This window comes from Heptranchias perlo, chromosome 5 (genome assembly GCF_035084215.1).
Source record: "Heptranchias perlo isolate sHepPer1 chromosome 5, sHepPer1.hap1, whole genome shotgun sequence".
Lineage (NCBI taxonomy): Eukaryota > Metazoa > Chordata > Chondrichthyes > Hexanchiformes > Hexanchidae > Heptranchias > Heptranchias perlo.
The window spans coordinates 12,273,110-12,417,288 of NC_090329.1; the positions used below are offsets into that span (position 1 = coordinate 12,273,110).

The 144,179-nt window shown below is 43.9% G+C and overlaps 4 protein-coding genes across 8 annotated transcripts in view; 2 read left to right on the forward strand and 2 right to left on the reverse strand.

Annotated features, from left to right (window-relative positions):
- Positions 1–32,244, reverse strand: part of arhgef10 (Rho guanine nucleotide exchange factor (GEF) 10) — a 312,671-nt gene extending 280,427 nt beyond the window's left edge. For both annotated transcript variants that reach the window (XM_067984020.1, XM_067984019.1), the window contains exon 1: positions 32,150–32,244. The gene's annotated coding sequence lies outside the window, so the exon portion shown is untranslated. The remainder of the gene's footprint in view (positions 1–32,149) is intronic.
- Positions 32,245–48,371: 16,127 nt separating this feature from the next.
- cln8 (CLN8 transmembrane ER and ERGIC protein) lies at positions 48,372–82,814 on the reverse strand. 2 transcript variants are annotated; one of them, XM_067984022.1, is made up of 3 exons: positions 82,760–82,814; positions 54,768–55,489; positions 48,372–51,018 (listed from the first exon to the last, which is right to left on the reverse strand). In XM_067984022.1, the coding sequence occupies exons 2-3, from the start codon at positions 55,329–55,331 to the stop codon at positions 50,704–50,706; spliced, it is 879 nt and encodes a 292-aa protein (XP_067840123.1). In that variant the 5' UTR covers positions 55,332–55,489; positions 82,760–82,814; the 3' UTR covers positions 48,372–50,703. The 2 variants fall into 2 exon arrangements, with proteins under 2 accessions (XP_067840123.1, XP_067840124.1); XM_067984023.1 differs by lacking the exon at positions 82,760–82,814 and adding an exon at positions 57,690–57,710.
- Positions 82,815–83,013: 199 nt separating this feature from the next.
- On the forward strand, positions 83,014–107,355 carry LOC137321586 (uncharacterized). Of its 3 annotated transcripts, none has more exons than XM_067984025.1 (6): positions 83,014–83,301; positions 87,022–87,215; positions 87,930–87,994; positions 88,183–88,312; positions 96,357–96,533; positions 102,964–107,355. In XM_067984025.1, exons 4-6 carry the CDS (start codon positions 88,195–88,197, stop codon positions 103,320–103,322), a joined length of 654 nt encoding a protein of 217 aa, XP_067840126.1. In that variant the 5' UTR covers positions 83,014–83,301; positions 87,022–87,215; positions 87,930–87,994; positions 88,183–88,194; the 3' UTR covers positions 103,323–107,355. The 3 variants fall into 3 exon arrangements, with proteins under 3 accessions (XP_067840126.1, XP_067840127.1, XP_067840125.1); XM_067984026.1 differs by lacking the exon at positions 87,930–87,994 and adding an exon at positions 90,291–90,378 and having other exon boundaries at positions 102,964–107,353; XM_067984024.1 differs by lacking the exon at positions 87,930–87,994 and having other exon boundaries at positions 102,964–107,353.
- Positions 107,356–131,199: 23,844 nt separating this feature from the next.
- On the forward strand, positions 131,200–138,568 carry LOC137321557 (uncharacterized). Its single transcript, XM_067983953.1, has 4 exons — positions 131,200–131,427; positions 132,222–132,351; positions 133,476–133,650; positions 138,403–138,568. Exons 1-4 carry the CDS (start codon positions 131,200–131,202, stop codon positions 138,566–138,568), a joined length of 699 nt encoding a protein of 232 aa, XP_067840054.1.
- The last annotated feature ends 5,611 nt before the right edge of the window (positions 138,569–144,179 follow it).

Consider the following 144,179-nt stretch of genomic DNA (forward strand, 5'->3'; position numbering starts at 1 on the left):
AGCATGAATGCTTTGAGCACAATAGTAGCAGTGAGCAAAAAAAAGTGCATCCAAGGAGACCTGCTCAAATTACATTATATCCTTTCACTGGAATCTGGGTCCCTGAATGAAGCCAAGGAATTCTGTTTGATATGACTTTCAGACTGGGTCTCTGGATCTAAATCAATGTACCGAGCTGTGTCTTCAGAGAAAATGGCTGAATGTTTTAAGTAAAAAGCTAACTTTTTTGAGACATCATTTGGCGCAACAGGAAAAATCCCATTACTTTGTCTGAGGATCTCATATGTTTTATTGATTTGTAGACTCAATCTGCTGAAGGCATGAGTGGGTCGTACTCTAATACTTCAAGAATAGTGATTTTTGCACCCAATCAGCAAACTAGACTATTGTGTCCTGGAGTGGGTGTAAGGAGGAGTCATCCCCAGCTGAGTGTGTACATGAGGAACCGACTAAAAGAGGGACAGACAAAATAAGTATGTGAGTTGAAAGAGGATCTGGCCCAGGTGGATTGGAATCAAAGATTGGTAGGCAAAACAGTAAATGAGCAACTGGAGGCCTTCAAAGAGGAGATGGTTTGGGTCCAGACTAGACACATTCCCACAAGGGTGAAAGGAAGGGCTTCCAAAGTTAGAGCTCCCTGGATGACTAACAAAACAGAGATTAAAATGAAACAGGAAAAGGAGTCTTATGATAAATGTCAGGCTCGTAATACAGTAGAGAACCAAGCTAAATACAGAAAGTACCGAGGAGAGCTGGAAAAGGAAATAAGAAGGGCAAAGAGAGTATATAAGAATAGATTAGCGGGTAACATAAAAGGGAAGCACAAAATCTGTTATGAACATATAAATAGTAAAATAGTAGTCAAAGGAAGGTTGGGGCCAATTAGGAGATTTTTTAATGGAGAAAGAAGGCATGGCTGAGGTACTAAATGAGTATTTTGTATCTGATTCCACTAAAGAAGATGCTGCCAATGTCACAGTAAAGGAGGAGGTAGTAGAGAAATTGGATAGGATAAAAATAGATAAAGAGGAGGAGGTGCTAAAAAAGTTGGCAGTGCTCAAAGTAGAAAAGTCACCCGGTCCGGATGGGATGCATCCTCGGTTGCTGAGGGAAGTAAGGGTGGAATCTCCCCATCTTCCTTAGATACGGGAGCAGTGTCAGAGGACTGGAGAATTGCAAATGTTACACCCCTGTTCAAAAAGGGAGAGGGATAAACCCGGCAACTACAGGCCAGTCAGCCTAACGTCGGTGGTGGGGAAACTTTTAGAGACAATAATCCAAGACAAAATTAATTGTCACTTGGAAACATATGGGTCAATAAATGACAGCCAGCACAGATTGGTTGAAGGAAAATCGTGTTTGACTGACTTGAATGAGTTCTTTGATGAAGTAACGGAGAGGGTTGATGAGGGTTGTGTGATTGATTATGTGGACTTTCAAAAAGGCGTTTGATAAAGTACCACATAATAGACATGTAAGCAAAACTGAAGCCCCTGGGATTAAAGGGGCAGTGGCAGCATGGATACGAAATTGGTGAAGAGACAGAAATAGAGAGTAGTGGTGAACGGTGATTTTTCAGACTGGAGGAAGGTATACAGTGGGTGTCCCCCAGTGGTCGGTATTAGGACCATTGTCTTCTTGAGATATAATAATGATCTGGACTTGGGGATACAGAGCATAATTTCAAAGTTTGCAGATAACACGAAACTCGGAAACGTAGTAAACAATGAGGAGGATAGTAACAGATTCCAGAAAGACAGACAGATTGGTGAAATGGGCAGACACATGGCGGATGAAATTTAACGCAGAGAAATGTGAAGCGATGCATTTTGGTAGGAAGATTGAGGAGAGGCAATAAAAACTAAATGGTACAATTTTAAAAGGGGTGCAGGAACAGACACCTGGGGGTGCACGTACACAAATCTTTGAAGGTGGCAGCACAAATTGAGAAGGCTGTTAAAAAAGCATATGGGATCCTTGGCTCCATAAACAATTCAGTTGCTGTCTTTTCTATGTTTCTACCTCTCTATCTCTGTTTTTTTTGATGTGGAGATGCCGGTGATGGACTGGGGTTGACAATTGTAAACAATTTTACAACACCAAGTTATAGTCCAGCAATTTTATTTTAAATTCACAAGCTTTCGGAGGCTTCCTCCTTCCTCAGGTAAATGTTCAGGAGCTCCTTGAAGCCTACGCATTTATACATATAGAACAATACATGGTGTTTACAGACTGCCCCTGCAACTGCCCGTTGCCAAGGCAATCACCGTGTTCAGACAGAGAGGTGTCACCTGCAGAATCCCCGAATACACATTCAACAAAAAAACAAACAGGAAAAAAAAAAGAGAGGCAGAAACATCCGGAAGGCAGAGAAAGCCAGCAAATGACCCATTATATTAAAAACAGATAACATTTGTTCGCTGGTGGGGTAATGTGTAGCGTGACATGAACCCAAGATCCCGGTTGAGGCCGTCCTCATGGGTGCGGAACTTGGCTATCAATTTCTGCTCGACGATTTTGCGTTGTCGTGTGTCTCGAAGGCCGCCTTGGAGTACGCTTACCCGAAGGTCGGTGGATGAATGTCCATGACTGAAGTGTTCCCCGACTGGGAGGGAACCCTCCTGTTTGGCGATTGTTGCGCGGTGTCCGTTCATCCGTTGTCGCAGTGTCTGCATGGTCTCGCCAATGTACCATGCTCTGGGGCATCCTTTCCTGCAACGTATGAGGTAGACAACGTTGGCCGAGTCACAGGAGTATGAACCATGCACCTGGTGGGTGGTGTCCTCTCGTGTGATGGTGGTATCTGTGTCGATGATCTGGCATGTCTTGCAGAGGTTACCGTGGCAGGGTTGTGTGGTGTCGTGGACGCTGTTCTCTTGAAAGCTAGGTAATTTGCTGCGAACGATGGTCTGTTTGAGGTTGGGTGGCTGTTTAAAGGCGAGTAGTGGAGGTGTGGGGATGGCCATAGCGAGGTGTTTGTCCTCATTGATGACATGTTGAAGGCTGCGGAGAACATGGCGTAGTTTCTCCGCTCCGGGGAAGTACTGGACGACAAAGGGTACTCTGTTGGTTGCGTCCCGTGTTGGTCTCCTGAGGAGGTCTATGCGATTTTTTGCTGTGGCCCGTCGGAACTGTCGATCGATGAGTCGAGCGTCATATCCCGTTCTTACTCTGTTTTTTTTGTTTGTTGTTTTTTTTTTGGTGATTTGTATATTCTGAGACCTTGCAGGTAACACCTGTCTGTCTGCACACTGATTGCCTTGGCAACGGGCAGTTGAAAAAACTGTCTGTAATCACCAAGCATTGTTCTGTGAATTATAAATGCGATTTCATTTCGACATCGTTCACCTGAGGAAGGAGGAAGCCTCCGAAAGCTTGTGAATTTAAAATAAAATTGCTGGACTATAACTTGGTGTTGTAAAATTGTTTACAATCTATAAACAAAGGCAGAGTACAAAAGCAAAGAAGTTATGCTAAACCTTTATAAATCACTGGTTAGGTTCCAGCTGGAGTACTGTGTCTAATTCTGAGCACCACACTTTAGGAAGGATGTCAAGGCCTCAGAGAGGGTGCAGTGGAGATTTGCTCGAAAGGTACTAGGGATGCGGAGCTTCAGTTACACGGAGAGACTAAAGAAGCTGGGGTTGTTCTCCTTAGAGCAGAAATGGTTAAGGGGAGATTTGATAAAGTTGTTCAAAACCATGAAAAGTTTTGATAGAGTAAATAAGGAGAAACGTTTCCAGTAGCAGAAGGCTCGGTAACCAGAGGACACAGATTTAAGATAATCGGCAGAAGAATCAGAGAGGAAATGAGGAGAAATTGTTTTACGCAGCGAGTTATGATCTGGAATGCACTGCCTGAAAGGGTGGTGGAAGCAGATTTGGGTACGATAGCATCGTGGTTATATTACTGGACTAATAATCCAGAGGCCTGGACTAATATTCCGGAGTCATGAGTTCAAATCCCGCCACGGCAGCTGGGGAATTTAAATTCAATTAATTAAATAAAAATCTGGAATAAAAAAAACTAGCATCAATAACGGTGGCCATGAAACTACCAGAATGTCGTAAAAACCCATCTGGTTCACTAATGCCCTTTAGGGAAGGAAACCCGCCGTCCTTACCCAGTCTGGCCTATATGTGACTCCAGACCCATAGCAATGTGGCTGATTCTTAATCGCCTCTGAAATGGCCTAGCAAGCCACTCAGTTGTACAAGGTGGCAGCTCACCACCACCTTCTCAAGGGCAATAAATGCTGGCTCTGCCAGCGACGCCCACAATAAAAAACAAGATTCAATAATAACTTTCCAAAGGGAATTGGATAAATACTTGAAGGGGAAAAATTTGCAGGGCTATGGGGGAAAAGGGCAGGAGAATGGGAGTAATTGGATAGCTCTTTCAAAGAGCCAGCACAGGCACGATGGGTCGAATGGCCTCCTTCGGTGCTGTTTCATTCTATGATTCTATGTAACTAAGCAATTAAGAACTAAACCTGTACATCCTTCTAAAACTCAATACTATAAAACCTGGCTCTGGAATTAAACAAAGGGATCTTCGAGAACACTCTCGAAATAGGGGGGGGGGCTGGAAATTGTCAATCAAAATCCTGTGCTTTAATAGAGTGAGAGCAGATGGTCCCTTGGGGGCCTGTCCTGATATGGTATGACAAAACAAAATGACATTTCCCAGAACCGCTCAAGTCTGGGGAAAGTTTCTACAACGTGTAAGGGATGAATGACAAAGAATCTTGATTTACTGGCAAATATATCGTTCAGGTCGGTCTAGTCATGAAAATATATCAGGTCGGTCTAGTCATGAAAATTCTCTTTATATGCTTACAACATCCACTGCCATTCTCCTAATTAGATTCACCTGAACACCATTTCAGGAATTAGAAAGCAAATATCCTTCCTTATATCAGAGGGCCATGAAATGAATTGCTAGGTAATATTTACCTTTCACATGAACACTGTACACACATCTAGGGAAACTCAGTTAATACCTGTCTTGCACTCCTAGGCAAGTTACAAGAAATAACTTCTGACAGGGGTGATATTTTCCTAATCTGCAACCGCTCTCTTCCCTGCCCCCCACCCCCCCCAGGATTGCAGTCTTTATCTATTTTCTTGATACTACTTTTTTTTTATCCTAAATTGCAAATACACCATCGAACGTGCTCACCGGTTTCTCTGCACATCCACTATGCTGAAATCTCAAGACTCAAATCGCACAGTTTCCCAGAACATCAAAACTGTGGAACGTTTCCTCAGGCTTCCCTTCTACAAACCTCAGGTTTTTAAAAGACCAAAGTCTGACAATTGTTAATTCCTGACATACCTCGCATTCTCTCCTCTTTTGAAATTTGCCGGTCTCCTGCAATATTGGTCCTTCAACTTGATTTCCCAACAGAAAACACTCAGAAAACGCTGAGGGTCTGCTTACATCTTTGTAGTATTGTATCACCCAGTTATTTCAGAAAACATTGAATGAAGTTATCTACTAACAGTACTGATCGTTACATCCTAAAATAAATCCCAATCTCCTCTTGATTTAATTACTGTTAGATTTTAAAATCTTCTCACCAGGAAATGTTTTGGTTCTTGTCGTTAGATTACACTGATGGGAGGAGTCCCCAACCCCCCAAACCTTTTGAGAGTGCCTATCCTTACCTCGTGATCGGAGTAAGCTCTTGGTAATGTGCCCGGGGGGGGGGGAGGAGGGAGGAGGAGGGGGAAGGGAAAAAACTCAAAAATTCTGCAATTTTTCTTCCACCAACCTAAGGTAATCTAGTGAGACTGCTAGCTATCCATATGATAGAATAATCCACATTACTGAATCCTGAGCTGCATTCCACAGATGAAGTGCTCAAGGTCCCAGCATCACCAGTATTGTGTTCCATAGACTATTTAATCAACTACATCTTCGACCAGTCCATTAGATTACAGCTGAAAGTTAAGTCTCAGTTACAGTTGCTTCACCTCCTGTCCCTCACTATACGCCTGCAGACAGTGGTCTGCTCAGTCACAAAGACACAGATAAGGAGTGGTACAAGTTATACCAAAGACACAACTGCTCAAAAGAAATACCTTTTTTTTTGGAGGGGGGGCAAAGAGAGAAATGTCTTACTAAATCTGAACAAATTTATCAACTCACTAGAACTGTAGCCTCCAACTTCCATTCAGTAATCTACTTTCTACTTTAACTTAAAATTGTAGATGTTTTCCTCCAACACAGCAAAAATGAAGTGTAGAACACTTTCCAATGTTGGGACAGTCATGCTCGACTATAAACCACCCCCTCTCACAAATCAGCCTCTCACCTTTTGTTTTCAAGGGCTGAGCTACTTTCCTGCTGGTAAGAGTGAAACCTTCTCGAGGCATTTTTGCCGTTCATCCCCATTCCCAGACTCAATACCACTACAAAACTTTACACAAATAAAAAGGCATTCAAGAAAGGCTCAAGCCAGCGCTCCCAATTTCCCTACACTCCATACAGGAAGCAATTTATAGGAGCTGCCACTCCCAATGGTGCCCAAACCACTTCAAACAACTAAGGCCGAAACACATATTTGGGGGGTGGGGGAGGAAAGAGGTGAATCTTGACTCTTAGAATTGAGGCATAAAATTATTCTAAGCTCAGTCAGCTTGCAAATTTTCTGAGATACTACTTGCATTCTTTCTAAATTTTTTGATTAATAAATCCTTAGTTCAAGGATGTTGAAAAGCTCAATTAGTATTTTCAGTTTCTGCCCACATTAAAAATGTACTTTCAGAACCGACAAGAAGGAACCTCTGTTGCTTTGACCATCACTAGGATTCCCCCCGCCCCCCACAACACCCCAAAAAAAAATTCCCCTTCAAGTTGTGGACTTTGTTTTGCAATGGGATTTACTTCACGCTGTGACCTAGAACAGCTCATATGAATGCAGAACACTGAAATTTTCATGGTCTGTCAACTCTAGTCAAAACATGGCCTTTTTCAAAGTTATCAGCATTCCAATCCATAGCGCATCATTTCATTTTAATCGTACCATTTCAGCAGTTGCCAGTTTTCACTACAAAAAAAAGGAACAAAATTAACATTTGCATTCTAAAAGGATGAAAAAAATTGCAAAGTATTGGAGAGGCATCGCAACAGACTGTATTGATAGCTCTCACTTATGACTTATCTAATGTTCATGATCAGCTTCTGCAAATTATAAAAGGACACAGAATAAAAGCACGAAGAACAAAGGTCCCGATCGAATAAAATCGGAAAAACTTCACCAGAACGATTATAGTTTCAATATCCCACATCTAGCTGATACATACTGTTGTCATGATGAAGTTGTCATTTTTGGTAAGAGCACCATCTAAGAAAAGCTGAGATTATTCAAATCGAAATAGCCCCTTTCTAAAACATGTGCATGCTGAATTGATCGAATAGGTTTATCGGGGTTCAAAGCAACTACTTAATTTATTTGATGCATTGGAAACTAATTCCCCTCCATGTTACACTTGAAGTTACTAGGATGCTTAATAAATCCCTAACTATTGCACAGAAGATGCGACACGAGATGGTGTGGGTATCAAATTTACAATAAGCCATGAACTACTGTTTGTTTATACTGTACAAATATGTAATTAGATATAAATTTTAAACAGGAACTAAACAGATGTATTATATAGAATTAAGAAGGATGTACAGCATAGAAACAGGCCATTTGGCTCAAATGGTCTATGCTCCACATGAGCCTCCTCCCACCCCTCTTCATCTAACCCTATCATATACATTGGGTTACAATATATTTCTTACATTGCCACCCTATTTCATGGATATATAGTATAAAGTTTGAATTAACATAATCAATTACTATAATTAAACCAATAGAGGTCATCCACTGAATGTGGTGAAACAAGATATATCTACTTATTAAAAACCACCTCAATGAAACCTCAGAACAAGGGCCAAGATAGAGTAGACAGGAAGTACCTGTTTCCCCATGCGGAGAGTTCAAGAACTAGAGGACATAGATTTAAGCTGAATGGTGGAAGGATTAGAGGGGACATGAGGAAAAACATTTTTACCCGGAGGGTGGTGGGTGTATGGAATTCACTGCCCGAATTGGTGGTAGAGGCAGGGACCCTCAACTCTTTAAAAAAAAAAAAAAAAAAGTACCTAGACCTGCACCTAAAGTGCTGTAAGCTGCAGGGCTACGGACCGGGTGCTGGAAGGTGGGATTAGAATGGGCACCTGGTTGTTCTCCGAGCCGGCGCGGACACGATGGGCCGAATGGCCCCCATCTGTGCTGTATCTTTTCTATGGTTCTATGTGACCACCAGGATGGTAGAAAATGAACTAGATGGACCTTGGTCTTTTTTCATCTCACAATTCCTGTGTTCCAATGGATATCTGCAACTTGTTTCAGTCTACTTCCATTTGTGATAGCACATAATGTGTATTTCTAAAATCATACCAAGGAGATAATTATCTACCTGATCCAACTGTGGAATGAATAGCAGGGCTTACAAGTTACCTCAAACAGGGGTATCTAAAACAGCAAATCAAAATTCGGTTATCTTCTTAGAACGTCAGTTAAAAAAATGTTACAGTTGAAAATACACCGCAAACTATCGGTCTACTACTGTGCTGGTTTATTACTGCGCTCCTTTTTTATAAAATAGGAATTATGGACTAAATATGAATGCGAGGATGAATTTGTGAAGCTCATGGTGAGGTCTGGGTCACATGGTGTGATACTGAGTCGCACAGGCCCCGAGGGTTCCAGATTCCAGCCCTAGTCTGTACCGGGTTAACCAATCTTAGCCAAAGCTGTATTGGGGCACTCCAAAAGGCATCAGCATCATTCGCTAGGGAATGAAGAAAAAAAAATTTGGCCAGGATTCCCATTCCTGATTAGCATCCATGTAAAGTGAAATCAAAGTTATAATGTACATCCAGAGTCAGGGCCCGACTCTGAGCAAAACTGCCGCGCACACAACCTACAGTTGCAGGGTGAATGCAGCCATAAAGTTCCTAACACTAATTGCTCTCTTGTTGCATTTTCAAATACAGGTTTATACAGAAAATTATGGGTCAGAACTCGCACAGAGCGGCGAGGCAACGCTTGCCACAGCTCCTGCGAATTAAATTAACTAAAGTACTTCCTGCGGGCTCTGTTATTTTGAACTTATAAAAAAATTGTGCGCTGTCAACTCAGCCTCTGAGCAGCGTGAGTTGACGCGCATGGAACAGTCTGTGAGAATGGACAACACACCCACAAAATCTGTCAGGATGAGAAGTCAGACCCCAGATTCAGGTGTCATTGCTCAAGCAGACTTCATGTCATTGTAAATAAAAAAAACATTTTAATAAAAAGTCAAAGAAATAATTGAATTCAAGAGACAGAAGGGTAAAGTAAAAAAAAATGTTTTTTTTAATTTTAATGACCAAAAACTATTAAAATGAGTAATATGAGACTCCAAATTTTTAAAAGTTAATTTTTTAGTTGTTTGGCAGTCAATAAGACTATCCGTGCTGTTAAAAGTTAGTTTAGACCTGGTATTTTTAAGTGTACCTGTTTGGTGGCAATATTATGTTGGCCAAGGACTGCAGAAAGTAACCTGAGACATCAGCTGCTGACACACACAGGCAGGAACAAATTTTGAACTGAAGTAACCTGAGTTCAGTCGCTGGCCTGAGCAGGCTGGAACCGGTTTGAATTAGCTAAGTTTTGTGAAAGACAAAGGAGATGTGATAAGACACAAGTCCTTACTTAGAAAAGGAGTAATGAGGTAATGCTACCTAAGTCCTTGGGACAGAGCCAATGAGGAGAAGACACAGGCAAAAGCGAGCAAGCCTAAACCAACGGGAGAGAGACAACACAGCTTGAAGAGATAAGATTCGGAATAAGAATGAAGGATCTGGGGCGTGGAGCCAGAGCGAAGACTCCGGAGACCAACCATCGCGGAAGTGGAAGACCCTACGTCAGGGACGTAGAGACGACGTATATTCTGTGACCACTCAGGGAGTGTCAGGGAAACCTAGTGGGTGTGCGTTTAGATCCTAGTTTGGGTATAAAACTGTATAACCTGGTGCAAACTGCATGTCTATATCTAACCAGACGTATAAGCTATATGTATATGATCTAACGGCGTGAATAAAGTGAATTGAGAATTGAGAGAATTGAATCTTCTCCTCTTTGTACTAAGCCAGTAACCGTAACCAGTGACCTCCGGTCAACAATTAGTTACTTTCCAGCTGGGCAGATGAGTAAGTTTACACTATCACTGATTTCCCTGATTGCAGCGTGCGACGGCCCTTTAATTTGAAGCTGTCATATCGCTGGTGAACCATTAGCAGCAAGCTCACGATTTTAGCGTTTTACTGTGCCTGCGCAAACGCAGGAACTTGCTCCTTCGATTCCCCACTAAAAACCGACAGCGCTGTTGAGCTCCTCCGCTATTTCGGGAGCAAGTTATGTCCCAATAAGTTTACAGGAAAACGTTATAAGGAAAGATAAATGCCACAAAGGAAGAATCTGATCCTGGTAAGGAAACAAACATAAGGACACAAATTTTACACTGTATGTGTGTTGGTACTGAAGTTTCATTCAGGAAAACATTAATGGCACCTTTAACATTCCAAAACTCATGATTGCAAGGTTTAATTTACTTCAGTTACAATGAGCTATACTTGCTTTAGGGTGACTGGTGGATCATTTTTCTTTTCAAAAAGCCAACATCAAATATTGTGCAATTCTACCCCAGTAAGCACCTTTCTAAAATCATATCTAGAGCTCATCAAAAGCCAATAATTTCAGGACATTACACATAAATTTACACATACCATAGTGTCATAATAAAAGTGGCAAGAGTTCAAACTATGAATACTGTTTTCCTGGAACTCATGCAGCATGACTGTCCTAGAGGCCCATTGCAGATTTAAGTTTTGTTATCTTATAGTGAGGTCGCAATTTTAATTCTTCAGTAAAGCGGTGTAGAGCATATATGTTCTAGAAACCACAGGGCAATTTGCACTAACAATAATGGGTGCAATTACAATGAAGATAACTGTGTGTCATCTGAACCCCTTGATGAAATTTTCTTGTAATCACTACCTTATCTCCACTATTCTCTCTAAGTGCTTCTGCAGAGCCAGTTTTAAAAAAAACTTAGCCAAATTAAACAGAAAAATAATTGCAACATAGACTTAATTCTGAAAAGTGCAAAGGAAAAGTCAAACTTAACTTTTTGCATTCTTCTACAACAGAGTCAATATAGTGACCAGATATCAAATTACCTTTACATTTCTCAGAAGTATACATGATCTGTAACACTGAACATCTGCAAAAGTGATGTGTAATGACAAATAAAATTGATGGAGCTGATGGAATGGAACAGATGCTTAGAGCATTTTACATGGCTATAACTCAATTGGCTTAGATTTCATCCTGAACCGCTAGAGGTTTGGATCCAATGAATGGATTACAGTCTTTAACACACTCCTTTCATTCTTTTGCTTAACATCATGTTGCTATCAGCCATGTCATTCCCTAAATTTGAGCTTTTTTGATGAGTTTTCTCGAAGGGCTGATTACTTCTATGACCATTGGAAAAGTGCATGCATCTGTATTGCTAGACTAGTTCTCAATGTGTAAAATTAAAGAAAGCATAAAGATTCATAAAGATGCATACAATGACAAGGATGAATAAAATTTAAAGGAGGTTCAAGAAAGTAAATATTTTCATCTTCTGAATTTTCACCCCGTACCTCCCCCTTTCTCGAAAGGCAGTAACTGTTGCCAGGATATAGATCTATGAGTGATAGCTCTCCTACGACCTTAACCATGAGAGCCATCAAAATACAATGGCCTGGCCTTGCCCAACACGGCATATAGTTCTGGTCACCCAATCATAAAAAGCATAGGGCTCTGCTGAGACCACATCTGGAGTACTGTGTACAGTTTTGGTCTCCTTACCTAAGGAAGGATACACTTGTCTTTGGAGGGTTGCAACGAAGGTTCACTAGATTGATTCCTGGGATGAGAGGGTTGTCCTACGAGGAGAGGTTGAGTAGAATGGGCCTATATTCTCTGGAGTTGAGGAGAATGAGGGGTGATCTCATTGAAATGTATAAAATTCTTCGAGGGCTTGACAGGGTAGATGCTGAGAGGCTGTTTCCCCTGGCTGCAGAGTCTAGAACTAGGGGTCATAGTCTCAAGATAAGGGGTCAGCCATTTATGACTGAGATGAGGAAAAATTTCTTCACTGAGGGTTGTGAATCTTTGGAATTCTCTACCCCAGAAGGCTGTGGATGCTCAGTCATTGACTATATTCAAGACTGGAATTTTTCACCAATTTTCCAAAAGAAGGTTCAGATGTGAGTTATTTTAAAATGTGTGGTGGGAGAGGTGGGAAGCAGGGTACAAGAGGCCAGAGTCAGAGTGACGGAGGGGTCAGGGGGAGTTCTAGAGCTGAAAGAGGTTGCAGAGATAGGAAAGGGTGAGGGGGTGATGGTATTTAAACACAAGTGCGAGAATTTTAAATTTGAGGCATGGAGTCCGGGTGGCAATGTAGGTCAGTGAGGGTAGAGGTGATGGGTGAGCAGGACTTGATGCGGGGTAGTTTTAGATGAGCTGAAGGCCGGCTAGGAGAGCATTGGTAACGTTGAGTCTGGAGGTGACAGAAGCATGGATAATTGTTTCAGCAGCAGATAAGAACATAAGAAATAGGAGGAGTAGGCCAAATGGTTCCTCGAGCCTGTTCCACCATTCAATAAGAACATGGCTGATCTTCGACCTCAACTCCACTTTCCCACCCTATCCCCATATCTCGGTGTCCAAAAATCTGTCGATCTCAGTCTTGAATATAGTCAATGACTGAGCATCCACAGCCTTCTGGTGATGGACTGGGGTTGACAATTGTAAACAATTTTACAACACCAAGTTATAGTCCAGCAATTTTATTTTAAATTCACAAGCTTTCGGAGGCTTCCTCCTTCGTCAGGTAAATGTTCAGGAGCTCCTTGAAGTCTACGCATTTATACATCACAGAACAATACATGGTGTTTACAGACTGCCCCTGCAACTGCCCGTTGCCAAGGCAATCACCGTGTTCAGACAGAGAGGTGTCCTTCTGGGGTAGAGAATTCCAAAGATTCACAACTCAGTGAAGAAATTTTTCCTCATCTCAGTCATAAATGGCTGACCCCTTATCTTGAGATTATGACCCCTAGTTCTAGACTCTGCAGCCAGGGGAAACAGCCTCTCGGCATCCACCCTGTCAAGCCCTCTTAGAATTTTATACATTTCAATGAGATCACCTCTCATTCTCCTCAACTCCAGAGAATATAGGCCCATTCTACTCAACCTCTCCTCGTAGGACAACCCTCTCATCCCAGGAATCAATCTAGTGAACCTTCGTTGCAACCCTCCAAAGACAAGTGTATCCTTCCTTAGGTAAGGAGACCAAAACTGTACACAGTACTCCAGATGTGGTCTCAGCAGAGCCCTACATAACTGCAGCAAGACCTCCTTACTCTTATACTCCAACCCCCTTGCAATTAAGGCTAACGTAACATTTGCTGTTGGGCTGAGGGAGGGAGGGAGGGAGGATTATTTGTATTTATATAACATCTTTCACAGCTTCAGGACATCCCAAATGTGTCACAGTCAATGAAGTACTTTTGAAGTGTAGTCACTGTTGTTATGGAGGCAAATGAGGTAGCAAGGTCTCACAAACAGCAACCGAGATAAGTGATCAGTTATTCTGTTTTGGTGGTGCTGATTGAGGAATAAATTTTGGCCAGGACAGAGGGAAATTTCTTATTCTTCTTCAGAAAATGCCATGGAATCTTCGAGGGTCCACAGGACCTCACTTTAACATCTTATCCATAAGACAGTGTCTCCAACAAGGCATCACTCCCTCAGTACTGCACTGAAGTGCCAGCCTAGATTATGTGCTCATCCTACAGTGGGGTGTGAATCCAGCACCTTTTGGCTCAAAGGCAAGTGCTATCACTGAGCCAAGATGGTGCCACACAGCAAACTTCAATCAAAACTGCAAACGCTTCTGAAAATTTCTAAGAATGTTTCAAGGTTGCAGCCAAAACCGACACTGCAATGGACAACACTAAACAACCAATGATCAAGCCTGTTGCCAATAACAGGAAGAAATAAGAATGAAGTTACCAATAAGAAACATCAAATTAAGTGAGTGAGTGAGTGTCTCTACACGGCCGTTTTTCTCTCATCGGATGGCAATTCACGTTCTTACATGGAGGTTGAACATTTGGGGAAAAAATATGAACATCCAATCGTATTTGGCCTCAAATTTCCTCGAACATGTTTGGATACAGTTATTTCACTCTATTCAGTGTTAGACAGCACTAACCCCTGAAAAACTAAAAATGTTGTAAAACAATACATTTACTGGAATTCTTGTTGTAAATTCAAATCAATCTAGTTTTCTCTTTCCCTAAAATTTCCATTAAATCAGCTGGACATTGAAAAGGATATCATCCTAGCTAGTGGTTTACTTCAGTGGACTAAAGGACAAGCCCTTACAGCTTTCCGCTTAGAGGCTAGAATTAATTACACACCAGAACAATTCCCAATAAAGCGGACCCTTTTTAGTTATTCCAATCTCATCAGAAAGAGTTACACATCTCTTTTCTAATACAGGGATTAACTGAACAAGGAAACAAAACTTTGTCTTGCATCTACCTGCGATACAAGAACACAAGAAATCACGGATGAGAAAAGGCCATTCAGCCCATCGAAGCTCATTCATTGAATACATTAACTCTCCATTCAAGGCATCCAAGTTTGTTATGAATAACTCCAATGCTTTTAATCCAAACATTTACCCCTCTTTCTGTAACAAGGTTTCCTAACATCTGTTTTAGACTTACTTTTCAATAATTTCCCTCAAGATCCTTTGGCTCTACTTTTGTGCAATACGTTGAAGTAACACATGCAACATGTACCGTGTGGTCAGATCTTGAGAAGAAATTATTTCTCTTTGAGGGCAGAGCACAGAAGACAAGAAAAATCCTAACAGAAAAAAAAGTAATTTAGCTAATGAGCATCATAAGCGACAACCAGCAGTAACATGGAGTGCACCAAAAATTCAGCGAAGTTGTTTTCCAGACCAGAGAATGAATCATTGTGTTCTTTTTCTCAGTGTTTCTTGTGGAAATTTTAGCAGCATTATTTAAAAGTAGCAGACATCAGAGATTGACAACTAATCAACCCAAAGCACTTTGTTGACATAAGTGTAAAGGCGCCCAAGAACAAAATACATGTAGCAAATTTATCAAGGCTACCAGGTCCTTGTGCTACAAGTTAATTCGGAAGTGTGATGAGTGTGTTTATGATCAGTCGCGAGTTTTTTTTTAAAAAAAGGACTGGCATAGCAAGCTAGAACATTGTCTTTTCACTTCCTTGGTTGGAATCAAATTCAGTTCAAACTGATACAGGGTCCTACATGAAATGAGTTTCAGCAGTTTCAACCCAGTTCCTGAGGAAAATGATTCCACAGCAAAATGACAATCCTTAATTTAGTATTAAGCGGCAGCTTCATACATTCATTTCGCTAACCTGCTGACAAGTGAGGCTCATTAATTAACAATACTGCCATCACAGCATCAAGCTACCCTCACTACTGTGGCTTCCTTCAAAGTTCAACTACCAGTGGTGTGTGTCAGAGTGAGGCTGTGAATAGCAAAAAAAAAATTAAATTATTCCTTCTTTGGGCTTAATATGTTCACTCTAGTATTCAGCTGAGCAATGCCTTTTCCTCCTAAGGGTAGATTTGCAAATGTTGAAGATAATCTGCATGCAGTACAACAAAAACTTGCACTTATATAGCGTCTTTGACGTAGTAAAACGTCCCAAGATGCTTATAGATATTTGACTGCATCAATTTTAAACAATACCAATAATGCTGCATTATCCACCACAATGGAGAGGGCCCCCCCCCCCCCCACCACCATACAGACAACGGAAATTGGCAGATAAGAATCTCCAAATTTTGGTCTTGCACATGGTACAGCAATACAAAGGGATGGGAATGAGGCAAGTAGAATACAAATTACACCATTTGTATATAATCCTTCTCAAGATGTGAGGTTGTGTATGTCAGCAAGGGAAGATTGGTGTTGGACAATTAGACAATATCTTACAGAAGGCTTTTGTCCTGTGAACATTCTGGAGGATTAATTGGAAAAGTAGATAATTGTCTGTGGATGATGGAGATTCCCTGGGTAGTTGAGTACTTATTTTTTTCCTTCTGCAGCCACAGAGAGAAAAGCATAGCTGTCTCCTAGTATTTGAACACATGGGGGACTTCAATGTCCATCACCAAGAGTGGCTTGGTAGCACCACTACTGACCGAGCTGGCCAACTCCTGAAGGACATAGCTGCCAGACTGGGCTTGCGGCAGGTGGTGAGAGAACGAACACGAGGGAAAAACTTACTTGACCTCGTACTCACCAATCTACCTGTCGCAGATGCATCTGTCCATGACAGTATTGGTAGGAGTGACCACCGCACAGTCCTCGTGAAGACGAAGTCCTGTCTTCGCACTGAGGACACCTTACCAATGTGTTGGGTGGCACGATCACCGTGCTAAGATAGGATGGATACGAAGGAGCTTTTTCCCTTCGTTGAGGGTTCTATAACAAGGGGGCATAGATTCAAGGTAAAAGGCGGGAGGTTTAGAGAGGATTTGAGAAAGAACTTTTTCACCCAGAGGGTGGTTGGAGTCTGGAACTCACTGCCTGAGAGGGTTGTGGAGGCAGGAACCCTCACAACATTCAAGAAGCATTTGGATGAGCACTTGAAATGCCATAGCATACAAGGCTACGGACCAAATGCTGGAATATGGGATTAGATTAGACTGGGCTTGATGGCCGGCGCGGACACGATGGGCCAAAGGGCCTCTATCCGTGCTGTATAACTCTATGACTCTAAATGGGATAGATTCAGAACAGATCCAGCAGCTCAAAACTGGGCATCCATGAAGCACTGTGGGCCATCAGCAGCAGCAGAATTGTATTCCAGCACAATCTGTAACCTCATGGCCCGGCATATTCCTCACTCTACCATTACCAACAAGCCAGGGGGATCAACCCTGGTTCAATGAGGAGTGTAGAAGAGCATGCCAGGAGCAGCACCAGGCGCACCTAAAAATGAGATGCCAACCTGGTGAAGCTACAACTCAGGACTACATGCATGCCAAACAGCGGAAGCAACATGCTATAGACAGAGCTAAGACAGTCCACAACCAACGAATCAGATCAAAGCTCTGCAGTCCTGCCACATCCAATCGTGAATGGTGGTGGACAATTAAACAACTAACGGGAGGAGGAGGCTCTGTAAACATCCTCAATGGTGGCGGAGTCCAGCACGTGAATGCAAAAGACAAGGCTGAAGCGTTTGCAACCATCTTCAGCCAGAAGTGCCGAGTGGATGATCCATCTCCGCCTCCTACCGATATCCCCACCATCACAGAAGCCAGTCTTCAGCCAATTCGATTCACTCCACGTGATATCAAGAAACGGCTGAGTGCACTGGATACAGCAAAGGCTATGGGCCCCAACAAATCCCGGCTGTAGTGCAGAAGACTTGTGCTCCAGAACTAGCTGCACCTCTAGCCAAGCTGTTCCAATACAGCTACAACACTGGCATCTACCTGGCAATGTGGAAAATTGCCCAGGTATGTCCTGTCCACAAAAGGCAGGACAAATCCAATCCGGCCAATTACCGCCCCATTAGTCTACTCTCAATCATCAGCAAAGTGATGGAAGGTGTCGTCTACAGTGCTATCAAGCGGCACTTACTCACCAATAACCTGCTCACCGATGCTCAATTTGGGTTCTGCCAGGACCACTCGGCTCCAGACCTCATTACAGCCTTGGTCCAAACATGGACAAAAGAGCTGAATTCCAGAGGTGAGGTGAGAGTGACTGCCCTTGACATCAATGCAGCATTTGACCGAGTCTGGCACCAAGGAGCCCTGGTAAAATTGAAGTCAATGGGAATCGGGGAAAAACTCTCCAGTGGCTGGAGTCATCCCTAGCACAAATGAAGATGATAGTGGTTGTTGGAGGCCAATCATCTCAGCCTCAGGACATTGCTGCAGGAGTTCCTCAGAGCAGCTGCTTCATCAATGACCTTCCCTCCATCATAAGGTCAGAATTGGGGATGTTCGCACAGTGTTCAGTTCCATTCGCGACCCCTCAAATAATAAAGCAGTCCGTGCCCGCATGCAGCAAGACCTGGACAACATCCAGGCTTGGGCTGACAAGTGGCAAGTAACATTCGTGCCAGATAAGTGCCAGGCAATGACCATCTCTAACAAGAGAGAGTCTAACCACCTCCCCTTGACATTCAACGGCATTACCATCGGCGAATCCCCCACCATCAACATTGACCAGAAACTTAACTGAACCAGCCATATAAATATTGTGGCTACAAGAGCAGGTCAGAGGCTGGGTATTCTGTGGCGAGTGACTCACCTCCTGACTCCCCAAAGCCTTTCCACCATCTGCAAGCCACAAGTCAGGAGTGTGATGGAATACTCTCCACTTGCCTGGATGAGTGCAACTCCAACAACACTCAAGAAGCTCGACACCATCAAGGACAAAGCAGCCCGCTTGATTGGCACCCCATCCACCACCCTGAACATTCACTCCCTTCACCACTGGCGCACAGTGGCTGCTGTGTGTACCATCCACAGGATGCACTGCAGCAATTCGCCAAGGCTTCTTCGACAACACCTCCCAAACCCGCAACCTCTACCACCTAGAAGGACAAGGGCAGCAGGCGCATGGGAACACCACCTGCACGTTCCCCTCCAAGTCACACACCATCCCAACTTGGAAATATATCGCCATTCCTTCACCGTCGCTGGGTCAAATTCCTGGAACTCCCTAACAGCACTGTGGGAGAACCTTCACCACACGGACTGCAGCGGTTCAAGAAGGCGGCTCACCACCACCTTCTCAAGGGCAATTAGGGATGAGTAATAAATGCCGGCCTCACCAGTGATGCCCACATCCCATGAACAAATTTAAAAAAAAATCTTTACTCTTAGGACTTGAATCAAAGTATTATTAAAAAGAAATCTTCTGAAAGCTATTCTCCAAATCCCTTAAACCAACCTAATAGTTACAAAGCGTCTCTCCTAGGTAAAATAACCCATGATATGGTTCATAAAAGCTGCAAAGTGAGCAAAACAGCAAGGTAAGATGCTGCTGAAAAGCCAATTCAATCAACACGTCTTAATTTACATTCAATGTATTCATGTTCCCTACATTACAACAGTGACTACACTTCAAAAGTCCTTAATTGGCTGTAAAGCACTCTGGGACGTCCTGGAGTCATGAAAGGAGCTATATAAATGCAAGTCTTTCTTTCAATGGCTCTCTGAAACAGCAACTACTTGGCTAATGCTGGTAGCCTTCAGCTTTATAATATCAAATTACGATACTGAGAAACAGCAATAGACAAGAGCTAAACAAATCTGATAGTTTGATTTATTTAATTGTCACATTTGTCAGTAAATTAAGCAAAAAATGATTACAGGGTGCACTGTCTCAATTTTAGACCAAGGTCTATTTCAACCCGTTGTTTTTTTTTTAAAACCACAGCAACCATAGAGACATGTTTCAAATTACATTACTGCAAATTTAAACTAACAAACTGTGAGTCACTATGCTCCCCAACATATAATAAATAGATTATACAATACCACATTTTATCGTTTTAAATGCATAAATCCATGCGCCTTCCTCAGAAAGTATAGAGATTGCTGTGAAGAGCCCTGTCTTTCCATGTAGCTCAGTTTTCAAAATAAACACCTAAATTTTGCTCATGGATGGGATTTAGAATCTCTGGCACATTGCAGGCAATTCGGGGAAACAAAACAGGCTGAAAAATGAAAGCTTTCCGAAGCTCAGTACCCTAGATTTGGCTCAAATTCCAATTACACACATGGAGATTACAAGTTGATTGCAGCAGGGAAGTCTCACCTTTCAGAGCAGGGGCAGAGACACGTGACAAAACTAGTCAGTGGGCCGTATGTGATTATGCAATAGTGCAAACTCCCCATATACCCAAAGTGAGACCTGCCCATGCACACAAAAGCAAGACTCCCAAAAGGGAAAGCCCCTACACACAAGGCAGGGTTCCCTCACACTCACAAAAAAAACAATGCTTCCCCCATTTCTTTTCTCCATTCCAATCTTCCCCCAAAACTTGGAACCTTCAGCTCTTTAAAAGTTCTCAGGCTAGTTCGAGGTTCCGTAGCCATTTGTTTTTTGATGAATAGATGTGTTTTGGGCAGAAGTTTGTCTGAAAGGAAGTGGTTTCCTTAGAAACCCCATGCTGGGTTGACCATCCAAAGGCAGAAGAGAGGTGATTTAAATATGGGATGAACAGCTGTTCCTCCCTCCCCCCACTTCCCTGGCTCTGTACCCTGCTTAAAAACCGTTAACTCTAACTTCTTCCAGTTCTGTCGAAAGGTTTTCCACCTGAAACTTTAACTCTGTTTTTTTCCCCCCCACATATACTGCCTGACTGACTATTTCCAGCATTTTCTGTTTTTATTTGGGATGGGTAGCTGTTTCGCACAAATCCCAAACAATGGCCAATTCGATAGCAAGGTCTGCCCATTCTGGAAAGCATCCAGCACCATTGGTGTTGACATACTCTTGATCTCTGTGGGTCATGGGAGAGTGACTTATTAAGAATCAACGCAGACATTGAAATAGTCTCTCAAGCAACAGCAAGTTGAACTGATTTGAGAATGGAGAATGTCACTTGGCACAATGTTCTGTACATTTTACCTACCATGGAATAAAGCAGTTTACAACCTGAACTAAACAATGCATCACCTAGTGCTAACTCGGTCCACCTTCGAAGAGATTGAAGGATTACATGTAGATCTGGCCCAGATGACAAGGGAGTTTCATTGTTACACTGCTGCGTCCTATTACTGCACTGGTAGATGCAGGGCAGTGGGAACCAATTTCCGTAAGTGAGGCAGGCAACCAGATCGTTTCAGGGAGTAACTGGCAGCACTGAAAACCGAGTCGACTACTGTAGCAAACCTGAATTTGTAACAGTCAATTTGGACCAATCAGGCTGCATCCTTTTTGTAGTCCTCCAGGCCTTGACAACTTTAGAGAGTTGAAAGACTAAGTTTACACAAAGATGACAAGAACCAGCAAGAGCTTCAACAGCTAAAATCAAAGGAGCTAGCAGGTTTCAACTGGTCCATGATCTGAGACCCTTGGATTACACGACACCAGCCATTTTTCAACAGTCGGCAGGTCACTGATTTACAATCAAATACACCAAGCTCCTTCTGTAATGTAAAGCATTTTAGAAGGTCAGGTACAATAAAATCCGTTGAAGAAATACAGATAGACGAAGCTGAGAACTGCTCTGTTGTGTCGAAGATGACCCTTTTCCTGATGCATTGAGGCTGGCTGTATTATTTTTAAGCAACACGATGATGACAAGACAGTTGAATTCATTGGTAACTGAATGACAATTCAGTGACAACCAAATCAACAAAGACTGTGTTTACATAATCTGCAATAACCTTTACAAAGTTTTGTTCCTATACATACATGGAGGCATCACGCAGTGCAACATAAAAAGGACATTTGGCAAAATACAAAAATGGTCTTGAAATGCATGTACAGTTTACACTCTTGTTCAGCTCTTTTCCCCATGATTGGTCCATGAGTGAAATCTGAAAAGAAAACAAAAATAAAACAACTGACCCATTATAAGCGGGCCCAAATGTTTTATTTTTATATCATCCAACAGCATTAACTTATGCATTAATTACCAAGGCATCAGTACTGTACAGTACCAAATATCAATCCCACAGATATGTTACATTGGGTTACATCGAAAGAACAGCACAGAAACAAGCCATTTGGCCCAACTAGTCTATGATGGCATTTATGCTCCACATGAGCCTCCTCCCTCCTTACTTCATCTAACCCTATTAGGATACCCTTCCATTCCTCGATCTAGCTTCCCCTTAAATGCATCTATGCTATTTGGCTCAACTACTCTTTGTGGTATCACGTTCCACGTTCTTACCACTCTTTGGGTAAAGAGGTTTCTCCTGAATTCCCTATAGGATTTATTGGCGACTATTTTATATTTATGACCTCTAGTTTTGGGAACATAGGAACAGGAGTAGGCCATTCAGCCCCTCGTGCCTGCTCCGCCATTTGATAAGATCATGGCTGATCTGTGATCTAGCTCCATATACCTGCCTTTGGCCCATATCCCTTAATACCTTTGGTTGCCAAAAAGCTATCTATCTCACATTTAAATTTAGCAATTGAGCTAGTATCAATTGCCGTTTGCGGAAGAGAGTTCCAAACTTCTACCACCCTTTGTGTGTAGAAATGTTTTCTAATCTCGCTCCTGAAAGGTCTGGCTCTAATTTTTAGACTGTACCCCTTACTCCTAGAATCCCCAACCAGCGGAAATAGTTTCTCTCTATCCACCCTATCTGTTCCCCTTAATATCTTATAAACTTCAATCAGATCACCCCTTAACCTTCGAAACTCTAGAGAATACAACCCCAATTTGTGTAATCTCTCCTCCCTTCCTTGAAGTCCGGGTATCATTCTAGTAAACCTACGCTGCACTCCCTCCAAGGCCAATATGTCCTTCCGAAGGTGCGGTGTACAGAACTGCTCACAGTACTTCAGGTGCGGTCTAACCAGGGTTCTGTATAGCTGCAGCATAACTCTGCCCCCTTGTACTCTAGTCCTCTAGACATAAAGGCCAGAATTCCATTAGCCTTATTGATTATTTTCTGCACTTGTTCATGACACCTCACTGATCTATGTACCTGAACCCCTAAGTCCCTTTGGACATCCACTGTTTTTAACTTTTTACCATTTAGAAAGTACCCTGTTCTATCCTTTTTTGATCCAAAGTGGATGACCTCACATTTGGACTAGTGGAAACATTTTCTTTACATCTACCCTATCGAACCCTTTCATAACCTTAAAGACCTCTATCGGGTCACCCCTCAGCCTTCTCTCTTCTAGAGAAAAGAGCCCCAGCCTTTCCTGATAAGGATATCCTCTCAGTTCTGGTATCATTCTTGTGCATCTTTTTTGCACTCTCTACAATGCCTCTACATCCTTTCTATAATATGGAGATCAGAGCTGTTCACAGTACTCTGAGTGTGGTCTAACCAAGGTTCTATACAAGTTTAACATAACTGCTTTTCAATTCTATCTTTCTAGAAATGAACCAGTGCTTGATTTGCCTTTTTACGGCCTTATTAACCTGCGTCGCTACTCTTAGTGATTTGTGCATCTGTGCCCATAGATCCCTTTACTCCTCTATCCCATTTAGACTCTTATTATCCAAGCAGTATGTGGCCTCCTTATTCTTCTTACCAAAATGAATCACCTCACTTATCTATATTGAAATTCATATGGGTGATAAGCTTCCATTCAATGCATCTTTTATTTCCAAGAATCGTAAAACTAAAGATAAAATGCCACTGTTTCAGCTATCAATTCAATAATCTATTTACACACCTGAGAATTTACCCAGATATCAAATTGACAACCCCTCTCACACAGGCGCAATTGGCAGGTTCTTGCCATCTCCATTATCTCGACCTGGGGGCGTGGTCAGTTTTGTGGGCAGGGCCGACTTTGGGCGAACTGATTTTTGAACCAGCATTAAAGATTGCGGAAAACACAAAGCTGAGTGGTTTTGGGCGTAACTCACTTACGTTTAAAATTCCGCGATCTTTTGCACAGGTTCTGCCTGAACTACGCTGATACAGTTAGCGGAAACAAGTGGAAAGTCGACCCCGTGGTCTATATAGTTGGAGGGGCAAACATTTAAATAACAATTCAATGTATTAAAATCTGCAGGGCATCAAATTGGGGAACTAAGGAACTGACAAGCTATGCTACAAATTGGTAGCCTAGGACATGGGTCCTCACTCAGGAGTTCTAAAGTATGCCCGTGTATGTCTGCTGTCAACTGACAAGTGCAGGCACCCCCAACACAGTAAGAAAAAGGGAAAAATGGGGAGGGAGGGATCGAAGTACAAATCATGTGAAAACTTACACTTTGATATAAGTGAATGTCCAAGAACTGGTCACCCCTTATATTTCCCCTTTATAGGAAATGAGGAGCTTTTTTGGTAAGACACTCATTAAATGATGCAATATCATAATCAGTTAAAAATGTGCTTGTAGTATCCCACAGAAGGTGAAACAACATACAAATGCTCCAAAGTACATGCTGATCAAATACATCACCTAAAATAATTAAACATTGCTGCAGGAGTTCCTCAGGGCAGTGTCCTAGGCCCAACCATCTTCAGCTGCTTCATCAATGACCTTCCCTCCATCATAAGGTCAGAATTGGGGATGTTCGCTGATGATTGCACAGTGTTCAGTTCCATTCGCAACCCCTCAAATAACGAAGCAGTCCGAGCCCGCATGCAGCAAGACCTGGACAACATCCAGGCTTGAGCTGATAAGTGGCAAGTAACATTCGCGCCAGATAAGTGCCAGGCAATGACCATCTCCAACAAGAAAGAGTCCAACCACCTCCCCTTGACATTCAACGGCATTACCATCGCCGAATTCCCTCAACATCAACATCCTGGGGGTCACCATTGACCAGAAACTTAACTGGACCAGCCATATAAATACTGTGGCTACAAGAGCAGGTCAGAGGCTGGGTATTCTGCAGCGAGTGACTCACCTCCTGACTCCCCAAAGCCTTTCCACCATCTACAAGGCACAAGTCAGGGGTGTGATGAAATACTCTCCACCTATTTGGATGAGTGCAGCTCCAACAACACTCAAGAAGCTCGACACCATCCAAGATAAAGCAGCCCGCTTGATTGGCACCCCATCCACCACCCTAAACATTCACTCCCTTCACCACCAGCGCACTGTGGCTGCAGTGTGTACCATCCACAGGATGCACTGCAGCAACTCGCCAAGGCTTCTTCAACAGCACCTCCCAAACCCACGACCTCTACCACCTAGGACAAGAGCAGCAGGCACATGGAAACAACACCACCTGCACGTTCCCCTCCAAGTCACACACCATCCCGACTTGGAAATATATCGCCGTTCCTTCATCGTCGCTGGGTCAAAATCCTGGAACTCCCTTCCTAACTGCACTGTGGGAGAACCTTCACCACACGGACTGCAGCGGTACAAGAAGGTGGCTCACCACCACCTTCTCAAGGGCAATTAGGGATGGGCAATAAATGCTGGCCTCGCCAGCGACGCCCACATCCCATGAACGAATAAAAAAAAATTGATTTACCGATTCAGCCCCAAAAAGGAAAGAAGTGTTTTTATGTATGAACTGTTTTCTTAATTTGCCCAATCAATAAAGTTGTATATGTGCATCGTATTCTATGAATAGTATAAAACAGAAATGCTTATCTTTAAAGTCATTATAAAAGTCAACAGTAAACAATACTAAAAACAACTACAAGAGTTTAAGTTAATACCAGCAAAGAGATCAAGATGGGCATTGTTCCAAATAATTTTTTCCAGATAAAAATCTGAACAAATATTGATAAGAATGCAATCCTATTACACACAATCACGACTTATTTGTCTCATTTTTGCAAGGTTAGATTAGAATTAAATCCCTAACCAACATAGTTTGAGACTAGCAACACCATTACAGAGTAACAGTCTGTTCAACAGATGTACAGATACAAACATCTCACAGCCTCCCGGCCTTCAAACATGTAACTGTAGATCAAATTTTGCAGCACACAGTCACAAACAAAAAGCTCAGATCAAATGGGCATATCCATATCAGCAGAACTGGGAATAAAAAACAAACCAATTCCCAATCTCAACTGAAGAATGACTTGCTACTGAATCAGGGAGACAAGCAGTACAAACAAATCCAAATCTAAATGTTTACCCAGCATGTGGTATCTTTTACTAAGTACTACTTCATCCCACTGTCCTGTGTGAACTACTCCCCATTACTAACAGTGTTATGGATTTTCTTTTAAATCAGTAACCTGCAGTATAAGCAGCTGATTCAACTGCTGTCTATACAATCCTTCCATTCCTCAGCCCCTCCCTTCACAGCTGAATGGCATATGTTGCTGAGAATAAAACTTCATACTAAAGCACACAAAACTGGCTGTCATTATTGAAATTAAGAATGGTTTCAGCAAAATGTGTAAAAATGATTGTAAATCTTAATGTTACTAACTTTCAATGAATTGTTTTATATATGAATGGTAATTTATTTTGTAGGACACTAGTAATTACTGAAAAGTAGAAATAATTAAAGCTGAACGCACTATCAAGACAATACTGCCAGTTTAGTGCTTTATTTAAAGGACTGACATGGCAAAAACTCAGATCTAAATATTTAAAACATACCTACATATTCTCAACAAAAAGTCATACAATTCTAATCGACTACAAATGAGTAACACATATGCTGCATATTTTTGGCAATTAGAATTGTGAAGTATTAGTGCTACATGTCAAAGAAATATTTGTGTATAACAATTCTGTGCCAAGGATGAATACTTTGAGAATCCTTCTTTATATATTGTGAAGGAAGGGATGATGAGCAGGATTTATACAAGGTAGATGTTTTCCGATACGTCCCATTCCAGTTTCACATCAACAGTTATTGATCTCCTATACCATCATCTCAAGTAAGATTTTAATAAACATGTCAGCCATTACCCATGGAAACAGGTCAGAGAATTTCCAGGTAATTAAAGACACACACTTTATATTTAAGGCCATGTTTTTGAATTACATCACTAGATGGTTTTTCAGGTTCAGCATCAACAACAACTTGCATTTATATAGCACCTTTAGCGTTGTAAAACGTCCAAGGCGCTTCACAGGAGCGTATTCAGACAAAACAAAATTGACATCGAGCCACAGAAGGAGATATTAGGACAGATGACAAAGCGTGATCAAAGAGGCAAGTTTTAAGGAGCGTCTTAAAAGGAGGAGAGGGGTGAAATTATGGACATGTTTGAGGAGGGAACAACAGTGCCGTAAGCAGACTTTGCGACCCGCATGATCCAATGTGCACCTTTCACTGCCCAATATTTATATAAATGATAGCAAGATGCTGGGATCACAACAGAGAATCCTTACACTCTACACACGTTACTGGAATACATCACACAAATTCAATGTACCAAGTTGAGGCACAGGCTTTCCACCAACCAGTGGTTATATTTATACAAGATAAACGAACGAACCGTTACAAGTACAACACCATGAATACAAAAATAGATGCCACTCGATTTCTCTCTAAACAGAGGTCCACTTATTGCAAGCTCAATCAAGCCACTTTCTGGCGACACTGACATTGACTTTTAAACCAAATTACTTTGTAGCTCTTGACTGCAAGGTTCACCCACTGACCTAAGACAGTTCATGATTGCCTCAGAACAGTTAGCTGCCCACATGGAGGGAGCCTGATCCACAGCTTCCTTACAGGAATACAATCCAAACCCTATACAGAGACCAAGGTAAGAAGTGGCTGCACCTCTCTAAATTAGCCTGTTAGAGCAGTCATTCTCAGGTTATCAATTGCCTGGAATGTTTTACTGAAGAAAGAGACTTCTTGTAGCCTGACGGTCTGTGTGCCACGCTCAACAAATTGAACAGAACACACCCTTAAGCAACAAGGTGTCTCAAAGAAAGCTTAAGGAACGTAGGCAATATTTGACAATGGCATAAGCTGTTTGGATTGGCACATCATGACTAATTAACAGTCCAGATAATCATTCTGTAAACTATTTAACTCAAACCTTGACCAAAACCTAACAGCCAAACTGTCTGACTTGAGGCGAATGGTTTTCTGTCACAAAAAAAATACTTTGTGAGGCCGTGAGTTAACTCCTTACATGATATTTCTAATACAAAATTCATGTAAACAGATTTTAATCACAATCTATATATCTCACATTGTGACAAAAATTCAATACTTTTGTCTCATTTTAGTTAATGGCTGTCCCTTTAAAACCCAGTCACAAAACATTGGCAGGTAGTAGAAAATGCCAGCAGTCCAGATTCTTGAAGTGAACTTATTTTGAAAGAATGTTGCAAGTTTCATTAGTTACAGGGTGGAGAGAGAAATAATTCAAAGTTACAACAATGCACTGTCAATAGTTCAGTTTCTACTTGACTGGGGGGTGGGGGTGGGTGGGGCAGAGGTATTAAAATCCAGGAAGTCCCAGTAACTTTTTTTCCCCTGGAAAAAAAGACTTTTCTAGTAAATCAGGGGTCAGTTAGAAAATCTCATGAGAGGAGGCAGTTTGAAATTTCAGAGAAGCAACCAGTCAGAATCAGTCAGTTTGATATTGTTTGGGGTCAGCCTTGGCTCAGTGAGTAGCACTCTTGCTTCTGAGTCTGAAGGTCGTGGATTCAAATCCTACTCCAGAGACTTGAGCACAAAATCTAGGCTGACCCTCCTGTGCGGTACTGAGGGAGGTACTGTCGGAGGTGCTGTCTTTTGGATGAGTCACTAAACCAAGGCCCCGTCATAAACAGAGAAAAGAAAATCTCATTTTTGAATTGTTTCCCCAGAAAACTATAGTCAATTAAAAATCTCTTCACACTATCCATTGACTTCACTGTCTCCATCATATCCTCTCAGGTGGACATAAAAGAGCCCGCGGCACTGTTGCAAAGAAGAGCAGGGGAGTTCTCCCCGTTGTCCTGTCCAATATTTATTCCTCAAACAATAACATTAAAACAGATCATCTGGTCACTATCACATTGCTGTGCACAAATTTTCGGCCATCTTTCCTACATTAAAACAGTGATTACACTTCAAAAGTACTTCATTGACTGTAAAGCACTTTGGGACGTCCTGAGGTTGTGAAAGGTGCTATATAAATGAAAGTCTTTCTCGTTCTTTCTTTCTAAAAGTTGCGCTTGTTCAGCCCCTCAGTGCTGTGAATGAGGTGCCTAGTCACCTGGGCTACTGATAAGTCATCTCACCAGCTGATTGCCAAAAGCAGGAAGTGACAGTTAGCTGTAAAAAACTTTGAAAGTTTGTTGCTCTTATGACATGACCAGGCCAAACTTTAAAGACTTATTGACCTGAACGGTTGAAAATCTGGTGTTTGGAAATGATTTCTGTCAGTTTTGAAGTGATGTGCAACATAGTTTCAAATTGACTGGGGGATCGTTGGAAGATTTGAAAAAAACATAAGTTTTACTAAAAATAGATCAATTAAATAAATGGTGAAATAAATTAGAGACACAAACTAATAGAAAGTGAAGGATAAAATAGGAAAAGGAAAAAAACAGAAGTATTTTTGTACTGGTAAACATATTATATGACTGCCTATTCACCTTGTATAAAATAAAATTTGCTTGATATTTTAAAACTTAATATGAGGTCTGAGGTGATGCTCTATTGATTTTGATGACTGGAAAAAGATTATGTGAAGTCTAGTGGCTTTAAAGCACTGAATGGACAGGATTTGCTGTTCGCTTCCTGGACACATTATCAAAAAGCTTACCTAGATCTCAAAGCAGAGATAGGCATTCTTGGAGGCATGGAGACTTGGGAATCAGACATGAGATTGGTGCAAGATGTGAAAACCATAAGAATCAAGGGTACGAATGTTAGAGAAGATTTTAAAAAATTAATAGTTTTGCATGTTGAATGTATTACACTTATAATGTACTTTTAGTGCAAAAGAAAAGAAAATCTTATTTTTGAATTGTTTCCCCAGAAATCTGTAGCCAATTAAAAATCTCTACACTATCCATTGACTTCACTGTCTCCATCATATCCTCTAACTCACCACGAACACCAATCAGTACAGGATTCCACCAGTTTTAATAAAAACTTCAATCCTTATAAAAAGGAAAGAGGTAAATAATTCTGAAAAAAACAGCAGTTATATTCATGCTTACCACCTCGTCTGTCATTGCAATAAAATGGGAGACAGGACGAGGGGAAAAGGTACATTTTTTTAAAGAAGTAAAGTAGCAGCAGGGTGCTGGTGCAGGATACAGACTAATGCCTGTAATTTCCATGCCTGAAATCAGGTGTTCACTGTATCCGCAAGGGGGAATATCAAGCAGCGAGCACTAATCCCAGGGGCGGGTTTGGTTTTAAAGGACAACCAACAACTCGTCGCTACATGTACCTCCTCAGTGCTGGTTACAGATTAGCAGCAGCAGGATAATCCAGAAGATTATCTGCTTACTCCGGTCAAGGAGGAAACATAAAATAGTGTGCAAAATTAATTCAAACAAACCATTCAAAATACAAATTGAAAAATAACTCAAATACTATTTTTTTAAATTATATTTTCTCCACTTTTGGCTTTTCACATCTCATTCATCATACTTCAACTGAGAGGGCAGATGGAAGAGCTGCTCTGAAGGCACCATCACTCCATATCCAGCTACTAGCTGTGCTAATCTGACCCAGGATGCTGGACCATTCAGGTTTCCCTTTTCTCTCCTACTCGGGATTCACTTGGCCTATATTTGGCAGCTCCCCAGCAGCATGGCATGGAACCATGCCAAGTATAAACATTCCACATTCTACAAGAGCATATCCAAACTCTTATTCACTGAGATACATTGGGTTTTAAAGATCAATGTTATAGCCTAGACAAAGCAGTTCTGATAATTATCGAGTACATGGCAGACAATATATAATATCAGCGCTGATTTAAGTAATTTATAATCTCAGTGATTATCATTTATCACTTGTATTCCAATGGAATACAATAATACAAATCAAACTGCATCTATTGTAATGTTAAGGAATTTTTTCCAACAGAATAATTTTTACTGATGTAGCCTAACTTGTTTCTTGTTGGATCTTAAGAATGCATTGTTCCAACTTGGTGATATTCTAGCTGTTTAATTAAAGAATCAGATCCTTAAACATTAATCCATAGCCAAATATACCAGCATTCAGAATTCTGCACCATTTTTCAATACACATGTAGAATGCCCACCAAACTAGTAGTGAAGACACAAAACTGCCATGGGGCCAATTCAAACATACAGTATTTGTGCCTAGATCTGACTCTGCTCTCCATACAGTATATCCAAATAAAACTTAGCCCATTATCTCTTACATGTATTGACCTTGAAAGTATCAGCACACAGGATTGGCAGCTTCTTCTGCAGGATACTTGTCCTGTACATAATCTGCAGTATAAGTTGTTAAGAATGCTTAACTTTCAAAATGTTGATTACTCAAGGAAGTACTTAATAGAGAAAAGATGGGGAGACCGAGACTGTTCACATATAAACGTTAAATCTGAGTAATTTAACTTATGGCATAGACCAGTTGGACCGAATGGCCTGTTTCTGCACTGTAGATTCAATATACCACCTTGAATAATGATAAATTAAAACTGCATACTTTAGCTAACTGCTATTAATATTGTGCCCAATTTTAGTCTTATTGCCTGAAATACTAAAGGGGTTTCAAATAGTGAAAAAGGTTAATTAGCTAGCTTCCATTGCCTAAAAAGCAAAATCCTGAAGTACAGAAAGCTTTTACAAAACACAAAACTGTTTTGTCTTATTTGTTCTTTTGGCAGGCTGCTGTAACTCAAGAGAAAGCCGAAGCTTTTATAACGAACTTCAGTGTTCCGATACATTTGTAGTCATTATTTTCAACAACACTGGAAACAACGGGAAAGAATGGGGAATAATGATGCAGGAACAAGCCTCTTGTTTGACGAGGACTCGTCCTTCCTGCACCAACAAGCCGCTGCCTCTGGGTAAATGCCAACTTTTAATGTGCACGGACCATAGCAACGATTTGACTTTTGCAACCCGAACAATAGAGCCAGTTGAACGCTGTTTTTTGATTTGTTTCTCCCCATTTCCCACCCCCACGAAACGCCGCATTAAAAACCGTACGTCGTGCGTCGTCCGCACGGGGACTCCCATCTGGAGAAAACTCCACACTGAATGTCGACAAAACCTCAGCCTCTTACTTTTTGTTTTAATTCACATATATTGGTTTTCCAGAAAACCTTTGCAAGGAGGAAAAAGAAACCCCCCAAGCTAGGAATGGATTGTTTTTTGTTGTTGTTGTTCTTGTTTGCTTTCCTTCATTTTTGGACAGACTTACCATCGCTGTCTCAAGTCCAAGTCTGCCACCGCTCCAGCCACTCAACCCACCTCCAGCTGCTTCCACTGTCAGACCCCTCGCTGTCTGCTGCCGCTCAACCCGCCTTCCAGCGGTCCCGCCTTCTGCAAAGCTGTGATTGGAAGTGGACCCCGGCTTCCTAAGGCTCCCAGTGGCTGAATAGCGATGTCAATCATTCAACGAAACCATGGGGGTTAGGTTGCCTCCAATTTTTTTTTGGGGGGGGGGCTGGATTGTGATTTTTTTTATATATATGTGTGTGTGTGTGCATTCGAGGATGGAGCAGGGGAATTGAACACCAGCAGTGCAGCCGAGGCGAGTGTGCCAGCTGTAGGTGAACCGCTGGCCAGATGTTGCCCTCACTCATTAGCCATGGCTCTGCGGAGAGGACAGGAGCCAACGCCTTTTGTTACATTCTTCAGCCACTGGGTTATTCTTAATGGATGAATCAGTCCGTGGGTTGGCAGCGTTTAGAGCTGGGTGCCAGCACTCAGCAAACATCCCCGTTTATAATACTTTTTTTTAAAAATGGATATCTATTAATATCATGATTTCCATTATTCACTTTAAATTATTGTTTCATTCTTTAAAACCATATATTAAGAAATCTGTGGTGCAACACTCATCTCTAATTCAGTTAGACAATGCTGTATAATATTCAGCACTAAGGATCTGCAGAAAACAGTTGTAGCTAATGTCCAGTGACGCTCTGGACCTATGATGTTCTGAACACATATAATGGAAGCTGAAAATGTCTTTCAGAAATTAAAAGGCCGAAGAAGACTGAAATTAAAACAGAAAATCCTGGGAATACACAGCAAATTAATCAGCAGCAGAAAAGGCAGCTCGGTGTTTCAAGTGTAAGTAAGTTTCTTCCTTACACCTGTAATATTAACCTGTCTTTTTTTCTGATGCTGGCAATCCTGCCATGTAGTTCCAGCACGGTCTCTTTATTTTTTGATCTTCCAGCATTCGTAGAGCAATGAAGACTGTTTACTCAGGGGTGAATATGAAGTTGGTTCCACTTTTTTTAAAGAAAGAAGTAATTTATATATCACAGATATATATTTATATATCACAGATATATAAATTGCCTGAGTAATTTGGTTGAATTACTCAGTAGTGCTCAGCACCATTTAAAACAGTGAATATATAATTTCACCACACAAGTAGTAGTACAGATAATGTCACTTCAGACTCACAGGGTAAAACATCATGATTCAGTCAGTCTTGCTGTTTTTTGATTCACATTTTTTAGTTTCACTGTGTTTTGTTTTTGATTTTGTGGTCATCCCCGGTCTAAGGGATGTCTTGAGCTGGGGAGCTGAATGTTCCTTACTTTGCAACAGTCTCAACATCATGGAATCCTACGTCAGGTACAGCAGGATAGATGTAAGGGAAAAATAAATTGCTCTGCTCTTATGTGTTGACAGCATCATAAACACAGTGGGAAGACTTCTTATGTTTGCTATTTTCTGTGAAATTGTAAAAACATTCTAAAATAGCATGTTTATGATTTTACTAAAAATAGTAATCAGCTAGAGCCTTGTGGTATGATTACAATGTTACTAACTCATAGCAACCGAAGCAAATCTTCCATCATCAACTTAAACTCCACTCTCAGAACAGCACACTAATGTACTAATATCATTTTTTCCACTTTTTATCATTGTTCATTCTTGTTGGTTAGAAAGAACTTGCATTTATATTGTATCTTACCCAAAGCATTTCACAATGAATGAATTGCTTTTAAAATGTAATCACTATTGCGTAGATAAACACTGCAGCAACTGAGATGAATGACCAGTTAATCTGTGTTTTTTTTTAAGTGGTGTTTGAAAACTCACTGCTCTTCTTCAAATAGTAACTTGGGATTTTTCCCATTCACCTGATTTAAAGACAGCAGCCCCGATATTTATGGGGAGGTGGGGTGCCTGCGGGGGAGCGCGGTAGCGGGGGGGAGAAACTTGGCGAGGCCGGTGTCGCGGAGGTCCTGCCGAATTTAACAGCAGAACCGCATCACAATCTTTTTCTTCTGTTTCCCGCCCGGCAGCCAGCCAAATTGTCAGGCTGGCCGGCTGCCAGGCGGAAAAAAAATCAACGGCAGGAGGCCACAGCCGGGGACCCTTGGAGACGGTCCCCGGCAATCGCAATCGCGGGGCAGGACGGAGATCAGGCGTTGGAGGGGGAGGGAGGTCGATCGCGGAGAGGCCAGAGATTGGGGGTTGGAGGAGAGTGGAGGTAGCCAATCGTGGCACGGGCTAGAGAGAGGTCGCGATCGTCAGAAGGGAAGCCGAAGGTTTTCTTGACGTGCTGGGGGGAGCAGTTCTGCTCCTCGTGGGCCACAAGGAGTGGTATAAAAAGCATTTACCTTCTGGAGCTGGCAGCTCCTGGAAACCTGGCCGGCAGCTGTTAAATTTAAATCGTGTTCCCAATTGCACCGTGGGAGCCTGATTTAAATATGATAACGAAGTGTCCCACCTCTCCAAGACGGGACACACGCATGCCTCGCAACCCACCACCGTAAAAATGACAACGAGTAAGTAAGTGGCGGGTTGGGAAAACATTCCCCGTTTTTTAGGGTTTAACCTCCCCCCTCCCCCCCCCACCTCCTGGGGAGTTAATATCGAGGCAAGCATCTCCGACCGTGCTGCAGTCCCTCAGTAATTGTCAGCCTAGATTATTTGCTCAAGATGGGAGCCTTGAACCCACAACCTTTTGACTCAGGCAAGAACACTGAGCCAAGCTGACACTGCTAAATAGTTTCAAATTGTCATCCTTTTTGTGCTGTGGGCTCACTCACTGGATTGAGGCATTTCTCATCTGTCACTGCCAGGCAGCTGTGCGTTGATCAGTAGGCACTGTTGGTAACATAATGACAGGTGTGGCCAGTCTGCCTCTGGTGCCATCTGATCTCCTTGGCATCCCTGGTTTGTTCTTTATCCTATTCCATGAAATTCCATGAGAAAGGAGCACTGAAAGCAACCCCCATAAACTGCAAATGAATAGCAGCTAAAGTAAATGAGCAGTGCAACTTTAAAAGATCCCTGCCCAACAGGTCAGAACCCTGTCGGCCTTTAATGCCCATTTCAAAATCACTAACTTAATACAGAATTGATACGGGACGAGAAAACCAAAAATTTGGTGTCCGCCCGTTTATCTGCTTATTTGCATCAATTTTGATTTTGTAATGACATTGTGCAGGAGACTGCACCACTGGCAGACAACCACTTTGTGCATGGAGCCGGCATGGAGCCAGCAAATTCCTGGCCCTACTCACTCAGTAATTGCCAGTGAAAACAAGAATTTCTGAGTTATAAACTCAATGAATGTGGCTGATCCTTTGTATAGCATAATGAATACTGGACCCTGATTTTGTTGTTCAAAAGGAATAGGGCAGTAGCGAGTCCAAAATTACAAAAATAAACTTGCCACCAACCTTCTGCCTGAGGCACGCCTGCTGCCATTTTCAAACAGGCCTTGATTTAAGTGCCCTGACAGAAATAGTGAGGAACCTCATTATTCAATGCAATTCGGGATCCTATGACATTGTTAGGACCCGAGTGCCATTTTGGTACTGTTTGGCGTGGCAGCCGTGGCGTGCCGAACCTGTCCACTTTACAGAGTGGGAAATGGAACAAAATCAACGTCCCTTGAAGGGATCTTGGAACTAGCTCTGAGAACAATAAAAAATAATTTATTTGGCACTGTTGGGACAGCAGGATGAGTATAATTGCTCTCCCCACTGTTAATCCTCCCGTCCCCTTCAATAATGCTGCCCGCTGCCCTCCCAATTAACCCAGCCCTCCCCTTTAATCCCTTGCTGCAGGTGTGGGTGGCCAGGTGGATTTCCCACCTTGTCCCCAAAGAGGCGAGCTGCCCATCAGTGCTCGGAAAGTGTTGGCAGTTCGCCAGTTGATTGCATATTAGGCCCAACCATCAAAATGATTCGGGCCTCTCGCTGGTGACATCAGGCAGGCTTTGTGATCACACCGCCCACTGCCTGCCCAGTGCACATCAAAGGTAAATATCAACCCCCAGGTGTTTGGTGATGATGAGTTGGTAGTTTAATTGGGTACCTTTGAACGGTAAAAGGAAAGGCTATTTTATGACTATCAGCAGAATGGAAAATCAATCACTTCTCTAAACACTGCTATACATTTATAATTTTTTATACTGTATGAGTGGATTTTCTTTGGTGTTTCTAATAGTGGTATGCTGGTTTATAAAGTGTGCATGCATGTGCCTTTACATTGCACTTCCAAATAGGGAGAGTCAGTAACTATCCCTCTGTTCCTAACAGAACCAGAGTTGCATTAACAGGGTCTCTCTCTGTCTCCCTCCTCCCTTTCAACAGAATCCTCCCCCCGCGCACCCCCCCCCCACAAACAGATTCTCTTTCTTCACCCTCACAACAGAATCTCTCTCCCTTTTCGTTGCAGCCCCTTGTTTCCAGCATTCAAACTACCATGTGCGAAGATTGTGGAACTGGGATATGGGATGGATGGCTGAAGCAGCCCCAAGAATAGGAAAAACTGGTCGAGGCAGCTGATGTTGTGTGGAGAATGGGAGGGAATGGGTCAGAGAAAATGAGGAAGCAAGTCGGAGTCGCTAATGTGGTACTTATACTGGCAGGGAACACAAATACTCATGATGAAAGAAGCGTGATCCTTTGCACAGTGTTGTGATCCCAGCCGTTGGATAACATTGGGTAGGGAGGGGGAAATTCTTGATTACTATTTATGGGTAACTTTGTGTAAATCTTAGGTGGATGTAAAAGATCCCATGGCACTGTTTTGAAGAAGAGCAGGGGAGTTGTCCCCGGTTCCTGGCCAATATTTATCCCTCAATCAACATCGCTAAAAGAGATTATCCAGTCATTATCACATTGCTGTTTATGGGACCTTGCTCTGCACAAATTGGCTGCCGTGTTTCCTACATTACAACAGTGACTACAGTTCAAAAGTACTTAATTGGATATAAAGTGCTTTGGGATGTCCTGAGATCATGAAAGGCGCTATACAAATGCAAGTCTTTCTTTTTTTTATTTTTAGGAGTATATAATGGGGTGGGCGAGGGACTGTCATGGTAGCTATATCTCAGATTTTTTTTTCCCTGGAAAATAAAAGGTAGAATTTTTTTGGTAGAATATGGGGAGCAAATTGAAACTTGGAAAAAGATTTAGCATAATATGGTGAATAATGCAAGTAGAACGTTAACAAGTTATAAATAAGAAAAACAGAGATTTTACAAATGAGGAAGAAGACACTTATTAAGCAGTGAAGAAGGAAATTAACAGGTGACTGACTTGATGCACACACAGACACAAGAAATTTTATAATAGATAGTCTATAGTGCTTTTAAAAAGGTTCTTTTCAATTTTTGTTTTTATTCAAAGGTAAAGGCAGTGTGATGTAGATGATAGTCTGATAAAATTTTAATTACATTCGAAAATGGGAGTCTGGATTTTCTAATCAGAAACTTTTTATGCCATTGGTAATGCGTTACTGCCAGTGTTAAAATAGTGCAGATCGGAAAATAATATCACATACTGTGCACCTTCAACATCACAAATAGTATTACCAGGTTTTTTCAACAAGGAAATAACATTAAATAATAAACATATATTGCATAGTTTTGTCTCATATCCAATTGCTATGACTCTTCTGTTTAAAAGAGTGCCTATTAATAACCCCATAGATAAACAATATTAAATTGGAAGATACTGGGGAAATCTCCATGTGGATAAGGAAATCACAATAAAGTTTTAATGATTGCATTAGCCTCAACTATTCTAAAACTATCAGATCCCATGTTGTTGGTCAGTCAGTCAGTTGTAAGATACTGTTTTATGACTTAAGCATTATATACCATGTAACACATAACATATTATTCTGCTCCTAATATGGATCTGTGTTTAACACTACTTGTCCCTTTAAGGCCACAAAGTTTGGTTGCTGTAAATAGGCACATCCTGAGGTTATTTAAAGACTATTTACTTTGGAGAGGGAAGTTTGAAGGTACTCGTAAATTCCTGGCTCCAAATCAGAAGAAATGAGCATGGAATGACTACAAATGGGAAGAAAAAATGTACTCCATGAATGGTATCAAAATAGCTAAACAGGAAGTTAAAAGAGATCAGTGGGGTTTAGTAGACTTTCCACCCAACAAGTCCAATCACCATGGGACAGCTATCAGCAAAGCAAATTATGTTAGAATGCTGAAATATATCACCCAAATTGTAGAGTACAAGTCAGAAGAGGTCATGTTCAAATTGTATGGTGCTTTGGTCAAATTACACCTTGGGTACAGCTTTCCGTTCTGGTCACTGAGATGTTAAGTACCATAGGTGGCTCAAAAAGCCACAAAATGGATCCTTGGTACCAGAGCATTGAGTTACGAGGAACAATTGGAGAATCGGGCTCTTCAACCTTGAAAAGAGATGACTAAGAACTGAACCTAACAGTGGTACATGTAATAAGTAAATAATATAGAAAAACTAGATCTGCAACACTGCTTCAAACTAAATAATGACAGAAGGACAGGTTCAAACTAGTAAATGGTTTGATTGAGTTTTGTCATTCTCACCTGGGCATCAACTGGGCAGAGCCCAGAGATGAAAATTGGACGGGGTGTGTTCTACATCTAACAGAGCCCGCCTGATTTTCCTTTCATTAAATTAGGTGGAAGGAAACTTAGGCAGGCTCCATGAAGTGTATACAAACCTCCCCACCTGATTTTCTTCTTTGCGCTCCACCCAAATGATGCTTAAAACCCATGCAATAAAAACGAAAATCTATCCTGGTAAATTTAGGATTGATGTCAGGGAGTTGTTCTTCATGCAAAAACTGATCAACATATGAAATGTATTTCTAGGTAAGGTACTGTAGACGAAAACCCTGGAATCATTTAAGAAACAGTTGGACGCCACGATGGAGGACTGTAAAGTGGTTAGGATAAATTAATCGGTAGAATGTCCATTCATTGCTGTATTTATCTATAATCTTATGACTTTTTCTCTTTTTAATATGCTTTTGACACTTTGAAGTGTGATAGACAAATACTTGATCCAAGGTTTTTATAAATTAAAATAATGTACATATATGTTTTAAAACACTTGTAATAAGGTGATGGGTCTTGAATTGTTCTTCAGGACAGGACTCTGAATGAGAATCTGACCCTGAACCCTATCCATCAAAGCTACTAATTTAACAAAGTAATTGCCTATCTATGCACAAGTGCTGTTAAACACAGTAAGTATATGCCACGTTTGAAATTGCAATTGTGTGTGGGAGGTGTGCGTGTGTGTCTCTGACGTTTGAGTGCCACCTGGTGGGTGAAATGATTTGACTCATTCTCTCTGTCACAACCTTTTTTGTTCCTTTTAAGCTCAAAATATGCCATACTTCATGCCCACAGAACAGTCCTGCTATCAGGACATTCAGTGAAAATTCTGTTGACACTGATGCATCAGTAGATGTGACAGCCAAAAGCACTTATAAGTTATTGCCCATTAAATCATTACTCAAACAGTACAAATGTAAATACATGCGAATGGATCTCCCTCGTCTCTGCCACTGTGTAAATGATTTCAGTTTTAGTTATATTCCTGAAACAGGTGCATAACCAAACACTTCATAGAGTAGCATGGGGCAATAACACTCTGATTAGGCCTATTTGGCTCATCCTCCCATAGAAAGCCCTGGTCTTCTATCACAGCATCCAACTTTGTATTCAACAGTAGTATATAAACAGTGCAAGTGCATTTGAATACTAATCCCACAAATAGCACCGAATCTCAGCAAAATACACTACAAGTCTGCAAAATGAGGGCTGATCTGTGATTATAAGAGCAAATAGTGATCACGTGGAGTCATCATCGGAATTGAACGTAACCTTGTGACTTGGGGCGGTAATTGGTTGGGAGGTAGGAGACAGAGAGTAGGGATAAAGGGTTCATTCTCTGATTGGTAGTAAGTAACAAGTGGTGTTCCCCAGGGGTCTGTTCTGGGGCCTCAGCTTTTCACCATGTATATTTATTAATGACTTGGATGAAGGAATAAAGTGTTGTATATCCAAGTTTGCAGATGACACTAAGTTAGGAGGCACAGTAAGTTGTGTGGATGGGATCAGGAAGCTAGAAAGGGACATAAGCTGACTAAATGAATGGGCAAAATTATGGTAGATGGAGTTCAATGTGGGGAAGTGTGATATCATCCACTTTGGATCTGAGAAGGACAAATGGGAATATTTTCTTAATGGTGAGAAACTAGGAGCTGTGGAGGAGCAAAGGGATTATGGTGTCCATGTACACAAATCATTAAAAGCTAGTGCACAGGTACAAAAAGAAATCATTATGGAATGTTGGCCTTTATCTTAAGAGTATTGTAATTCAAAAGTGAGGAAGTGATGCTTCAGTTGTGCAGAGCCTTAGTCAGACCCCATCTGGAATACTACGTTTAGGAATGATACCAGGGCTTAAAAAGTTAAATTATCAGGACAGGTTGCATAAACTTGGTTTGTATTCCCTTATGGTTAGAAGTTTGAGGGGTGATCTAATCAAGGTATTTAAAATGATAAAGGGATTTGATAGGGTAGATACAGAGAAATTATTTCCTCTAGTGGGGAAATCTAGAAGAGTGCATAATCTTTAGAGTTAGGCCATTTAGGAGTGAAATCAAGAAGCACTTTTTTACACAAAGGGTAGTGGAAATGAAAAAATATTAGCAGGTAAAATCAAAGAAAACCCAAAGATGTCTTATAAATACATTAAGAGCAAGAGGATAACTAAGGAAAGAGTAGGGCCTATTAGAGACCAAAAAGGTAAACTATATGTGGAGGCGGAAGATGTGGGTATGGTTCTTAATGAATACTTTGCATCTGTCTTCACAAAGGAGAGGGATGATACAGGGATTGAAGTTAAGGAGGAGGAGTGTGAAATATTGGATGGAATAATCATAGTGAGAGAGAAAGTATTATGAGGATTTGCATCTTTGAAAATGGATGAATCACCAGGGCCGGATGAAATGTATCCCAGCCTGTTAAAAGAAACCAGGGAGGAAATAGCGGAGGCTTTAACAATCATTTTCCAAACTTCACTGGATACAGGCATAGTGCCGGAGGATTGGAGGACTGCTAACGTTGTACCGTTGTTTAAAAAGGGAGTGAAGGATAGACCGAGTAATTATAGGCCAGTCAGCCTAACCTCGGTGGTGGGCAAATTATTGGAATCAATTCTGAGGGACAGGATAAACTTTCACTTAGAAAGGCACGGACTAATCAAAAACAGTCAGCACGGATTTGTTAAGGAGAGGTCGTGCCTGACTAACTTAATTGAATTTTTCGAGGAGGTGACAAGGAGGATCGATGAGGGTAACGCTATTGATGTAGTCTACATGGATTTTAGCAAGGCTTTTGACAAGGTCCCACATGGCAGATCGGTCAAAAAAGTAAAGGCCCATAGGATCCAAAATTGGCTCAGTAGCAGAAATGAAAGGGTAATGGTCGACAGATGTTTTTGCGACTGGAAGGCTGTTTCCAGTGGGGTGCCGCAGGGCTCAGTACTAGGTCCTTTGCTTTTTGTGGTATACATTAACAATTTGGACTTAAACGTAGGGGGCATGATTAAGAAATTTGCAGATGACACAAGGTTAGGCCGTGTGGTTGATAGTGAGGAGGAAAGCTATAGACTGCAGGAAGATATCAGTGGACTGGTCAGATGGGCAGAAAAGTGGGAAGTGGAATTCAATCCGGAGAAGTGTGAGGTAATGCATTTGGGGAGAGCAAACAAGGCAAGGGAATACACAATAAATGGGAGGATACTGAAAGGTGTAGAGGAAGTGAGGGACCTTGGAGTGCATGTCCACAGATCCCTGAAGGTAGATAAGGTGGTTAAGAAGGCATATGGAATGCTTTCCTTTATTAGCCGAGGCATAGAATATAAGAGCAGGGAGGTTATGCTGGAACTATATAAGACACTAATTAGGCCACAGCTTGAGTACTGCGCACAGTTCTGGTCACCACATTACTTGAAGGATGTAATTGCACTAGAGAGGGTGCAGAGGAGATTTACGAGGATGTTGCCAGGACTGGAGAATTTTAGCTATGAGGAAAGATTGGATAGGCTGGGGCTGTTTTCCTTGGAACAGAGGAGGCCGAGGGGCGATTTAATTGAGATGTACAAAATTATGAGGGGCCTAGATAGAGGGATAGGAAGGACCTATTTCCCTTAACGGAGGGGTCAATAACCAGGGGGCATAGATTTAAAGTGATTGGTGGAAGGATTAGAACGGAAATTAGGAAAAAAATTTTCACCCAGAGGGTGGTGGGAGTCTGGAACTCTCTGCCTGAGAGGGTGGTAGAGGCAGAAACCCTCAACTCATGTAAAAAATACCTGGATGTGCACCTGAAGAGCCGTGACCTGCAGGACTACGGACCAAATGCGGGAAAGTGGGGATTAGGCTGGGTGGCTCGTTTCCCAGCCAGCGCGGACACGACGGGCCAAATGGCCTCCTTCTGTGCCGTAAATTTTCTATGATTTCTATGAAAAGAAATCTGGAACTCGCTTCCTCAAAAGGCTGTGGGTGCCGGGTCAATTGAAGTTTTCAAAACTGAGATCAATCGATTTTGGTTAGGTAAAGGTTGTCAAGGGATTTGGAGTTAAGGTACAGATCGGCCATGACCTAATTGAATGGTGGAATAGGCTCAAGGGGCTGAAAGGCCTACTCTTGCTTCTGCAGCCCATGTTCCTACATGCCTGTGCTCCCAGCACCAATCACACCAGAGTAGAATGGGTCGATATTCCTCAGTACTATTGTACTTTAATCACCTTCCTACTGCAAGTGGCAATCGAAACTGTTATCACTTTCTCAATAAATCCTGATCTGTTTCTCAGCTTGCTTCACAGCTTACCATTCCTGGTTGAGGAGACAAGCTTGGAAGATGCATGGAGATCATGAATCCAAATGCCTCACAATTTGTCAACCAAACAGATAAATCATTTTCTAAGAAAATGGACATCAGAAATTAATTAAAATTTCAGATGATGGCCCAGTATAATCTTGCTTTGATCATTAAGTTTAGAGTTCATAAAAAAAAAAACATGTGCTGGATGTTGATCATATCAAGAGGCAAGATTTGTAAAATTGCTATCTAGGGAGCTTCTCTCAATCAATTATAATTCAGCCATCTCAAATTCTATTATGCAGGAACTGCAACTGCATTTTTCAGAGGCTACAGAATATTTTGCTGCTTTTTTTTTAAAAGGTCTAGAACAACATTTAATGAATTTGAGTTGGAAATAATAAGTTGGGTATCCACCAAGCACCAGGTGCAGTTATCCATCATGGCACCAGGCTAGCTGGGGACAAATTCTATTCTTTAAAATGTGCTGGTACCAACACACTGTGCTCCACTGTGACTTGAGGCACTGTGTTAGCTATTCCATTCACACTATTCCAATTATATCACTAATTTAAATGAACTTCTGGAGCATTTTTACATCAGCACATGGGAGCCCTAGCTGGGCGTGAGGGATGAAACAGCCTTGTCGAACAGTTGATGGATCCATTTCCTTTCCAAAGTAAAATTGGGAAGAAAAGTTAAAAAACTAAATGAGATTATTTTGTTTGCACTCCTCGCAATTTTCAGGAATATGCAGATGGCAACGACAATCTCCTCTGACGGCATCTGCTTGGAAAATGACTCCCTCTGAGTTTAGAAATTACTGTCTGTTTTTAAGCCTGTGGCTGTTAGTAATGGAGGATTATGGAATAGTAATATTGGGAGTACTGGTTAGCACACATTTTCTGCCCATGTCCCACACATCCCGATGACTGCAATTTTATTTTCAGCGCAAATGTCCAGAAAAGCAACTAGGGATAGTTGCTGCCGGCAGATGATCTCATAACTTGGGAGTCGACCATATTGCTAGCCTTCATACAGAACTAGTGTTGAGGTAAAGGCTGCGGTGTTTGACCCACAGTCTTCAGTTAAAGATGAGCTGCTACATATTTTACTAGAAACTTGGAAGTATTTGGCATACTACGAGGATTAGATTCTGTGCTCCACTACCAATGGACTTGACGAAGGAGGACCAATAATGGCAAGAAAAGGCTCTATATGATGTCAGGTGACATTTGATGTACAGTCAAGTTTGCCATTCAGCTATACAGCTGGACTACTGTCCTCGGAACATACCGTGCAACATTTATCTTACAGCTATTATTTTAACTCCTGTTCAAAGTTATGGCAGGCAGTGACTGGAGGGTCAGTAGGGCAGCACCACTGGTGATTATGTAAAATTTGGAGTTGACAGAGAACTCAACCTTCCATGTGCCATGGCAGTTGCTAACTCAATTTCCACTGAACCATACCACGTTTAGCTTCAGTGACAGTGGTTGCTAGCCCAAAATTGGTGCCCCAAGCTGAACATTTACTCCTGTAGGGAAAACCTGATTTTGCAGTGATTCGAGAAGCTGGACAATAGTCAAAGAAAGTTGCACATATCCAGTAGGTTCATTAATCAATGTGATTATTCAATAATTTGAAAAGTACACACAAGCATGAAGTAAATCAAGCAAGACATACAACCGTACTCTAACCATTATACACTTATACAGTCGCAATGTGATTATTTAATCAGTTCACACAAGCAGCAACCAAATCAAGCAAAAAAGCCTTAAAAACCAAGGATATCAGCATCGAGGCAACAAGAGTGATCAACTCTTCATGGCTCTTGAGCTGCTTCTTCTTGTTGGACATCCTCTGGGTGAAGCTTCTTCCAGCTCCTCTGACTGCAGTAAAGAAGCTGTCACGATGTCCCATCTGTGTATGATTATTGCCAAGTGGGTGTGAACCTAGGTGCAGCCTCTTCACCATGTTACATGGCATAATAACTGGTTATAAAACAGTACATCTTCTTATCTGTATAAACCTAGGTGCAGTTATCTTTCCCAAGGATTTCTGGTTATCTCAGCACTGTTTTTCCAAGTTAATTGTTTTGAGAACCAAAGTTGTTGTGAGAACCTAAGTCGTGTTTACATTGTTGTTTTTGTTCTTATCTGTTGTTATTGAAAACCGAAGCTTGTTGAAGTTGCTGCACTTTGCAGTTTTAAATTTATACTGTTCAAAGGGGCAAATGTAATACCCAATGGGGCAAGTTAACCTCTTCCTTCAAATGTAATGTCCAAAAGTCCAGCAGGTTTTAAACTCACAATGTTCAAGGGGTTTTAACCCCTGCCCTTCACTCCACTGCTGGTTCTCAAACCAGACTTTGCTGTAGTACTGCCTCCAGCCTGACATTTGTCTCAGGATCGACCCTGTTTTTAGACTGGTTGTTTCTTCATATCAGCCCCTACCTAAGAATCTTCCTTGCCATGCTTAGCTCTTTGCACATAATCTAAGGTCTCCCTCTATGTTCACGTATTGGTTGCCAATCTCCAGCACCCATGTCCCATTACTACCACACCCCAACTCCCGCCCCAGTGCTACTAGATTCCAGGACACCCCCAGGGCCCCAAGACTCCCAGTGATCTGAACCCACATTCCAAGCCTCCTTATGTCAGGTTCACGATACACAGTGTCACCAGGACCCTACCCCCATGTTGCTAACTCCCAGATTCCCGCTGCATTGTGCTCCCTGTTCAGTGCACCCAAATCCCAGGACGCCACCATCCTGCTAAACTCCAGACCCCCCCCCCCACCACAGTGCACATTTCCAGGATCCCAGCCAAACTCTAACTCCAAGTCCAACCCCAATACATCTGCCTACAATCTTGGACTTTAAAAAAAGGTAAGATAAAAAAAATTAAGTACAAGTAAAGAAACATAATAATTATGAAGGCTGCTTATTTACAATTTGTGTGGAAAAACATGAAGTGTGGCTTTCAATCCAGAAAATACTGGTAAAATTCCCAGATTTCCATCTAATTAGAATGTGTTCAGTTATGCACTGTAAATCAGTGGTCTTAATATTACGTTGTGGGCTACATGGCATAATGGCTGATTATGAAACAGTACATCTTTCAACTCACCATTGGCAATGCCATGGGACATCTGAAAGCAATGTATTAAAACAAATTGTATACAGCACACCTCAGATTTATTGTAATATGTGAGACTTAATCATAATCACATTTAAACTGAACAATTTAGAAATGTATTCGAATGCCTTGCATTTGTTTGGGTGATATACACATTTGTGATTTGAATTTATTAATTGTAATTCAATCATATGCAAATTTCTTAGCAAGAAGTGAACCAATCAAATCACTCACATCCACTTTTTGCAAAACTTTTCATCTGCTATGCTTCCCCCGTCAGCAATCATTTACAGATTTAAAATAAAGTTTCTAACATAATTAAAACATTAAATTTCACATTAATTTGATTAAACTTAACTATGATGTTATCAGTATCTTTGAGTGCCTTCATTAATGTTTGTACTTGAAGGTTTCAGCCTCTCAAAAAATCTGGACATGAGATCCCCCAATCTGAGCATGTGCAATGGGCCCAATTTCCCAGGGCGTAACAACAGGATTTTGTCAGCCCAACTGGGAGAATGTTCCTTCACTGTATCTGCTTGGTTGTTTTTCCAAATTGTGAAGGAAAGCTAGATGAAGAATTTTTTAAAACATTATTTATTAAAAATTTTTACTATTCTGATAATGTAAACCAATTTATCATGGTTTTAATTGATAAAAAAAACTTTGAAACTTTTAAGAGGTAAATGTTTTTGGTGGTAAGTTATAGAAATGTTTACGATTATCAGCAAGACAGTGGATGCAGTTTTCCAAGAGATGGAAAAAAACTTGATAGAATTGCACTGGTTGAAAGTAAAAATAAGTTTTATTGTAGCAGCCAAGTACTTATTGTTCTAGAGGCAAGGATCTCAAAATATCAAAACAAGGAAATAACACCCCCATTTCACTAAAGTGAATCCTCTGACTCACCATGAGCAATTCCATGAGAGATCCACGCACACTCACTGTCCATCAGCCTACAGGCATCAACACTCTCTAATGTAGATATGTGTCATATCTCTGTTTTACAAAGAGTTATTTGTACAGGAATAACTCTCCAAGAACAAGATGTACTGAAGCCATAATATCTACGAACTCCTAATATCTACAAACTCCTAATCCAAAAACAAAGCTAGTGCTCAGATCTCCAGCTCGAACAGCAATTCATCTTTAAATGAACTCACCCCATGTTTGCATATCAATTAGCTACTAACCTGAACAGCAATTCATCTTTGAAAGGCAAACACTAGGTGAGTTCAATCATTTAGCTGCTAACCTGACCTTTTTGAGACCACAACTGAAGTAGTCTGAATAGGCAAATTTAGGTGACTGTAGATTCCTGGCCTGTTAAAAAATCATTATGAAATTACCTTTCATTTAACCGTATGTCAGAAATTTACAAGCAGCAATAACCACCTGGGTTTACCTATTTAGAACATTTGAGTAGTGGCCTTAAAGGAACATACATCTTTAGTAGCAGTTGAATATATCGTTTTACATAGACTATTGTGTGTCTATGTCATTAAAAATGTTTCTATTCTTATAAAGCAGCATATGCTCTGGTTTACTGTGAGCAGTGCCACATGCAATTCACTAACAGTATGAAGGCATTACACTTTAATTCACCTCCTGTCCATAACACTTCAGATATTGCATACTATCAACTGCAAACTTGTGACACACTTGACAAAACAGCATAAACTTAGGGAAGTCATTTGGAATGTATGAATTCTCCAGCAACAGAAAATACCAGAGCCACAATATCAGCAGCTTGTTCATTACTTTGTACCTTTACTGGGAAGGCTGTGACATGCCAGGTCCTGGCCTAATTTTTGACCTATTTCCTGGACTCACACCAAAGTTACAGTGGAGGTGTGCTGAAAGGGTTGCAGATCTTTGGCCCCATGGGGTTTTACATGGTAAAATGTCAAGGTTCCAAATTTTGGGTCTGCCTTAGCTTCAGCAGTGCTGGATACTCCTGTCAACAGAACCCCTGTTTCATGTTCAAGAGTTTGCCCGTACTGCCCAATATCTAATTATACGATAACATAACCTGGAAATGTAACAGTAAGACTCCCCTGTGATCTGAACTGGCTATAATGTTCTTCACACGTGCCTTCATGTGCGTTTCTCCTAACTTTCGGCAAGGAGAAGGATTAATAAACGAGTGAGATGAGGCCAAATATGAATGGTTAAGCTGTTTTATTTTACAGTCAGTAAGTGATCACATAGAGCAACAGTTATAGCCAATCTCATCTCAATACAGCGCAACTTTAGTCCCTTCTCGTAAATAAAAACAATTAAAATTCATCACACTAAAACTTTTAGCAAGCTAGAAAAAAAAATATCATTTTTTGGGACAGTCTTTTCCTTCGGAACTTGGCCAGCTATCTTAAGCTTAGGCCAGCTTTCTCCAGAGACTTACCTCTTTCCTGTCTCAGTAGCTTTTTTTCTCCTCCAAACTGACCTGCTCACACATTTTTCACTTTTCAGCACAGCAAGTGAAGAGGCTGTCGCTCCATACTTCTTCCCCATGCAGGGGTTAGCCAGAGGGTTTTCCAATTACACCAGCTACTGTCCATTCGACAGTGGATTCTAACCGGATTATCTCATGCTGGGTAGGCAAGACTTCAGCCTTTCCCATCCTCAGGTATGAACGACTGCTGAAAGTCTCAAACAACAAATTATCTCTTACCCCCAGTCATGGAAAACAGTAGGAAAGTTTGTTTGGTCTGGTTACACGCCTCTTTTTGTCTCCAGCTCTAGCTAAACATGCTTGATTTTAACCCTTTGTGGACTATTAAATTAAAAACCAATAATTTCAATATAAGTCATTCCCAAGTCGTTTCCGTGCCAAAATGGTCGAGTCCCAAAACAAAACAGTCCTTGTACCCAAAAACAGTGCATCCCCAAACTTACTGTGAGCAGTGCCACAGTTTTGCTAAACACAATTCTTGAGTAAAATATGTATCCATCTCACTGTAGACTTAGCAACCCAAACATTACATTGTGTCACTGTTACAAATACAAAACAACCTTTTAAAAAAAATCAGTCACATCATAATAGTTTCTTCTGACCTGGAGCCACAAATTTATAAATAACTACAATTATCACTGTTTACCTACTTAGCGGTCTTAAAAGGGACAAGAGTTTTTTTTAGCAGCGCAATATCACGAAAACACTTCAGACCACCCATGAGCAATGCCATGGGACATAACATATATTGTTGATACACAAGTGATGTAGTATTTTCTAAAGTAACAGAGCCATCAGCAGCACACTGAAGAACATCATGAAGTTATACTCTATAGCACTTGTATTGCAAAAAATCCTGGTCCCATTGCTTTTCTAAGTCAAAGAGTCCTGAATATCAGATAGGAAGCAAATTAAAGATCCAAGATGGCAATGGAAATGCATAACCATGGCAAAGTAACATTTTGGAAAGCTGACAAGTTGCAATATGTATAGAAGAGATAAAAGGATAATATCTCTGAAATAAAACAAAAATGTCCATGGTTGTTAAATAAAAACTGGTTGATTTGCACTTTCATTGCCAAAGCTTGTGTAATTCTTGTTGTTGGATTTTGCACCCAGTAATATATAGAAACAGGTTTCATATGGATTAATATCACAAAAATGTCAATTATTTACACAAATTTAATACTTTAACAGATTTCTGAACACTTATTAGGATTAAATTACAGGCCATATACTGTATTTGTGTGAATGCAGCAATATTAAGAATGTAAAATACAGGTTCACCTGTCCTACAACAGTTATAGCAAAACAAAAATACTGAAATGTAAGTCATGAAGATATCCTAAAAGCCAATGCAGAATCTTTCATTCCATGAACAGAGCAAAGTATTACTGATTCAATCTTTGTGGAGTGTATATATGCATGATTAGTGTGACTATAATGTATCTCATATTATAAGTCAAACTTCCTCATGTAGAAAATAAATAACTAGTCGTCCTGAAAGGTTCCAATGGCAAACTCAAAGTAATCATTTACCCCAAAACCTATTGAAATACTTGTTTAAATTGTTCAGATATTCACTTCTTCAGTTATGAAGATTAATTATCTTATGACTAATTTTTAGAAAAAAAACATTGCACTTTCAAAGTCTTTACTTACTTTGGTGACAAAAATCTATTGTTAACTAAATTCTCAAGAATGAGATGTCAGATGTGTGTTCCAAATTTAGCATCTAAACATTTCATGTTGTCGCTTAAGCCAATGTCTCGCCAATGCCAAAATTTGCTAAGACCCTTTCTTGTTCCATCTGCATTTAGTCTGTGTAACACTTATTGCACAATCTTACTTGTATAAGGAGATCCTTTTTTGATGGGAGATAATTAACACACATACACACGTTAAATATCAAACTCAAAAACCTGGAAAACATAGCAATTAACTTCACGAGTAGATTTGTACAGTTTAACATGTTAAAAGCGTCATTTTGCAATTTTGAAGTTTAATTTTTCCCCCATATTACAGTTGTATAATTCATGTCATGTTGTTTTCTTTAAAATCATGTTTGTTTCATCATTTGTCCTCCTGCTGGTTTCCTTTGCAAAGTTCCAGTCAACTGGGTTAAAAAGCTGCATTGTCTTCTTGTGTGTCCAATAAGGGTTGATTATGAAGGTCAGGAGGAAAAGTCCAGAAAAGAACAATATTGCTTGTGGGACTGGTACACACAGTTCCAGCCTTTCCAAATTCTGCCAGCACACCCACCAAATGTGGTAGGTGAGGATCATACGACAGTGAAACATGTGGATCATGAGCCACTGGTTCAATTTCCAGAGCAGGGTATGTGAAAATCCAGCCTGGGGAAGGAAGAAACAATTAGACACATTGTGGGCAAACTCAAAATTTGTCCTCTCTCCCTCAAGTTGTACTGTGATCTTTAGACATAGTAAAAATACAGCACTCCTTTCCAGAGTTAAATCTCATGGTGAAGTCCAGAGAAATATCATACTTTGTTACACAAACTAGAACTCTAAGCACACAACATATTAGTTACAAATTAATCTAAGCTCTACTCTATGGCAGTTACTGTCAAATGGATCATTTTTGTGTAGGTTTCAATGGTCATTTTCACATTAGCCATTTTCGCACAAGAAGTGAGCATTTCAACAAATCAACGTAATACATTCAATAAACTTACAGAAAGACCAGCAAAATTCAGTACTACCAGGCCTTGTGGTATTCCAAACCACAAATATGACTGAATTAGTAACATTAATCAATAGCATTACTAAAGTGGATATTGTACTGTACACACACACAGTGATATTACTTTAATACAAAGTACTTTAGCAGCAGCATAAAATAGTGTGCTAGAACTTAATATCTGCCATCTGAAATCTCTTTATAGAAAATAAATACTGACTTGCATTTATATAGCCTCCTTTCATGACCTCAGGGCATCCCAAAGCACTTTACAATCAATGAAGTACTTTTGAAGTGTAATTACTATTGTAATGTAGAAAACACGGCAGCCAATTTATGCACAGCAAGCTCCCACAAACAGCAACATGATAATGGCCAGGACACCGGGGATAACTCCTCTGCTCTTCTTCAAAATAGTGCCATGGGAACTTTTACATCCACCTGAGGGGGCAGACAGGGCCTCGGTTTAACGTCTCATCCGAAAGACAGCATCTCTGACAGTGCAGCTCCCTCAGTACTGCACTGAATATAAGCCTGGATTTTGTGTTCAAGTCTCTGGAGTGGGAGGCGAGAGTGCTACCAACTGAGCCACAGCTGTTACCAAAATCATAACTGGTTTTCATGTTATTATAGATGGTGACTATCCATTTTGCATGCAGTTTTAGTGTAGATTAATTTCCAGTCTAGAATACCAGTTTTTGGACAGCACTGCACTTTAACAAAGGCATTAAAATTGTTAGGGCTGACTGATCAGTTTTTGCTTTTTATTTGCATGGAACAGATCCGATACTTGTGTATCAGTCACATTGCTCAAATGATTCTGCAACGCACCAACTGTCAGGAAACCTGTAGTTTTAATGGCAGATATCTATCTTGCTTGCATAGATGAGCTGAAGTGGCAGCAAATCACCAGCCATGAAGTCATACAACAGGGCAACGATTGCTGGTCTGTCCTCAGGAGCTCAACTTTTCTGGAACCCTTCCAAGATGAAAAGGAGAGCATTCTCCTGGGCAACCAATTTCCTTCAACCAATAACTCCAAAAAAACATAATTAGTTATTCATCTCATTCCTGCTTGTAGGACATTGTCAGTGCAAAATGACTGCCGCATATGCCTACATAAAGGTAGTCACTGTACACAAAGTGTTATTTGCTGTGTGTAGATAGGATATCCCAGTTGTTTAGAAAGGTGTCTCAGTGCTGTCATGTTTCAGTGCTCAGAGGTGTACCTTCCCAACAAAACTCATGGGCATGATTTTGATCTTGAGCCGGAAGGAAGATTTTCAGGTGCAAAACCCGGAAGGTAAGTTGGTGGATTGCAATCTGCGATCACGGCCTTAATGAGGTCAACAAATTTCACTTTCAGGCTTTGTGCCCAGCAGCCAGCCTGATTGACAGGATCAGAGAGGGGGGGGGGGGGGGGGGAAAGAGTGGCGAGGAGAAGATCGTAGGCCAGGAGGTGTAGGGAGGGGATTCTGATGTCAGGAGGAGATCGGGGGTGGGGGCTGATGCTGGGCAGAGATCAGAGGTCGCTCGAAGAGGTTAGAGATCGGAAGACGAATTCAGAGTTTGGGTTAAGAGTTGGATGTAGGTTGGGGGCCACCATCTGGGTTGGGGGGGGGGGGGATGTTCGGCCGATCGCAGGAGTCTTGTTGGCCAGGTGAACTTGTTGGGCCTGGATGAAGCACTCCTGCTCCTCCGGGCCCACAAGCAGTGCAATAAAGGCACTCACCTCATGGATCTGGCCCTTCCTGCCTACTTTGACCTGACATGAATTGGAAGCAATGGGAATCCCAAACAGGTATGATTAAATTCATTTAAGTTTTCCAATACACAGAATTAAGCACCTCAAGTATTTCAATGAGGTACACTGTCCCTTTAACTATCGTCCTGCCAGCTTTAAGTGGGGGCAGGACTTCCTGGTGTCTGTTGTTGGGCGCATCCAAACCTGCCTGGGTTAAACCCAGAAGTGGGCGCGTTGGAGCCGGGATGCAGTCCCATTCTAAAAAGATGTTATTTTAACCTCCCACCCGCCCGTTCTTGGGGATTAAAATTACCCCCCCGCCATATCTCAGGGCTCTAATGTAACAATTAACTGTAATCCCATTTTGTGAAGCCTAAGAACTGTATTGATAGGTTTCTTGTCTTGAGCTACACCTGTTTTTTGACCAAGCAGACCGAGAAACACAGGTTTGGGACTACATTTTGCATAAGAATTGAAGTATTTCAACAAGGAATCTTTTAGTTAAAAAATAACAGAATTGCTGATTCCCAATAGCGCAGCTGTTTAAGAAGATGAGTATCTGAACCACAGAGTCCAGGAAAATAATCAATTGGGGTTCCCATCCTCGGTTGTTACCCAGTGAACCCTTCCAGAATTGCGGATGTGTGGACTTCATTGAAGTCAGGTGTGATGCCTCTGTGGTCAAACATCCTGTTGACATACATGAAGAATGGCTGTTTGAGCAAGCTATTTGAAGATAATGCTGGCAACTGTGAACTGTATTCCAACATGAGACAGCTTCTTCAGAAGCCAGAAGCAAACCCGTTACACCCCATCACATGGTACCTTGCTGTGCGCACATGTGCACTATTAAATACAATTATTGAACAATCAAGACCGTTAACACAGCAATATTTTGAGTAGAATCCTAGTGAAAGATCTCGCCCTGAAATGGTAATTTCTTTTTACTCTGTCAGATGTTGTACCTGTTTATTTCCTTTTCTGGTCTGAAAGCAGATTTCACAATATTTGTAATTTCCCCCCCCCCTTTTCTATCATTATTGATTCACTTAGTTTTATTATATAAATGAAAGTAGATTTCATTTACTGGAGTCTCATCAGTATTCCACATGAATACACTTTGTAAAAGTAGCAACATGTTTAAACTGAAAAGCATTTTGTAGAGCACACAAGCCAAAAAATTCTTATATTGTTGTAAGATATTTTCATTTAGCAGCGCTCCATAAGTATGGATGGAATTAGGGATGCTATAGTACAATCTATTTGTCTTAATTCAAATTATCCATTCATTTAATTTTTTTGCATTATTAAATTCCCACTTTGCTGGATTCAAATTAGATAATTCAATTTTCGAGAGCAAAAAAAACTTTGAATAATCAGTAGACTACATATTTTTCTGAAAACAATGGCACTATTCCTAAATGTGCTGTAAGGCAGTGGCATGTACATTTGCACTTCAGAAACAGCTATAGAACCACTATGTTTCTGTTGGTGGAACTACTGAGCTATTAGGAATCACTGTCTTCAGCTCACCACAAGAAAAACTCAGTGATACTGCAGCCTGGACACTCTAATATGATCCTATTTATTTTGTTCCCATGTTTGTTTTTCACAAGTTTATTAACATAAAAAATATTAGAGCAAAATTAATGTTCTTACCTTCAACAGCATCCAAGAAATGCAAGTGAATGGAGTGCTCATCTCCAACAACAGTGTCACCATAGGTAAATAGTGGCCTACATTATCCCATATCAAAGCACTGGCAAAACCAGCAAAGGCAAAAAAGTGATGGACAGCCAGGGCCACATCAAATGTTTTGAAAACTACATTGGACCCATGAAGAGCTGCATTCTCGAACACAAAGAAGCCAACTGCTGTTGATATACTGAACCAACACCAGTTCTGTTGAGCTAGTATTTTATCAGCGTGCAAGACTGGATCTTTAAGGAGAGCCAAAAGACCTGCAACTATGCTCTGGATTCCAAAAGCACCACGAGTGGCAGCGAGATTCCAGAAGACCTTCTCCTTTGCTGGCAAAGAACAGTAGGTCACAGACAGTACAAAGCATAACACATGGGAAAAAGTGAAGACTACAGAATAGAAAAGAAAACCAGCAGCAATCAAAGTGCAACGGACATTCCAAGAGAAATAGTTCATGTCAAAAAGGCTTTCTGAAGTGTCAACATTGCGGGAGGAATTCATTTTGTCAGCTGAAGGAATCATGTTCGGGTGAAGCTTGTATTGTAACCAATCAATTTTTGGATGTCTGGTCAAGAATAGTTAAACAGCAAAAGCAAAATCTGTCTCCACATCCGAACTGTCTTGTGCAAAGTCCATCCAAGTTTATAGTAACATAGAGGCTCTGGGTAATTACAAGTCACCTGGAGGAAAAGAAGCAAAGAATTAACAAATGAAAAGGACAACCAACTGCAGTGTATTTTTGTAGCTGTTTTACATGCCTGAGGTTATGCAAGTTGAAAATTGAATTTTCTTCCAAATTTCATTCCTCCCCTCAAAGTAGTGATTCTCGCTTACCCATAGTAACTATCAGCTCTCCTGTACCTCACACAAGTGGCCAGCCTTCATATTTAAGCCAACCCAGTTGAGTATCAGCAAGTTATTTGACAGGGGTGGAGTCATCATACCAAACCTGATCCTGCCTTCACCAGACATAATTTTCCAGCAGGGATCAATGGACGGCAATCAGGAATGGGAATCTCAGGCCTTTTTCCCTCACCCTGGTCCAAGGACCCCAATGTTAAATGTAGCAGTCCCACCACTGCCTTAACTGAAATTGTCTAACATAGTGGAGGTGGGGTATCAAATCGAGGATCTTCCTGCTCTGCATGTCTCAATACCTCATTAGATGTTGCAGTTATCCACTTAGTCCCGGGGGGGGGGGGGGGGGAATCATATCTTTAGTTATTATATTTTGCTTTATAATTTACCCTTAATAATATGCACCTATTTGCATTAGTCAACATTCAACGTCCTCCTTAGTCATTTGAGTAATACCAAACCACAATCTGACAATCAGATTCCAGATGCAGGAGTGAACATTCTCAGACTCTTTTCATCACTCTGTCTTCCCATTTATGCAAGTTCCATTCCCTCTTGCTTCCTCTCTCATGTCTTTCGCACGGAGGTATCTCCCTCACAAATGTTCCTTTGCTTACTTGTTCAATTTGCATTGTATTTAGATGGCAACCAAGATGTTAGGTGGGTACTGGAGATGGGTGGAGAGGTACCATTTGAGGGCTGTGAGGGCAGGTGGCAGACTGGGGCCCGGGTCAAACCAGGATTGGGAAGGAGTAGCGAAGGGGACCCAGAGCTGTATTTCTACTATGGGTCAGTTGCTGCCATGATAAATCTGAAACCTCAACACAGTTGTCTGGTGCATTTGGCAACCACTGGGTCATTTGTGAGGGAGCGATGGTACTCAGGGCAGGCTTTGGGAGCAGAGCTGGAGCACTTGGGCAGATCTCGGAGGGAACTTATGCTGAGTGGAGTGGGAAAAACGTCCAAATGGAGAATTTATTGAGGAAGGAAGGACAAGAACTGACATACAGATAGGAACTACCACAATAGCCAGAGAACAGAAACTTTATTTTCCTGATGATTGGTCCATGATATCATATAGTTGTTCTAATCTAATGAACGTTAGTGGCATGCAATATTAGACAAGAAGATTTTTAATAATCTAGGTAAATATATTTGAGACATAAGTGTAGGTCAGTTAATTTCTGTACAGTTGCAGTACTTGAGTATCACCAATAGATGCTGCGAACATACTGTGTAAACATACCGGCATGTAGTACATGAGTCATACTTTCAATGCGACATACCAGTTCTGTGGGTGCTTTTTACTTTAGTTGAAATATTTCTGATAATAATCTCAACTTAAAACAGGTCCCAGAACACAGTCCTATAGGATTTTCAACTCCTTGATTCACAATCATGAACCAGCAGGCAAATGGGATTCTATTTTTGATACACAATTGCTCAATTTACGAGAAGCCAATTTTAAGATAGCTGACAGATGCAGAAGCCATTTTAACTCAGACTGAATTACACAATTTACATAAAAGTGCGCGTGATGCTGAGCTGTTGCATTAAGTGGTGCAGGGCCAAAACCCAAGTCTGTGCAATTTTATTTTCTATGTTGCTACCTGATGAAATCAATTTACAAGATGTTTTAAACTTGGAACAGGTAGGAGTCCATTCTGGTTCTACTGTACAAACATAAAAGTCTCCTAAGACATTGAAAATGTTACCACTCCTCAAAGAAGCATATGATTGTTTTCACACAGAACTGCAATTTCTTTTTCTGGGTATTAGCCACTTTGATGACTTTTGAGGGAACTTTAACACCCTCTGCCCGGTAGAAACCAGGCGGAGGGGGAGTTAAAATTGAGCAGCTCCATTCTTGCTCCGGCTGTTGTTTTTACTGCCGGCTAAAGTGCCCATCTGACTCAAACGGGAGCCTCATTAATATTTGCTAAGATGGCATTTTAACAGTAACCACCCCACTCAGTATAAAACCTATCAGGGAACAAGCAAAAGCATTAAAGGGTAAGTTACCTTTGTGGGGCCAGAAGGAAGGAGGCCCGGACGATATAAACCACCACTGGAGCAGACTTACTGGACATTTGGCCCTATCTTATTCCTACCAATTCAAATGTTAGTTAATTTGACTATTTAATAAAGAAAAGGTCTGCTAATATCAAATCTAAAGTGGCACTATCTAAAGAGTACATCTGGCCAAATTCCATACTGAACAAAACATTAGTTTTCATGTCCATGTGGGAAAGGCATCGGTTTTCTTGCAAAGTAGGGATTCTGCATCCCTTGGTCGGATTCCTCCTGTCCTCCAGATTCAGTGCATCTGAATTTCAGAGTATTTCAAACGTTCAGACCTTAATGGTGTAATTCCAAGATGATATTACCAAAATTCTTCTAAAGTAGTTCCTTATTCCATAACATTTACTTGAATTTGGAACAGTACATTAAAATGTGTTTCCCAATAACTAAATATCGTGCAACCTCAGCATTTTCCTCCCCTCAGTAAAGTCCCCAGCCTTTTAGGGATGTTCACCAATTTCCCTCTAAAGTATCAAAGCATTTATTTTTGGGAAGCTCTGTGGCTTCCTGAAAAATGATACATTATAACATAATATTTAAAAATATTGCTGTGTTTTTCAAAAAAACTCAGTTATAGTATTCAACATCCAGGTACGTGAGAACGACTGTCATTTTAACTCTCCAAAAAGCACGGTGACCCACAGCCAGTTGACTTACAGGATACCAAGGCAGAATTAAATTCCATACTGTATACATTAAAACAAACCTTTCGGATGGATTACTAAAGCACATTCAGCCTTCATTTCAAACTTTGAGCTGCACACCTTTTATATCATGCCATATTTCCGGGTATGGCGTATGATGTCCTTGGCAGTCCAACATTTAAAAAGAGCTATTCAAAATAACTTGCCAGTCCAAATGACACTCATTAAGTAACGCCACCTCCCTTATACTAGCGTACTTATAAATCTTAGGCTACAGCTGACTGTTACTGTCCCTGCACATATGCAAGCTCTATATTGCTGCAGATGTCCTTACAACATAGGTCATAGTTAAGCATCTGAGCCTCTGCTGACCCACACCCTACAAAAGGCAGGTCCCTCCCATGTAGGTTTGACAGGGCCTGCAGAAATAGTCGTTGGCATCTTAGTGGGTACAATCAAACAGTCGATGTTGGCTCCTGATCACTCTGGCCTCCCTTTTTTCATGCAATACCATATGCAGCATGACAGGATGGGAATAGGCGCTTCAGAATGGTCACTCAGGCATTCACATCTCATCGTGATACCATTGGGGGTCTTCTGGCACAGTGTCCTTTGGGAAGAGGTGTCCCCACCAGCACAATGTCTGCAATAGTGAGTACATTACCTCTCGTAGTTGTGGAGATGCAGGTGGCCACGGGAAGACACAAAGCACCTCTCAGGCAGCCTGACCTGCCCCTCATCCCTCTGCAGCTCCTCCTCTTCCTACAAAATCTTCAACTTAGACGATCCCCATTGGCAAAGCTAACGTCAATAAATGGAGCTCGGCATAAAAAATTGTGACAACTGGCACTTGAAATTAAAAAAATAAGAGCCCCAAGATACTTGCTTAGAAAATCTGTAGGTCTTAAGCATTCTATTATCTACAGGTCCGCTCAAGGCCTCTTTCCTGCCAGGTTTCCTTGGTTGTGCTGGGGACTCAGGCTCCAGCATGCTTGTGGGCTGGAAATGGCATGGGGCCCTCCCACGCCCCATTTTACACATGCAAATAAAACTCCCACCTGTTTCCAACAGCTTCACATTGTCACCCCCAGACCCAAACAAAACATTTTATTTGGCACACAACCAACTAGAATCTGGCCTAATTAATTTCCACCGGACTTCCTGGCCTCTACCATCCCAATTGGGGCACAAGGAAAACAAAAATCAGCCCCAAGTTTTGGGGAAAACTGGAGCATCCATCCAGCAGGATTCATTATGGGGTCGATTTTAGGAATGGCCGAGCGGGTGCGTTGGGGGCGGGGGCTCGTAAAATGGGGAATCCCGGAGCGGGTCTGGGGCCCGGCTCCAACCCGCCCACTTCTGGGTTCCCCAGTGACGCGTTCAGGTGCGCGTGCAGCTCCCGCATGCGGGACTCCCACCGGCAATTAAAGCCGGCGGGATGACAATTTAAATACCTACTTACCTAGTTGAGGTACTTGACAGACCTCATTGTTTGGAGATTTTGGTAGGGGTGCAATTTTCATGGATCCTCAGCGTGTTTCCCATGCTGTGGGAAACACTCCCTGTTGGAGCAGATGTGTTTCAGCCAGCAGCCAGTGGGAGATGCAAAGGATTCTTTGACAGCTGGGGGGAAAACCTCATTTATTGCAGCAGGGCACTCTGTCACTTCAGACAAAGGTTTGGCTGCAACATCTTTGTTTCCACTCAAAATTATTAATTTATACCCTAAACTCTGTTGTACAGACACATTTACCTACTTTGCTGACCCCCTCAAACTCACACCGTCAGGATGGGGGAGGGGGGGGAACATTCATCACTTCATCAGAGGACGAGCAACATCACCAGCCTCGCCAGGCACGCCGTCCACCTCCGCCACGTGGAGCTCCACAACACAGTGCTGTGCCACAGGCACCTGCACAAAATAGTCGTGCAGCTACACATACACCCACTGTAGGGTGACCAATGGGTGGCATCAAGTGTGGATGTTCATGGAAAACCTCATGAAAGGGGCTTATTGCACAAGCCAGTCAAGAATGGCCAAGATGTGGCAGTAGTGGTGACAATATAACAGGTAATGTGAGTTGAACCAAAATCAAATATAAATAAAAAACAGGACAAACCCTTGTGCATCCCCTTTGTGCTCACGAAACCTTTGCCGTACACTTCCTACTACTCATACGTGATGCATCTCCTGTGGCTGCAGCAGAGGTAGTGGCAGGTTGGGTGACGGTGACTGTGAAAGAGATGCATCAGAGGGTGAGTATGAGACAGAGCCATGAGATTGAATGAGGATTGGGTTGAGTGATAGTGGTGGGATGAGTACTGGGAAGGTGAGGAAGTGCAGTTAAGTTGAGGATGAGGTTTGAGTGGGTGTGAGGAGTGATGTGATAGAATAGTGTTGGCAGTGCAGAAGGAGTTGTGGGGTGGGGGCGGTGATGTGGAAGATGGAGAGTAGGAGAATGAATAAGTGTGCTTACTTTGGCTGACCTAGCTAGGTCATTGAAGCGCTTCCTGCACTGTATCCAGGTGCGGGATATGTTGCTGGTGCTGACCTCCTCTGCTACCTCAAGCCAGGCCTTCTTGGTGGCAGAGGCAGGCCACTTCCTCCCGTCCGCTGGGTGGAAGATCTCCCTCCTCCTCCTCACCCCATCCAGTAAGACCTGGAGTGAGGCATCATTAAACCTGGGAGCAGCCTTTCCCCTGGGCTGCTCCATGCTGTAATTTTGGCTGTTTGCTGCAGGAGCAGCATTGGACGACTGCCCCTTTAAATAGGGCTCCTCCAGCTGACAGCCTATGATGCGGGTGCGCAGTCTGCCCACTGCGCAGGTTTCCAACCCGGAAGCCAAGGTAAGTGGGTTCAATTTACTCGCAATCGCGTGGGGAGCCCACCGATTTTACTGGGCAGGTTACCCATGCGCCCAGTCGACCCCCCGTTGTCAACCCGCCTCCCTGGTAATATCGGGGCTTGACACATCATCTATCAACAGCAAGGCTTAGTTTAGACGAGTGCATATCAGTCCTTGAACTGGATTCTGTGATGTTGTGTTGGCTTTAAGCATCACACTGGGGTTAATACAATGCTGTTGCCTGATTTGATTATCAATTTTGTTGGTTCTCAGTGAAGGTAGCTGGATCAGCCAGAGATTCAGCAGCTCTAAAATATGAGTTTTTGCCCCACATTTATGCTACTACAGGCAGAAATTCTGTGTGAATGTTGCAGTTTAATTTGGAGATTAAACTCATTGCTCATTACTAGTCTTTTCTCGTTTCTCCTTGCTAGTTCCTCTTCCCCACAAAGCTTCCTGATCTAAACAGTAGTCTCTGCAAATAGAGAAACGTCAATGAACCACAACAGTGTACTAAATGGCAACTTCACCTGTTAGGCACGAAAGACCTAAGCCACATCATTTAAAGAACACTTACATCATTGACTATAAATATCCTCTGATCATAGCCTAGATAGCTAAGAACTTGAAATGCAAGAAATTAAATGCAATTCTTACATTAAAAAAGTACATTTTCCACCAATTACTGTCATAAACAAAAAAAGCCCTAGAACAAGGAGACATATATATGAGATTATATGTAAAAGATTTAGCACAGAACAGGAGAATTTTCTTTTTAATAGGAGGGTTGTGAGGTTAGGGAATGTACTACCAGCATTAGGAATTGAAGCTGAGACCATGTCAACATTAAGAATGGGTTAGATAAGTTGTTGAAGGAAAAGGGAACAATGGGATATTGAAATAGGGCAGGCATACAAGATTAGGACTACAGCTCATGTGGCGATTAACGGCCAACATGGGCTGGTTGGGCTGAACGGCCTGTTTCCTTGTTGCAATTTCTATACAATTCTGTAAGTATAAAACCTACAATGAGAACTGTAAAGCTATGTGTGTCCCTGAATGTATGTGTTTGCAAGTAATGCATAAGGCAGAATATATTCTGTTCTTCCGTATGTAGCATGATCTAAGAAAGTACGTAAGCCTTTGTATAAAGTGAATAAAGAGATTTAAACAGTGGCTGCAGCAGGTGGGCAGTTCATCATTCACTGGGGTTCATCCCAACCATCATCGACTTGGGTTTTAGGAGAGGCGTGCCAGAACCCAATCTTCTGGGTTTGCTGTAGGGATGAAAACAGAAGCCATTCCAAACGGAAGCCACATTTGAGGGAAGGTTGGGGAAAACAAATCATAGGAACTGACAGGTTCATCCGCCATTGACCCACTAGGAGTCCAGAACATTTATCCCAGTTGATCCTTGCGGAGACCGCAGCAGAGTACTCTTGCTGGCTCGCGCACTCTCCGCAAGTCCACGGGATCCGTGATCACGAGGAGCACGTCATCGGCGTAAGCCGAAAGGACGACCTCCACACCCGGCTTGCCAAGATTAAGTCCCGACAACCTCTGCCGCAAGAGGAGCAGGAAAGGCTCCACGCATGTGGCATATAATTGGCCGGACATGGGGCATTCTTGACGCATTCCTCTCCCAAAACGATGGGGCGGTGACAAAGATCCATTAGCCTGAATCAGACACTCCGCAGCAGTGTACAGAAGTCGGATCCAGGCGACGAAATGCGACGCGAAACCAAATGCGCACAGAATCTCGAATACGTATTTGTGATCCACCCTGTCAAACGCTTTCTCCTGATCTAGAGAAAAGGCGGCGAGCGACAGACCAGCCCTCTGGGAATGGTGGACCGGATGGATGGTGTCGTGGATGGTCCGGCCTGGGACCGTGTAGGGTGGATCATGTGGGCCAGCAGAGTGCCAAGGCGAGCAGACGTCACCCAGGCAAAGATCTTGTAATCTGTACTGAGGAAGGAGACCAGGCGCCAGTTTTTAAGGTGGCTGAGATCGCCCTTCTTCGGCAGAAGAGTGACGACTGCCCTGCGCCAAGGGGCATCTCCCCGGTTGTCAGACCTCCTCCCAGGACCCATGCGTAGTCGCCCCCCTCAAGACGCCCTGTGGAACTCCACGGTAAACCCGTCCAACCCTGGGGCTTTTCCACTAGAAAGCTGGCAGAGCGCACCGGTCAGCTCCGCCGAGCTTAGCGGAGCATTGAGCCGCTCGGTAGGTCCTCCCAGAAAACTCTGTAAGCATCCTAGCTGGGCAGATCCCGAGAGAAGAGAGCCCAGTAGTAGGCACGGGGCCCTGGCACTGATCCCCTCCAGATCTGAGACAAGGGATCCGTCATCGGCCAGCAGCCCAAGGAGCTGCTTAGGGACTACCTCGCCTTTTTTCCAGCGAGTAGATGGGGAGCCGCGGTCCAGCTCCCGAAGGAAACGGAGCCTTGACCTCACGTATGCTTCCCGGGACCAGACGAGTTGCAGGTCCTTCAGAGCGCCCTTCTTCTCATCGTGCTCACGCCTCAGGGTCAGATCTTGGAGACTGGATTCCAGGTCAAGCACCTCCTTCGCCAACCACCTGACCTCTGACTCGCGCCTCCTGATTGACCCCCCTCCTCGCGTACACTTGACACAAGAGACGGACATGAGCCGTGACCACGTCCCACCAAGGAGAACAAGCCCCCCCCCCCCCCCCCCAATGCTTCTCCTGGAATCGCACATCCTCCAGCACAGACTGTTAAAGTGCCAGTACACAAACCCCACCCCGAGGGCGGAGCAGAATGAGCTCCACCCACACTGGGCGGGGGTCTGAGCAGGGCACCGGCCACAAGGAAGACGATGGAACGCAGGAGACGTACATCTGGGAAATGTAAAGGTGGTCAATTCTGGTACGCCCTCCTCCAGTCCCCACAAAGGTGAAGGCGTTGGAGTTGGGATGGAGATTTCGGCAAATGTCAACCAAGTCAAAGGACCCGACCAGATCCTTCAACTTCTCCACTGACGGCTGGCACCGCTGGGGCCCGGAGCAGTCCCTCACCGAGGGTGCAGTTGAAATCCCCCCCCCATCTCAGAGGACAACGTACTTGCCAGCGTCGATGGAGTCTAGGTAAGCAGACATTTCTTCAAAGCAGCACACTTGGTGAGCACCGGCCAAGGAGGCGTACACGTTCATCAGGTTGCGGTTGGTTGAGTTCAGCCGATCGGCCTCTCCCGCCCCAGACCCCAGGCTGCTCAACCCGGCGATGAGTGATGTTTCGATAGTAAATAAAAATGGATCCTTCCAGTGAGGTGGGAAACTAGGCGTTTCTGCTTCCTCCGCACCTTCCTTCGGCGAGGACGTAGTCCCCCCTCCCCGGTGGAGGCCTTGTTGATAGGCACCTCCGCTGTCAACCATACGGTCGTTGCTCCCGATCCGGGGGGGTGAGAGGGGCGGGGAGGAGGAGCGGTGGTGGTGCCAACCTTGGCTGTTTTGGCAGGCAGGGCAGTTCTTGCGAACCTGCCCCACCTCCTTGCAGGCGTGGCACCGCACTCCCTGGGATACGGTAGTCCGTCCCCTGGTGGTGCACATGAATTTCACCCTCGGTTTCCTCCTCCTAGCCGGAAGGAGGGGAGGTTACAGAGACTCGTCTCCCTGAGGCCGAGCCAATCAGTAAAACTTCTGACCTCACCTCACCCGGTTGACATAGGTGGAGGAAGAGCTCAATGGGGATAAAGACATTTGATAATACGATCCTCTATGCAGTGGCCTCAAGAGGATCCACCGGCAGGAGTATCCCGCCCACCGTGAGTCCCAGGAACACTGTCCGCTCGGACCTCAGGAAGAACACCGCCTTCCTGTACATCTTAGAGGGGGCAACAATGGCTGAGGGGCCGACAACCCCAGACATGGCATACACGCACCCTTCAATTGTTATGTTGGGGTGAGTGTATTTCTTAATGCTGTGTTTTTTTTGTAATCAGCCTAGACGGTGCCAGGGCAGCCAGAGCAGTCATATCTGCATACATCCCACTAGGACCCAGTCCCAGCAAAGATGGATCACTCATGGTTGGAGTCACACTCACCACAAGTCTGTGGCCAGAAGATCTCGTGGCCGCAGAATTTATTCCTCAGGGAGGTTAAAAGCAGTTCTCCTTACAAGAAGAGTCAGAAAGAAGGCAGTAGAAGAAGGGTACTGCACGGCTGGGGGCTGGTGGGAGATGCAGCACATAAACTCCATCTACTTCATTGGTGGCGTCAGGATGTCTTCACCTAGGCAGCTGAAACAGCCTAGGCTCGTACAATAATCCACAGTTAAAAGGGGATCTTATCAGTGAAGTCTTCACCCAGACAGTTTCAGCTATCGTGGGCAAAGCAGTGGGGTGTTTATAAATACTCCATCCTATCTTCAGCCCTCTTCAGTGGGGCCCTGATGTGAAGCTTGTTCTTCTTTTCTCCCCCCTCTCTTCAAACTCTCAGGTCTCAATATGTAGAAGAACCAAATCAACCCCCAAAGGCAAAAGGTGCAGTCCAAAAAGGCAGGTAAGTAACAGCTGCAGTGCAGCAGTACACCCACCTCTTTCAGTACCACACTCTTTTATTAGTGCAGTTGTTAAAATGTTCTTAATCCTTCCTTCTCCTTTCTACTAAGTCTCTGATTTCTTCATCCTCTCCTTCCTTCTCTGATAGCTCCTCCTTGATAACATCGCCTTCTCCTTCTCAGCAAAAGCTAGGTCTATAAGTCTTGCTTGAATTGTCCGTTTACTATTATCTGTATTGTGGAGTATTTAAATACAAAGATAAGTGTATCCGGTAGACAGACAGGGTTAATTATGATTATAATCAGCAGTATTGTGGGGGACGTCAAGTGAGCTCAAATAGGTGGAAGAACAGGAGTAGCTGATTGGTGGAACAGTGGTATAAAAGGGTTGGGGTCAGTTAATCAGACAGATTGAGATATTTAAGAGTTGAGAAGGTAAGGCGATGATGGTTGGAGAGGCAGTCGATTCTGCTTTAATTTGCTGATACCCTTGCAGTTTTCTGTGCTTAGTGTTTCCGCCTCTTTTTTTCACATGCAAGACACTCAAACATGTCTGAATATCATGGCTGCCTCCAGAGCTATGCCTAGAGGTGAGTGTGTCCAGTGTAAGATGTACACATTTAAAGGTAAGTTTGAGAAGGGAGGGTGTTGACATTAGGCACTATGGTTCATTGATATGCTCTAAATGTGTAGAAATTGCTCCTTTTAAGCAGGAGCTCTGCAACTTAAAAGAACAAGTAGAGGGCCTGAAATACCTGGTGGAATTTGATAACTTCCTTAAGCAAATCTTTCTCCACTTGACTCCTCCTTACTGTACTCTGGATTGTACTTTTGCCTCAGAACAGATTTGCAGCTCTTGCACAGGTAGTGACTGATTCTGATGCAGAAGGCAGCACAGCCCATGTTGCCTCCAAAAGGCAACAAAGCAAGGCAAAACAGGACAGAAAGGCACAAAGACAGACAGGGCTCTAGTCATCAGACTCCACTGCCAGGCACGCTGACACCATGCTTAAGTTAATTATCTTCATGACAGAGTGGATGACCTTATGAAAGATCAGATGTGGAACCATCTCATTGCATATGGGAACAAATGATGTGATAATGTCCTTTCTCTTGCAGGACAACTACAGGAAGTTGGTTCATGCACTAAAGGACAAGGGAGCAAAGGTGGTCATTTCTGCAGAACCCTGTAGCACTGGAACAGTAAAATCATTGGCCTCAACCTGTGGCTCAAGGACTTATATAAGAGGGAAAGACTTAGGTTTATTGGCAACTGGGGAATTTTTCAGTGACCAGGTATGCTTTTTAGGAGGGATGGCACCCATCTTAACTTTCTGGGTGAACAGATGTTGGCTGAGAATTTTGAGGTAACCTTTGGGGAGCATTTAAACTAGTTGAGCCAAGGGTTAGAATAGCTAAACCAGCCAGTAGTTTTACTGGGGTAGGTAGCACTAATAGACTACCCAGATTTTCTAAGGTAAGGCACAGAAAAGGAATGGTACTGAGTCAGCTAACTCAAACTATTGAAATGCTAATACAAGTCTGAGCAATAAACTGCTGGAACTACAATCTTGTGCAGCATTAGAAAATCCAGATGTTGATATTACTGAGACATAGCTAGATTTAAATGATGGTGCCATATTGCAGTGTATAACTGTTTTAGGAAAGATAGAATAGGTCAAAAGGGAGGTGACGTGGCCTTAGTTGTCAGAAATGATCTGCCTGCTGTGGCAAGAGAAATTAGCACATCAACAGGAGCTGAAGCTGTTTGCATTCAATTAGTCCAAGCCAATGGACCCCAAGTTTGATTGCAAGATATTTTGTCTGTCTTCACTGTGGAGGATACAAATAACATACCAGAAATAAATGTGAATCAAGAGGTGGAAGGGAGGAACTTGAAACATTTACAATCACCAGGGAAAGGGTTCTGAAAAAAACAACTAAAAGCTGTCAAGTCCCCAGGTCCTGATGGACTTCACCCTAGGATCTTAAAAGAAGTGGCTGCAGAGATAGTAGATGCGTTGATATTTTTCCAAAATTTCCTAGATTCTGGAAAGGTCCCATCAGATTGGAAAATAGTGAATGTAACTCCTATTTAAGAAAGGAGGGTGACAGAAAGCAGGGAACTACAGGCCAGTTAGCTCAACATTTGTCATAGGGAAAATCTGAGAATCTATTATTTAGGAGGTTATAACAGGGCACTAAAAAAAATCTCAATGCAATCAGGCAGAGTCAACACTGCTTTGAGAAAGGGAAATTGTGCTTGATTAATTTCTTTGAGGAAGTAACAAGCAATGTGGATAAAGGGGATCCTGTGGCTGTGGTGCATTTGGATTTCCAAAAAGGCTTTTGACAAGGTGCCACATCAAAGGCTACTACACAAAATAAGAGCTCATGGTGTAGGGAGTAACATTAGCATGGATAAAGGATTGGTTAGCTAACAGGAAACAGTAAATAGGTCATTTTCAGGTTGGCAAGATGTAATGAGTGGAGTGCCACAGGGATCAGTGCTTGGGCCTCAACTATTTACAATCTATATCAATGACTTGGATGAAGGGACCAAATGTATGGTTGCTAAATTTGCTGATGACACAAAGGTCGGTAGGAAAGTAAGTTGTGAAGAGGACATAACGAGTCTGCAAAGGGATATAGATAGGTTAAGTGAGTGGGCAAAAATTTGGCAGATGGAGAATAATGTGAACTTGTCCACTTTGGCAGAAGGAATAGAAAAACAGTACATTATTTAAATGGAGAGAGATTGCACAACTGAGGTACAGAGGGATCTGGGTGTCCTAGTACATGAATCACAAAGTTAGTATGCAGGTACAGCAAGTGATTAGGAAGGCAAATAGAATGTTGCCACTAATTGCAAGGGGAATGGAATATAAAAGTAGAGATGTTTTGTTACAGTTGTACAGGGCATTGATGAGACCACATCTAGAACACTGTGCAGTTTTGGTCTCCTTATTTAAGGACATAATTGCTTTGGAGGCGGTTCAGAGAAGGTTCACTTGACTGATTCCTGGGATGAGGGGGTTATCTTATGAGGAAAGATTGGGCCTGTATACACTGGAGTTTAGAAGAATGAGGTGATCTTATTGAAACATATAAGATCCTGAGGGGACTTGAAGGGAAGATGCTGAGAAGATGTTTCCTCTTGTGGGAGACTAGAACTAGGGGCCACAGTTTAAAAATAAGGGGTCTCCCATTTACGACAGATGAGGACAAATTTTTTTCGGAGGGTTGAGTCTGTGGAACTCCCTTCCCCAGAAAGCGGTGGAGGCAGGGTCATTGAATATTTTTAAGGCTGAGTTAGATAGATTCCTGATTAACAAGGGAGTCAAAGATTATAGTAGGTAGATGGGAAAGTAGGGTTGAGGTCACAATCAGATCAGCCATGATCTTATCAAATGGCACAGTAGGCTCGAGGGGCCAAATGGCCTACTCCTGCTCTTAATTCGTATGTTTCCACCTGCTATAGCCCTCCAGGACAGGCATCCCTAGCTGATGAACTTTGTTCACATTGCTAAGGCTTCCAGCCCAATTTGCATTATGGGTGACTTCAACTTTCTTTGTATTAAATGGTCTGGGGTGAACCATCTAGTGTAGTGGGGAGAGTAGCTGAGACTTTTGTAGACACCCATAAATTATTGTTTTCTTACACAGCATGTTGGTGAGGCAATTATGGATAAACAAATTCTAGATCTGGTTTGTAAGCAGCGTCCCTAGTGCTGTAGCAAACCTTCCTATAGGTGAACACCTGGCCAGCTCTGATCATATTAGGTTTAATCTTATTGGCCAATCCAAGGCTGCAGCCAAGCTAATGCTGGACCCAGATTTTAAGATTAATGTTACAAAAATGGCAGAAGATCGAGCAAAAGTTGACTGGGCAACTCTACTAGATAGGCAATCAAGTACTGAGGACAAATGGATTCTATTTAAAACCATTCTCTAACAGAATGAAGCCATGTATGTCCCAATGGTTAAAAGAAGGGCACATAACAAAACCACTACGGCTGACGGAATTTAGAGGCAATTTTCAATTGAAACAGAAGGCATTCTACACACTTAGAGCATTCAACTCTCAGGAGAACAGGGAAAAGTATCGCATGCAATTAAGGAAAATTAAAACAGCTATAAGACTAGCCAAGAGATCTCTGAAAAAGATTGTGGCAGTAACAACAACAGCTTTTTCAGCTGTTAGACCATTAAGGACCGTAGAGGGCCACTAAAAGGTACTGTCGGGCAGAGTCAAACTGACACTCAGCTTACGGCAGAGCTACTAAATGACTATTTTGCATCAGTCTATAATCCTGTAGATGATGCAAGGTGCTTAGAATCATAATGGTTACAGCACAGAAGGAAGTGATTTGGCCCGTCAAGTCCACGCCAGTTCTATGCAAGAGCAATCCAGCTAGTCAAGTTTATTTTGAAGAGTATGTTTTCATTGTACAGAACTTCTAACAAATGGCACATTTCATTTGACCAGTTACGAACCTTCCAAAAGTCTACAAATGTACACTTGTACATATTGTCTTCAGTATGTACAGTGTGAAGTATTTAGATGTAGTATTAAAAGCTTACAGCACAGAAGGAGGCCATTCTGCCCATCGAGTATGTGCTGGCTCTTTGCAAGAGCAATCCAGCTAGTCCCACTCCTCTGCCATAGCCCTGAGAATTTTTTCCTTTCAAGTACTTATCCAGTTCTCTTTTGAAGGCCATGATTGAATCTGCCTCCACCACCCACTCTGGCAGTGCATTCCAGATCCTAACCGCTCGTGCTGTGTTTTTATATATATATAAAAAAATCAATTTTTGGTTCTTTTGCCAATCACCTTAAATCTATGGCCTCTAGTCCTTGACCCTTCTGCCAATGGGAAGTTTCTCTCTATCTACTCTGTCTTGGCCCTTCATGATTTTGAATACCTCTGTCTAGTCTCCTCGCAACCTTCTCTGTTCCAAGGAGAGCAACCCCAGCTTCTCCAGTATATCCATGTAACTGAAGTCCCACATCCCTGGAATCATTCTAGCAAATCTCTTCTGCACCCTCTCTAAGGCCGTCACATCTTTCCTGCAGTGCGGTGCCAGAACTGGACACAATACTCCAGCTGTGGCTGAACCAGTGTTTTCTTAAGGTCCATGACTTTTGTACTTTATGCCTCTATTTATAAAGCCCAGGATGCTTTTTTTTTTAAAACCACTTTCTCAACCTGCCCTGCCACCTTCAATGATTTGTGCCCATATACCCCCAGATCTCTCTGTTCCTGTACCCTTTAGAATTGTGCCCTCTAGTTTATATTGCCCCTCCTCATTCTTCCTACCAAAATGTATCACCTTACATTTTTCTGCATTAAATTTCATCTGCCACGTGTCCGCTTATGCCACCAGCCTGTCAATATCCTCTTGAAGTCTATCACTATCCTCCTCACTGTTTACTACCCTTCCAAGTTTTGTCATCTGCAAATTTTGAAATTGTGTCTGTATGTCCAAGTCATTAATACATATCAAGAAAAGCAGTGGTCCCAGCACCGACCCCTGGGGAACACCACTGTACACCTCCCTCTGGTCCAAAAAACAACCATTCACTACTAGTGTTTCCTGTCCTTTAGCCAATTCTGTATCCATGTTGCTACTGCCCCCTTTATTCCATGGACCACAATCTTGTTGACAAGCCTACCATGCAGCACTTTATCAAACGCCTTTTGAAAGTGCATATACACATCAACTGCATTGCCCTCATCTACCCTGTTGCCTCATCCAAAAACTATCAGATTAGTTATACGCTATTTCCCTTTATCAAATCCGTGCTGGCTTTCTGTAATCAATCCACACCTGTCCAAGTGACTGCTAATTCTGTCCTGGATTATCGGTTCTAAAGGTTTCCCCACCACTGAGGTTAAACTGACTGGCCTGTAGTTGCTGGGTTTATCCTCACACCCTTTTTTGAACAAGGGTGTAACATTTGCAATTATTCAGTCCTCTGGCACCACCCCCCTATCTACAGATGTTTGGAAGATTATGGCCAGTACCTCTGCAATTTCTACCCTTACTTCCCTCTGCAACCTAGGATGCATCCCATCTGGACCAGGTGACTTATCTACTTTAAGTACAGCTAGCCTTTCAAGTACCTCTATCAATTTTTAGCCCATCCAGTATCTTTCAGACTCTGGCAGCATTTTTTTTCCTTGGTAAAGACAGATGCAAAGTACTCATTTAGGACCTTGGCCATGCCCTCTGCCTTCATGAGTAGATCTTCTTTATGGACCCTAATTGGTCCCACCCCCTCTTCTTACTACCTGTTTACATGCCCACAGAAGACTTTTGGATTTGCTTTTGTGTTGGCTGCCAGTCTATTTTCATGCACTCTTTGCCCTTCATTTCCTTTTTTCACTTCCCCTCTGAATTCTCCATATTCAGCCTGGTTCTCACTTGTGTTATCAACCTGACATCAGTCATACACCCCTTTGTTTTCCCACTTCATCTTACACTTTAACACTTGTCATTTAGTATTGATTATTATTAAAATAGATAGTAATGTCACCCTGGAAAGATCAAAATTGATAGGGCCCCAGTTCCAGGTAATCACCATTGGGTGATTAGAGATGGGACAGGTGCTGAGTCCCTTGTCCATATCTTCAATAGTCAGGGATAGTTCCCTTAGACTGGAAGCTAGCTCATGTAGTTTCTATTTTCAAAAAGTGATAAATCAGAGCCAGGGAACTACAGGCCTATGATCCTGACAGCCATTATTGGGAAGATGCTAGAAGGGATTGTAAGATGCCCTTCATGATCACTGGAAAAGGGAAGGGGCCATTAGATTTTCACAACACTGCTTCTGAAAAAATAGATTGTGCCAACAAATTTGAGGAAGTCACTAGGGTAATGGATGAGGGAAATCTGGTAGACATTGTCTACCTGGACTTTCAGAAAGCCTTTGATAAGGTACCCTATACTACAGTACTTCAGAACCTTGTATCAGTAGAAATTTGAAAAGCTGGATTAGGAATTGGCTCCAATCCTGCAGCCAAAATGTTGTAGTTAACGATGTGGTTCAGCCTGGGGACATGTTACTAGTGGTGTCCTTCAGGGATCAGTCCTAGGCCTGCAAATTCAGTCTTTATTAATGACCTGGACAGTGGCGTTGGGAGTATGGTAAGTTTGCAGATGACATCCAAATCTGTGCAAGGGTTAAGATGGTAGAGGAGTGCTCTGCATGTTGGTCAGGTCAACACAGAATATACATTTGCAGGGAATAATACTGAGGTTGAGAGGAAAGATTTTGGTGGTGTTGTGCACAGATCACTAAAGGTTCATGATCAATATAGCGGAACTGTAGCTAAAGCTAACAAGGTTGTATGAATAGAACCCTTCAATATATCAAAGGACACCATTTTGACATTATACAGGTTGCTGGTCAAACCACATCTGGAGTAATGTGCTGTTTTGGTCCTCCCAACCCCCTCCCACACACATAGGTGAGATAGTGGCCTCGGAAAAGGTCCAGAGGAGAGCCACAGTGATTCCTAGCTAAAGAACCTCAGCTACTCAGATAGATCATAGTCTTTGAGTCTATTCACTTTAGAGCAGCATAGACTTAGAGGTGACCTGATAGAGGCCTACAAAATAAGGGTTGGCTAGCGTCCCTATTAATAGTTTATTCCAGTTTAACAGATTGGAGAGGACTAGGGGATAAGAGTTTAAACTAATAGACTAAGAATAAACTGGACGGTAGGCGGTGGTACCTTTCCCAGAGAATTGAGCCTCTGGAATACTTTGCCAACTGGTGTGGTGGGTGTTGACTCTCTGCCTTCAAGAGGGAGCTGGACCGGAGCTTGACTGGGGCAGAGATTGCATTATATAGAAGACAAGTGTCTTTATAGATAACACTCGATCGATGTGTTCCCCAGGTTTTGATTGCCTGAAAGGAGGTGGGGGGGGGGGGGGGGGTGGGTTGGAGAGGAATTTTACCATTTTTTTCTCCCCCTTGGCACTGGGTTTTTTTTGCCTCCCTGGCGATTACATGGCTGTGGCGGTCTGGTCATCATAGTGTGGGGCAGGCTCGATGGGCCAAGTGGTCTTTTCCTGCCCTTCAATTTTGTATGTGGGCTGCTGAAGGGAGCAGAATGAGCTGTCTGAATCTGCAGGGACACAGTAGGTGGAGCCAAATAAAGTGGGGAGCAATTTGCCCTGACTGGCAGGGGACTGCAGGTAATGATGGCGAACCAAGGCATCAGCAAATGAAATAGGCAACACGGCCCTTCCCATTAACTGCAGCTCCAACCAAGTACTACAAATTGATTGCCTGGCTCCCAACACAGGCATCTCCAAAAAAAACATTTTCCAGAAATTTACAACATGGTACAGATGGATCTAACCAAGATTAAGCATGTTATTCAGAACTGGTTAATTTCTTATTAGGTTTTGCTATAAAAATTACTTACCAGTAATTTTTCAACGAGACACGATAGATCAAACAAACTTCAGAATTTTTGGAGCAAATTGATTCAAGTTGTCAACCACTTTCCAAGCTGCTAATTTTTTTAAAAAATTCATTCTTGGGATATGGGTGTTGCTGGCATGGCCAGCATTTAATGCCCATCCCAAGTTGCCCTTGAAGGTGGTGAGTCACCTTCAACTGCTATAGTCCATATGGTGAAGGAACGTCCCCTGTTAGGTAGGGAGTTACTCATTTGCTGATGCCTTGGTTCGCCATCATTACCTGCAGTCCTTGACAGTCAGGGCAAATTGCTCCCCACTTTATTTGGCTCCACCTACTGTGTCCCTGCAGATTCAGACAGCTCATTCTGCTCCTTTCGGCAGCCTACATACAAAATTGAAGGACAGGAAAAGACCAGTTGGCCCATCAAGCCTGCCCCACACTATGATGACCGGACCATCATGGCCCCACACTTCCCTTACGTCCCGTTAGGTAGGTAGATAATCTCCGAAAGCTTGTGATTTTAAAATAAAATTGTTGAACTATAACCTGGTGTTGTAAGATTCCTTGTCTTTCTAGGTGGTGGAATTCATGGGTTTGGGAGGGCTGTTGAAACCAATCTGGAGCTGCTATACTTGCCAGTTGGGACTGGAGCTTCCGACAATAAATGGAAATAACTGCTCAGTTTTTAGTTGCTTGTTAATTCATTAGTACTTACCAATGGATTAAAAACCATTTGATTTTGTTCACTTAATAAACTAGAGATTTGGTAATAAATCTTCATCTCAGCCAATCATGAATTTTTGCTTGCCAATCATGCGACACCTGAGGTGTGACGTACACTTGTGGCAAGGTAGAAGCAAGCTTAAATACATGCAGACAATGTAGTTGAGGGGGGAGTGTGAAATATTGGATGGGATAAACTTAGTGAGAGGAAGTATTAAGGGGATTAACATCTTTGAAAGTAGATAAAACACCAGGGCTGGATGAAATGTATCTCAGGCTGTTAAAAGAAGCAAGGGAGGAAATAGCAGAGGCTCTGACCATTTTCCAATCCTCACTGGATACAGGCATGGTGCTGGAGGATTGGAAGACTGATAATGTTGTACCATTATTTTAAAAAGGAGCGACGGATAGACCAAGTAATTACAGGCCAGTCAGTTCAACCTTGATGGGCAAACTGTTAGAATGAATTCAGAGGTACAGGATAAACAGTCACTTAGAAAGGCATGGTGTAATCAAGGACAGTCAGCATGGATTTGTTAAGGGACGGTCGTGTCACTAACTTGTTTGAATTTTTTTTGAGGAGGGTAGTGCATTTGATGTAGTCTACATGGATTTTAGCAAGGCTTTTGACAAGGTCCCACATGGCAGACTGGTCAAAAAAGTAGAAGTCCAAGGGAGAATGGCAAGTTGGATCCAAAATTGGCTCAGTGGCAGGAAGCAGAGGCTAATGGTCGGGTATTTTTGTGACTGGCAGGCTGTTTCCAGTGGGGTTCCGCAGGGCTCAGTACTATGTCCCTTGCTATTTGTGGTGTATATATTAATGATTTGGACTTGAATGTGGGGAGCATGATCAAGAAGTTTGCAGATGATACAAAAATTGGCTGTGTGGTTGATAGGAGGAGGAAAGCTGTAGACTGCAGGAAGATATCAATGGACTGGTCAGGTGGGCAGAAGTGGCAAATGGAATTCAATTCAGGTGTGAGGTAATGCATTTGGAGGGCAAACTAGGCAAGGGAGTACACAATAAAGGGAAGGATATGAAGTGAGGGACCTTGGAGTGCATGTCCTCAGATCCCTGAAGGTAGCAGGACAGGTGGTTAAGAAGGCATATGGAATACTTTCCTTTATTAGCTAAGGCATTTAATATAAGAGCAGGGAGGTTATGCTGGAACTGTATAAAACACTGGTTAGGCCACAGCTTGAGTACTGTGTACTGTTCTGGTCACCACATTACAGGAAGGATGTGATTGCACGAGATAGGGTACAGAGGAGATATACGAGGAAGTTGCCAGGGCTGAAGAATTTTAGCTGAAGAAAGATTGGGTAGGCTGGAGCGCTTTTCTTTGGAACAAAGGAGGCTGAGAGGTGATTTTAATTGAAGTGCACAAAATTATGAGGGGCCTAGATAGTGGATAGGAAGGACCCATTTCCCTTAGCAGAGGGGTCAATAACCAGGGGGCATAGATTTAGTGATTGTTAGGATTAGATGGGAGCGGAGGAAAAATGTTTTCACCAGAGGGTGGTAGGGGTCTGGAACTCTCTGCCTGAAAAGGAGGTAAAGGCAGAAACCCTCAACTCATTTTAAAAAGCACCTGAATTGCTGTGACCTACAAGGCAACAGACCGAGTGCTGGAAAGTGGGATTAGGCTGGGTGGCTCATTTTTGGCTGGCATGGACACAATGGTCCGAATGGCCGCCTTCTATGTTGTAAATTTTCTATGAAATACAAGTTTTTACTTGTGTAGATAAACATTTGTTGGTTTTTGCTATTCCATTTCCACTGCAAACATTCTGCTGATGGGTTTTGCTGTGCTGCTTTGTCTAATGTGAACAAAACAAAGTATTTTTACAAGATTCAAATGCTACTTTAATATATCTTTGCAGGAAAAATATGTACAGTCTTCTCATCCAGAATTTTAAACTTCAAAACAAATGGAACTTGTCAACCCCATTAAAATTTCCAGAAGTTAGAGGTTTGACCAACCTGTGCTCTTTGCAATGTTAAATTAAAGCTCTTTGCAATGTTAAATTAAATCATTTTAGTTCCCTTTGTTTTTTTTGTGTAGATTGTGAAAAATAAATGCTGGTGATGTCAGTGGGACCAATGCAACTTAAGCTACTAAACCCAATAGTGCAAGGAACTGAACTTACCCATACATACAAATGGGGCAGAGTGCGAGGAGCTTTGCTCAGTATCTATCATTGAAAGAAATCAAATTATCAGCATTTCCAGTTCTGACTGAGGATCTACACCTGAAACATTGGCTTGGCTGTTCTCTAGGTGCTGACCGAACTTGAGTTTAAAAACATTTTGTTTCAGATGTGCAGCATCTGGTGTAATCTGACCTGAGTGCCTGAAATGAGACATATTCCATTCTCCAGCACTAAGGTTCCCTTTGCTACTTACAAAATTGTACGATTGTCTAATGACCTGCCATTGTGGGTGGGTATTACAGTTTCAATTTTAAAAAAAAAAGAACTTTCACATCCTCAGGACATCCCAAAGTGCTTCAGCTAATGAAGTACTTTTTGAAATATTGACACTGTTGTAATGTAGGCAAATGTGACAGCCAATCTGCACACAGCAAGGTCCTACAATGAGATAAATGACCAGATAATCTGTTTGATGTTGGTTGAGGGATAAATATTGGTCTGCAATTCAAATAGCACCATGGGATTTATTTCATCTACCAGAGAGCATTTTTCTTGCTAGGAACCCTCCAACAGCTCACCCAAATGAACATTTTTCACATGCAAGCTTCAAGTGAGGAATTGCAGACTATTCAACCACTTGCAACATACTAGCATGTCCTTGCCTGATGTCCACACTTCCAGCATGCATTATTAAAAATGCCTCTGCAACCCAGATCCAAGGCCAACTGTACCACTGCTGTCCCAGCTGAAATTAACTAACTCAGCATAGACTGAGGATCAAACCTGGGACTTTTCTGGTCCATATGGCTCAGCAACCCAACCATCTTAATCAGCTGAGTCATCTGAACTTGGAAGTTTCCTTTTAAACTAGAAAAGAAATTTCACATTCAAATGGATAAAGTAACAGGTAACTTATTTATTCTCCTTCAAACATTATTTTCCTCCTTCCTCTCCAGATGGCAGACATAGCAGTTTTCTGGCCCCGAAACCAAAATGAGGCAAGGGTTTCACTTCCTGCTGTCTTCTCTACGATTGTTTATAGCTTTCCAATACTGAGAAATAAAGGAAGAACTAGTAGTTTGCATGACAGATTAAAAGGACTTTAGCCATACTAAATCTGCAATAGTAACTTTGTCAGTGCAGTAATACAAACACCAGTTACGTCAATGGATTCAGATAAAATGGGAAACACAGATTGAGGTCTGAAGGGGCAACTGGCAATAGTTGGTGATATATGCAGTCAGAAAGTGATGTACTGCTACCAACAAGGTCTGGGTTCATATAATGTTTTTTTTTCTTAAAACACTTAAGACCCCTGGACCATTTGTTGCATTGGTAATTTGTTCAGTTCTCCAAGTGACATTTGGGAATATTCACAGCTCAGAACAAAACAAGTACACTGTGGGGGAAAGATTTACTTAAAACTTCAACACATGTCTTGAATTGAGTGCTTTGTCAATTAGTGCCCAGTATCTCACTTCTCTATCAGAGGAGACAGATGTACATGTTTGAGAAGTTGAGAACTCAAATGTTGAAGCTAGATCTGGTCAAATGTTCTGCTATTGAGTGGAGGATCTAGTGGCAACTGAGCAGGAAAATTAGGCAATTAGCTATGCCAACTCAAGTGTCAAGTTTAGTTTCAAAGTTCTATTTGCTTGAGCCTAGTCTCAATAGTTTTTTTATTTTTGACAGAATGTAATGACTACACAGTTTATTTTCCATGCAATTAAGCTGATAATGCTTTCCATTCCTTATTTAGGAATATTCAATCCAAACAATGTCACTTGCAAAAGAGAAATAAAGAAATGGTCCGGGGTCTTGGTGTTCTAGGAGGGAAAAAAAAATGTCCAGGAGTTTCAGCCTCACCAGCATTCATTAGACAAGTGGAACTTGTGCAGCATGCAATGTATAAGTTTGAATTTGTTCTGCATTTTCACTACCAAATTTTCTATTTCTAGCTCTTACTCATAACCTTTACACTTGCTCAAATTACAATCTAAAAGGGTGATGTATATCTATACATGTGTATGCAGTGGAGACTTCCAAGATCATCAGCTGCTGAAGTTTGTGGGTCATTGCTGGACCAATGAGGATGTCAATTGTAAACAATTTTACAACACCAAGTTATAGTCCAGCAATTTTATTTTAAATTCACAAGCTTTCGGAGATTTTCTCCTTCCTCAGGCAAATGTTTCAGGATCTCCTTGAAGCCTACGCATTTATACATATTGAACAATACATGGTGTTTACAGACTGCCCCTGCAACTGCCCGTTGCCAAGGCAATCACCGTGTTCAGACAGAGAGGTGTCATCTGCAGAACCCCCGAATACACATTCAACAAAAAAACAAACAGGGAAAAAAAAGAGAAAAAAAAACACAGAGAGAGGCAGAAACATCCGGAAGGCAGAGAGAGCCAGCAAATGACCCATTATATTAAAAACAGATAACATTTGTTCGCTGGTGGGGTAACGTGTAGCGTGACATGAACCCAAGATCCCGGTTGAGGCCGTCCTCATGGGTGCGGAACTTGGCTATCAATTTCTGCTCGACGATTTTGCGTTGTCGTGTGTCTCGAAGGCCGCCTTGGAGTACGCTTACCCGAAGGTCGGTGGATGAATGTCCATGACTGCTGAAGTGTTCCCCGACTGGGAGGGAACCCTCCTGTTTGGCGATTGTTGCGCGGTGTCCGTTCATCCGTTGTCGCAGCGTCTGCATGGTCTCGCCAATGTACCATGCTCTGGGGCATGGTACATTGGCGAGACCATGCAGACGCTGCGACAACGGATGAACGGACACCGCGCAACAATCGCCAAACAGGAGGGTTCCCTCCCAGTCGGGGAACACTTCAGCAGTCATGGACATTCATCCACCGACCTTCGGGTAAGCGTACTCCAAGGCGGCCTTCGAGACACACGACAACGCAAAATCGTCGAGCAGAAATTGATAGCCAAGTTCCGCACCCATGAGGACGGCCTCAACCGGGATCTTGGGTTCATGTCACGCTACACGTTACCCCACCAGTCATTTGCTGGCTCTCTCTGCCTTCCGGATGTTTCTGCCTCTCTCTGTGTTTTTTTTTCTCTGTTTTTTTTTCCCTGTTTGTTTTTTTGTTGAATGTGTATTCGGGGGTTCTGCAGATGACACCTCTCTGTCTGAACACGGTGATTGCCTTGGCAACGGGCAGTTGCAGGGGCAGTCTGTAAACACCATGTATTGTTCAATATGTATAAATGCGTAGGCTTCAAGGAGATCCTGAAACATTTGCCTGAGGAAGGAGAAAATCTCCGAAAGCTTGTGAATTTAAAATAAAATTGCTGGACTATAACTTGGTGTTGTAAAATTGTTTACAATTGTCAACCCCAGTCCATCACCGGCATCTCCACAACAATGAGGATGTGTTAGTTTTTCCCCTTCCGTCCTAACACACTCCCATGGAGCAAAGCACAGGCTGCTGAGGAAAGAAGTAAATCACAAGTTACTAAAACTAAGTGATCAAATTCAACAGCCATCCTACTGTGTGTGAGACACTATATCAATATGCATAATTGTACCAAGTCATCAAATCACTGTAGCTTGTGCAAAATGTATGCCTTACAATTCTAATCCAAGATGCTTGAGCAAATGATTGAAAGCATGCAAGAGTGATGACCACAATCTAATTTAGCACTCGAACATTAATGGTAATTTAGAAGTTAAAAAATGTCATACTATAAGATTAAAGCCACAAAGAACTTTTTATAATGACAGTCACAAGAATCACATAACTATTGACTACTATCTGACCAAACGAATACACTCGAGACAGCATTTCCCAGCACTCCCATGCAATGAAGAGACTTTCAGTTTGCATGGTGGTATTGGAACTTGTATTAACAAGTGCAGTAAAAAGAATCACCTTATGTACAGTCCTATACTTCCAACAAATAGCAGTTTAATATGCTGCTGATTTACTTGCATTACAGCAGCTTACAATGGTTTTAATAGATAGCATTACTTTGCAACCAAAATTTTCTGTGAATACAATGCCTTTTAAATGTCACTGACACACATGCCATTTAATGCAAATAAAAGAACAATGCTAGACAAATATAAACATAACCGCTGGACATCTATGAACTTCATTACACTCCATGCCTGCTAAAAAGAGGCATTATAGTTAAATCATCAGCACCTAAAACTAGCCAACATTCCAAAGAGTTTTAGCTATAGTACTGGTGCAGAGACTTAGCACAAAGGAACTCTGGTTACAGACACAGACTAGGGCACAACACATTACAACCAACTTCCACTCATCCTTGTGAAAGTAGTCAGGATATCAGTGCTCTTGACTTCTACCTATGGTTCTCACTTTTGTTTTGGTCAACACCTCAATTATTAACCTTTCTGGTGCTGGCTGATCTATGATTTGCTGTTTTATTTCAGATTTCCAGCATTTATGCTTATTCTCTACTCACTCAACCAATGCCATAAACCCATCTCATTGCTGTGTGTGGGAACTTGGTGTACACAAATTGGCTGCTGCATTGACCGTGACCCGGGTTTTGTGGGGCCGGGGATGGCCCACATTGACCCTGACCCGGGGTTTGATGGGGCCGGGGATGGCCCACATTGACCGTGACCCGGGTTTTGTGGGGCCGGGGATGGCCCACATTGACCCTGACCTGGGGTTTGATGGGGCCGGGGATGGCCCACATTGACCCTGACCCGGGTTTGGTGGGGCCGGGGATGGCCCACATTGACCCTGACCCGGGGTTTGATGGGGCCGGGGATGGCCCACATTGACCCTGACCCGGGGTTTGATGGGGCCGGGGATGACCCACATTGACCCTGACCCGGGGACGGCCCACATTGACACTGACCCGGGGTTTGGCGGGGCCGGGGACGGCCCACATTGACCCGGGGCCGGGGTTTGGTGAGGCCGGGGGTGGCCCACATTGACCCGGGGCCGGGGACGGCCCACATTGACCCTGACCCGGGGTTTGGCGGGGACGGCCCACACTGACCCTGACCCGGCCCACATTGACCCGGGGCCGGCCCACATTGACCCGGGGCCGGCCCACATTGACCCGGGGCCGGCCCACATTGACCCGGGGCCGGGGACGGCCCACATTGACCCTGACCCGGGGACGGCCCACATTGACCCGGGGCCGGGGACGGCACACATTGACCCTGACCCGGGGCCGGCCCACACTGACCCTGACCCGGGGTATGGTGGGGCCGGGGACGGCTCACATTGACCAGGGGACGGCCCACACTGACCCTGACCCGGGGTTTGGCGGGGCCGGGGACGGCCCACACTGACCCTGACCCGGGGTTTGGCGGGGCCGGCTCACATTGACCCGGGGACGGCCCACACTGACCCTGACCCGGGGTATGGCGGGGCCGGGGACGGCCCACACTGACCCTGACCCGGGGTTTGGCGGGGCCGGGGACGGCTCACATTGACCCGGGGACGGCCCACACTGACCCTGACCCGGGGTATGGCGGGGCCGGGGCCGGGGCCGGCCCACACTGACCCTGACCCGGGGACGGGGACGGCCCACACTGACCCTGACCCGGGGTATGGCGGGGCCGGGGACGGCCCACACTGACCCTGACCCGGGGTATGGCGGGGCCGGGGACGGCCCACACTGACCCTGACCCGGGGCCGGGGACGGCCCACACTGACCCTGACATTACTCACCCCTCAGACCCTCTCGCCTCCGACCCGGCGCAACGACTGAGCCGAGCCCGCCACGTGACCCGATCACCTGACCGTGCGCCGCAAAGTCCCGCCCCCCCATCCCCACGCTGCTTTCTGATTGGTGAAGTCGCACGTCTACAACTGCCTTCGATTTGTTATTGGTTCCAACTAACGTCAATCGAGATGAGTTGAGCCAATCGGCGGAGAGCTGGTGGCGGAGGGGCGGGATGTTGCTGGGTCTGCCTGGAGGGTGGGTTGTGTGATGGAGGTCGATGGCCATTGGAAAGCTCTGACACTCCCTGCAATGTTCGCAACGACTTGGCTCCTTCACACCTATAAATGTTCTTGCTTTGGGTAAATGAGGTGTATCCTTTCAGGGGGAGGTATGATGGTCGCGAGGACTGAGCTGCTGTTTGATTATTTTTTATATTTGTTCATGGGATGTGGGCCAGGCCAGCATTTATTGCCCACCCCCTAATTAAACGTTGCAACGGTCATGTTGGACTGATACTGAAAGTGCGAGGAGGAAATGGCATGCAGAGGTATTTGAGCTATTTTAATTCTTTGCCATGTGCATAATTAATTGTGGAGTTTTTTTTGAGGTTGTAGTTAAGTTATATTGTTGGGGCAGTGCAAATTGAGCATTACTCTGCATCTATAAGAGATAGGAGTAGGCCATTCGGTCCCTCGAGCCTGCTCCGCCATCTAGTGAGATCATGGCTGATCTGATTTTTACCTCAACTCCACTTTCCCGCCCTTTCCCCATATCCTTTGACTCTCTTGCTGATCAAAAATTTGTCTAACTCAGCCTTGAATGTATTCAATGACTCAGCCTCCACAGCTTTTTGGGGTAAAGAATTCCAAAGGTTCACGACCCTCTGGGAGAAGAAATTCCTTCTTGTTTCTGTCTTAAATGGGCAACCCCTTATTCTGAGACTATGCTCCCTTGTTTTAGATTCCCCCATGAGGGGTAACATCCTCTCAGCATCCACCCTATCGAGTTCCCTCAGAATCTTGTATATTTCAATAAGATCTCCCCTCATTCTTCTAAACTCCAATGAGTATAGACCCAACCTGTTCAATCTTTCCTCATAAGACAACCCTTCCATATCCGGAATCAACCTAGTGAACCTTCTCTGAACTGCCTCCAATGCAAGTATTTCCTTCCTTAAATAAGGGCACCAGAACTGTATGCAGTACTCCAGGTGTGGTCTCACCAGCACCCTGTACAGTTGTAGCATGATTTCCCTGCTTTTATATTCCATCCCCCTAGAAATAAAGGCCAATATTCCGTTTGCCTTCCGGATTACCTGTTGCACCTGTATGTTGACTTTTTGTGTTTCATGTACAAGGACACCCAGATCCCTCTGTACCGCAGCATTTTGTCGTATTTCTCCATTCAAATAATATTTTGCTTTTTTATTTTTCCTCCCAAAGTGGATGACTTCACATTTTCCCACATTATATTCCATCTGCCAAATTTTTGCCCATTCGCTTAACTTGTCAGTATCCCTTTGCAGACAATTTGTGTCCTCATTGCAACTTGCTTTTCCGCCTACCTTTGTATCATCAACAAATTTGGCCACAAGACACTCTGTTCCTTCATCCAAGTCATTGATATAGATTGTAAATAGTTGAGGCCCCACCACTGATCCCTAGGGCACCCCACTAATTACAGATTGCCATTTTGAAAATGATCCTTTTATCCCGACTCTTTGTTTTCTGTTAGTTAGCCAATCCTCTATCCATGCCACTATATTGCCCCCAACCCCATGAGCTGTTATCTTGTGCAGGAATCTTTTATGTGGCACCTTATCGAATGCCTTTTGGAAATCCAAATATACTGCATCCATCGGTTCCCCTTTATCCACCCTGCCTGTTACTTCCTCAAAGAACACTAATAAATTTGTCAGACATGATTTCCCCTTCATAAAACCATGATGACTCTTCTTGATTGTATTGAGTCTCCAAATGTCCTGCTACTACTTCCTTAATAATGGATTCTAGCATTTTCCCAATGACAGATGTTAGGCTAACTGGTCTAACCTGCTTTCTGTCTCACTCCCTTCTTGACTAGGGGTGTTACATTTGCGGTTTTCCAATCCGCTGGGACCTTTCCAGAATCTAGTGAATTCTGGAAGATTACAACCAATGCATCCACTATCTCTGTAGCCACTTCCTTTAAGACCCTTGGATGCAAGTCACAGGTCCAGGGGACTTGTCAGCCTTTAGACCCATTAGTTTACCTAGTACTTTTTCTCTTTATCCATCCAAGCAATGTTTTATCCATACGATACTAAAAAGTGCCCAATTCCTCTGCAAATATTCCTGCTTTTGCTTAATCTTTTCACCATGCCCTTCAATCCTTTCTCTCCAGAAACCCATCTAGTATCTTCCTGAATCAATCTCAAGGGTTGGCACTCTGCAGCAAATTTGTATACTTTTTTGCACCATGGAGCTATCATGTCATACCCTCCAATTTGAATTTGAACCTGTAGTTCATTTAATTTATTCCTTATACTCCGTGCATTTGTATATAGAACTCTCAGTTGGGCCACACACCCTAGCCTGACGTTCAGCTTTGATGCTGGGTTAATCGCCTTACGCCTTCTAGTTTTCATTTTATCTGTAGTGCCTAAAGTGCACTTTCTTTCTGCTGCTCTATGCTTTTCCCTTTCATTTGTTCTTGAACACGGTTTGTACTATTTGTATTGTAAATTTCCCCTGGGTCTTTCCCTCTCTTGCTGCTCTCAACTTTACTCCCTTCTGACTCCCCACTCAGGTTCTCATCCCCCTGCCACTCTAATTTAAATCTTCCCCAACAGCACTAGCAAACACCCCCGTGAGGACATTGGTCCCGGTCCTGCTCGGGTGTAACCCATCCCGCTTGTACAGGTCCCACCTACCCCAGAACCGGTCCCAATGTCCCAGGAATCTAAATCCCTCCCTCCTACACCATCCCTGCAGCCACGCATTCATCCGGTCTATTCTCTTGTTCCTATACTCACTAGCACGTGGCACCGGTAGTAATCCTGAGATCACTACCTTTGAAGTCCTGCTTTTTAATTTATCTCCTAACTCCTTAAATTTGCCTTGCAGGACCTCATCCCTTTTTTTAAACCTATGTCGTTGGTACCAATATGGACCACGACTACTGGCTGTTCACCCTCCCCCTCCAGAATGTCCTGTAGCCGCTCCGCGACATCCTTGACCCTAGCACCAGGGAGGCAACGTACTATCCTGGAGTCACGTTTGCGGCCGCAGAAACGCCTATCTGTTCCCCTTACAATTGAATCTCCTATCACTATAGCCCTGCCACTCTTCTTCCTCCCCTCCTGTGCAGCAGAGCCACCTGTGCTGCCCCGAACTTGGCTCTTGCTGCTTTCCCCTGATAAGCCATCTCCCCCAACAGCATTCAAAGCAAAATATCTGTTTGAGAGGGAGATGGCCCAGGGGACTCCTGCTCTACCTGCCTAGTCCTTTTACTCTGCCTGGCGGTCACCCATTTCCTTTCTGCCTGCGTAATCTTTACCTGCGGTGTGACCACCTCACTGAACGTGCTATCCACGATAGTCTCAGCATCACGGATGCTCCACAGCGAATCCACCCACAGCTCCAGCTCCGAAATGCGGTTAGCCAGTAGCTGCAGCTGGACACACTTCCTGCACACATGGTCGCCAGGGACACTGGTAGTGTCCATGACTTCCCACATAGTGCAGGAGGAGCATTTCACGGGTGCGAGCTCTGCTGCCATGACTTGCCTTAGATTTACACTGCGTTCACCTCTCAGACTCTCCTCCCACTCTCGGTCTCTCCTTTTATACTGTGCTCACTTCTCGGACTCTCCTGCCTCACCTGTGACGTTGTACAGTAGTTTTCTCTTGTTGCAGGTCTGCTGCTGCTTTTATTCCCCACTCTCTGTCTTCTGCTGCCCAGGTCCGCTGCCGCTCTGCGGAAAAAGTTAGAAAAAGCAAGGAAATGCAGCACCTCCTTCCCCCACTTCACCGAGCTCCCACACTCACCAAACTCTCAGCTGTCTCATTCGGTGCTCCGTTGCACTCAGTGCTGGTTGCACTAACAGGCCCCTGTATTTCTGCTGTTTGTAACTCAGATGAGTCAGGCCTGCTCCTCTTTCAGGAACCAGTTTAATCCAGCTAACCAGTTTAACTAACTACAGCAGCTCTCTCTGCTGAAGCCTGACACAACTTAAAAATTTAAACTTTAAAATTGAACTTAATCTGAACTTGTTACTCAAACACCAGATCCACCTGAAGGTGCTGAAAGTCATTCAGTTCGTTCAACATTGATCAGAGTGGACACTGAGATGCTGAGACTCTGCTTAACTGTGTCTGTCCTCTTCGGGCATCAAATCGCTGGAAAGGAAGTAGAATAAGAGATGATCGATCTCTGCGATGATGTTTTCTGCCCTGAGCCCACAGAAATCATTCCGCACAATGTAAGTATAGTTAGGAGTCGACTGCATGCTGATATGTTTGAACCAGTGGAAATTATTTATGGTTAGTTTTTGGGTCCATAACCAGCAGCTCACCGACAGCGCGAGTCCCAACCGAGAATCCCGAGTCCGGCCCGAAATTGTTCCTCGGGCCTCATTAACATTTTATACATGAGCTGTCATCTCCTGTTGCACCTCCACAGGCAGCTTGTGAATTTTACTACGAAGAATATTGGGCTGTTTGCCTCTCCAGCAGCAGCCCGAAGCTAAACTCTGGGAGGGGGTTTGGAGGAACAACAGGTGGGGGCAATCGCAAGGACTGTGGAGTCAGGGAGCACTCCTGCTTCTCCTGGCTCCACTCAATCCAAGCCAATTTCTGTAAGGGAGTTTATAACAGGCATAAGGCCCCTAATTTACATGTGTAAAAGGCCTAATGCCTGTTTTAGGCGGCCGCCAGTTATGCTTGCAAAACTGTACCAATATGGCGGTGCCTTTAAAGCAGGCCCAGATCGGGCACAAGACTTTGCACTCCGAAATTGGTCCTTTTTGTCCCAGAATTCTGCACGGAAATGAGGACCATTTTCTACCCCATTGAAATTTATATAACGTGACAAAAGACTCAGAGGGAAACCCCACACCTGGACATGTGGTCATTAGCACTCATTCAGTGTGGAAGGGTTTTAATAATATTCTCTCTGTTTTTTATTGAAACCCAAGGGGAAGGACCAAGGCCCAGAGAGCAGGACTGAAACCCAGGGTGAAAGAGTCAAAGAGCAAACAAGGTGAATCAGGAAGTGCTGATGCCAAGAGTCCCATCAAAAAATTCCAAACTCTCTTTAAAGCCCAAACCATCCAGGACATGAATACTGCTGCCACCCCTGGGCATCTAGGAGAGTTCACATAACACAGATGTTTAAGAGTAACTGTACAGTTGTGTCATGTGGGAATATCTGTTCTCTTGTTACCTTAGAATTATGAACTGATGGAATATGCAGCCTTCCAATGGATTGAAACAGAAGTTAATGGAACGGATATGAAGACTGCAGTAAGGACTGGCCTGGACAAACTTTTGAAATATGCACATTTTTCGAATGCTGCAGGTACATTAGATGTTCCTTCAATGTAACAAAGGAATGCAAAACAGCCCTTCCCTCTTAGACCTGTCTTATTTGAAACTATCTGTATAGAGAGGTTCACTGACCAAAGAATTCCATGATTGTCAATCCCAGCGCTTGTGCCAGTGACGATCCGGATTCTTTCCCCTCAGTCTGGTTCAGTAATAACTGAAGCCGAATACATTTTAAAGTTCAACACATCTTTAATAGCAGGGTTCTTAGTCTGCAGCATTGATTTGGACTCCTGATAGAGTCCCTCTATGCTGGCAGAGCAAGAACAACAACATACAGAAATCCACACGTTTTTATACAAATCAATAGGGTTGGAACATACTTAACGAGGGTCAACACCAATCATAAGCCGGGCATAGGTTGCCATGCGAGGTTACATTATTTCCGGCCAATCATAAATCGTCCATGTGCTGATCATGCTGCTGTTAGACATCAAAGGGGATAACTTCCTCACTTTCCAACTTGGAATGTTCTTCCCTGTCCCTTCTGTTCCTTATCTCCCAACCTGGAATGTCTTTCAACTTTGGCTAAGCTCGTTCCCTATATTGATCTGCCATAAACATGGAGACATTCAGACCAGTCCTTGAATCACATCAAAGACTCTACATTGCTAAGACCATGCAACCCTGCTGACTACGCAAACATATGGCCCAGCAGGAGGGCCAGGCCACTTGTATCAATCTCAGTTACTAACTAATTAACCCTTTCTAACCATTTTGCATTCTGCTTCTTTGCCACGTAGGCATCTTAATATTTTACTGAAAACTGACCACGTAGGGATTCTCACCAGGATTGTGCCCATTGTGCCCTCCATAACTGATCCCCACTGACGTTCGTGAGATCGGTGGGAGAGCTCCTCATTCTCATGTTGCTGTTGGGGCCACGGGGATTCAGAGAGTGTTTATTTAGTAACTCACTTATCCCTGGTTATTGGAACCATTTCTATGGTGTCTGCTGCTCATTGGTTTGGATGCTATGATTGGTCCATAGGGCAATGGGACAGAACTCTCATTGTCATCGCTCTGTGATTCCTGGTTCCACAACAAGTGATGTTCCCACGACAAAGAGGCAAAGGGGCTTCACAAAGCAGCTTCGGCCGATTCCTGGTTCAAAACCTCCATCGGAAACACATTGATCAGGGTCATCAATAAAATACCAATCAGGCCGAAAGGCTCTACATTTTCTTTCCATTTACCAGAAAATATTAATAGTAATATATTATAGACAGGCAAGTGAACAATGAAATAGCAGGAAATAAATATAATATACACTATAAGTATATATAATAAGTATAATATATAATATACAGCAAATGTTATTTTATACACTGAATTATTTGGACAATGTGTCAGAATAATTGGGACATAAAATCAAATATACAATCTAGAATCACATGACCTGTATAATTAAATTATAGAATTGTTTTGTTTCAATTTTGAGCTCAAAATTATTCAGCCAATGTGTTAAACTAATTTGAATAAAAATAGAATCTAGAATCTAGAATCTAGCGATCGGTTCTGGGACTATCTTGGACGGTGGTAACTCGGTACGTACAGTTAAAATCTTGTATATGTACTAATGGTATTTTAATCAGAGATCAGCAAAATGAAATTCTTCTCAATTAATTAACAAATTTTGAATGTTTACAACGGAGATAAAATCTTGACAAAAATTCAAATATAGAATCTAGAATGAAAATATAATATTGTTTACATTTCAATTTTGAGCTCAAAATTATTTCGCCAAACTAATTGGGGCAAAAAAATCAAATCTCGAATCACGTGGCCTGTAAAATTAAATTATAGAATTGTTTTCTTTTCAATTTTGAGCTCAAAATTATTTGGCTAATGTGTTAAATTAATTTGAACAAAAATAGAATCGAGAATCTAGAATCTAGAATCACCTGACCTGTAGAATGAGATTATAGAATTGTTTTCTTTTCAATGTACAGTTACTTTTATTCAGACCAGTTATCGATCAGCTCACCAAATACAGACCAGTGATCGGTTCTCGGACTATTCTGGACAATAATAAACTCGGTATGTATAGTTAAAATTACCTTCTTGTATATGTACCAATAGAATTTTAATCAGAGATCAGCAAAATTAAATTCTTCTTAATTAACAAATTTTGAATGTTTACGATAACGTTTATTGTCTTGGAGCAAAAATCTTGACAAAAAAATCAAATATAATACTTAGAATGAAAATATAAAATTGTTTTCTTTTCAATTTTGAGCTCAAAATTACTTAGCCAAACTAATTTTAAGGTGATTGGCAAAAGAACCAAAGGCAACATGAGGAAAAACTTTTTTATACAGCGAGTAGTTATGATCTGGAATGCGTTGCCTGAAAGGGTGGTGGAAGCAGATTCAATTGTGGCTTTCAAAAAGGAATTTGATAAATACTTGAAGGGAAAAAATTGCAGGGCTACGGGGAAAGAGCAGGGGATTACCTGCTGATTACCACCTACCGTCCTCCCTCAGCTGATGAATCAGTCCTCCTCCATGTTGAACCACTTGGAGGAAGCACTGAGGGTAGCAAGGGCACAAAATGTACTCTGGGTGGGGGACTTCAATGTCCATCACCAAGAGTGGCTCGGCAGCACCACTACTGACCGAGCTGGCCGAATACTGAAGGACATAGCTGCTAGAATGGGCCTGCGGCAGGTGGTGAGCGAACCAACACGAGGGAAAAACTTACTTGACCTCGTCCTCACCAATCTACCTGTCGCAAATGCATCTGTCCATGACAGTATTGGTAGGAGTGACCACCGCACAGTCCTCGTGGAGATGAAATCCCGTCTTCGCACTGAGGACACCATCCAACGTGTTGTGTGGCACTACCACCGTGCTAAATGGGATAGATTCAGAACAGGTCTAGCAGCTCAAAACTGGGCATCCATGAGGCGCTGTGGGCCATCAGCAGCAGCAGAATTGTATTCCAACACAATCTGTAACCTCATGGCCCGGCATATTCCTCACTCTACCATTACCAACAAGCCAGGGGATCAACCCTGGTTCAATGAGGAGTGTAGAAGAGCATGCCAGGAGCAGCACCAGGCGTACCTAAAAATGAGGTGCCAACCTGGTGAAGCTACAACTCAGGACTACATGCATGCTAAACAGCGGAAGCAACATGCTATAGACAGAGCTAAGCGATTCCACAACCAACGGATCAGATCAAAGCTCTGCAGTCCTGCCACATCCAGTCGTGAATGGTGGTGGACAATTAAACAACTAACGGGAGGAGGAGGCTCTGCCAACATCCCCATTCTCAATGATGGCGGAGTCCAGCACGTGAGTGCAAAAGACAAGGCTGAAGCGTTTGCAACCATCTTCAGCCAGAAGTGCCGAGTGGATAATCCATCTCAGCCTCCTCCCGATATCTCCACCATCACGGAAGCCAGTCTTCGGCCAATTCGATTCACTCCACGTGATATCAAGAAACGGCTGAGTGCACTGGATACAGCAAAGGCTATGGGCCCCGACAACATCCCAGCTGTAGTGCTGAAGACTTGTGCTCCAGAACTAGCTGCGCCTCCAGCCAAGCTGTTCCAGCACAGCTACAACACTGGCATCCACCCGACAATGTGGAAAATTGCCCAGGTATGTCCTGTCCACAAAAAGCAGGACAAATCCAATCCGGCCAATTACCGCCCCATCAGTCTACTCTCAATCATCAGCAAAGTGATGGAAGGTGTCGGCGACAGTGCTATCAAGCGGCACTTACTCACCAATAACCTGCACACCGATGCTCAGTTTGGGTTCCGCCAGGACCACACGGCTCCAGACCTCATTACAGCCTTGGTCCAAACATGGACAAAAGAGCTGAATTCCAGAGGTGAGGTGAGAGTGACTGCCCTTTACATCAAGGCAGCATTTGACCGAGTGTGGCACCAAGGAGCCCTAGTAAAATTGAAGTCAATGGGAATCAGGGGGAAAACTCTCCAGTGGCTGGAGTCATACCTAGCACAAAGGAAGATGGTAGTGGTTGTTGGAGGCCAAGCATCTCAGCCCCAGGGCATTGCTGCAGGAGTTCCTCAGGGCAGTGTCCTAGGCCCAACCATCTTCAGCTGCTTCATCAATGACCTTCCCTCCATCATAAGGTCAGAAATGGGGATGTTCGCTGATGACTGCACAGTGTTCAGTTCCATTCGCAACCCCTCAGATAATGAAGCAGTCCAAGCCCGCATGCAGCAAGACCTGGACAACATCCAGGCTTGTGCTGATAAGTGGCAAGTAACATTTGCGCCAGACAAGTGCCAGGCAATGACCATCTCCAACAAGAGAGAGTCTAACCACCTCCCCTTGACATTCAACGGCATTACCATCGCCGAATCCCCCACCATCAACATCCTGGGGGTCACCATTGACCAGAAACTTAACTGGACCAGCCATATAAATACTGTGGCTACGAGAGCAGGTCAGAGGCTGGGTATTCTGCGGCGAGTGACTCACCTCCTGACTCCCCAAAGCCTTTCCACCATCTACAAGGCACAAGTCAGGAGTGTGATGGAATACTCTCCACTTGCCTGGATGAGTGCAGCTCCAACAACACTCAAGAAGCTCGACACCATCCAAGATAAAGCAGCCCGCTTGATTGGCACCCCATCCACCACCCTAAACATTCACTCCCTTCACCACCGGCGCACTGTGGCTGCAGTGTGCACCATCCACAGGATGCACTGCAGCAACTCGCCAAGGCTTCTTCGACAGCACCTCCCAAACCCACGACCTCTACCACCTAGAAGGACAAGGGCAGCAGGCGCATGGGAACAACACCACCTGCACGTTCCCCTCCAAGTCACACACCATCCGGACTTGGAAATATATCGCCGTTCCTTCATTGTCGCTGGGTCAAAATCCTGGAACTCCCTTCCTAACAGCACTGTGGGAGAACCGTCACCACACGGACTGCAGCGGTTCAAGAAGGCGGCTCACCACCACCTTCTCAAAGGCAATTAGGGATGGGCAATAAATGCCGGCCTTGCCAGCGACGCCCATATCCCGTGAACGAATAAAAAATTTTTTTAAAAATGGGACGAACTAGATTGCCCTTACAAAGAGCTGGCAAGGGCTCGATGGGCAGAATCGCCTCCTTCTGTGCTGTATCCATTCTATGATTCTTTGATTCTATATTTGGTACAAAATATTAAATGTAGAATCTAGACTCGCATGATCTGTAAATTAAATTATTGAATTGTTAAAATTACCTTCTTGTCTATGTACTAATACTATTTTAATCAGAGATCAGCAAAATTAAATTCTTAATTGACAAATTTTGAATGTTTACAATAAAGTTTATTGTCTTGGAGCGAAAATCTTGACAAAAAATCAAATATAGAATCTGGAATGAAAATATAAACTTGTTTTCTTTTACTTAATTATCGATGAGCTATATGGTCCTTAGATGTGGTTTTCTCTCTGCATTAAGGTTAAAAAAAAGAAATGTGAAAACTGGGGTGAAATGATTTTGGGACTTAACTCAAAACTTGGCCACGGCTGGATTACAGTGGGCAATACGTGCTTGGAACTCATTCCGAATCATTAGATAAGCAAGAGATAAAAGATTGAGATGAACTTTTGTACTCCGAGACTGATTGATTAAATTGGACCAAAATGATAGACTTGGTGTAGGTTTATGATATGAGTTCCACAAAGCAGGGGTGAAGAAGCCATAATCCTTTTTAATGAGTTGACTGTGGTGATGGTTTAGAAGTTTAACATGTCTGCAACTGTTAAATAGGTTGAGGAGGCTAGTAGAAGTAGGGGAAAATCCTCATGTCCTGGATGTATACACCAACAGATAGCTGGCAGTATATTCTGGTCAAGGGGATGTGTACATCGGTAGTTTTATCATTTTTGCTGAGGGAATACACTGCTCTTTGTGACTGAGGTCTCAAGATTCCCTCATGCACTTTAGGACTGTGAAGTGTCTGAATGTTGCAGGGGATGGTGGTGTGTGTCAGCTTCACCTCTGACTTCTGAGCGGTCCGAATCGCTCCCACTCCCTGGGTTCTAGACCTTGGACTTATTTGGGGGTTGTGACAAAGTGCAGCAGACAACCGGTTTTGATGCAAGTATACTTTGACCTTTATTCAAGAGAGGAAATACAACACAACAATCTTAACACTCTAATAAAATGGGGAACACTTCAGTGCACGCGAGGGAAATTACAGTACAAAGATGCCTCACCCCTCCCAATCCCTCTGTACTAGTTAGGTTGGACTCTAAAGGACCAGAGATAATGCTCACCAAACGATTCCTTGACAATAATTCACCCAGAGGTAAGTCAGAAATAGATCGTAGAGTGGAAACTTTGCGGATCTTCGGTTTTCTCCGGAGTTGGTTTTCTTTGGTCGTGGTGGCCAATATTACCCGGTTGGTTGGTGGCAATATTCGGTTGGTTGTTTCGTAAGGCCCTTGTTGCCGCGAGGTGTCTGATGGTCACTGGGGCTGTTGCTCTGGTTTCTTCTTGCGTGTGTCAGCCTGCTTCTAGAGCTGCTGACCTTCCCTGTCGAACTGCTTTCCTCGCCTTGTTGTTCGCTGGAAGCTGCTCTTCCTCCCAGACACAGGCAGAACCAAGACAAGCAGCCCACCAGAGCCAGCAAGCCAGAGTGAGAGAGAGAGAGAGGTTTCGAGTTTCCACTTCTATATCCCTCTCTTACAATGGTCTTCGTCACTTTTTTAAAAAAAACACTTCATGTCTGTTTAAACAGTTCTTACAAAGTCCTTAAGAATCTTTGATGGCTTTGTGATGGTCCCTCATCATGTTGCAATTGCTTCTCCCGATGGGTCATTGTTAATTCCGATTTTTAGAGCTTGTCACACAAGGCTTCCTTTTGTATCCAACGTCCTAGGTGTTGATGGGTTTTGCTTAAAACAAAGGCATGGCCCCACCACGTCTGGAGCAGTTACCTCTTTCATTGGCAGTGAGTGTTGACCACCTGCTGTAGGTTTTGCATTAAAACAGAGACATGTCTGAAGCAGTAAATTCTCCCACATTCCACGTGTGGGTTGTGGATTTGTCTGGTGACCTCTCACCTATCCTTCCATCTTAGGATTTCAGTCAATGGCCAAAGTTTTTCCATACTCAGGGAAAAGGTGAATTTCTTTAGGGTTTTCCTCCGAGTTTTGGGGGATCTGTGAATTTTGAGAATCTTACAAAGTAGCATAGTACTCACTCAATGATAACAACTTTTTTTGAATTAAACATTTTTGGAAGATCTCTGTTTTTTATGTGTGTGATTATATATAATAATAGCATCCTGTGTTTATGTTAAATTGTTAAGCAGCAGTGAAATGGAAGCTAAATATTCCTATGTTGTGGATTTGAATGCAGGTGTCGACTATTTTAAGATTGAACATAAAAGACTGTGTGGTAGATCACTCGTTGTCCATTTTATCTTTTGTAATGAGACCTGTCCATTCCATTAGCTGCAGTAAATTCGATTCAGTGTTTACAATAAATGCATTTGCCTCGCGACTGAGACAGGAAGGAGTTCACAGAGTGTGTGAAAAAGATGGTAAAAGTGGAAAACGTGCAGAAAAAAGTCGCATAACTGAATATAAACAAAGCAGCAAAAGCACAGGACAGAAACAATAGAGACATGGGCAAAATGATAGAAAAGGGATGGGAGCAAGCAACTAGAGAAATGACATTGCCCTTGTGGCTTTGCACAATACATTCCATATATAAGGGCAAATATTAATAACCATCCATTCTGGATAAGTGACCCTGCAGTGTGTATTGGACCTGAGTGTCGTGACCTGATGAACCAGTTTGGGGGGAGCCTCAAACAAAACAAAATGCCCAAAATAAGGAAGTCGAGCAGTTCTGTAAACTTGCTGCTGAGTGTAAGTGTTCACCAATTCCCCAGTTGGAAGTCGTGTGTAGAACACAGTTGTGTCATTGTCAAAACATTTTAAGGTCAGTACCTTAATAGAAAGTTTGTTAGAGATAACAACAATTATATCCAGCTGTACTAAGTGTTTTTTGTTAACCTTCATTCCCAGGTGAAACAGCAATGAGACTTCTTGATTATATAACAGCTCCACCAACTGTTCCTTTTCATTTCTACCGAGAGCCTATCGATCATGATAGGAAGGGTCAAGCATTGGATTCATTCCAACCATGGCTGAATTTTCCAGAAGTCTCCAGTGCGTGGCTGGATTCTGCCAGCCGTGCAAATGGTAATGTTCTACCCCTGTCTGCAGACTTACTAAACCTTCGAATCAATGAATATACCTGTACAAAATAAGTGATTTTTCTGAAAAAGGAACGAACAAAGCATTTTACATTTTCTGTCTTTCTTTCTCCCTTAGGCAATGTGGCAATGGTGCCACAATCAAACGACAATGTTTTGGGACAATAAATTGTAATAAATATTATTGCTTTGTCCTGTGGTGCCATATAAAATAGAAACAGGAAGAAATGGATATTATAAATTATATATTGTGAGCCACAAAAATGTCAATGGGAAGGGTGAAAGAACCAGTCATCATTTTAATATAGTCTTGTACCATTTAAAGTGGATTCTTTGCATAATCTCTAGTTATTTGGGAAGTGTACATACATTTTTGTCCATTTGGTGTTGTTTTTCTTCCTCCATTGATTTAGATTTTTGTGACCAATGTGCCAACTGCAGACACTCGCTCTGACTCCACCACCAATGCAGCTTTTGACCCAACCTCTGGGAGTTGTGTAAAAGTAACCCAGAACATGACTTGTGCTCTTGTGCACCAGGTTATGACTTGACATTGAGATTGACATTTAACACTAAAGTCGCATTCACTTTGATAATATAGAACGAGATGCATAAAATCCACTGTTTTGTGTTCATATGAAACAAATCGTTGGTTACTCCACAGGAATAGCTAATGATTTTTGATATTGGTCACAGGAAGCTGTCACTGTAGTTTTGGCCCAATCACTGCAGCGATGTAGTCTATAAGTAGAAATGGCAATAGTAGTGACGTGATCATTTCTATACATTAAACCAGTATAAATGCTTTATAGAGTGGTTAACTTAACACTTAATTATGCTAACACTAGCATTCAAAAATTAAAGAGGAAGAAGTAGGAATAAAAGTGATGGGAATATATTTGAAGGTGTATCGGGGAGTGGGGTACAGATACTGAGGTAAATAACCATTTGATTTGTTGCAGAGTGGCCTTGGCTGACGAACAATGGTGGGCAAAGATACATCTTCACTGGTAACCTTGAGATGGGGAGGGAAGTGCAGAATGAGAGGGGGAGAAAATTTTTTCCCTGCTTTGACCTTATTTGCTGATGCACTATTACCGTTAAACTCTCTGTCCCTTCCTGCCACACTCTGCTTATCTTTACCCAAATCACTACACTGCTCTGTTGTCTTGACTTTTCTCATTAGATTTCTAAATTTCCCCTCACCTGACCTCTCCCCCCGCCTTTTTAGTTTAAAGCCCTATCTACAGCCCTCGTTATTTGATTCGCCAGGACACTGGTCTCAGCCCGGTTTAAGTAGAGCCCGTCCCAATGGAACAACTCCCTCTTTCCCCAGTACTGGTGCCAGTGCCTCATAAATCGAAACCCCTGTCTCCCACACCACTCTTTGAGCCACACATTTAAACTCTCTGATCTGTTTGTCCTCATGCCAATTTGTGCGTGGCTCGGGTAGTAAACCAGAGATTATTACCCTTGAGGTTCTGTTTATTAGTTTAGACCCTCGCTCCTCAAACTGTCTCAGCAGAACCTCATTCTTAGTTCTACCTGTGTCATTGGTTCCTACGTGGACCATGACAATGGATCCTCCCCCTTATGCTCCAAGTTCTTTACCAGCCGTGAGGAGATATCCTTAACCCTGGCACTGGGCAGGCAACACTGCCTTCGGGACTCCCGGTCGCGGCTGCTCAGTGTCTATCCCCCCTGACTATACCATCCCCTACCACTACCACATTCCTTTTTACTCCCCCCACTTGAATGGCCTCCTGTACCACGGTGCCATGGTCAGTTTGCCCATCCTCCCTGCAGTCTTTGCTCTCATCCACACAGGTAGCAAGTACCTCGTACCTGTTGGACAAGGTCAGGGGCTGAGGCTCCTCATCACTACATCCTGGGTCCCCATACCTGCCTGACTCGCAGTCACATCCTCCTGTCCCTGACCACTGGGCAAATCTAAACTACTACCTAATCTAAGGGCTGTGACTGCCTCCTGGATCAAAGTGTCCAGATAACCCTGGACACTTTGATCCAGGACATATTAGGTAGCCAAACTTAGTGGGAGGATAGAAGGTTGGGAAGTCTTCAAAAGACAGCAAAAAGTAACTAAAGGATTGTTTAAGAAAGGGAAGATAGATTATGAAAATAAATTAGCAAAAAATATAAAAACAGATAGCAAGAGTTTCTACAGTAATATAAAAAGAAAAAGGGTGGCTAAGGCAAACGTAGGTCCCTTGGAGGATGAGACCGGGAAATTAATGGTGGGAAACATGGAGATGGCAAAAATGCTGAACAAATATTTTGTTTCAGTCTTTACGGTAGAGGACACTAAGAATATCCCAACACTGGACAAACAGGGGGCTCTGGGGGGGAGGAGCTAAATACGATTAAAATCACTAAGGAATTGGTACTCAGTAAATTAATGGGTCTCAAGGCGGATAAATCCCCTGGACCTGATTGCTTACATCCTAGGGTCTTGAGGGAAGTGGCAGTAGGGATTGTGGATGCTTTGGTAATAATTTTCCAAAATTCTCTGGACTCAGCAAAGGTCCCGGCAGATTGGAAAACTGCTAATGTAACACCCTTATTTAAAAAGGGTAGTAGGCAGAAGGCTGGAAATTATAGACCAGTTCGCCTAACATCTGTGGTGGGTAAAATTTTGGAGTCGATTAAGGAGACAGTAACGGAACATTTAGATAAACATAATTTAATAGGACAAAGTCAGCATGGCTTTATGAAGGGGAAGTCATGTCTGACAAATTTGCTTGAGTTCCTTGAGGACATAACGTACAGGGTGGATAAAGGGGAACCAGTGGACGTAGTGTATTTAGACTTCCAGAAGGCATTCAACAAGGTGCCACATAAAAGATTATTGCTCAAGATAAAGAATCACTGGATTGGGGGTAATATTCTGGCATGGGTGGAGGATTGGTTATCTAACAGGAAGCAGAGAGTTGGGATAAATGGTTCATTCTCGGACTGGCAACCAGTAGCCAGTGGTGTTCCGCAGGGGTCGGTGCTGGGTCCCCAACTCTTTACAATCTATATTAACGATTTGGAGGAGGGGACCGAGTGTAACATATCAAAGTTTGCAGATGATACAAAGATGGGAGGGAAAGTAGAGAGTGAGGAGGACATAAAAAACCTGCAAGGGGATATAGACAGACTGAGTGAGTGGGCGGAGATTTGGCAGATGCAATACAATATTGGAAAATGTGAGGTTATGCACTTTGGCAGGAAAAATCAGAGAGCAAGTTATTATCTTAATGGCGAGAAACTGGAAAGTACTGCAGTACAAATGGATCTGGGGGTCCTAGTGCAAGAAAATCAAAAAGTTAGTATGCAGGTGCAGCAGGTGTTTAAGAAGGCCAATGGAATGTTGGCTTTTATTGCTAGGGGAATAGAATATAAAAACAGGGAGGTATTGCTGCAGTTATATAAGGTATTGGTGAGACTGCACCTGGAATACTGAATACAGTTATGGTGTCCATACTTAAGAAAAGACATACTTGCTCTCGAGGCAGTACAAAAAAGGTTCACTCGGCTAATCCCGGGGATGAGGGGCCGGACATATGAGGAGAGGTTGAGTAGATTGGGACTCTACTCATTGGAGTTCAGAAGAATGAGAGGCGATCTTATTGAAACACATAAGATTGTGAAGGGGCTTGATCGGGTGGATGCGGTAAGGATGTTCCCAAGGATGGGTGAAACTAGAACTAGGGGGCATAATCTTAGAATAAGGGGCTGCTCTTTCAAAACTGAGATGAGGAGAAACTTCTTCACTCAGAGGGTAGTAGGTCTGTGGAATTTGCTGCCCCAGGAAGCTGTGGAAGCTACATCATTAAATAAATTTAAAACAGAAATAGACAGTTTCCTAGAAGTAAAGGGAATTAGGTGTTACGGGGAGCGGGCAGGAAATTGGACATGAAGCTGAGTTCGGATCGGTCAAGGCCCTGTGGGTTGTGGAGCGGGCCCAGGCGCTGAGTGGCCGGCTCCTACTTCTTGTGTTCTTTAGATTAGAGGTTAGGATCAGATCAGCCATGATCTGATTGAATGGCGGAGCAGGCTCGAGGGGCCAATTGGCCTACTCCTGCTCCTAGTTCTTATGTTCTTCTTATGTTCTTATTAACTCTCTCCCTCCCGGATGCATCGCAATGTCTGCAGTTCGGACTCCAGCTCAACAACTCTGAGCCGCAGTTCCTCAAGTTGCAGACACTTACTGCAGATGTGATTGCTCGGGATCTCGCTGGTCTCCACAAACTCCCACATGCTGCAGTTACGACACACCACCTGCCCTGTCATCCCTTAACCAACCTGGTTTTAATTATTTACTTTATTAGAGTTTTTAATCACTCGCTATTCTTAGTTTTATTAACTCATCAATTTATCGACTTTAAGTTATTGAGTTAAGTGGTTAGTTTAACCCACTGCCCTAACTTAGAGAGAAGATAAACAGTAATACTCACGGACCAATAACCCACCTGTGACGTCACTCTTTCAAATTTCTGCCTGTGTGCTCTCTCCCTCGGGCCTGTACTGCCCAGAGTTACTATTGAATCTGTCCGTGTGCTCTCTCCCTCGGGCCTGTACTGCCCAGAGTTACTATTGAATCTGTCCGTGTGCTCTCTCCCTCGGGCCTGTACTGCCCAGAGTTACTATTGAATCTGTCCGTGTGCTCTCTCCCTCGGGCCTGTACTGCCCAGAGTTACTATTGAATCTGTCCGTGTGCTCTCTCCCTCGGGCCTGTACTGCCCAGAGTTACTATTGAATCTGTCTGTGTGATCTCTCCCTCGGGCCTGTACTGCCCAGAGTTACTATTGAATCTGTCCGTGTGCTCTCTCCCTCGGGCCTGTACTGCCCAGAGTTACGATTGAATCTGTCCGTGTGATCTCTCCCGCGGGCCTGTACTGCCCAGAGTTACTATTGAATCTGTCCGTGTGATCTCTCCCTCGGGCCTGTACTGCCCAGAGTTACGATTGAATCTGTCCGTGTGATCTCTCCCTCGGGCCTGTACTGCCCAGAGTTACTATTGAATCTGTCCGTGTGCTCTCTCCCTCGGGCCTGTACTGCCCAGAGTTACTATTGAATCTGTCCGTGTGATCTCTCCCTCGGGCCTGTACTGCCCAGAGTTACGATTGAATCTGTCCGTGTGCTCTCTCCCTCGGGCCTGTACTGCCCAGAGTTGCTATTGAATCTGTCCGTGTGCTCTCTCCCTCGGGCCTGTACTGCCCAGAGTTGCTATTGAATCTGTCCGTGTGATCTCTACCTCGGGCCTGTACTGCCCAGAGTTACTATTGAATCTGTCCGTGTGCTCTCTCCCTCGGGCCTGCACTGCCCAGAGTTACTATTGAATCTGTCCGTGTGATCTCTCCCTCGGGCCTGTACTGCCCAGAGTTACTATTGAATCTGTCCGTGTGATCTCTCCCTCGGGCCTGTACTGCCCAGAGTTACTATTGAATCTGTCCGTGTGCTCTCTCCCTCGGGCCTGTACTGCCCAGAGTTACTATTGAATCTGTCCGTGTGATCTCTCCCTCGGGCCTGTACTGCCCAGAGTTACTATTGAATCTGTCCGTGTGCTCTCTCCCTCGGGCCTGTACTGCCCAGAGTTACTATTGAATCTGCTTCCACCACCCTTTCAGGCAGTGCATTCCAGATCATCACAACTCACTGTGTAAAAACATGTTTCCTCGTGTCGCCTCTGGTTCTTTTGCTGATCATCTTAAATCTGTGTCCTTTGGTTACCAATCCTTCTGCCACTGGAAATAGTTTCTCTTTATTTACTCCTTCAAAACCGTTCATGATTTTGAACACCTCTGTCAAATCTCCCCTTAATCTTCTCTGTTCTAAGGAGAACAACCCCAGCTTCTCCAATCTCTCCGCATAACTGAAGTCCCTCATCCCTGGTCACATTCCAGTAAATCTCTTCTGCACCCTCTCTCAGGCCTTGACATCTTTCCTAAAATGTGGTGCCCAGAATTAAACACTATACTCCAGCTGAGGCCTGAGGTTTTATAAAGGTTTAACATAAGTTTGGTGATTCTAGGAGTAGGGGCACAGTCTAAAAATTAGAGCCAAGCCTTTCAGGAGCGAGATTAGAAAACATTTCTACACACAAAGGGTGGTAGAAGTTTGGAACTCTCTTCCGCAAACGGCAATTGACACTCGCTCAATTGCTAAATTTAAATCTGAGATAGATGGCTTTTTGGCAACCAAAGGTATTAAGGGATATGGGCCAAAGGCGGGTATATGGACATATAATCTGCTCGTCCCACTGACTTTGGGTGGGGGAGGGTGGGGGGAAGATTTTTATTTGTGTCTTAACAGTGACCATATTAAAAACCTATTAATATCTGTGATTAAACACTTCTTCCAGCCTTGAACAGAGGATGTTTTGAAACCCATCATTCTCTTTTTTTTTTTAGCACCCAATTCATCACAAAGTTGCCAGAATTCCAGCATCAACTCTGTAAACCGAAAGAACAAATATACCAGCTCCCCATTGAGAGAGATCCAGAGCAAAACAAAGTCTAAAACCAACCCAAAGGCTTTGTTTTATTCTCACTTTAGTAAGAGGCTCGCCAGCATGGCCAAGACCAGTTTGCCAAGAGGATCCAATAACTGTGTTGAGGAAAACCCTCCCGACTCATCAAACATCTGGACTTGCGATACGTGTTTGATGTCAAATAAAGTTCCAGCAGAGAGATGTAGGAGCTGTGACACACTGAAATATGGAATCATACTACAAAGTTATAAATGGTTCCAATCAAACGGTAAACATTGAGACCAAGAATTTCTTGTAGATACAAATAGCTTTCTCAAGATAGTGGCGTTAATAGACTATGCCCCTCCACTTTAATGTTGCTAATTTATCAGCCTTATAAATGATACATATAATATATTTTTGAAATCAGCCAGCAAGTACAATCTCACTCAAGCAATTAGTCCATAAGGTAACAAGTCATATCGAACCCAAAGCAAGTTTTTGAGGTGAATTTAAAAATTGGCTAAACCAGAGAAAGCAAAGGGTGGTTGTGAGCTGAACTGCATCAGCAGGGAAAGGGATCACTAGTGAGATGCCAGAGGGGGCTCATTGCTGGGGCTATTGATGTTTACAAAGTATACAGAAGATTTGGAGCTAGGAATAGAAGTTCAGATGTCCAAATTTGCAGGTGGGACCAGATTTGGGGAGGGTTCAAATCATAGAGAAGAGACAAACCAAATACAAAGTGTTGGGAAAATGAACTGATGAGCGGCAAATGGCATTTAATGTAAACAAATACAAAGTATTGAAACTTGTGAAGGAAAGTAAACAGTGGGAATATAAACTAAATAACTCTAGGCTGCAGGACAAAACATAGGAGAGAGATTTGGGCTTATTGATGGAGAGCTGACTGAAACCAACAGCACAGTGTGCAGCAGCAATAAGGAAAGCTAACTGGATTTTGGGATGTATAGTCAGAGGGATAGAGCACAAATCCCAGCGGGGGATGGTGAGTCATGCAAGCACCTGATTTGGCCATCCCTGGAGTACTGGGTACAATTCTGCTCACAGTAACACAGCAAGGGTGTCCAGGCTTTGGGGGCAGCACAGATAAGGGCAATCAAACTAATGCTTGGCTTAAGGCATATGAGTTCATAGAATCATAGAAAGTTACGGCACAGAAGGAGGCCATTCGGCCCATAGTGTCCGCGCTAGCGGAAGAAGAGCCATCCAGTTTAATCCCTCTATCCAGCACTTGGCCCATAGACCTGTGGGTTACGGCACTTCAAGTGCACATCCAAGTACTTTTTAAATGTGATGAGGGTTTCTGCCTTCACCACCCTTTCAGGCAGTGAGTTCCAGGCCCCCACCGCTCTCTGGGTGAAAACATTTCTCCCCAGCTCCCCTCTTATCTTTCTACCAATTAATTTAAATCTATGCCCCCCCACCCCCCGCCAGGTCACTGACCCCTCTACTAAAGGAAATAGGTCCTCCCTACTCACTCTATCGAGACCCATCATAATTTGATATACCTCAATTAAATCTCCCCTCAGCCTCCTTTGTTCCAAAGAAAACATCCCCAGCCTATCCAATCTTTTCTCAGAGCTAAAATTCTCCAGTCCTGGCAACATCCTCGTAAATCTCCTCTGTACCCTCTCCAGTGTAATTACATCCTTCCTGTAATGTGGTGACCAGAATTATACACAGTACTCAAGCTGTGATCCAACCAATGTTTTATACAGTTCTGGAATAACCTTCCTGATCTTATATTCTATGCCTTGGCTAATAAAGGAAAGTATCCCATATGCCGTTTTAACCACCTTATCCACCTGTCCTGCTACCCTCAGGGATCTGTGGACATGCACTCCAAGGTCCCTTTGTTCCTCTACACCTCTCAGTATCCTCCCACTTATTGTGTATTCCCTTGCCTTGTTTGCCCTCCCCTAATGCATTACCTCACACTTCTCTGGATTGAATTCCATTTGCCACTTTTCTGCCCACTGGTCTAGTCCATTGATATCTTCCTGGAGTCTATAGCTTTCCTTCTCACTATCAACCACAGGACCAATTTGTGTATCATCTGAAAACTTCTTGATCAAGCTGCCCACATTCATGTCCAAATCATTAATACACCACAAAAAGCAAGGGACCTAGTACTGAGCCTTGTGGAATTCCACCGGAAACAGCCTTCCAGTTGCAAAAACTCATCAACCATTACCCTTTGCTTCCTACCAGTGAGCCAATTTTGGATCCTACTAGCCACTTTCCCTTGGATCCCATGGGTTTTTACTTTTTCACCAGTCTGCCATGTGGGACTTTGTCAAAAGCCTTGCTAAAAACCATGTAGATTACATCGACCCTCCTTGTTACCTCCTCAAAAAATTCAATCAAGTTAGTCAGATATGACTTTCCCTGAACAAAGCCATGTTGACTGTCCTTGATTAATCTGTGCCTTTCTAAATGACTGTTTATACTGTCTCTCAGAATTGATTCCAATAATTTTCCTACCATCGAGGTTAGATTGACTGGCCTATAATTATTTGGTCTATTTCTTCCTCCCTTTTTAAACAACAGTACAACGTTAGCAGTCCTCCAATCTCCCAGCACCACGCCTGTAGCCAGGGAGGATCGGAAAATGATGGTCAGAGCCTTCGCAATTTCCTCCCTTGCTTCTCATAACAGCTTGGGATAGATTTCATCTGGGCCTGATGCTTTATCTACTTTCAAAGATGCTAAAGCCCTTAATACTTCTTCTTCTATGTTTATCCCATCCAATATTTCACACTCCTCCTCAACTACAATCTCTGCATCGTCTCCCTCTTTTGTGAAGACAGACTCAAAGTATTCATTAAGAACCATTCCCACATCTTCCGTTTCCACACATAGGTTACCTTGTTGGTCTCTATTAGGCCCTACTCTTTCCTTAGTCATCCTCTTGCTCTTTATGTATTTATAAAAAATTGTGGAGTTGTGGGAAGCGGTTGAAGAGCCCAGGATTGTGTTTTCTGGAGAAGAGAAGCCTCTGTGGAGCTGTTCAAGATCCTTAAGGAAATGGATAAATTGAACTCCAGGAATCTGTTTGAGGTTTCCACGGACCCTGGACCAGAGAGCGTGGGCTCAAACTTAGAAGAGAGAAGGTGCATGGACAGTTTAGATTTAACTACTTCATATAGAGGGCAAATTGAAGTTGGTTTGATTTCATTTATTGTGCTGAGCAATATAAATAGATGGTGCATTTTATGATGGGTCAATATTTAGTATTTAAGTGCTGTGGTTAGATTAGGAGCATCAAACAATAGGAATAAATGAGAAATGGCTTGAAACAAACCTGGCGGCAAAGAGGTTTTGGAGTGAGAAGAGGCCCCGGAAGGTGAGTAAAGTTAGAATTAGAATCGAACTTAATTTCATCATCCTTTCCTATTTTGTAATTCTTGTCAAACCCTGTGAGACTGTTACTTAACCTCGGCTCTGAAAAGAATGATTTTCAGTCCATGAGCAATTGATCAATTTGTTGAAATAATAAGAATGTCCCCATCTATGAGCAGGTGAACCTGCAGCAAAAAAACCCTTCAGAATGTGTGGATCCACTGTCACCTCTGGCACCTTCCCTTCTCGCTCTGGACGGACAGGCTCAGCTTTCAGTCGTACCCCACGTAAAACTGGAGTGGCTCACACTGGTATCACTGGGAATCCTTCATCGTTTCCATTTCCTGGTATGAACTGTGCTGTAAAAGTTTTGATCATTTTGCTTTTCTTCATTCGTTGGAGTCGAATTTCTGTCGGGGTTCTTCCAATCCTCTGCCATAACTTTGGCGAAAAATCGGAAAACCCCCCAGAAACACTTAAAAGAGTATTCAAGGTTAGAGGCTTAAGTTTAATGAAATCGGGCTTCCCAGTAATGTCTGGCATGTGACCATGTGGTGAAATTCCTCCCATCAATTCGATTGTGGCAAAATAGTTGACTTTTTAAAAAAATTGACTGGAAGAATTTCACTGCCCAGATGTTTAGTTTCTTCTTTGCCACCAGAAATGACTTTCCACTGCAACTCATCACAGTGGGTTAGTTAATGTTATTATATCCAACTGAAAATGACTGCCAGAGTCATGCCTACATATGGGCCATGCCGGTGGGAGGAGAGCGGGGTGGGCGGGGGGAGGATTTGCAGGTGTGAAACTCGGGAAGGGAAGGAGGCAGATCACGACCTTAATGAGGACAATCAATGCCTCTTCCGGGTTTCGCACCCGGCAGCCTGATTGACAGGCTGGCTGCCGGTCGGCAGAGAGGAGCTACACGTCCGAGAGGGGGGGGGCGTGAGAAAGAGAGAGAGAGACCTCATCGGCCGTTGGGAGAGAGATGGGGTGGGGGGGACAAAGCTCAGAGCGGGGGGAGGGAGACATTGGACATTGGACATCAGTGGGCGGGCGGGAGACATCGGACATTGGTGGGGGGAGCATTCGGACATCAGACATTGGGGTGGGGGGGTGGTGCAGGTGACATTGGTTTTAATGTATGTTTATTTATATTTTACAATGGGAAATGTAATTTTATTTATTGATTTCTGGTTTCGTGAATCGGAAGCTGAAGCAAAGCCCCCGAGGTAAGGTTAAAATCTTTTTAAGTGTCCAATATACAAAAAATAAACTCCGTTAATACCTCAATGAGGTCCACGTGCCCCTTTAATTCTCGGCCCGCCGGATTTAATTGCCGGTGGGATTTCAGGATTCCTGATGCGTGTGCACCCAGGTGGGTCTGGGCCGGACGCGTTTTTCAGCAGGTTCGAGCCGGGATTCCCTCCCGCTCCATTAAAATGCGATTTTGTTTGTCCCCCTCCCCTGGTCTGAACCCACCCGGACTTGGCAGTTAAAATCCTGCCCATTGTGTTTGTTTGCCCCACTTCTGATTGTCAGCGAAGCCATTACAAGGTACCGGTGGACTTAAAGGGGGAAATTTTAACCCCCAAGAACGAGTGGGTTGGGGGCGGGTGGGAGGTGCAAATCACAACTGTCTGGATCGTGACCACAGCCCGGCTCCAACTTCCGGGTGTAACGTGGGCGAGTTTGGGTGCGTGCGAGGAATGTACTCGCCGAGGTCACGTCCCCAATTAGTGCCGGCGGGCAGGTCATTAGTGGGGCAATTAATGTCGTTACAAGACGTCAAGCAGCTGTTTTTTAATTGAATTTAGCCTAATTTCAAATTGAACTTCTCCGGCACTGGTTTCCCGGGGCTTCTGAATCTCGCCAGTGGAAAGGAGGTGAGAAGGCCCAGATCATCAGGTCAGTGTCTTTATTGAACTGCTTGTGGGCCAGGAGGAGCAGGAGTGTTTCCTCCAGGCCCAACAAGCTTACCTGGCACAATCGGACCCCCTGCGATCGGCCGATCGACCCCCACCCGACGTCTGAGACCCCCCACCTACCCCCGATCAGTAACTCTTCTCCTGACCCCTGATCACCAACTCTTCCCATCACCTCCCCCACCCCGATCTTCCCCACGTCCCAGGATCTGTCCCTCCCTGACTCCGCCCCGATCCCCGCCTGTCAATCAGGCTGGCTGTTGGGCATGAAACCCGGAAGTAACATTTTTATCCTTCAATTAGGTCACGATCGCAGATTCCGACCCTCCAACTTTACCTCCAGGTTTCGGGTCCGATTAACTTCCCCCCACTCTCTTCCGGCTCCATGTTAAAATCCAGGCCAAAGGAGCAGGGTCTCCTTTCCTTCTCTGCCTCTTATTATGGTGTTTACGTGTGTGTCTTGGAATAACTCCATCACTTGAATGGGGCCTGACATTTGGGACCATTCTAGGAACTAGCCCAAAGCCACCTGATGGATGAAAGCTCTCTGCCAGCTGAGTGAGTAGCTGTATGTGGACAGCAGTGATTCTTCTTTCCAGTATTACTACAGAAAGGTAGGGCTTTCAGTGGCAGTAAATCCCCCTCCTCCTCCTCCTCCTCCTCGGACGGTGCCGCCACGTGTTCTTGGGTATCTGCAATGACAAAGGGAAACAGGTTGAGTTGTGGAGAGGGGAGAGGAGCAAGTCAGACGTGCGTGCTGACGGCATCTGCAGCACGTGAGTCAGAAAAGGTTATAAGAGGAGAAGGAGCATTGGATATGCAGAGACCCTCTTCGTCGGGACCTCCAGCGCGGCATGTTGTAACGGCTGCAGCGACGGCCCGCCCAATGATTCTCAGCACTGTCTCCTCTAGGGGGTTGAGGACGTGTAAACGTGCCCGTCCACCCTCAGTTCCCTCCTGCTGCCAGCTGTTATGCGCCACCTTCTCCTGCAAGACAGAGGACAGTGTGTCAGTGAGTCTCCTGCAAGGTGTGTGGGCGATGTGCCTGTCATGGCCGAATAGCTGCCAGTTTGTGTGACCTGTGAGTGGTGGTTGTTTGGCCTGTAAGTGTGGTATTATGTGAGGGTGAGATTCATCATGTCGAGTGCAGCATTGCGTTGGATGGGCAGTGTTTGTTGGTGGGTGGGTGACTGGGAGTGTGATGTGTGGAGCAGTGGTGCAGTTGGTTGGATGTGCTACTTGACACTTGCATTCACCCACCTTGACCACTCGTGTCAAATCATTGAACTTCTTTCGGCACTGCTCCCACGTGGGTGGTGCAATGTCCCTGGCGTTTACTTCCTGCGCCACAGCCTGCCAATGCCTGCGGAGCTACAGTCTGGAGGGTCTCCAGCCACCCTCCAGACTATAACTCCGCAGGCATTGGTACCCGAGGAGGAGGAAGACACTGAAACCACACCGTCACTCGATCTGACACTTGCTTCCACCAGCTCAGAGACTGACACTGTGCGTCCTTTAGAGGTTAGGTTCGAGGAGGGATCTGCACGTGGTGAGACACCGAGCACAAGTGAGCAGGAGCCGGGGCGGGTGGAATGGATACCACAGGTGCCAGCTCGCCGGAGGGTGAGGTTGCTCACTTGTTCTGCTGTAGAGGAGTCAGATGAGGATTTCGATGGGCCAGGCTACAGAAGATGGCTGATGGGCGTACACCACCAAATGCTTGGGGCACTGGAAAACCTGCCAGAAAGCCTGCACACAATGAGAAGGGGCATGGAGGAATCCAGCTCCAACTTGGCGCAGGGCTTTGCGCAGAGCTTGGAGCCCATCCTTTCCAACATGGTGGCCACCTCCATCAGTGCACCTGTGGAACCCACCATGATGCAGCGTCTGATGACTGATGTCACAGCTTCCATTGCAGCACAAACATCTGCCATCCAAGGTCTGACTGTCCATTTGGAGCTCAGACGGCTGCCTTGGAAGCTCAGACTGCTCCTATCGTGGGTCTGGGGATCACTGTGGAACGGGGCTTCCAGGGCGTCACAGCACTCCAGCAATCCGTTCTCCAGCTGATCACCAGGATTGCTGAGGCACCGCCCCGGGAGAGTGGCAGTGGCGCCATGGCAGTCGGATCTGCTGTCCTCTCTCAGGATGACAGCCTTCCTGCTCCCACCCCTACCACTCCGCCAGTGCCCCTGATGTTGCCTATCGGCCAGCCAGGCCAAACTGCTGCAGCCCATGCTGCGATGGTGCTGTCTGAAGCCGGGCCCTCTCGGCCCAGAGCTGCTTGAGATCGTCCTCCAAGGCCATCTGCGTGCTCCTCCATTGAAGGGCAGCAGCCTCCCATCACCCAAGCTCCAGCCACTGGGCAAGCACCTTGTCGGAGCACTAAGATAGGTAAAGGCACACAAACAAAAAGCACTAAGGGAATGCACAAGGGTGAATTGTTCTGTTATGTTTGCATAATTTCATTTATTCATTAATAAATGACACTTTGATTTTGCATTTGGTGGTGGTTTTTATTTGTGCAATGAGCTAAGAGAGAAACCAATGTGTAATCAGATGGAGTTCGATTTGATCGTCTTGTGGGAGTGGAAAGGTGGGGAGTGTAGGACTGTTGGTGAGTTGGGGGGATGTAGTTCAAATTATTGATAACGGGTACGGATCAGGCGAGCACACAGAGCCCTTGCACACAAGACGTGTGGTTCCTGTTGCACCCTTTCATCTTCCTCCACTTCCTTTTCCAGCTCCACCCCCTCCTCCTCCTCCTCCTCCTCAGCCTCCTCCTCCTCCACCTCTGGCTCAGGGTCTTCTCCAATCATTGGTGGCAAAGGTTGGTCCCTCATGATGGCGAGGTTGTGCAGCAGGCAGCAGACCCCCACCAATCTGCCCACCCGCTCAGGGGTGTACTGCAGGGATCCTCCAGACCGGTCCAGGCAGCAGAAGCGTTGTTTGAAATTATGCAAACGTAACAGAACTATTCACCCTTGTGCATTCCCTTAGTGCCTGTTGTTCGTGTCCCTTTACCTATCTTATTGCTCCGACGAGGTGCTTCCCCAGTGGCTGGAGCATGGGTGGTGGAAGGCTGCTGGCCTTCAATGGAGGAACGTGCAGATGGCCTTGGAGGACAATCTCGAGCAGCTCTGGGCTGGGAGGACCCGGCTTCAGACTGCACCATCGCAGCATGGGCTGCAGCAGTCTGGCCTGGCTGGCCGATAGGCAACAACAGGGGCACTGGCGGAGTGGTAGGGGTGGGAGCAGGAATGCTGTCGTCCTGAGAGAGGACAGCAAGTCCGACTGCCATGGCGCCACTGCCACTCTCCAGGGGCGGCGCCTCAGCAATCCTGGTGATCGGCTGGAGAACGGATTGCTGTAGTGCTGTGACGCCCTGGAAGCCCCGTTCCACAGTGGTCCCCAGAGCCATGATAGGAGCAGTCTGAGCTTCCAAGGCAGCCGTCTGAGCTGCAAATGCAGCGGTCAGACCTTGGATGGAAAATGTTTGTGCTGCAATGGATGCTGTGACATCAGTCATCAGATGCTGCATCATGGTGGGTTCCACAGGTGCGCTGATGGAGGTGACCCGCTGTTCTATGTTCGAAAGGATGGGCTCCAAGCTCTGCAGAAAGCCCTGCCTCAAGTTGGAGCTGGACTCCTCCATGCCCCTTCTCATTGTGCACAAACTTTCTGGCAGGCTTTCCAGTGCCCCAAGCATTTGTTGGTGTACGCCCATCAGCCATCTTCTGTAGCCTGGCCCATCGAAATCCTCATCTGACTCCTCTACAGCAGAACAAGTGAGCGACCTTACCCTCCGGCGAGCTGGCACCTGTGGGATCCGTTCCCCCCGCCCCGCCTCCTGTGCACTTGTGCTCGGTGTCTCACCACGTGCAGATCCCTCCTCTAACCTAACCTCTAAAGGACGCACAGTGTCAGTCTCTGAGCTGGTGGAAGCAAGGGTCAGATCGAGTGACGGTGTGTCTTCAGTATCCTCCTCCTCCTCCTCCTCAGAGGGTGCCGTCACGAGTTCTTGGGCATGTGCAATGACAAAGGGAAACAGATTGAGTTGTGGAGTCGGGTGAGGAGCAAGTAAGAGGTTTGTGCTGACAGTATGTGCAGCACGTGAGTCAGAAAGGATTATGGGAGGAGGGAGATGTGGGAAAGGAAAAGGAGCGGTATGCAGAGACCCCCTTCATCGGGACCTCCAGCGCGGCACGTGGTGTAGGCTGCAGCGACGGCCCGCCCAATGATCCGGAGCACCATCTCCTGTAGGGGGGTGAGGACGTGCGGACGTGCCCGTCCACCCTCAGGTCCCTCCTGCTGCCGGGTGTTATACGCCACCTTCTCCTGCAAGACAGAGGACAGAGGACAGTGTGTCAGTGAAGTTCACGTGCTGCCTGAGTAGGGTCCATCGGGTGGAGGGTGGTAGCGCGCCACCACATCCCAGAACGGACCCTTATCCAATTTTTCCCCCCATATCACAGTGTGCAATGTAATAAAGAGACAGAAAAGCTTAAACCACAGCTGAAATCCCACAGGTGGATGGTACATGCCATATGTCAGTGTCGTGTAGTTGAAGGAGATGATAGCGGGAACGAAGGTACAGACTGGAAAGGGGAGGACAACCAAGATCATTAACTTGATCAAGGTCTGAGGGACTCGATACCTAGAATGGCCCCCACACGTAGGGTCAAACGAGAGGTCGGGAGAGTTAGGGTCAAAGAGAAAACTCAGCTCCCAGAGGGTGAAACTTCAGATGTTGAAAACGCTGCAGAGAATGTGACACAGACCATAGAGATTCCCGATATTCCTGAAATAAAAGTCAGGAAAGACCCAGGAGCCTCAATAGCAGCGATAGATCAAACTGCTAAATTGAGTGACTGTGACGATAGAGAGAAGGTGCAAATTACTTGTAGCCCCGAGGTATTCAAATGTTTGCCAGCAGGGATATGAGCAGGTAGGGATGGGCGGATACGATTACTGCAGTCTGGGAAGCGGTGGGGATAGGAGATCGTGAAGATCAGGATACTTTGCAAGCTTTGAAGCAAGAGAAAGATGGTGGGACCTTCACCACACTAGGCTTGGGTGAAGGCACAGACTGTGAGCCTGAGACTTTGAGTCAGTACAGAATGGGGTTCAGTCACAAACATCAGAAATTGAACTGTCTCTGTACTGTCTCTTTAAGAAGCCTGTCCCAATCATCAATGCTTCCTTTTCGAGGTTGCGGGCTCCGCCCCCTTTTAATGCTTGTTATGTGTTTTCCTCTTTTGTGTAATGTACTAGGTTTTGGAAAGCACATATGTTGATAATTTTATCGGTTTGTCTTGTGTTTAACATCTGTTTTGTCTTGTATTTTATTCTGATATTGCTGAATTTTTTTTTTGTTCATGGGATGTGGGCATCGCTGGCAAGGCCAGCATTTATTGCCCATCCCTAATTGCCTTTGAGAAGGTGGTGGTGAGCCGCCTTCTTAAACCGCTGCAGTTCGTGTGGTGACGGTTCTCCCACAGTGCTGTTAGGTAGGGAGTTCCAGGATTTTGACCCAGCGACGATGAAGGAATGGTGATATATTTCCAAGTCGGGATGGTGTGTGACTTGGAGGGGAACGTGCAGGTGGTGTTGTTCCCATGTGCCTGCTGCCCTTGTCCTTCTAGGTGGTAGAGGTCGCGGGTTTGGGAGGTGCTGTCGAAGAAGCTTTGGCGAGTTGCTGCAGTGCATCCTGTGGATGGTACACACTGCAGCCACAGTGCGCCGGTGGTGAAGGGAGTGAATGTTTAGGGTGGTGGATGGGGTGCCAATCAAGCGGGCTGCTTTGTCCTGGATGGTGTCGAGCTTCTTGAGTGTTGTTGGAGCTGCACTCATCCAGGCATTGAAGTTGGAGTTATTGAGGTTAACTGACCTATTAAATTGTGGAAACCAGGCTTTTGCTGTGACCAATTAAAATTCTGATTCTTATAAAATGTGAGCATCTCAAATTCCGGACATGAGATCATCGCATAAAAATTGGCATTTTGAATTTCTTAAATGCTTAATGATTTTCAGTAAATGTCGAGTGATTTAAAGTTTATGTTGTGTTGTGCATTGGTAAGTGTGAATTAATCTGATTGAAGTTGTGGTGAGTATTGGCAAGTGTGAGTTGATCCGATTGAAGTTGTGTTGAGTATTGGTGAGTGTGAGTTGATCCGATTGAAGTTGTGTTGAGTATTGGTGAGTGTGAATTGATCTGATTGAAGTTGTGTTGAGTATTGGTGAGTGTGAATTGATCTGATTGAAGTTGTGGTGAGTATTGGTGAGCATGAGTTGATCTGATTGAAGTTGTGTTGAGTATTGGTGAGTGTGAGTTGATCTGATTGAAGTTGTGGTGAGTATTAGTGAGTGTGAGTTGATCCGATTGAAGTTGTGTTGAGTATTGGTGAGTGTGAGTTGATCTGATTGAAGTTGTGTTGAGTATTGGTGAGTGTGAGTCGATCTGCTTGAAGTTGTGTTGAGTATTGGTGAGTGTGAGTTGATCTGATTGAAGTTGTGTTGAGTATGGTATTGATGAGGGTGAGTTGATGTTTAAGGAGTTAAGGCTGTGTGTAACTGTAAATTGAAGAACGATATCTTGTTATCTATCTTGATAATTTTGGGATAAATCTCGGTTGTACTAATGTGTGATAGCCGTTAGCTCTGACAGCACCCTCTTTTATCTTGTGATTGGCTGTGGTCAGGAGAAAAAAAAGTGACCGAGAAACATCCCAGATGAAATAAAGGATATCTGGGATTTCCTTGATAGGAAAAGCAGGAAACCTAGAACAGCTGGGAGAGTTGGTTCACATTAAACCCACAAAAAGTATGTGGAAAAAAATGAATTGGAAAGCTATAGTTGTGTTCTGGTAAGGACAGCAGATTATAAAACTTAAGAAACAATTAGAAACTACAATTAGAAACTGAGAGCAACCTCAACAAAAGTTGGTGGAACAAAATTAGAAATGGGAATCACAACAATCTGGGAATACTTTATTTTTTATTCGTTCATGGGATGTGGGCGTTCGCTGGCGAGGCCAGCATTTATTGTCCATCCCTAATTGCCCTTGAGAAGGTGGAGGTGAGCCGCCTTCTTGAACCGCTGCAGTCCATGTGGTGAAGGTTCTATATGAATGCGTTCTGGGAAGTATATGAATGCATTCTGGGAAGTATATGAATGCCTTCTGGGAAGTATATGAACATGTTCTGCATCTATGAATATCTTCTGTGTATACAAATGCGTTCTGGGAAGTATATGAATGCATTCTGGAAAGAAAATGAATGTGTTCTGATAAGTATACAAATGCATTCTAATAAGTATATGTCTGCATTCTGTGAAGTATAAGAATGCCTTCTGGGAAGTATACGATTGTGATCTGGGAAGTACATGAATTTTTTGGGGTCAGTACATTAATCTGTTCGGGGAATGTGTATTGGGAAGTACATGAATGTGTTCTGAGTATAAGAATGTGTTCTGGGAAATACATGAATGTGTTCTGGGAAGTATATGAGTACGCTTTGACAAGTATATCAATGATTTTGGGGATGTATATGAATGTGTTCTGTGAAGTATATGAATGCATTCTGGGAATTATGAGTGTGGTTTGGGAAGTATGTGAATGTATTCTGGGAATTATATGAATGCCTCCTGGGGAGTATATGAATATATTCTGTGTATATGAATGTATTCTGGGACGTCCGTGAGTCCGTTCTGAGAAGTATACTAGAAAGTAGTTGATTGCATACTGGAAAGTTATGAATGTGTTCTGGGAAGTATATGAATGTGTTGTGGGAAGTTTTGAACGTGTCCTGGGAGGTATATGAATATGTTCTGCATCTACGAATATCTTCTGTGTATACAAATGTGTTCTGGGAAGTATATGAATGTGTTCTGGAAAGTATATGAATGCATTCTGGGAAGTATACAGTTGTGATCTGGGAAGTATATGAATGTGTTCAGGGAAGTATATGAATGTGTTCTGGAAAGTATATGAATGCATTTCATGAATTATATAAATGTGTTCTGGAAAGTATAGGTGCTTTTTCAATGCAGAACATTAATTTGTTCGGGGAATGTGGACTAGGAAGTACATGAATGTGTTCTAGGTACATGAATGTGTTCTGGGAAGTACATGAATGTGTTCTAGGTACAATAATTATATGAATGCATTTTTGGAAATATATGAATGCATTCTTGGAAGTACATTAATGCATTCTGGGAAGTATATCTCCCCTCTAGCTTTTTTTTCAATTATTTTAAATCTGTGTCCTCTGGTCACTGACCCTCTTGCCAGTGGTCACTGTTGTGCCCGATCTACTCGATCAAAACCCATCATAATCTATTGAATCTCCCCTTAACCTTCTCTGCTGTAGGGAGAACAGTCGCAACTTCTCCGGTCTCTCCAGATAATTGAAACCCCTCATCCTTGGTACCATTCTAGTAAATCAGCTCTGCACCCTCTCCAAGGCCTTGACTTCCTTTCTAAATTGTAATGCCCAGAATTGTGCACAATACTCGAGCTGAGGTCTAAACAGTGATTTATAAAGCTTCAGCACAACATCTTTGCTTTTGTACACTATGCCTCCATTTATAAAGCCAAGGATTCCATATGCTTTTTAATAGCTTTATTAACTTGCCCTGCCACCTTCAAAGATTTGTGTATGTGAAACCCCTGTATATCTGGAAATTATATGAATGTGTTCTGGGAACAAGGAAAGAGTTTTGGGAGTGAGGCTGAATTGTAACATACAGGACAAGCCATCCTGACACTTCACGAATGTTATTCCTGTATCACTGGGGAATTTTTCAGCCTTACAGGGCATGAGCTGGAATCATTTAATAAATGGCTGCCTTTGTGTTCAGACTTCCCTGCAGCCGACACTCAGAGAGTTAATGATTTTTAAATCAATCACAAGCTTGGAACGAAGAAACAATTGCAGAATCAATGAGCTGCTGTTTTTCTTCAGCATTTAATGTTCCTGCCTAATGTATTCAAAAACTTCTTCAGAAAACAGTATAAAAAGATCTGAACTCACTGCTCAAACAGCAGATTCACCTGAAGGTGCTGAGAGTCATTCAGTGCATTTAAAGGTGATCAGATTGGACACCAAGATGCTGAGACTCTGCTGAACTGTGTCTGTCCTACTCGGGCATCAAACTGTCGGAACAGGAGAGGATCAAAAGGTGGCTGATTTCTGCAGTGAAGTTTCTGCCTTTAGCCCTTAGGCACCATTTCATTCAAAGTAAGTATAGTTCGGAGCCCACTATTTGCTGCCATGTTTGTGCCAGCTCATTTTACTTTTGTCACTAAGAGACACAAAGACATTTTGTCCGTGCGTGTTTGATGATCAGGTTTGATTCTTTGTCTTGTGGAAACATTTGAGTCGTGTATTACTGAAGGGGAAAAAATCTGCTTTAAGAAATTATATTCAAACTTACCTCCAGCCCCAAAAATGATCTTTAATCTTATTGAAAGCTACATTCCTGTTTGTCCATTAAAGGAGAGGCTTGATACAGTCCCATCAGTAAAAAAAATTCACCAATAATTCCCATAATTAGTGATGTGTATCAGGAAATTGAAGTCTTATTGCTTCATCCATTGATTTCTCAGGGATTTATGTTAACACGGACTGCTTCATTAACTGAGGGGTTGTGAATGGAACTGAACACTGTGCAATCATCAGCGAACATCCCCATTTCTGATGGGGGGAATGTCATTGATGAAGCAGCTGAAAATGGTTGGGCCCGGGACACTGCCCTGAGGAACTCCTGCAGCAATATCCTGGGGCTGAGATGATTGGCCTCCAACAAGCACTACCATCTTCCTTTGTGCTAGGTATGACTCCAGCCACTGGAGAGTTTTCCCCCTGATTTCCATTGACTTCAGTTTTACTGGGGCTCCTCGGTGCCACACTCGGTCAAATGCTGCCTTGATGTCAAGGGCAGTCACTCTCACCTCACCTCTGGAATTCAGATCTTTTGTCCATGTTTGGACCAAGACTGTAATGAGGTCTGGAGCCGAGTGGTCCTGGCAGAACCCAAACTGAGCATCAGTGAGTAGGAGCAGAGGCTGAGATGGATCATCCACTTGGCACTTCTGGCTGAAGATGGTTGCAAACGCTTCAGCCTTGTCTTTTGTACTCACGTGCTGTGCTCTGCCATCATTGAGGATTGGGATGTTCATGGAGCCTTCTTCTCCCGTCAGTTGTTTAATTGTCCACCACCATTCACGACTGGATGTGGCAGGAATGCAGAGCTTTGATCTGATCCATTGGTTGTGGGATCACTTAAATCTGTCGGTAGCATGTTGCTTCTGCGGTTTGGCATGCATGTCATCCTGTGTTGTAGCTTCACCAGGTTGGCACTTTATTTTTAGGTATGCCTGGTGCTGCTCCTGGCATGTTCTTCTACACTCCTCATTGAACCAGGCTTGATCCCCTGGCTTGTTGTTAATGGTAGAGTGAGGAATATGCCGGGCCACGAGGTCGCAGATTGTGGTGGAATACAATTCTGCTGCTGCTGATGGCCCACAGTGCCTCATGGATGCCCCGTTTTGAGCTGCTAGATCTGTTCTGAATCTATCCCATTTAGCACGGTGGTAGTGCCACACAACACGATGGACGGTGTCCTCAGTGTGAAGACAGGACTTTATCTCCACAAGGACTGTGCGGTGGTCACTCCTACCAATGCTGTCATGGACAGATGCATCTGTGACAGGTAGATTGGTGAGGACGAGGTCAAGTAAGATTTACCCTCGTGTTGGTTTGCTCACCACCTGCCGCAGGCCCAGTCTGGCAGCTATGTCTTTCAGGACTCGGCCAGCTCGGCCAGTAGTGGTTGATACCGAGCCACTCTTGGTGATGGACATTGAAGTCCCCCACCCAGAGTACATTTTGTGCCCTTGCTACCCTCAGTGCTTCCGCCAAGTGGTGCTCAACATGGAGGAGGACTGATTCATCAGCTGAGGGAGGGTGGTCGGTGGTAATCAGCAGGAGGTTTCTTTGCCCATGTTTGACCAGATGCCATGAGACTTCATGGGTTCCAGAGTCAATGATCAATGATGAGGACTCTCAGGGCCACTCCCTCCTGACTGTATATCACTGTACCGCCACCTCTGGTGGGTCTGTCCTGCCGGTGGGACAGGACATACCCAGGGATGCTGATGGGAGAGTCTGGGACGTTGGCTGAAAGGTATGATTCTGTAAGTATGGCTATGTCAGACTGTTGCTTGACCAGTCTGTGGGACAGCTCTCCCAATTTTGCCACATGCCCCCAGATGTTAGTGAGGAGGTCTTTGCAGGATCGACTGGGCTTGGTTTGCCTTTGTCGTGTCTGGTGCCTAGTGGTCCGATGCATATTGGGACATATTTATGATGGATAGGTGTCATTCCAAGCCAAGTAGCAGGAAAGGAATTGTATTATTTTATTGAAGACAATAAACATTATTCTGCTCTGAAAGGCCATATGTTTTTACTATGAAGCTAAGAAGTTACAGTTCCAATTAAGCATGAAGCACAACAGCTAATTGTGGATGAATAGCCTGTTTGTGCGAGCGTTTACATACAAAAGCAATCTTACCAGGTTACATTTGGCCCCGAGATGAGCTTCCGACCCCCTACTCGCTCCATCACCAAGACCGCCTACTTCAACCCCAGTAACATTGCCCGTCTCCGCCCCTGCCGCACTCATCTCCTGCTGAAACCCTCATTTGCCTTTGTTACCTCTTGACTTTGTTCCCTCTAGGCTCCAGGTCTGGCAAAGCCTCAATTTTAACATTTAAAATTCTCATCCTTGTTTTCAAATCCCTCCATGGCCTCGCCCCCCTCCCTATCTCTGTAAGCTCCTCCAGCCCTACAACCCTCCGAGATCTCTGCGCTCCTTCAATTCGTGCCTCTTGTACATCCCCGATTTTAATCGTCCCAACATTGGCGGCCGTGCCTTCAGCTGCCTCGGCCCTAAGCTCTGGAATTCCCTCCCTAAACCTCTCCGCCTCTCTACCTCCCACTCCTCCTTTAAGTAGCTTCTTAAAACTTTGACCAAACTTTTGGTCACCTGTCCTAATATCTCCTTATGTGGCTTGGTGTCAAACATGGACACAAGAGCTGAGTTCCAGAGTTGAGTTGAGAGTGACTGCCCAAGATCAAGGCAGCATTTGACCAAGTGTGGCACCAAGGAGCCCGAGTAAAACTGAAGTCAATGGGGATCAGAGGAATACTTTCCAGTGGCTGGAATCATATCTGGTATAAAGGGAAACGATTGTGGTCATTGGAGGCCAATCATCTCATCCCCAGGACATTGCTGCAGGAATTTCTCAGGGCAGCATCTTAGTCCCAACTATCTTCAGCGGCTTTGTCAATGACCTTCCCTCCATCATAAGGTCAGAAGTGGGGCTGTTCTCTGATGATTGGAGCATTCAGATTCTTTCGCTTTTCCTCAGATAATGAAGCAGTCACTCCCGCATGCAGCAAGATCAGGACAATATCCAGGCTTGACCTGATAGGTGGGCAAGTAACATTCATGCTACACAAGTGCCAGGCAATGACCATCTCCAATGGCAGTACCATCGCCGAGTCCCCCACCATCAACATCCTTGGTCGGGGTGGGGGGTGGCGCAGTGGTGGGTCACCATTGACCAGAAACTCAACTGGACCAGCCACATAACTACCGTGGACACTAGAGCAGGTCAGGGGCTGGGTATTCTGTATTGAGTGGTTCTCCTCCTGACTCCCCAAAGCCTCTCTGTCATGTACAACTTAGCTCAGGAGTGTAATGGAATATTCTCCACTTGCCTGGATGAGTGCATCTCCAACAATACTCAAGAAGCTCGAAACTATCCAGGACAAAGCAGCTCGCTAGTTCGACATCCCATCCATGAGCTTAAACATCCACTCCCTCCACCACCGGTGTACGGTAGCTGCAGTGTGTACTCTCTACAGGATGCAATGCAGCAAGTCGCGAAGACTTCTTCGGCAGCACATCTCAAACCCGTGCCCTCCACCACCGAGAAGGACAAGAGCAGCCGATCCATGGGAACAACGTCACCTCCAAGTTCCCCTTCAAAACATATATCAACGTTCCTTCATCGTCGCTGGGTCACGATCCACATTTCAGGCCAACTTACCAACTGAAACGAAAGATGATTTCCAGAGACCCATTTTTGAACACATGTATTCTGGCTGACTGGTATTGAGATGGAAAACAAGCAACCATGGACACACAGACCATCTACACCTCCATTGTTCACCTGGATTGTCTCCAGCCATCAACTTCATACCCATCAATGGTCCAACTCGTCCCCATCCACCACCATCCTCCGCGGAGCCCAACTGGTCGATGCCGGTGTTTATGCTCCACACGAGCCTCCTCCTTCCCTACTTCATCTGATCCTATCAGCATACCCTTCTATTCCTTTCTCCCTCGTGTGCTTATCTCGCTTTCCCTTAAATACATCTATACTATTCATCTCAACTACTCCTTGTGGTAATGTGTTCCACATTCTTACCACCCTTTGGGTAAAGAAGTTTCTTCTGATTCCCGATTGGATTTATTGGTGACTATCTTATATTTATGACCTCTAATTTTGAACTCCCCCACAAGTGGAAACATTTTCTCCACATCAACCCGATCGAACCCTTTCATTACCTTAAAGACCTCTAAGAGGTCACCCCTCAACCTTCTCTTTTCTAGAGAAAAGACCTCCAGCCTGTTCAGCCTTTCCTGATCAATATATCCTTTCATGAAAGTGTTTGGCTTTATACATTTTAAATTAAAGTCGTGTGGTATGGATTTATTTTGACTGAAATTTACATTATACCACTGTTAACATGCACAAAGATTTTTTTTAAATAGGTAAAAAGCAGCTTTGGAGAATTACAAAGTTACAATTACAAAGACTGAGTGCAGCGGGCAGAGTGAGCAACTTGAGAGTTTGGTAAGTGTGGGAGTTCGGTGAAGTGCGGAAGGAGGTGCTGCTTTGCCTTGCTTTTCCTAACTTTTTCCACAGAGCGACGGCGGACCTGCGCAGCAGAAGACCGAGAACGGGGATAAAAGCAGCAGCAGACCTGAGAAAACTGCAGTGTGACGTCACAGGTGGGACAGGTAAGTGATTGTTAGTGACTGTGGGCTAAGTTTTATGTTAACTTATAGCATATAACTAAATTTTAAAAACTAAACTTAATGTAATTAATCTAATAAATTAAACGAGGTAAATAATTTGATTAACACTAAATTACTGAATTAAATCAATAAAATAACGGGAGAACAGGAGACGTGTTGCTGCTGCAATATGTGGGAGCTTGTGGACATTTTTGTCCAGGGCGACGACATCTGCAGTAAGTGTCTGCGGCTCGAGGAACTTTGGTTCCGAGTTGAGGAGCTGGAGTCCGAGTTGCGGACATTGCGAAACATCAGGGAGGGAGAAAGCTGCCTGGACCCTTTGCTCCAGGAGGCAGCCACACCCCTCAGATTAAATAATTTAGAATTGACATGTGGTCAGGGACAGGAGGGTGTGACTGCGAGTGAGGCAGGTACAGGGATCCAGGAGGTTTTATTGCAGAAGCCTCAGTCCCTGTACTTGTCCAATAGATTTGAGGTTCTTGCAACCCTCGTGGACAAGTGCAGGGACTGCGGGGAGGACGAGCAAACTGACCAAGGCACCATGGTGCAGGAAGATATTCAAGTGGGGGGTGTAAAAAGGAAGGTGGTTGTAGACAGTATAGTGAGGGGGATAGACACTGTTCTCTGCAGCCAGGAGCATGGTTAAGGACATCTCCTCCAGGCTGGAGAAGAACTTGGAGTGGGAGGGGGAGGATCCAGTTATCGTGGTCCACGTAGGTACCAACGACATAGGTAGGACTAAGAAAAAGGTTCTGCTGAGAGAGTTTGAGCAGCTAGGGACTAAATTAAAAAGCAGGGCCACAAAGGTAATAATTTCTGGCTTATTACCTGAGCCAAGAGCAAATTGGCATTGGGTAAATAAGATCAGAGAGATGAATGCGTGGCTCAAAGATTGGTGTGGGAGAAGTGGGTTTCGATTTGTGGGGCACTGACACCAGTATTGGAGAAAGAGAGAGCTGTTCCGTTGGGACGAACTACACCTGAAGCATGCTGGGACCAGAGTTCTGGCGAATCGAATTACTAGGGAGGCAGATAGGGCTTTACATTGAATAAGGGAGGAGAGGGTCCCAGTGGAGAGAAATCTAGACTGCTAAAGAGAAAAGACAAAGAAGCAGTGCAGGAAAGTGATTGGGGTAAGGATAAACAGATTGTGTCAGGAAGGGACAGAGCGTACAAACAAAAGAGTGCACTAACAAATAGGGTCCGGGTAAGAAAAAAATGGTAATAAGACAAATAGGGCCATAGTACAAAAAATGTTAAGATGTCTAAAAATGTTAAAAAGACAGATCTAAAGGCACTGTATCGGAATGCACGAAGCATTCATAATAAGGTAGATGAGTTAACAGCGCAAATAGATGTAAATGGATACGATATAATTGTGATTACGGAGACATGGCTGCAGGGTGACCAAGGCTGGGAGCTGAATTTCCAAGGGTATTCGATATTTAGAAGGACAAGAGCAGCAGGCACATGAGAACAACACCACCTGCACGTTCCCCTCCAAGTCACACACCATCCCGACTTGGAAATATATTGCCGTTCCTTCATCGTCGCTGGGTCAAAATCCTGGAACTCCCTTCCTAACAGCACTGTGGGAGAACCTTCACCACACGGACTGCAACGGTTCAAGAAGGCGGCTCATCACCTTCTCGAGGGCAATTAGGGATGGGCAATAAATGCCGGCCTCGCCAGCGACGCCCACATCCCATGAACGAATAAAAAAAAGGCAAAAAGGGAAAGGAGGTGGGGTGGCGTTGTTAGTAAAGGATGAAATCAGAGCAATAGTGAGAAAGGATATTGGCTCAGAAAATCAAGATGTAGAATCAGACTGGGTGGAGTTAAGAAGCACCAAGGGGCAGAAAACAATGTTGGGAGTTGTCTATAGGCCTCCAAACAGTATTGGTAATGTAGGGGATGGGATCAAACAGGAAATTAGAGATGTATGTAACAAGGGTACTACAGTAATTATGGGTGACTTTAATCTACATATAGACTGGCCAAACCAAATTAGCAATAATACTGTGGAGGATGAATGCCTCGAGTGTGTACAAGATGGTTTTTTTAGACCAATACGTGAAGGAGCCAACCAGGGAACAGGCTATCCTAGATTGGGTATTGTACAATGAGAAGGGGTTAATTAATAATGTTGTTGTGCGGGGTCCTTTAGGGAAGAGTGACCATAACATGATCGAATTCTTCATTCAGATCGAAAGTGAAGTAGTCCAATCCAAAACTAGGGTCCTAAATCTAAACAAAGGAAACTATGAAGGTTTGAGGAGTGAGTTGGCTATGATAGATTGGGAAGCTTCATTAAAAGGCATGGCAGTGGATAGGCAATGGCTAACATTAAAGGAACGAATGCATGCATTGCAACAATTATACATTCCTTTCTGGCGCAAAAAAAGAAAAGGAAAAGCGGCCCAACTATGGCTAACAAAAGAAATTAAGGATAGTATTAGATCCACATGGGACTGGTGGTAATATACTGGCATGGATTGAAAATTGGTTAACAGACAGGAAACAGAGAGTAGGAATAAATGGGTCTTTTTCGGGGTGGCAGGCAGTGACTAGTGGGGTACCGCAGGGATCAGTGGTCGGGCCCCAGCTATTTACAATACATATCAATGATTTGGATGAGGGAACCAAATGTAATATTTCTAAGTTTGCTGACGACACAAAACTAGGTGGGATCGTGAGTTGTGAGGAGGATGCAAAGAGGCTTCAAGGCGATTTGGACAAGTTGAGTGAGTGTATAAAACACTGGTTAGGCCACAGCTGGAGTACTGTGTGCAGTTCTGGTCGCCACACTACAGGAAGGATGTGATCGCTTTGGAGAGGGTGCAGAGGAGATTCACCAGGATGTTACCAGGGCTGGAGCGCTTCAGCTATGAAGAGAGACTGGGAAGATTGGGTTTGTTTTCCTTGGAGCAGAGGAGGCTGAGGGGGGACATGATTGAGGTGTACAAAATTATGAGGGGCACAGATAGGATGGATACTAAGGAGCTTTTTCCCTTCATTGAGGGTTCTATAACAAGGGGACATAGATTCAAGGTAAAAGGCGGGAGGTTTAGAGGGGATTTGAGAAAGAACTTTTTCACCCAGAGGGTGGTTGGAGTCTGGAACTCACTGTCTGAAAGGGTTGTGGAGGCAGGAACCCTCACAACATTCAAGAAGCATTTGGATGAGCACTTGAAATGCCATAGCATACAAGGCTACGGACCAAATGCTGGAATATGGGATTAGAGTAGACAGGGCTGATGGCCGGCGCGGACACGATGGGCCGAAGGGCCTCTATCCGTGCTGTATAACTCTATGACTCTGTGGGCAAATACATGGCAGATGCAGTATAATGTGGATAAATGTGAAGTTATCCACTTCAGAAGGAAAAACAAGGCAGAGTAATTATTTAAATGGTGATAGATTGGGAAATGTTGATGTACAAAGGGATCTGGGTGTCCTTGTACACGAGTCACTGAAAGCAAACATGCAGGTGCAGCAAGCAGTTAGGAAGGGAAATGGTATGTTGGCCTTCATTGCAAGAGGATTTGAGTACAGGAGCAAGGATGTCTTACTGCAGTTATACAGGGCCTTGGTGAGACCACACCTGGAGTATTGTGAGCAGTTTTGGTCTCTTTACCGAAGAAAGGATATACTTGCCATCGAGGGAGTGCAGCGAAGGTTCACCAGCCTGATTCCTGGGATGGCTGGACTGTCGTATGAGGAGAGATTGGGTCGACTCGGCCTGTATTCACTAGAGTTTAGAAGAATGAGAGGGGATCTCATTGAAACATATAAAATTCTGACAGGGTTAGACTGACTGGATGCAGGGAGGATGTTTCCCGTGGGTGGGAGGTCCAGAACGAGGGGTCACAGTCTCAGGATACGGGGTAGGACATTTTGGACTGAGATGAGGAGAAATTTCTTCACTTAGCGGGTGGTGAACCTCTAGAATTCTCGACCACAGAAGGTTGTGGAGGCCAAGTCACTGAATATATTTAAGATGGAGCTGGATAGATTTCTAGACAGAAAAGGCATCAAGGGGTATGGGGAGAGAGCGGGAATATGGTTTTGAGATAGAGGATCAGCCATGATCGTGTTGAATGGCGGAGCAGGCTCGAAGAGCCGAATGGCCTACTCCTCCTTTTTTCTATGTTTCTATGCTTTTAGAGTTTAAACTTTTTCAAAGCACTTTTCTTTAATTGACTTAGCAGCATGTCTGAAACTGCTATTGTGCTTACTGACTCCCCCATACCCACAAGGGTTTTTCACAGTGAAGAAGTAATTAACCCCTTCCTTCTATTTGTAGTGTCGAATTGCTGAATGTAAGACATGCTGTATTAGTTGTTTGAAGTCTCAGCTCGAAGCGATCCCACCATGCTCACTACTGGGAACGTTCTTGTGGAACAAGTTCTTCGAGGTGGGGAATTGAGGTGATCGATCGTGATACTGGAGCATGATTTGTGGGTCAGGTCATGAAAGAAATGTGCACTCTGTTAGGGATAGGACAGAAATTCCACATCCCAGACCACCCACAAGTATCAAGCTTGGTGACAATTGGTGCAAGGCGGGCCGATATTTATCTGGCAGAACGATGCACGAAAACTTTAAATTTTCCATATTTTTGGCAACGACGTGAAGGCAAATAAATTAATGTTTGTCAATTGTGGCAATTGTTTTAACCACAGACTCATGTAAAAGGCAAAAGGGAGATCCCATATATAACAAAGCTAAATTGGACCAGGATGAATCAACGAAATGTCCAAGACAAGGAGACGGACCAAATAACGGACTGATCGTGAATTGCGATTCGTGAATTTTCCAACTCTGTTAAATTTTTCTTTTGTATCTTTTCCTTCCGATTGAGAGTTCAGGATAGCAAGTGGGTGGCCATCCGAAAGGGTAGGAAGAGGCAGGCAGTGCAGGAATCTTCTGGGTGTGTGCCACTCAAACCGGTATTCAGCATTGAATTGTTGTTTTATACATTCATGGGATGTGGGGGTCGCTGGCGAGGCCGGCATTTATTGCCCATCCCTAATTGCTCTTGAGAAGGTGAGTTGCCTTCTTGAACCGCTGCAGTCCGTGTGGTGAAGGTTCTCCAACAGTGCTATTAGGTAGGGAGGATTTTAACCCAGCAACGATGAAGGAACGGCGATATATTTCCAAGTCAGGATGGTGTGTGACTTGGAGAGGAACGTGCAGGTGGTGTTGTTCCCATGTACCTGCTGCCCTTGTCCTTCTAGGCGGTGGAGGTCACGAGTTTGGGAGGTGCTGTCGAAGAAGCCTTGGCGAGTTGCTGCAGTGCATCTTGTAGATGGTACACAATGCAGCCATGGTGCGCTGGTGGTGGAGGGAGTGCATGTTCAGGGTGGTGGATGTCGTGCCAATCAAACGGGCTGCAACTGTGAACCTGATTTCCCTGTGCCTCACCACGTCAACTCCCCTTCTGCTATTTCTGGTATAACCCATCTATAAAAGGATTGGTGTTAGCCCTGACACATGGTACATCCCATTCACTCTACTACACAACAGGGTTCCTGAGAGGTGAGGGCCTGCGAATAGAAACTGCCTTTTACAGTGAGAACAAGGAAAGAGATTTGGAATTGATGCCGAATTGTAATATAGGGAACAAGCCACTCCTGACACTTTACGATTGTCATTACTGCCCCACACCATGATGGCGGGACCATCATGACCAGACTCTTCCTCCCTTCCCCCCCACCTCCCACCCACCCCCACAGCCACATAATCTCCTGGGAGAGGCAAAAATCAGAGAAAAAACCCAGGGACAGTCAGGGAAAAAAAAGTCCTTTCTGAGCCCCTCAGGCGATCGAACCAGTCCGGGAGATCACATGGACCATAGTTTAAACTCGTGTCCCCTGGTCCTCCCCAATCTGTTGAACTGGAATAATCTATCAATAGGGACACTATCCAGTCATTTAATTATTTTATGGACCTCTGTCAGAACCTCCATAGTCCGAGGAAGTGACTCACTCGTGGTGAAGGAGGAGTTACCGGAGATAAGCGGCACCTCCAGCACCCTGAGCATTGGTGATGGCGAGGTTGGTGGGTCAGAGGAGCAGGGCGACTGATTTAACCTTCCACAAACCAACGACACCCTCAGTGACTTCAACACATCAACCAGTATGGTCAAGTGATTGACGTGCACATTAACATCTTCTAAGGACCATTATTAAATCTTCACCCTTTCTTATTTCCTCCAGGGCCCTCACATGAAGAACACGAGCCCATTCCCACAGAGGAGGAAGAAGATTCCTTGGAGGACCTCATCCCTCCTGAGGAGGCGCCATCTCACGCTTCATGCGTTGCAGGCACCAGCGTAGACACTGGCACACCGAGTGGGTGTGTTAGTGAGATAGATGGGCCGGCACCTGGTGAGTCTCACAACACAAGTGAACAGGAGCAGATAACGGTGGGAGGGACAGTCGAGGAGAATACGCACCAGAGGGCACCATCCTCTCCAAGCTCTGCTCATCAGGTCAGAGATGGAGGACACTGGGGGCCAGCAATGAAAAGGAGAATACTGGAGGCACAAGAACAAATGCATGAGGTAATGACAGTCCTACCAGGCACTCTGTCCATTATAGGAGGGATGATGGAGGAGTCCACTTCTGTCCACCACCTGTGGGATACTTTCACAGGGTTTATCAACTCTGCAATCTACCATGGAGCGTGGGGGCACCTCCATGGACACTGCATCTGGGCCAGAACAGCAGGAGTCACTGTTACCAGCCGTTGTTGCCTTTCTAGAGGCTCATACGACTGTAATGCAGACTCTGGGCTCCAACGTCTGTTCCACCTTAGAGAAGGTGGTGGACAGAGTAAATCGGGGCTTCCTTCAGTCTGCTCTCCCACAGACCAGCAGGACTGATGTGCCACTGCCCCGAGGGAAGGAGATTGGCGGAACGGGTGCAGTACGTGCAGACCTCTTTCAGGATGTCAACACACCTCATCCATTGCAACCCCCTCAACCAATACCTGCCATGGTGCCTGAACTTCAACTGGCTCAGACTGGCCTGGCACAAGTGCAGGTGGAACAGTCAGTTGTAAGGCCGTCACGGGCTCCAGCACCCACAGGTCGTTGGCCGAGAGCATCTGAGGAGACTCTGTTCAAGCCACTGAAGTAGCACCTCATTGAAATGGTAGAACTAGGGCGTGAGAGGCTAAATAGATCACTTCGGGTTCACACTGGGTGTTGCACGAATTGACTTGTTAAGATTTGATTTTCGGTGCACATTAAGACCTTTATCACTTCTGTCATTCTTGTGTGCCCTCTGCTTTCAAGGCAATTTCTGTGTCTGGTTTTCATGTCGTAGGTGTGGAAGTTGGATCAATATTTTCAAGGTGACAAGTTGGAGGATGGGAAAGCAATGGAGTGATGGTTACAGGACCGTTAGTGCAAGGGGGTCTGGTCAGGTCAGAGTGGTACAAGTGACAGATGTCTATGTGTAATGCCGAGCTCTGAGAGTATCCCTTGCATCTGGGACCGCAAGATGATCCACACACCATGTGTCATGTCCTCCACCTTCCTCCTCACCATCCTCTTCCTCATCAGATGATGAGTCCTGCAGGCCTTCTCCCTCCTGCACTCCAGCCCTCTTTGTTGAGCGATGTTATGCAGGATGCAGCATGTCACTGTTATTCTGGATACTCTGTCTGGCGAGTATTGCAGGGAGTCTCCAGACCTGTCGAGGTACCTGAACCTCAACTTCAGAATCCCAATCGCCTGCTCCACGACACACCCTGTGGTGATGGGGCTACTGTTGTATCTGTTCTGCTGTGCAGTTCCAAAGAGGTGTCATCAGTTATGGTGGAAGGGGCTATCCCTTGTTCCCAAGCAGCCATCCTTTAAGACTGGTCCCAGAATGAAACATGGTGGGGATATTAGACTGACGTTATATGAAGGCATCATGCCAGCTCCCTCGGTATTGGGCACAGGCCGGCATGAATCTCTTCTTGTGGTTACACACGAGCTGAACATTAATGGAGTGGAAACCTTTGTGGTTAACAAAGGCTCCTGGCTGGTCACTGGGTGCCCTGATGACTCTGTGTGTGCAGTCAATAGCAGCCTGCACTTGTGGAAAACCAGCCAGAGTTGCAAACCTCACTGCTCTCTCCATCTGATTGTTGTCATCAGTAGGGAAGGAGATATATCGACTGGCCCTGGCGAATAATGCATCGGTCACCTGCCTGATGCACTCGTCGGTGGCTGACTGCGACAGCTTTGATATATCCCCTGTGGCAGCCTGGAAGGATCCAGAGGCATAAATGGTGAGGGCAGTGGTCACTTTCACTGCCACTGGCATGGAATTTCCGCCAGATCCATCAGGCAGCAGGCCTTCCTCGAGGAGGCTGCAGAGGTCCGCGAAAATTCCCAAACAGGGAGGGTCGGAAACACTAAGTGCGTGAGCTGGAATCATTCAAAAAAATGGCTGCCCCGGGTGTTCAGACTTCCCTGGAGCCGACACTCAGAGAGTTAATGATTTCTAAATCCATCACAAGCTTGGAACAAAGCAACATTTCCATATTCAATTAGCCACGGTATTTATGCATATAATTGTATTCAAAATCATCTTCATAAAACAATATAAAAAGATCTGAACTTGTTACTCAAACACCAGATCCACCTGAAGGTGCTGAAAGTCATTCAGTTCGTTCAACATTGATCAGAGTGGACACTGAGATGCTGAGACTCTGCTGAACTGTGTCTGTCCTCTTCGGGCATCAAATCGCTGGAAAGGAAGTAGAACAAGAGATGATCGATCTCTGCGATGATGTTTTCTGCCCTGAGCCCACAGAAATCATTCCGTCCAATATAAGTATAGTTAGGAATCGACTGCGTGCTGATATGTTTGTACCAGTGGAAATTATTTATGGTCTGTTTTTGGGTCCATATCCAGCGGCTCACCAACAGCGTATATCCCAACTGAGAATCCCGAGGCCGGCCCGAAATTGTTCCTCGGGCCTCATTAACATTTTATACGTGAGCTGTCATCTCCTGTTGCACCTCCACAGGCAGCTTGTGAATTTTACTAAGAAGAATATCGGGCTGTTTGCCTCTCCAGCAGCAGCCTGAAGCTAAACTCTGGGAGGGGGTTTGGAGGAACAACAGGTGGGGGGTGGGGGCAATCGCGAGGACTGTGGAGTCAGGGAGCACTCCTGCTTCTCCTGGCTCCACTCAATCCAAGCCAATTTCTGTAAGGGAGCTTATAACAGCTACTTTACATGTGCAAAAGGCTTAATGCCTCTTGTAACCGGCCGCCAGGTATGCCTGCAAATCCATATCAATATGGCGGTGCCTTTAAAGCAGGCGCAGATAGGGCGCGACACTTTGCACTCCGAAATTGGTCCTTTTTGTCCCAGAATTCTGCACAGAAACAAGGCCCATTTTCTACCCCATTGAAATTTATATAACGTGACAAAAGACTCAGTGGGAAACCCCACACCTGGACATGTGGTCATTAGCACTCATTCAGTGTGGAAGGGTTTTAATAATATTCTCTCTGTTTTTATTGAAACCCAAGGGGAAGGACCAAGGCCCAGAGAGCAGGACTGGAACCCAGGGTGAAAGAGTCAAAGAGAAAACAAGGTGAATCAGGAAGTGCTGATGCCAAGAGTCCCGTCAAAAAATTCCAAACTCTCTTTAAAGCCGAAACCATCCAGGACATGAATACTGCTGCCACCCCTGGGCATCTAGGAGAGTTCACATAACACAGATGTTTAAGAGTAACTGTACAATTGTGTCATGTGGTAATATCTGTTCTCTTGTTACCTTAGAATTATGAACTGATGGAATATCCAGCCTTCCAATGGATTGAAACAGAAGTTAATGGAACGGATATGAAGACTGCAGTAAGGACTGGCCTGGACAAACTTATGAAATATGCACATTTTTCGAATGCTGCAGGTACATTAGATGTTCCTTCAATGTAACAAAGAAATGCAAAACAACCCTTCCCTCTTAGACCTGTCTTATTTGAAACTATCTGTATAGAGAGGTTCACTGACCAAAGAATTCCATGATTGTCAATCCCAGCGGTTGTGCCAGGATTGTGCCCATTGTGCCCTCCATAACTGATCCCCACTGACGTTCGTGAGATCGGTGGGAGAGCTCCTCATTCTCATGTTGCTGGCGGGCAGAAGTGCCACATAGGCTACTTCTTTGGTGCTCGCAGGCCCTGTGTGCCCAGAATATGGGGAGGCTGCGCACACACGGGGGGAGTGGGTTCCAAGCTCGCGTTCCGACTCCAGCCGTGGCCATTGAATTTGGATAATACTGGCTCTTTGCCAGGCCTGAACCCCACTATTGGAGTCCACCTGCTCCCTTGTGGAAGGCGATACACTTCATCTCTCTCTGGCGTACTGACTGCTACTGGAATGTGGGATCCTGACTGAGGATCAGAGCAGGAAATTCTGTCTTAGGGAGTCCTCACCCCTGGCCAGCCCCAACATGTCATTTGCCTTGTAAGGGCTGAATGGAAGTCGACGCCAAAGTTACATCTGGAGACAAAGTCAGACTTGGTTGAGTTTAGTGCAGGAGCAGCAGAGTTTTGGATGAGCTGAAGTTTACAAAGGGTGGAAGATGGGAGGCTGCAGAGAGAGTATTGGAATAGTTGAGACTGGGGGTGAGAATCATAGAATCACAGAATGATACAGCACAGAAGGAGGCCATTCGGTCCATCGTGCCTGTGCTGGTTCTTTGAAAGAGTTATTCAATTAGTCCCATTCCCCTTCTCTTCCCCCATAGCCCTGCAAATTTTTCCCCTTCAAGTATTTATCCAATTCCCAGAAAGGCATGGATGAGGTTTTTTGCAGCAGATGGGCAGAAACAGAGAAGATGGATGAAGTAAATGTGCTGGTTGTGGTTTATCTGGATTTTGAATAAGGTTTTGAGAAGGTACCACATGAGTGTCTTCCACACCCCAGCACCATTCTCCCTGCCCCCACCTGTAACTTCAGACTCACTATGAGCAATGCCACGGGTGATCTGCTAGTAAAATGCTGTAACGGTGTTTTTTTCTTTGTCTGCAGATACGATTATTCCTGTCTCTGCACCTTTGGGACTTACTGGATTCTTGGTAAATGGCACACTACAACAGAAATTCAAGATATCGCTAATTGTACCTGTTCAGGTCGTCAGTCCACCTGAACCAACAGATCAAACAGTTAAAATAGGAACTTCTCCTGGTGCCTGGTGCTATGTCAGGTGAGTTTAGTTGGTGATTTATTGTGTTTGATATTTCGTTACATCAGCTGCCTTGCCAACATCACTCAACCTGTAGTGAGACTGTGATTAATGGGCTGGTCCAGTCAGGTGGGGAAGTTGGCCAACATTAATCATATAATGAGGTGGTTCATGTCTCACAACCTTCAGTTCCTTCTTCTGAGGACACGGCCAGACCTTCACACTCACATTACTCAGACTCATATGGAGCACTGGACATGGCGGACTCACAATTCCTCGGACGTGATCCCAGGATGTGAATTCTATCCTTTGTAACTAAAGTCGTTGGACTTTTCTCTGCTGGAATGTCCCATTAGTATTACACTCCCCAATTGTAACAATAACGGGGCTGGTTCCTGTTTCTCAGACATTCTCACATACACCACATTCTGTCAATCTGAGTCCATTCCCTTTATCCCCACTCTCTGTCTCCGAGCTCCCAACCCACTTTCACTTTCTTTGATCCGTGCCCTTCTATTCTACTGTAATTATTTTAAATGCTCTTCTGGATGTGCACTTGAAGGGCCTTCACCTACAGGGCTACGGACCAGGTGCTGGAAAGTGGGATTAGGCTGGATTGCTCTTTTTCAGCCGGCACAGACACGATGGGCTGAATGTCCTCCTTCTGTGCTGTAAATTTCTATGATTCTCTTTGTAAAACAATCAGAGAAAGTGGAATGTTTCCTCTCAAAGTACAGAATGTGGTCAATGAGGAGTTTCTGAGCTAGAAATCATGGCTGGATGCAGTCTATCTTTATAAGGCAGCATATCTTAGAGTTATTGTGTGAGAGTTACTGACTCCAGATTATAATTAACACAATTACAACAGCTCTCACAGGGCTGCTGGCTGCTCTTGATTTCCATTTGAGATTAAAATTACTGGGTACAGATTGACCCCATTCATTGACGAGGAGCTGGTAGGCCTGGTGCAGGAGGTCCTCCAGCAAAGGGAGACCTTATTTGGAGGAGAGACCACCCATCAATAAACAGAACTGCCCTAGCACCATGGTTGGAGATGACACAGTGCACCAATGCAGTCTGACTTGTTGCCCCAAACTGGGAGTAGGTGATGAAGAAAATCTTTGGTTTCTGTGACGGTTAGTGTATAAACTAGTAACACCACTTTCAGATATTGTCTTTCCAAGATTCTTTATTGCTGCTCATTCGGTGCAGCATCACAGAGGGGAACACAGGGCACTTCACCAATTCCTGAGCCCTGTAAAAGCCCAGACATGCACATTCTCTTCTGTTTCTCTGGGCCATGTTAACATATCACAGTACTGCCCATGTTGGTAATTAGTTGGTTAATTATGAAGCACCAGGGATATGACACCAGCACAAGGGTCTCACAGCTCCATGTTCACACACTCACATCAGGTTGCTGTTGTCCTGGGCATTTCGATAGAACTCATCTTCTCCACAATCCTATTTCTTACATTGGTCCTTTCCATACCTGCCTGTAGGAGAAGGCTGCACATAACAGAGGGCAGCACTAGCAGACAGGAGGGTGGTCACCAAAGCTATGACCCTTCACTCCTACTGAGGGGAGGCCCATCAGGATTATGATGTTGGTGGCAATAGCGGGGCTGAGGGAGGGTGAACTCAGAGGGCTTCAAATGGTGATCACCCTTTGATTTTTATTCCTTGAAGATAATTCTGTCATCTCATGTATCAAGGCCAGAGGGAGTGATGCGACCATCTCCGATCAGTGATAGAAGGGAAACTAATAATAAATGAAGGGGAGGAACTTACTGTTTTCAACATTAGTTATAAAATGGTAATGGAGAAAATAATGGGATTTTGGGTCGATAAATCTCTAGGACCTGATGATTTCCATCCTGAGGTATTAAAAGAATTAAGTGAGGAAATTGCAGAAGTGTCAAATACAATCTTTCAAAGCTCTCTTGATTTGGGAATTGTGCCATTAGATTCGAAAATTGCTAATGTCCGTCCATTATTTAAGAAGGGTGGGAGAGAGAAACCACGTAACTACAGGCCTGCTCAATTTAACATCAGTTGTGGGGAAGCTACTGGAATCTATCCTTATAAAATAGAGCGACTGAGCACTTGGCCAAATATGAGCTGATCAGAGAGAGCCAGCATGGCTTTGTTAAAGGTAAGTCATGTCTGACTAAACTAGTTGAATTTTTTGAGGTGGTCATTAATAAGGTAGACAAGGAAGTGTCTATGGATGTTATCTATGTGGACTTCCAGAAGACATTTGATAAGGTTCCACACAAAAGATTATTGGCAAAAATGAGTGTGCACGGAATTGGAGGCAGCCTTTTGACTTACATAGAAACATAGAAAATTGGAACAGGAGTAGGCCATTCGGCCCTTCGAGCCTCTTCCACCATTCATTATGATCATGGCTGATCCTCTAACTCAATACCATATTCCTGCTCTCTCCCCATACCCCTTGATGCCTTTTGTGTCTAGAAATCTATCTCGCTCCTTCTTAAATATATTCAGTGATTTGGCCTCCACAGCCTTCTGTGGTAGAGAATTCCACAGCTTCTCCACCCTCTGAATGAAGAAATTTCTCCTCATCTCAGTCCTAAATGTCTTACCCCGTATCCTGAGACTGTGACCCCTCGTTCTGGACCCCCCAGCCAGGGGAAACATCCTCCCTGCATCCAGTCAGTCTAGCCCTGTCAGAATTTTATATGTTTCAATGAGATCCCTTCTCATTCTTCTAAACTTGAGTGAATATAGGCCGAGTCGATATCCTTCCATCCCAGGAATCAGTCTGGTGAATATTCGCTGCACTCCCTCGATGGCAAGTATATCCTCTCTTAGGTAAGGAGACCAAAACTGCACACAATACTCCAGGTGTGGTCTCACCAAGGCCCTGTATAACTGCAGTAAGACATCCTTTCTCCCATACTCAAATCCTCTTGCAATGAAGGCCAACATACCATTTGCCTTCCTAACTGCTTGCTGCACCTGCATGTTTGCTTTCAGTGACTGGTGTACAAGGACGCCCAGGTCCCTTTGTACATCAACATTTCCCAATCTATCACCATTTAAATAATACTCTGCCTTTCTGTTTTTCCTTCCAAGGTGGATAACTTCACATTTGTCCAAATTACACTGCATCTGCCATGTATTTGCCCACTCACTCAACTTGTCCAAATCATCTTGAAGCCTCTTTGCATCCTCCTCACAACTCATAATCCCACCTAGTTTTGTGTTGTCAGCAAATTTGGAAATATTACATTTGGTTCCCTCGTCCAAATCATTGGTATATATTGTGAATAGCTGGGGCCCAAGCATTTATCCCTGTGGTATCCCACTAGTCACTGCCTGCCACCCCGTAAAAGACCCATTTATTCCTACTCTCTGTTTCCTGTCTGTTAACCAATTTTCAATCCATGCCAGTATATTACCACCAGTCTCATGTGCTTTAATTTTGCACACTAACCTCTTATGTGGCACTTCATCAAAGGCCTTCTAAAAATCCAAATAAACCACATCCACTGGTTCTGCCTTATCTATTCTACCAGTTACATCCTCAAAAAACTCCAGCGGGTTTGTCAAACATGATTTCCCTTTCATAAATCCATGTTGATTTTGTCTAATCCCGTTGATATTTTCTAAGTGTCCTGTTAACACATCCTTTATAATAGACTGTAGCATTTTCCTACTACTGATGGGTAGGAAATTGGTTGGGAGCTCGGAGACAGAGAGTGGGGATAAAGGGTATGTACTCAGATTGGAAGAATGTAACAAGTATTCTGGGGTCTCAACCTAACCATATTTATTAATGACTTGAATGAAGGAATAGAGCTGTCTATCCAAGTTGCCAGATGACACAGATTAGGAGACACAGTAAGTAGTAGAGATGGGAGCAGAAAGTTGCAAAGGGCCATAGACAGGTTAAGTGAGTGGGCAAAACTATGACAGATGGACAAGGGTGAGATCATTCATTTTGGAGCCAAGAAAGATAAATTTTCTAAATGGTGAGAAACTAGGAACTGTAGAGGAGCAAAGAGATTTGGGAGTCCAGGTATAAAAAATAATCAAAAAGGCAAATGGAATGTTGGCCTTTATCTCAAGGGGACTGGATTACAAAGGTGAAGAAGTTATGCTTCAGTTGCTTTGAGCCTTGTCCAGCCCCCATCTGGAGTAATGCATTCAGTTTTGGGCCTCAGGAAGGAAATATTGGCCTTGGAGGGGGTGCAGCGCAGATTCATCAGAATTATACTGGGGCTTAGAGGGTTAAATTAGGAGAACAGTTTCCATAAACTTGGCTTGTATTCCCTTGATTATAGACGATTGAAGGGTGATCTGATCGAGGGGTTTAAAATGTTAAAAAGATTCGATAGGGTAGATGCAGAGAAACTATTTCCTCTGAAGGGGGAATCAAAAACAAGGGGATTGGATCTGAAAATTAGGCCATTGAGGAGGAAAATTAGGAATTACTTTTTCACACAGGGTAGTAGAAATCTGGAATTCTCTCCCCCAGAAGGCTGTGGATGCTGGGACTATTGGAGCTTTCAAGACTGAGATCAATAGATTTTTGTTGGGTAAGGGTATTAAGGGATATGGATCAAAGGTGGGTAAATGGAGTTGAGGTATCGATCAGGCATAATCTAACTGAATGACCAAGCAGGCTTGAGGGGCTGAATGGCCTACTCCTGTTCCTATCTTCTTTTCAATCTGCTTGGTTTCCAGACAGGTTTCATCAGGAGGAATAAAAATAAAAATTCTTCATTCTTAATTCCGATGCAGGGTTTTGGACACCAAAGTTTACGGCCAACATTACTACGAACTCGTCATGGAATTCCTGAATGACCTGGAACAAGACAAACAATCCTTTGAGAAGAGATTCTTTGTTATCTCTTGGTTTAACACAGATGGGCTCATGGACATCGCCTTTCAAAGGAATGAAGAATGAAACTTTTCTGAAAGGTTCTGTTACTTTTACAGACATCAAACAGTGAGATGAGCTTAACTCTATTCTTAACCTTCAGTTTGGGCCTCTCACCCAGTACACATTGGGTTTAACCCTGTACGTGAGCCAGTGTTGGGATTTTGAAAGATTCCCCACATGCCCCATCCCAAGAGCCCTGTGCATGGTGAGCCTGTTTATAAATACTGTCCTCGACTGGCAGTTGGCAGTTTGTGTCTCCCACCCACACTGCTGCTTTGTGAGGTGGAGCTTCTTTATTTACAATTATTCAGCAACGTTAACTCTAACAGTGAGGCTTTTGTACTTTTACATTCACTGTTCACATTATTTGGTTTTATCCGATGAGCCTGAACAACGGCTCTTTCCAGGTGCACCGTTCAATGTGTCACCACTTGTCGTCCTCTGGTCGATATTCCCGGTTTTCACCAGGGGGTGAACCTCCTTGTCATTCCCCAGATGAAATACGTTGGGGAGAAACGTGGTCTTCCACCCAGACGTTAACCAGACACTCGGCTCCGGCCCTGGCAGATCTGACTGACCCTGGCAGAGGAGTCCCGGCTGCTGTTGTTCCTTTTAATATTGTTTATAATTAGCTTCCCCCTTCAATTCCAAGTTATTTGCCAGTCTCCCACATTCATTGCTGACCGACCACCTCTGAGGGGCAGCTTTGGTGATCTCCCAGTTGTGTAAGCGGGGAGAAACCACACTGAAGTTTAAAGGAGAATTACTCAAACAGTAATAGGAACCTCCACATTGAATCGTTTCCTGTTAGAAACAGCAGGATAAAAGCAACTTGGCCAATTACAGCCCTACCAGCCTACTCCCAATCATCAGCAAAGTGATGGAAGGAATCATGAACAGTGCTATCAAGCAGCTCTTACTCACCAATAATCTGCTCACTGAGGCTCAGTTTGGGCTCTGCCAGCACCACTCGACTCCAAACCTCATTTCAGCCTTGGTCTGAACATGGACACTGGAGCTGAATTCGAGAGGTGAGGTGAGAGTGACTGCCCAACATCAAGACAGTATTTGACCAAGTGTGGCACCAAGGAGCCCAAGTAAAATTAAAGTCAATGGGAATCAGGGGGAAAACTCTCCAGTGGCTGGAGTCATACTTGGCACAAAGGAATAACTTCAGATCAGAACCACTGCTCCCATTTTTTCGGACAGCAGGTGCTGGTAATGGTTCTACTGTTGCCATTTATAGCTCCCCTAGATCCATCTTTTTCTTTACTTGTCCCATTACCAATCGCGTCATCATTTTTGTCATTTAATCATTGCTAATTAATGATGTCAACCTGTCAACCTTTCTCCCTTCCCATCTCACCCTATCTCTCTGTAAAGTAATACTTCCCATCTCACCCTAATATGTGTAAAGTAATACTTCCCATCTCACTCTATATCTGTGCAAAATAATACTTCTCACCTCACCCGAATTTGCGTAAGTAATAATTCTCATCCCACCCTACCTCTGTGTAAAGGAATACTTCTCATCTCACGTGATCTCTGTGTAAAGTAATACACCCCATCGAACCCTATCTCTGTGTAAAGTAATACTTCCCATCTAACCCTATCTCTGTGTAAAGTAATAATTCCCATCTCACCCAAACCGTGTGGAAAGTAATACTTGCCATCTCACTCTATCTGTGTAAAGTAATAATTCCCAACTCACCCGATCTCTGTGGAAAGTAATACTTCCCATCTCACGCTAACCATTTGGTAGGTAATACTTCTCATCTCACCCTAACCGTGTGGAAAGTAATACTTCCCCTCTGACTCTAATTGTGTAAAGTAATACTTCCCATCTCACACTATCTCCGTGGAAAGTAATACTTCCCATCTCACACTATCTCTGTGGAAAGTAATACTTCCCATCTCACCCGAACCGTGTGGAAAGGAATACTTCCCATCTCACCCTACCCTTGTGGAAAGTAATACTTCCCATCTCACCCTAACTGTGTGTAAAGTAATACTTCCCATCTCACACGATCTCTGTGTAAAGTAAAACTTCCCAACCAACCCTATCTCTTTGTAAAGTAATAATTCCCATCTCACACTAACCGTGTGGAAAGTAACAATTCCCATCTCACCCGAACCGTGTGGAAAGTAATACTTTCCATCTCACCCCAACCGTGTGGAAAGTAACAATTCCCATCTCACTTGATCTGTGTAAAGTAATACTTTCCATCTCACCCTTTCTCTGTGTAAAGTAATATTACCCATCTAACCCTATCTCTGTGTAAAGTAATAATTCCCATCTAACCCTATCTCTGTGTAAAGTAATAATTCCCAACTCACCTGATCTCTGTGGAAAGTAATACTTCCCATCTCACACTAAATATTTGGAAAGTAATACTTCTCATCTCACCCTAACCGTGTGGAAAGTAATACTTCCCATCACACCCTCTCTGTGTAAAGTAATACTTCCCATCTCTCACTATCTCTGTGGAAAGTAATACTTCCCATCTCACCCTAACCTTGTGGAAAGTAATACTTCCCATCTCAGTCTAATTGTGTAAAGTAATACTTCCCATCACACCCTCTATGTGTAAAGTAATACTTCCCATCTTGCACTATCTCTGTGGAAAGTAATAATTCACATCTCACTCTAACCGTGTGGAAAGTAATACTTCCCATCTCACCCTAACCGTGTGGAAAGAAATACTTCCCATCTCACCCGAACCGTGTGGAAAGTAATACATCCCATCTCACTCTATCTGTGTAAAGTAATACTTCCCATCTAACCCGATCTCTCTGTAAAGTAATAATTCACATCTCACTCTAACCGTGTGGAAAGTAATACTTCCCATCTTACCCTAACCGTGTGGAAGGTAATACTTCCCATCTCACCCCAACCGTGTGGAAAGTAATACTTCCCATCTCACCCTAAATGTGTGGAAAGTAATACTTCCCATCTCACTCTATCTGTGTAAAGTAATACTTCCCATCTCACACTATCTCTGTGGAAAATAATACTTCCCATCTCACCCTAACCGTGTGGGAAGTAATACTTCCCTTCTCACCCTGACGGTGTGGAAAGTACACTTCCATTCTCACCCTAACCGTGTGGAAAGTAATACTTTCCATCTCACTCTATCTCTGTGTAAAGTAATAATTCCCATCTCACACTAACGGTGTGGAAAGTAACACTTCTCATCTCACCCTAACCGTGTGGAAAGTAATACTTCCCATCTCACCCTCTCTATGCAAAGTAATACTTCCCATCTCACACTATCTCTGTGTAAAGTAATACTTCCCATCGAACCCTATCTCTCTGTCAAGTAATACTTCACATCTCACCCTAACCGTATGGAAAGTAATACTTCCCATCTCACACAAACCGTGTGGAAAGTAATACTGCCCATCTCACCCTATCTCTGTGTAAAGTAATACTTCCCATCTCACACTAACTCTGTGGAAAGTAACACTTCTCATCTCACCCTAACCGTGTGGAAAGTAATACTTCCCATCTCACTTTATCTGTGTAAAGTAACACTTCCCATCTCACCCTCTCTGTGTAAAGTAATACTTCCCATCTCACACTAACTCTGTGAAAAGTAATACTTCCCATCTCACCCTAACCGTGTGGAAAGTAATACTTTCCATCTCACCCCAACGGTGTGGAAAGTAATACTTCTCACCTCACCCTAACCGTATGGAAATAATACTTCCCATCTCACCCTATCTCTGTGTAAAGTAATAATTCCCATCTCTCACTAACTGTGTGGAGAGTAACACTTCGCATCTCACCCTAACCGTGTGGAAAGTAATACTTCCCATCTCACTCTATCTGTGTAAAGTAATACTTCCCATCTCACCCACTCTGTGTAAAGTAATACTTCCCATCTCACACTATCTCTGTGTAAAGTAATACTTCCCATCCCACACTATCTCTGTGGAAAGTAATAATTCCCAATTCACCCGATCTCTGTGGAAAGTAATACTTCCCATCTCACACTAAACGTTTGGATAGTAATACTTCTCATCTCACCCTAACCGTGTGGAAAGTAATACTTCCCATCTCACTCTATCTGTGTAAAGTAATACTTCCCATCTCACTATCTCTGTGGAAAGTAATACTTCCCATCTCACCCTAACCGTGTGGAAAGTAATACTTCCCATCTAACCCTATCTGTAAGTAAAGTAATACTTCCCATTTCACTCTTTCTGTGCAAAGAAATAATTCCAATCTCACACTATCTCTGTGTAAAGTAATACTTCCCATCCAACCCTATCTCTGTGCAAAGTAATAATTCCCAATTCACCCTATCTCTGTGGAAAGTAATACTTCCCATCTCACACTAAACGTTTGGATAGCAATACTTCTCATCTCACCCGAACCGTGTGGAAAGTAATACTTCCCATCTCACTCTATCTGTGTAAAGTAATACTTCCCATCTCACACCATCTCTGTGGAAAGTAATACTTCCCATCTCACCCGAAACATGTGGAAAGTAATACTTCCCATCTAACCCTATCTGTAAGTATAGTAATAATTCCCATCTCACTCCAACCGTGTGGAAAGTAATACTTCCCATCTAACCCTATCTGTAAGTAAAGTAATACTTCCCATCTCACTCTATCTGTGCAAAGAAATAATTCCAATCTCACACTATCTCTGTGTAAAGTAATACTTCCCATCCAACCCTATCTCTGTGCAAAGTAATAATTCCCAATTCACCCTATCTCTGTGGAAAGTAATACTTCCCATCTCACACTAAACGTTTGGATAGTAATACTTCTCATCTCACCCTAACCGTGTGGAAAGTAATACTTCCCATCTCACTCTATCTGTGTAAAGTAATACTTCCCATCTCACACTATCTCTGTGGAAAGTAATACTTCCCATCTCACCCTAAACATGTGGAAAGTAATACTTCCCATCTAACCCTATCTGTAAGTAAAGTAATAATTCCCATCTCACTCTAACCGTGTGGAAAGTAATACTTCCCATCTCACCCGAACCGTGTGGAAAGTAATACTTCCCATCTCACTCTATCTGTGTAAAGTAATACTTCCCATCTCACACCATCTCTGTGGAAAGTAATACTTCCCATCTCACCCGAAACATGTGGAAAGTAATACTTCCCATCTAACCCTATCTGTAAGTATAGTAATAATTCCCATCTCACTCCAACCGTGTGGAAAGTAATACTTCCCATCTAACCCTATCTGTAAGTAAAGTAATACTTCCCATCTCACTCTATCTGTGCAAAGAAATAATTCCAATCTCACACTATCTCTGTGTAAAATAATACTTCCCATCCAACCCTATCTCTGTGCAAAGTAATAATTCCCAATTCACCCTATCTCTGGGGAAAGTAATACTTCCCATCTCACACTAAACGTTTGGATAGTAATACTTCTCATCTCACCCTAACCGTGTGGAAAGTAATACTTCCCATCTCACTCTATCTGTGTAAAGTAATACTTCCCATCTCACCCGAAACATGTGGAAAGTAATACTTCCCATCTAACCCTATCTGTAAGTATAGTAATAATTCCCATCTCACTCTAACCGTGTGGAAAGTAATACTTCCCATCTCACCCGAACCGTGTGGAAAGTAATACTTCCCATCTCACCCTCTCTGTGTAA

Bases quoted from the DNA above. Each gene is read 5' to 3' on its own strand.
- cln8 (XM_067984022.1), bottom strand. From the start codon at position 55,331: ATGATTCCTTCAGCTGACAAAATGAATTCCTCCCGCAATGTTGACACT. The intron at 51,019-54,767 runs GTAAGAACATTA...TTCCTTCCCCAG, and splicing joins TTTCTTGGATGCTGTTGAAG to GCTGGATTTTCACATACCCT.
- LOC137321586 (XM_067984024.1), top strand. From the start codon at position 87,156: ATGATCGATCTCTGCGATGATGTTTTCTGCCCTGAGCCCACAGAAATC. The intron at 87,216-88,182 runs GTAAGTATAGTT...TTGTTACCTTAG, and splicing joins CAGAAATCATTCCGCACAAT to AATTATGAACTGATGGAATA. The intron at 88,313-96,356 runs GTACATTAGATG...CTTCATTCCCAG, and splicing joins ACATTTTTCGAATGCTGCAG to GTGAAACAGCAATGAGACTT.
- LOC137321557 (XM_067983953.1), top strand. From the start codon at position 131,200: ATGATCGATCTCTGCGATGATGTTTTCTGCCCTGAGCCCACAGAAATC. The intron at 132,352-133,475 runs GTACATTAGATG...CTTTGTCTGCAG, and splicing joins ACATTTTTCGAATGCTGCAG to ATACGATTATTCCTGTCTCT. The intron at 133,651-138,402 runs GTGAGTTTAGTT...ATTCCGATGCAG, and splicing joins GGTGCCTGGTGCTATGTCAG to GGTTTTGGACACCAAAGTTT.